General features: G+C 38.6%; 1 protein-coding gene across 6 annotated transcripts; it reads right to left on the bottom strand.

Annotated features, from left to right (window-relative positions):
* Window positions 1-3820: 3820 nt before the first annotated feature.
* On the bottom strand, window positions 3821-73774 carry TNPO1 (transportin 1). 6 transcript variants are annotated; one of them, XM_058827092.1, is made up of 26 exons: window positions 73639-73774; window positions 56531-56713; window positions 56242-56355; window positions 53597-53672; window positions 36487-36636; window positions 32923-33029; window positions 31689-31822; window positions 29386-29467; window positions 28591-28713; window positions 27997-28115; window positions 25712-25772; window positions 24909-25077; window positions 23226-23378; window positions 21829-22054; window positions 19126-19297; window positions 17792-17878; window positions 16896-17003; window positions 16561-16719; window positions 16379-16466; window positions 15309-15407; window positions 14998-15093; window positions 12128-12203; window positions 11232-11331; window positions 9784-9858; window positions 6929-7071; window positions 3821-5416 (listed from the first exon to the last, which is right to left on the bottom strand). In XM_058827092.1, exons 3-25 carry the CDS (start codon window positions 56344-56346, stop codon window positions 6964-6966), a joined length of 2673 nt encoding a protein of 890 aa, XP_058683075.1. In that variant the 5' UTR covers window positions 56347-56355; window positions 56531-56713; window positions 73639-73774; the 3' UTR covers window positions 3821-5416; window positions 6929-6963. The 6 variants fall into 6 exon arrangements, with proteins under 6 accessions (XP_058683075.1, XP_058683077.1, XP_058683073.1 ...); XM_058827094.1 differs by lacking the exon at window positions 73639-73774 and adding an exon at window positions 56806-59320 and having other exon boundaries at window positions 56497-56713; XM_058827090.1 differs by lacking the exon at window positions 73639-73774 and adding an exon at window positions 56806-59320.
* Window positions 73775-121896: the final 48122 nt, after the last annotated feature.

The following is a 121896-nucleotide window of genomic DNA, read 5'->3' as shown; positions in this document are numbered from 1 at the left end:
CAGCAGCTTATCAAAAATTAAAACCATATTCTATTTAAAATGAAGTTCTGTTAGCACATAGGCAGACTTCAAGAAGTATCACTCAATTTAGTACAGTTTGAGAGGTTGCAGGAGGATATGTTTGAAGGAAACATTCCAACATTGTGGCAGATACAGAAACATAAGATTTAAAGCTTTCAAGCAAAACTTATACAACCTAAGTTGTCAGCAGAAAGATCTGGTCACCTTTCGTTTAGAACTATTTTGTGTACTTCATCCAATTTAAAATTTTATAAGTCTCTAGTATCACTAAGTCAGACAATGAACAACATAACTATCTATCTCTTTCCACAAAAAAAGATATTACACTGCAGATTTCAACAGACAAATAAACCTCCTTATGCCAATCTTTTTATTCTCATTGCTGTCCTCACAAAAAACACCCAAACCTTCTTAATTTTGTTGCTCACCCGAAGTAAGGAAATAGATACCTAAAGAGAAAGTAGCACAACAAAACAAGTTTATAGAAAAATTATACTATACTGTAAGTGCTGAATTCTTTGCAATGTGGATTTGGCTTACTTAAAGCATACTGTAACACCACACAGGGATTCATCTTATAGAGCCATTTCAAACTTCCCTCATTTATGTACATTCAAGCAAGTATCACTATTTTAGCAGAATATACAAGGCAAGCAAGAAGAGTACTTGCCTCAGTTCCCCATTTAAAACTGGCCTGCTCCAACCGTTAAGTGCAAAGAGCAAGCATCAGTGGCAGACAAAATGCAGCTTCTACTAGAGAATACATAGAAGACTATGGAGACAAATCATCCTGGAGAATGCACAGGTGAGTGATATATATAGCTACTGAACAAGCTTTATTTATTTAAGGTGAGGTTATGTAATATTATAACTAATATGTGTGCAAACTACATCAGCATTGAGATTAACTGCAGGATGTTTTGCCATTTCACTGTAGAGCTTAACCCTTATCTAAGATAAAAAGTCACACTTTAGACCCTATAAAAGCTTTATGCATCTATCATCCTCATGAAAGTCATAGTATGGAAGCAATTAGACTTAAATTATACCTTCTTTCCTTGAAAAAATCTGAAACAAAATATTTTCAATTTAATGTTGCATTTAAAGCATTTTAAAACAAATATTTCAGTTGTCTGAATATGGATGCATTCTCCTTAAGGGAAGAATGCTTTTGCACGTTATCTGTTAATACATTCAATATGAATAATACAGGTGAAGCAAAAGTCATTATCGTCCCACAGTAGAAGGTTAATTTAGAGTAAGTTTAAGACAAGAGGAGCTGCCTAAATGAAATACGTAAACTGATAAAATTACAACACATTTTTATTAGCATGTGTTCTGAACAAAAAGGGTACAAGAGTATTCACCTGAGATAAAGCTAGTATTTGAATATTTCTAAGTAGCAATGAGTTTTGCTTGAGGAAAGCCACTTGAAGTTTAAAATATACATTTTACTATTATACAATATATGCAGTTTAAGTAATTAAGACTGATGCTAACATAAAAGTCCTAAAAAAAGAAATCACAGTGTGTATCAATATTATTAGTTACAAAATGTATGCTACTTCATAACTTTTAAAAATTATAATGATTACAAATTTTAAGCTATTCTTCTAAAAGTGATCTGAGTACAAGCTTCAAGGAGCAATGAACCAAAGCATAAGAATTAGCTTCTTACAATTTAAATATATACATATTCACTGATTGAGAAAATAATCAAGCTTTGGAAAAAAAATACAAAACTGATTACTTTTGCTTGCTCTGGTTAAAATAATGAACTAGTCTAGTCTAATTCCAAAATGAAATGAAAATGAAATGAACAGTTTCCTGACTGTGTTATGAAAAAATTTAACATTGAACTTCACTTAAGACTAATTTAACAGCAATTTTGAACTGCCAAAAAGATGCATTTATAAGGATTTTGAATACACTTTCTGTTACCAACTTAGGTTGATCAGCAGCTTTTTTTCACTCTCAGAATCCTTCAAAAAGGGAAACTCAAAACAGGAAAAAGGCATATATAAAAAACAGTAAACACTGACCTCCTGAGGTTCCTACAACAAAATTATTCAAGTAGAAAATCTACACCATTATGTAGCAGCGGCTATTTCTGTAGTTTAGCACACTAACAGCACTTTTTCAGTGTGTAAGGAGCAAATGAAGTAAGCCGTGCTTTTAGCATGCCAAGAGGCAAACACTGGAATGTAACAAAGACAAACTCACAATTCTACCAGTATAAACATTCAGTCAACATTCATGAACTGTCAAGACTTCACCACAAGAATTAAGATGCTTTTTATATATCCCATGATGCAATAATTCAGTTTTAAACATTAATGCTGTTTCGGAACTTCTCTTACCTCACATTCCACTAAAAGGCTTCTGCAAATCTCTGCGCTATATTATGCATTAGGAATGTGGTTTATTTGCTTTAAAATATACCATGACAGAACTTACTGATACAAAAGACTACTTTGTTTATTCCCATACTGGTTATTCCTGCTCTTTTAAATTATTTTCCTTGCTGTCATACCAGATCAGTTCACATCTGTACAAATATGTATAACAGTGGCATCCTAAGATAATCCAAGGTGAGGTGGATTGGTTTTATTTGGCTAAAGGGGCTTTCTAAAATTTAAGTTAAACCCAGATTTTAGTTGTTATGCTACTATATTTTTTGGGTAGATTTTCTATTCCACGAACTTTTTAATGTAATTTCTCTGTAACTCTTCCTTAATGTTCACACATACTTAAAATTAAAGCAAGTTTGGGTCTAAAATAATACCTCACCCTGCTAAACATTGGGCTTGGGATATTCCCTTTCAAAATTAAAGTTTTTATTGAAGTTTACTGATTTATATCAGAGTTATTAGTTGAGAAAGTATTTTTGGTCTGCTATCAAAGTAATGTAACTTGAAAGCAAGTTATCACATGCAATTTTGATCAAATTCAGTAAATACTGAATGTACTGGCATTATCAAACCTATTTCATACAGTACATGTCCAAACTAGCTTCAGGCATAATCCACTAAAATTTGCAAAGCCAAAAAAAGGGGGGGGGGGGGGGGGGGGGGGGGGAACATAAAACATGCATGTGATCATGCACTGAATGAAAAAAAAAAAAAGTCTACACTCTTTAAACAGCATTTATAAGTTCACACTCACACAGCTCAAACATCAGTGCAATGGCTAAATCATTCAACAGTCAAAGAACAGAACCATGCGAAGAAGAGCAATTTCTTAAAAAAGCCCCAAACAAAAAAAAACCCCAAAATAACTCAAACCAAACAAGAACAAAACCAAACCAAACAAAAAACAACAAAAATACCCCCAAAACCCCAAACCAAATTTAAATAAACAAAACCAAAAAATCCCACAACCCCCAAAGACCCCTCCTAAATATTCAAAATTAAAAAAAATAAAATCAACCAAAGGAGAAAAAAAAAAAACAAAAAGAAAAAAAAACACCAACCAAACCAGAAAACACCAACTAAACCAAAAACTGTTATCCAGTATCCATTCTGCAATGCAAAGGTGAGAAACTAAATCTACGAAAAGGCTGTTATGGCTTAATTTTGTTTTGCAGATTAATAATGCAGCAATTGAAAAATGGAAAGATGTGGCTTCACCTCTGACCAGCAGAGTTAAAAATCTCTCCATTTTCCTTTATCATCATGGGATACTCTTTAGGCAATCTAAATTAATAAAGACTTGCCACTTCCAGATGGACACAAGATCAAGTGTACCAGTTACGACTTCACATTCACAGTACATAAGAAAATACACATGGAAGGAAAAGTAAAGAGTTAACTTAACAAGGATTTATTCACAGGAATACATGTAAGTAGAGAAAAAAAAACACAACAGAAAAGCTAAACAAATGAAATGAAGAGGATCCAAACCAACTTTCACTCTGTAGCTTTAAACTTGCACCCTTGTGCATATAATTACATCACAAAGGGCCACCAACATGCGCCGATACAGTGTAGATACCCTGCATTACATCCATTAACTAAAACATCTCTTTAAGATCATGCTTTGAACAAAAAGAAAGCATAGAAGGTAATACGTTGAGTGGGAATAAACACAAATATAGCAATCTTGTCATCAACTTCTACAATTGTCTTTACGTGCCAACTAACATTTATGCAGCCTTTAACGGGTCTTACCATGTAACTCATTTTAGAGATTCTGATAAAATCACTAGTATATAACCATGCAGAAAGCACATCACACTGACAGCACAGAGGCAAATATTTTGCACAGCTATATCAGCTTTCCACATTGTGCAGGTTACACACAATACAATATCAATCTTAATCTTAACAGATCCTAAAAAGGTATTTCAAGGCCTAATTGTTAACTACAGTACTTTATATCTATATTCTTAATAAAAATAAATTCCACTGAATCTTAAAAAGGAATTTTAAATGCAGGGCTATATTGAATTGGTAAACTGCAACACAAAACTGGCGCAACATAGGTAAATGTATACCAATTTCACTCTATTTGATGCAAGCATGCTACTTTCCCACTAATTAAAATTACTTCTGATCACTATGAGCCAGAACGCATGCCTGAACCTTAAACTGCAAGTTAAGAATAATTCCTTACTCTAGAAATCAAAACTAACAAAGTACAATAATAAAATCATATCCACTACCTTGGTTGTTTTTCTTAATGCAAAAATTAAGATGTCAATCTTTCCTTTGCAGTGTCCCTCTCCTTACCCCAAAAATGAAAGGAGTGACTTATTTGGCAGCTTGCAGGTTGCTTCATTTTGTCCAAGTTAACCTTTATTATTTTACGATGGGGTTTCTATACTGTACACCACAAGTGCCTGTTCCTAATACAGACACAAGCTGCATTTTAACTGTACTAACTTCGTTTGTGTAGTTCTTCATTAACATGCAAATACCTAGGAATCCCATCAAGCAGGATGAAATAATGTAGAAAACCCTTACTTAAAAAAACAGAAAACAAAAAAGAAAGCCTTTTACTGTTTGTGACCCCCATTCTTAGGTTTCCTTTATTGTGCGCAAAATATTTTTCCTCTTTACGTATCCCTATAGTTCAATTATATGGTTTCTTATTTTGGTACAAATCCCCACAATATTCCAGAATGTGCTGTTTTGTGACTAGATTCTTTTTTTTTTTTCTTCTTCACATCCAGTGCAGAGGTGTAATAGGAGACAGATTTCCACCCACAAAGGCTCCAGATGTTAAAACATTTCCCAACATCGACTTAATACAGTGACGGCAACACCTCCCTCCCGCCCCTCCCAGTAGGGTTGGGATTGTACTGTATTCCCTACTGGTTTACCCTTCCCCCCAGTAAAGGGTAACATTTTCCCTGGGTGCAGAGGCTCCCTCATAGTCTCCCAGACTGAAGGACCTGTAAAAGGAAAACATAACAGTGTAATTACATCTTACCTTGAACCTCTGGCAGATAGGTACATAAACAAAGAGTCTTTTTCAAGCACTAAGTGCCAACCTCTAACTTAAAAATGGATTTATGCCTAATGTTCCCTTACGAGTCTGTTAAGAAACCAGCCCATTTGTATAAGATAAATTATTATTCATGAAACAATAAATGCTTTGAAGCTACATTGACAGTTCCACTATTGTGCTAAACTCAGACTGAAGATAAAAGCAGCCCTATGTATTCTAACCAGTTTTCCCATTTTTAACACAAAATTATGAGGCAGTTATGACATTGAGAAAGAATATTAAACATATATGCAACTGACCTAGCAACTTCCCTTTTGAGTGGATTAAACAAGATAGCCATAGCTTCTCTGCAGTTGAAACTGAGAACAATGGCAGATTTTTTCACTTTGGTTTCCTTTTCATCAGGAAACCCTTATGTCAGAACTGAAATACCCTCATTGATAAGTATGTAGCTGTTTTATTTTTAATCCATTGTTCTGATCAAACATGTCATGCAAATAGGATGTTTTGTGACACTGACTTTGAAAAAATCTTAGGCAAACTTTTAAATAGCTGTCTGTTCCAACACTGAACAGAACAGTATGACACACTCTCATAATTTCAGTATAAAAATCTACTAGAATTATCAAATTTGTATAAAAACTAAAAGAATAAACTAATTCACTCTCTTTTTTGGGTAATATAATAATCTCTTCACAGTATCACACATGGGAAATTTGCTCTATACAGCATACACACATAGCATATAAAGCAAGGTGGTAAAATAACAGAGCTAGTCTGGAATGCATTTTCACTCCTCTTTGTCAAAGCTGAATCATTCTCCACACAGAAGTATCTAACAATTCTGAGTTGACACACAAAATGGAACATGGCAATAATAAATATATCAGCCTTCCCCAAACACCAAGCTTTAAAATTACTATAGTTACTGTAGTTACTAACATAGCATTCTTTATTCAGAGGAAAGATAATTTAGTATGTAGTTAGGCCATTAGACTTCTCACAGCTACTGTGTTAACAAACCTGCTCTTTTATCCTAGAAGAGTATTCCCACTTAGACCACATCTGCCATCTATTAATTCTTAATATGTAAGGTAGGCTGTGTCTTTAGTATGATGACTTGAGGATCATATTCATCACTCTGTCTATTAAACTTGAACAAGCACTATGTTATACCTACACTTTCAACTTTCTTGATAAACTAACGTGTGTATCATGAACTCAGTTTTTCTTTCTCTCTCTCTCTGTAACAATAAAAAAAATCAGACAAATGCTTTTGCTACAGTCACCATTTAGGTATACTATCATCCCTTCTTTCTTTCCTTCATATAGGAAGGAAAGACAGCTCCTCCAGTGTAGGTCAGCAATTCTAGACTGATGAATTAATTATGTTTCATATGATGCAAACAGGGAGGAAGTCCCAGCTCTCTTTGGCAAGCAAGACTCATGTGCTTACCTCTAATTATGGGACTGCAGCTACAGTGCATGAGGTTAAACTCCATAGTAAGCTGCAAGGCGCTCTTTTAAGGGAAGAGGAAACTGGTCAGAGAAACGCCTCCAATTCTCATCCCCAACTTGATTTTTAAATCCATGAAGAATCTAAAAATGAGAAAGGGTAAGTCAAAATAAGCAAAAACCAGAGGGTACATTCTTTACCAGCCTCATATGCAGTAAGCCACAAACTGCTGAGTTGTACATCTGGAAATTTGAATTCTCCAGTATCATACTGAAATGCTACAAAGAAGCAAAGGAAGTAGAACAAGGTCTTTCTTAATGCGTTTCTTTAAAGGTGACAAAAAGAATATAGCTACCCACAGAAATTAGTGTATATATACGTATTTGTATATATTTTTAATAGGTAACTTAAAACGTAATGTTAAGCCATTTCAGAACGTTTATTTAATTTTTTCAATTTATTTTCCATCCATCCATCCATCCATCCATCCATCCATCCATCCATCCATCCATCCATCCATCCATCCACTGACCCAGTTAATGTATTTTAAGACTACTGTGACACATTTATTTTTTAAGAAATGTGAAGTATATTCTGGGAAGTTAAGTTAAATGGCAGCCAGTTTTGGATAGAATGAATGAATACCTGACAATTTCTAGCACAAATATAAAATCTTTGAGAACTCCATTTTCTGCATGGACCCTGTAAGACAACTTCACTAGAAATGAAGCTCTTAAAATCTTCTTTGTTTTGAAAGAACAGGGATCTGCAGTCAATGGCAATCAAAAGCCAGTGAAAGAGGAAAACAAATAATCTACAGATTTCAGTCGGAATCTTCTGATGTAATAAACGAACTAAACATGAAATTACACTATCAGAAAAAATCTTAGTATGCTATTTCTTAAAACAGCAAGTACAAGACAAACATCAGAAATTACAAAAGCAGACAAAATTACTGTCCTTCATAGAAAATTATACCAAAAAAATCTAAAGTTTGGTTTTCCCTTTTTACACTCAATGTAACTGAATTCTGGAACAGCCTGTCATGAAGACATCCTCAAATAAAAGGCAACGTCAAAATTCAAGCTCATGGTAACAAGTTCAGGCTCAACACAAGACTGCCAAGCAGTTTTTAAACAGATGAGTGGTAATGACATTACATGTACCAGTTAACTTGCTGCTTTTCTCCCTCCCACAAGCAGGCTCTTTCCTAAACCCAAAGAGTGACATTAACCAGCTGCTAAGAAACTACTGAAAATCTAAGAACGCTCAGGGATGACAAAAGGTTATGAGTCAGATTTTAACACTGGCAGCTCATCTATCCTTGCTCTTAGAAGTATTTTCTCTTCCAGTTCTAGTACTAAAGAATAAATTATTAAAAAAAACCTAACCAAAACCTGGACAAATCCACTTTCTTTCCCTTGTTCCTGAAAGTCATAATTACTGTTGGAAAAACATCTAATTGGACTACAGCAATCACATATTCATGAAGAAGTAGTCTAAAAACCCTGCATGCAAGCGCTGAAGAAAGCTTTGTCTCTTTTCCTGCAAGGCAAAACCCACAAAACCATTTTAAAATTTCTTAAGAAAGCAAGGATGTCCTTATGCCAAGTGACCAAGAACCACTCTGTTCAGTTTGAATGCACTGTATCCTAAACTGGTAACTTGGAAAGAATCTGAAAAAGAGAGGTTTAACATGCTGAAGGACTGGTGTAAAAACATGCAGTGAGACTGCTTTGGACAATCATCACAGACTCAATCAAGGCCCTCCTTTTTAAGTTGTAATTGCTGTTTCATTCTGCTGATATTAGAATACTCATAGCTGTGCCTTCTCCAGATCTAATGCTCCTTGGAAGCACACCAGTTATCTGAGGTTAACTAGGACACTAGGACATTGAGATTTCTGTCTTTGCTCTTAAAGATGGGATAGAAAAGTTCTAGCTTCTGATTTGATGCCTACACATATCACTAATGGAAGAGTAAGTGCAAAAAGCGATTCAGGATCCTAGTAAGTACTAAAGAATATGCTATATTTTTGCTTGATAAATATCATGAACCTTACTTTTGACACAGAACTTCCTAAAAATGAGGATTTCACTTTAAAACTTGTGAGGTGAACCATTTCTCCCTCGTTTTTTCATTTAAGACACTAGTATCAAAATACAATGTATGGCATTGTCGGTGCAGCCTTTTGGTTTTTACTATTTAATACAAGGTAAAAACTTTTCAATTTAAAAATTCAGACTGTTAAATAAAAGTTAAATAAATAAAAATTTAAACTTTTGTTTAAATTCTACTGACACTTTGTCTAGGGATGTATTCTTGGGGCATGTTAGTTTCTTGAAATTTACTCAACCAAGAGGTATTCTGAGAATTAAGCAATCTCTTATTTTCAGCAGGAGTTAGGAGAAACAAGTAAGATGTATGTCTCCAAAATAAAGTAGCCAACTTTGTGGCAAAGAATAGCCTTCAACTATACAAATCTTGTTTTCTGAAAAAAAAAGTCTTACATGTAGTATAAACTCCACTGTTCTTCCAAAGGCAGGAAAAACATTGTAGGCTGGACATTATGAAAAGCTGTTTGAGGATCATTATCCCTTCAAAAAACACCTCAAGTGAACCTTGCAACTACTTACAAGAGTTTGGAATAATCCAAATGCATATAAGAAGATATAGGTTATAAAAAGAAGTCAGGATATTCATGTTGCTTTTTCTGACATCTTATGACCTTGCATGAACCATGGAGGGCAGAGAAACCTCCATGACCACAGAGTAAGTGCTAGCAGTGAAACAGAAAGAAAGAGAGGATGTAAAACAACCACCACTAGAATATACTGTTATCTTGGCAACCTTACCTTACAGAACATGTCTCGAAGATCATCTTTTGGGCTAATCCACGATGCAACAGCATCACAAAAAAAAATAAAGTCCTACAAGATTAAATAATCGTATAGGTTAGAAACCTCAATTTATACATCTGAAAACAACACTTGATGCTCATTTTGTGAACATCACAGATGGTCTTTGATCCTAATTCACAATTGCTTTTGCCTTTATGTATTTATTTTCCAGTTAATTCAGACAATGGTAAATTACTGTATTTGTATGAAATAATACGTATTATTCTATGAAATTGCTGAGTGTCTTAAACGGAACTACAGTGTAACCAACCCTAACTCTCCCCTCTGCACCATATTAGTATAATTTGAATTCTTTCAATACACATACAAATGCAAGATCTACTTACTTTAGTCACTAGCAACAAATGCATCTCTCACACATTTCCATTTAGGGAAAAAAATCTGTTTACTTTCTTTAAGTAGGTTTTTTCTGGGACATAAAAAACATTTATCATACAGGTTCAAAACTAAAGCCACCTCAAAATCCCTCTACTTCAGTCATCTGCTGTTATGCTTTACCTCCTCCTACACCAATAGAACACCAGTCTTCAAAAATAATCTTGCTAGTGCACATAATAGGAGCTGGGGATGATGACTAGAGAGAAGGAGTGAGTTAATGAAAGGAGTCCTTATTTAACCCCTCTCTGTAACCTACATGAATGAACAGACAGTAGAATACTGAAATGCAAAGTACAGAATAAGACTAAATGAAAAGAACTGAAAATTTCAAAGCAAAGTAAACATTCAATTTTTGTGAAGAAGAATTCCAGAAAGAGAAAAGGGAAAGATCAGTTTTATTTTCCTCTTAGGAAATATTACATTGATACAGCTTTACTTTAGAGGCGTGGAGACTAAAGATCAAGTCATATTCTATTCTTCAATTGTACCATTTATCTTAAAGAGATGCTTGTTCATTGTTCCATTTACTATTTGAAAAAATTATCCAAAGTTGAAACAGAATCTTCCCTACTCAAGTGTTAAGAACGAAGGGGTGGTTACTTGTTCTGTTTCTTGTTTTAAAAACCTAGGTTACATCTGGAAAATGGGTTTAAGAATATCAATTTTTACCTTATATTTGCATACAGATCCTGACCACAACATGTCAGAAGTCTCAAAACACAGTTATTATAATCGAAGTTCATTGTTTACATAGTAATTGCCAGTAAAAGACAAAAACCGATTTTAACAATAATTCTCCCCTTTTCTTTTTAGATGACAAACACTGAAGCATCTTGATACGGATCATTCACAATATAAACATTTTGGGCTCCTTGACCTCAAAATAAAGCTACATCATGTACTGCAGGGAATCTCTTCAAGGTAAACTTTTTCATATTCCACACATGGCTTTCACTAGATTTCACATGAGTAAAGAAAAATTAGCATCTATTAATGTATCTTACTTGGACTACTCCACTGGGGTTGACCGTAATCATGGTACATATCCCACGGAACGCTGAATCCTTTTCCTCATTGTCTCTTATGTTTCGCAGAGAGGTACACCTAACAAATTGGAAAGGAAAACTTAGATAACTCTATTACTTTTCTTCAATCAAGTCAAAACTAGATGACAGTATCTGATGGAATAAGTCACACTGATAAGACAATCTGAAACACAATTCTGAACACTTAGAAAAATACCTGTTGCACATAGTTTTTACTAGCATAATCCCATTAGGCATCACCTCCAGAATCTGGCTTTTTTGTTACACTGTAGTCAGAAAGTGTGACCTCTATTCCATTAAATACAAAAGAAACATATATCTGAAATACTTATATAAACTATCATTATTAGAAGCGGAACAGAAAATACTGTCACAGTATGAATTATGTCAGATACCACTAACAGAACAGTTACTGAACTTTAAAAGCAGCAAGCAAGCTATCTTATATGTTACAAATCTATAAACATATATTCCTTAACAGCATTTCAAGCCTCAGACTGAATTTTAGGTAATGCACAGTTTAAATTCTACAATATTTGCATGCATTGTATTATCATTCTGGTGGATTTTAAAATGCTCTTTCATAGTCAAGCTTTAACACAGCAAGCATGTGACAATCTTATCCCATGCATAAATTAGTCGTTAGCCACAACATAAAGAATACATGACGGCGCTACTAAAAACTCACAAACCTGATAGGACAAGATTAGTCACATGGTTGGCAATGATTAAGGATTGAGATTTTGTAACCAACTGAAAATATATCTAAAAGTGAGATAGAGAGAAGAAAGAAAGAAAGAAAGAAAGAGAGTGAAGAAAAATGAATTAAAAAAAAAAGATTGAATAATACACACCAGGGTCTTATAAACTGCTGTAGCATGGGGGCCACCTCTTGAGGACAAACGTAACCAAGACGACCAATTGTTATTGCTAAGGTAACGCAATCACGGTTATACACCACCAAACGCCAACCAAGACATGAGCAAATGAGGGGGAAGGAGAAAAAATAAAGAAAAAACAACAAATAACTCAGAAACAGAAACCAACAGAATCTGTGTATGATAATAAACATAAGATTTCACCAGTGCTGTTTATTACCACCCCCTAAATAAGAGGCAGCAACATATATGGTATACTCTCCAAGGTAAAAGAAAAATTAAAGAAGTATGAGAGAACACCAAAAACACAATTTTAAATCCAAAGGCGTTCTGATGTAAGCTATCATCCTGTCCCTCTTTAGAGTAATTATTTGCAGTAAATTTACCTCTACACATTCAAGGTTTTTACTGAAATGTACTATTAATGGATATTTTTTAAAAAGGAAGTTAATAATTTTCAGTTTTAGTATCGAGTATTCTGAATGTTTTACTTTATCCAATATTTAGAATTCAAGGTTTTTATAGACCTAATATATCAGTAAAAATACATTTCCAAATACTTTTACATAGAATATATTGTGGTCTGTCTGAAAATCCTGAATAGATGGAACACTTCTCAAAGAGTAACAAATGTTTTTTCATAATCTCGCAGAGAATTTAATTAAAAATGGTTGCTAACTCAAAGCAACTGACTGCAGAACATCAATTCTTTAATCCTTGTATTTCTCCTGCTTGCAAAAGTTTTCCCTGTAAGACATACAAGAATCTGACTTCTGATACCAAAGCATGAGGACACATGAAAAGCAAAATTGCTTTACCACATGATTAGGTATTTTGGTTCTTTGTTCTAAGGGACAGTTCAAAGAAAGTATCATTATGCAAATGTGTTTTAATGGTGTTTGCTCAACTCACAAAAGATTAATCTTTAGAAAAAGGAGAGGGTGGGGAATAATGTATCAGAATTACTTGAAGCAAAATACATGAATAATACTAAAATCCAGCAGATTTGTATGAAGCAGAGAAAGGAAACCTATGTTCAAGGGACATACTATGCAACACTCTAATTAACAGGCATTTGTGAACAGTTTCATGAAACATGCAATAAAGCAGATGATGCTTTCTCAAATAAAAGTTTGGTGTAGGATATACTAGCAGTTTGAAACATTAATTCCATGTGATGCAGCTCACTGTTAATGTAGTGATGTTACTCAATTTCCACATACAGTGTATAAATTTTTTTAGTACTTTACAAAACTTCACTGAAGTCAAATAAAAATACAGTTTTAAGTTTAATCTGTAAATTCTTACAGTGACAGCCTGAACAGGGAATAGAAATCTCTGTCAAACTGTGTTTTCACAACTGTTTTCATAATTAATTACACAGCAAGCTACTGCAAAACCAGTAATATTCTTGCACATACTAGTGGTATACAACAAAATATCCCACAACAAACTTATAATAAGTACACCACACTCAACATTTATTTGCAGTTATCCATCCACATTTAAAATAACTATTAAGAGAATTAAAAAAAAAAAAAAAAAAAAGAAAAATCTGTGTTCAGATGCTTCCGAAAATTCTCTTAACAATGATGGAAGCATACATTTAACTATTGGATGCCTCTCAGTTACAGGTATTACACAACTATCAGTGCGGAGGAGGGGAGTCAGGGCAGGGACAAGGAAAACTTAGATTGTTATAGTATTATACTGTTACACTATTCCATGGTATATTTCACAACTAGGTATTCGATTCAAAATTTTCTTTTCAAAAAGTAGCACCTATAATATGCTATAAAACTAGGTAAATTTTCCTTCAAGTTCACCTTCCATACTAAATAGAATAGAGGGGCAGAGAAAGTGCAACTTTTAAGTTTAGAGAATACTGAAGGAAAAATATGCTTTGCAAAAAAACTCTCTCCAAATTATCTCTTGCTTTCCTCAGGAAGTGTAAGTGTACCATTGTATTTGCATCATATTCAATCATGTCAGATATAGCAATGAAACTGTCATTTTCTTACAAGACCATTTTCAACCAGAAGAGAAAAAAAATCCTCAATTAGAAAAATAGTAAATAATAAACCCATCACCTATAAAACAATAAACTCATATCATCCATATAGTTTTTGCTCTAGTATGGAAGGTGCTTTTCATACCAGAACATGCCCTCTATAAATGCAAAAGAAACAAGCCTCAGAAATTCCAATTCAGTAAGGCATTTGGGAATCACTCCCAATTTGGAATGCAAAGCCAGAACGTAACATATGAATGCTATTATTAGAATTGTTTTCAAGAATTTGTTATTACATGACCAGGTAACAGAAATTAAACATAATTTCAGTTACATTGTGGTAAAACTGCCATCACAGATCTAGATTTTTGTGTGTGATATTTTAAGTTTGTCTTTAAAAAAATGCACTTTTTCATAAATTCAATTAATTGTTTTATATATGCCAATTACATTTTTTTCCAACAGTAGACATATATATACAGTACACATGTAAGGACACGCACACATCAAAATCAGTGAGAAAGTAAGTCCTAAGTGTTACTGCATACATTTGTCGTATTTAATACATGAATAAAACCAGAAGCATTATTAAACAGATGATAAACAGATATAATAAATGTTATAAAAAGAGAAAGCAATAAGAATCTAGATATATGATTTGCTGCAAGGCTGAGACTTGTAAGAGCTTGTGCAAAACAGAGTTGCTTTTGCTTATAAAAGCCAAGTACATAACAAAATCAGTTCTGGTGTGGTTCCCCTATACAAATTCAAAAAATAATTATTAAAAAAAATTCTTCTAATTCCTTTCACCATGTACAGGTTATTTTTTGGGTACCTGTGTTCTCTAACAACGTCTTTGGTGTGTTGGGTCTGTTAATTATTTCTACAAGCTGGTGCAAGACCATTGGAATATAAGGCTGCATTTCTATACCTGAAACAACAATTAAAAAAAAAGAATCAGAAGAAAATGACCATTAATATACATAATGTAAACAGAACACGTACACTCAACTTACTAACAAGGACAAGGATCACAAATGTTATTTAACTATTAACATAAAGGTATCACTTTAAAAAAAATCACCCAAAATACCCAGACAAATAATTCTAAATGTGTAGAGATTTAAAGAAAAAATTAAATCTTACCCATCTGAATAGAGATTTCTCCAATTGCCCAGGTGGCATTGTTACACACAGAAATGAATTCAGGATTTAGGTTGGTTCCCAAAATTGGCATGAAATCAGCTAGAAAGAATAATATTTTAAAATCTCATCACACAATACAACCATCTTGTCCCATTACTTTAGGATTGTAAGGGAGAAAAAAAGGGATATTTAAGAAAAGGAAAATGTAAGCCTATTTAAATACTTGGAAAGTGTTACATTTGAATTAACAAGAGCTATATTCCAGCTCAATATTATATCAGATTAACCTAAGGAATTTAGAACCTAAGCAGATAAATGCAAATATTTTCAAATTATGCTTTTCAAACCTTCCTAACAGGGTTTATCTCTACGTAACTTTCATGTAGCAATCTTCTTCTCTCCTTCCCTTGCTTAGGTGAGAGGAGAGGAAGAGAAGGAAAAAACCATAGCTGCAAGTACTATTGGTTTTATCATATGATTGAACATACCCCAAATCAACTGAATAACCATATATTCAGCTACCCTTGAAAAAACAAGAAAGACTAGAAGACAATCACATCTTTGATTAAATTTTAAGATAAGTGAGTCAAAAAGGTCATTATATCATCTGCCAGGTTAATTTTAAATTTCAAGCCTATCCAAGCATTAATTTTGCAAGTGTATCTCAAAAGTGTCTGTGGGAAGAAAGAGCAAATATTGTGGAAGTGTATCCCTGATGCTACTTCCCACACAAAGAAAAAACAAAACAGAAAACCAAGTAAAAGCTATTCTCTAGCCCTTTTTTGATTTATGTTTTATATCTATTTTCACTTAAAAATAAATTCTAGCGCAACAAAATGAGCTATAAAAATAAAGAAAAATGAGCTTTTGCACTGTCCACAAAAATAGGAGCATGTTTTCTTAACATACAATTCAAGGGACAAAAGACTACAGATTCTTGTTAATAAAGGAAAATTACTATGTACAATACCATAAAAAGGGTATTGTACAGAATAGAGAGCATAACAATGGCTAATACAACCTCTCAGACATTTGCAAAACAAGTTATTAAACATGTAAAAGAAACATACCGATGCAAGGTTTGACATGCTGAAAACATGCCTTTGTCAGGTCACCTAACAATGCAAAAGAACTCTGCCGCACCTCAGGCATTTTGTCCTAAAGAGAGGAAGAAAAAAAATTACAATTCTAGAAGAGTTTCTGATTTTCTGAATAAAAATAATGTGTGGACCAAATAGCTTACTCATCTCACCTGCATGCATTGATACATTAGTGTCAGGATATTGCTGCGAGCCACTAGCTGTTCAATGTTGCCTCCAAGTCCTTCAGCTAAACCACTGAGTAAATCAAGAGCCACAATCATAAAATCTTTATCTGGAGCCTCATATTGGTCTGGCTGAGCATTATGCAACTGCAACAAATAAGTACACATTTTCAAAATTACACTAGATTTTCTCAGGAATATACATAAAAAAGTTGCAGAGCCGCACCTTCATTTAGCTATTCAATTTCCCCACACACTTCTAATTTTACATAGTTAACACTTTGGTTTAGTTAAGTAACATTGGAATAGTTATAGCAAAATACCATGGCTTGTGCAAGTGTCTTCTGCACCAGATTTACACAACGCTGGTACACAGGTTCACAGTATGGAAGAAAGCCAGATTGCAAGGCAGTAGCAACTGACGACAGGCACTGGAATTTAAAAAAAAAAAAGAGGAGAAAGAAAGTCACTACTTGTCCTCACTGACCATCTCTGAAGAGTCTTTTACTTGGGAGAGGCAATTTGGAAGATATTAGGATTTTAAGTACACCAACATGTAACTGGTTAAGTAAATACAAACATAGAAAGGCGGTACCAATTTAGCTGAGCCAAGGCAACTATCAGCAAGTTGTTACTCACTCCTGTGTACAACAGTTGAGAAAATTTCTCAGCAGCAGCATCTTCAGAGAGGTAGCCAAGAAAATGCATACAAAACCAGTTACAATAATTCAGACAGCACTTACACTAAGCTGCAGTATCTTGGCCATGAACAAGCCCTTACATAACCTAAGAGTTACAAAACTAATTTTTCTAGAGGTGTTTTCCTCTAGAGGTGCTTCACATTCAGCAAGTACAGAGCATTAGACTACATGGCCTGGTTCATACCTTCAGCTTGTCTGACAATAGTTTTAATGGAGGGATGAAGGGAGAGCAAGGAGAGAGAAGACAAGAATAAAAGGAGGATAGAACCCTTTTTTTTCTAAAATAATCCTATCAAACAAAACCAAAAATGGCAGAAAAAATCTAAAGGATTTCTGCTAAACCTAAGGACATTTATTCAGTCATAAAATTTTCTTACAATAGTCAGAATTATTTCTCCCCAATGGAAAATAGCTAAAACGTCAGTTTTTATAGTCATATTTCCTAGGAGGAACACCTTCAGTAAAAAACATAATTTCTAAAATGAGCTGATAAAAAATATTCACATTTTAATATTTACCTCTAATAAAGGGAAAAGATCTTTATCTTCATCCTTCAGCATGTTCCACTTCTGGATTAATGGAGGCATTAGCATCTGAATATATTCCTGTTTAGGATGAAAATGCATCAGCTGCTAGAACACTTTACTGCATACCACTTTATTTTGAAGTTAAAAAAAACCTGACATATATTCTACTTTTTCAAAAAGACAGAACAAACAGGTGTACTGCAATTAAATTAATCGTTGCAATTCATAGAAATATTTTAGTACTAGAATTCACAATTTGTGTTTGATATTTTTTCCTAATGCACATAAAGTACTTTTACAGAGGGAATTTCCTCCTGCAGGTGTGGTTTCAGTATAGCTGCCTGGGTTATCTATCTGACTGCCACAAGGCATACAGAAAACATTTTTATATTTACATTGTGGCTCCACATCTGCCACCTGCTTTTCTCAACCATCTTCTACTGCCCTGATGCTACAATCCTATCTCCACGACCACAAGTTCTGAAATTTCTTCCTCAAACTAATCATGAAGAAAGTAATTTCCTACCCCTCCAGAAGGAGGCACTTAGCCCTCCTATATAAAGCTGACTTCCTTGGCACTGCACAGCCACAGTCATAAAGACATTAAGCAAGACACCTCTAGAATGCTCACAGAAGGTACTCAAAGAGACAAGAGATTTTGCTATGTCTAAAGGTACAAAATTCTAACCAACTAAAGAAAGTCCCACACTCATCAGGAGCTGCCATTTTGCTTCCTCCTGCTACTGTCAAATGTCAGGGTGGCCAGGCTCAGACAGAGACTGAAAAACAGGTCCTTTGATGGTGTGGGGTCCAGAGGGCAAGTAATGCCCATGGAAACCATGGAAAAAACTAAAAATGTTTTTTTCTAGAACATCTATGTCATTTGAAGCGCTACAGAGAAATAAAACAAGTTTCAATAACTGTTGTAAGATGCAAACATATGACAACTACATCTACTAATTAATACATGTACACTACATGTAAAAAAAACCCACCACATTTGCCTATGTGTTATCTGTGCTTTGTCCAAAGGGGTATCTACACTGATATCTCCTCTGAGCTAAAAAACTTGAAGCATGAAGACCGTGATGAACAGCACATTTCACAACACACCACACACTTTTGCTTGTTTACTCAAAATGGCAAACATTTGTGTGGTGGGAAAATTATGCGCAGTCCATGTATTTTATCTGTAAGCATGTAGCACTAATACAAGGTACACAGAAATATCAGCATTTCTGGTTTATAACATAAAGTGTTGTACAAAAAACACTAAAAAAGTTTTTCAAATATGGCAAGTCCTACAGAACATTAGGTATACTCACTGGTTTATTTAGATGATGTCCTACAGAATCTGCTAGGGTTCCTATAGCATCATAAAGAATGAGCAGGTTTTTATGCTGGTATTTACTAAATGCGAAGACCAAAGTGTCAAGTATATATGCAAGATAAGGAACAAGCTCTGTACAAGCCTCCTCTTCTAGAGTAGCAAAGGCACTAAAGGACAATAAAACAGGTTAGTACCCTGGAAATAATGAAAAAAGACTACCCCAAAATGCCCTACTTAAAATGCCATTTCTGTTTAAACATTGTACTGAAGTCCTCAAATTCATGTAAAATATGCTTCCATAAAGGTAATACTTAAATAACTGTGATCTTTTTTTGACTGAACACAGAATCACCCATGAGGATCCAGCTCTTCCACTGTCAAGAACAAAATTTTAAATATTGCCATAAAACTCATCAGAGATACACAGAAGCCCCCACTAAAAAGAAAAGCATTAACAGAAAAGTTTATTTTATACTAGCTAAAATAGAAAACACCACAACAAAAGCTGATTATTTAAGTTAAAAAGGGACCACTGTCTTTAATGTACACAGTAGCTGCACCCACAGATTTTGGTGCTGCTGTGCCAGTACAATGCAAACATTACCCTGTACCATAAGCTGTTCACTTAGATAAAGATACAGAAAGACATGGAAAACTAAAAGCAAATATAGAGGATGAATAGTTTTAGCTGCTTGTGGTCAAAGCACACATCATGACATAATGGAAATTTTTCAGCTTGCCTATCCAGTGTTTCAACAGCAGCATTAAGAAAACCCATCCAAAATGAAACAAAACCAAAACCAGCCCCCCACACAAGAGACACTACTTCAAAGAAACATTAAGGAAAGAGAAAATTATGGAGTTATTGAAGATTTACTGGCCTAGCTTTGTCAATAAGATTATTATCAGCTTGTCTCTGCACTAAAAATGCATGCATCACTGCATGAAGTGAACAATCCAGTGTGCTACTAAATATAGAAATGCAGTTTTTTAACACAAGAGAACTGAGAACTCTAAATGGCTAGCATTCTTACTTAATTTATTTAATTATTTATTTTTATTTTATTATGAAGTATTCTTTCAGAAAGGCATACAACTTGAGCAGGAAAACATTTCAATAAAATATCATTCTGTGTGTCACCAACTAAAGCAGCAGCTTCTTGAAAGTACAGAAGTGAATGTCAGACATCTGCTACCATACAGAAGAGTTATGTTACATAAAAACATCCTGTGGCCAATCTTCAATTTGGTAAACAAAAATAATGTATGCAACTATTCAGTGTTGGGATGAAGCTCTTTGTTGTTGTCCAAGAAGGTTCACTGTATTTCCTTACAATTTAAAAAGCTAGTAAATATGTTTTGACTTGTAACAACTCTACATTTTCCTTACAGTGATGTTTCCCAGTTTATTTTTAGTTGCAATAGCAATTTTAGTAAATCTCTGCTCTAAAGAAAGTACCTCAAAACAAGAGTATGTCTGATACTAGACTTATAAGAAAGAAAAAAAAAAATCAGGTGTACTGTAATTTTTAATACTTCCATTCTAGATTTCCTGGTTTCCATGGCCCATTGCACGTCCTTCATAAGCACCATGTGAGGTTATTTAACTACATCATAACACAGCTGTGTTCACCATATGCAGATTTTCAGCCATGTTTTAGACAAGGAAAGCTTGAAGAGAAGTGGAAGACTTCCCTCTGGGGATTTTTTTTTGGTTGCTTGTTTGTGTTGTTTGTTTTTTTGGGTTTTGCATTTGGGTTTGTTTTTTTTCAACAGAATAAATAGAGAACTCATTAAAGCTACTCAAACTTGCTAGCCAAATTTTTGCAGATGTTTGGAGACAAAAAGGAAACAGTGTTTAATTCCTAAATTTTACTAAGTACATTTCATAAAGTCAGTTATCTGTTCTCAGGCAAGGATATATATTCCTTTTGAGCAAAGCTTAGCCCAAGAATCCTGAATTCATCACTGTCCTTAGGTACCATTGACATTTGTGGGTGGCTGATGATGATGATGATGTTTCTGATGTTCAGAGGCAGATATAACTGCTTCTTGAAGAAACACTGAAAGCTTGCTGTGTATACTCCAGTCTGATAAAAACTGATACATAATTTTTTTCTTGATGCACTAGGGGATGTACACATGCCCATTCCATTAATGCTGTGTCCACTAATTAAGCAATTAATTTTCACTTTTTTTAAAGTAGACAAGGGGAAGAAGGGAATCTCACTTTTCAACATCTCGCTTCAAGAGAAAGAAAATATCCCTTGAAATAATCATAACTGAAATGTTTTGGTAATGCTGAGCTAAGTACAAACAGTTTCAGTAATCCAGTGATAGGACAGCTTTCCACTGTAATCAGATCTGAGCTCATATATGTTTTTAAAAAATGCCAAATTTCTGGTCAATGACACAGCAACTATTGAAAGTAAGTGTTGCAAACAGCTAATTTAGTACAATAAATTATTTAGGCTGCTGTTCTACACACTCTGAAAACAAAGTGCACAAGAGAAATAGACATTAACTTTCCCCATGTTACTATTATTTGGAAGAAAGTTGCCTCTACTCCAATTTAAGAGAATGAATACATTAAGAGCTAGAAATGGAGTCATGCATTCACTGATAAGGACATGAAAATAGCCTATGGGAAACAAAAGCAGTGTCATGGATAGCGATGTTTGTTTAAGCTTTGGCTTACCTGCAGGCAGCTTCTTGTACTCTCTTGTTGCTATCCAAGATACGCTTTAGCAACTCAGTCATTAATGGCTTCAAGTATGTGTCTGGGGGTTGACTAACTACCCAGTGTGCATAGCGACTAAGAGTCCAGCATGTAATGGAGCGCACAAGAGCCTTTTTGTCAGAGAGGCACTGAATAAGGTGAGGGATTAGCTCTGGAAGATATGGAATCATACCCTGCATGCAGCCTGGAAAGAAAAATACAGCTAGTGAAGGATCATAATGAATGAAAAATTCTATTGTGTTTTCTATGAGAGACATATTTTCAATCTCTTTCACATAGGAACACAATATGCAAAGTTAAAAATACAAGTATTTTAACAAAGCAAGACTACCTAATTTATATAATGTTCTAAAAAAACCCTTACATAAACAATTATAATTATTATAATATATAATAACTGAAATTATTAGACAATTAACGCTTCAATTAAAGTTACATTATTTCCAATTACATTTCTACTTCAGTGCTTCCCCAGTCTCCAGAAATTCTGCTTTATTGAATGTAGTATAGCAAGTACATACAAATAGTTTCTAAAGCTGGAAGTTCCTACTTCAGTCTACTCAAGATTAAGCAAGAAAATACCAAGCAGAGAAAGACAGTCTTGACAATAAATCATCACATGAAAAAGGATTCCTTAAGAAATTCAAATTTGTTTTTCCTAAAATCATACAAATATTGATCAAAAAAGCTGCACCCTTCAAGTCAGCAAGGGAAGTAAGACACTGAAATTTGCCAGAAGTACTAACTTCCACCTTGCTGGACTTCAAATCAAAACTAACTAAAACTTTTCTAGTAACAGTAAAAAAAAGTATGTTCATTAGACAGTGAGGGGGGAAAAAAAGATAATCCAGGCATGAACCCAAATCTACTTCAGCTTGCAAAAGGAACAGAGATGCTGGAACTTCAGGCAAAAAAACAAGCAAGACTGTAAGTAAAAAAGAATGGAAGTTAGCCTATTTGAATTGGAGGACCACCTACAAAAGACACTTAGTGTATTGAAAGCACAGAAGTGGTTTTCTCCGTTTCTGAAAACACTTAAAATCTAAGGCTAAAATCTATTAAATATTTATCTTCTTTGAAATCAAGGTAGTATTTTGAGAGACATCAACAGCCCTATACTACAAAGTTTAGAAAAGGAGAAATAAAAGAAATTATGTAATCTAACCTCCCAAACATGCATAAATTTGAAAATAAAAAATAAAATAATAGCAACCACCCATGAGTAGATTAAGAAAACAACCACCAAAACCAAAGCAGCTAAGGACATATACTTGTTTGCATTATTAAGTTCATCCAAGCTACTTTAGAACCAATTTAAAAATCAGCAACCTGATATGTATGAACTGTTGCCTTACCTTCAGCAATTGCACCAAGAACAAGGATACCAGATTCTTTAACTACCCACTCGGGGTGGAAGAGCAATTCCTTCAACAGTGGCAAGATGTGTGGCAGAAGTTCATCACGAAATACATTAGCTAGGACATCTAGAGCAGCAGCAGAACATTTCCCTGAAGGGAATTAACAGTGTTAATCTCTGCTTATTATACAAACCATTGTAGTTAGGCAATATAATCCCCTTTTTAACTCTGAGCTGCCAGTGAATTCTCAGTGCACTAGGAGGGAAAATATTCACTACACTACAGAGGGATTCACTGTGCTCCTGTGCAAAGCCATAGCTCTTAGAAAGCTATTTTTATTATAATATCAGTTCCTTCTTAATCTGTCATACAGAATTGCACTGGTCTAATTAGTAAGCAATGCTGCTAATTGTCAAGCTATGCTGGTGCTTCCTCTCTGTTCAAATCGGAAGTCAAATATAGAACACTGGATATGAAATAGGGCATACAATTATGATTTTCAGATAATACAAATTTTCTCAGATCCAGATAACAAATGTCATTACAGATTTCTGAATTGTTCTACTCTTTCTCTCTTGGATCACAATTCCTGAATAACCTCCGCTTTCTCACCGTTTTAATCAAAACCATGCATCACAGGACACCTTATGTCATTTGAGCTCTTTCTCAGAAAATGTGTATTTAATTCTGCAATCTCTACACACAGCAGTGACAAAAAGAGTATTAAGAATATAAAACTACACATTTTTCCAAGATGCAGCTTTACAGAAACAAGCATATTGTACTCATATTTTCAACAACAATAATTCTTCAGATACATCAACCATAAGCCTGAAGTTATATTCACCTGTTTTGAAAATTTGTGGCCTTGGGGAAAAAAAACCTTATGTGGCTATGCCCACATCTCAAAGCATTATTCCACAATGAATTTGCTTGCAAAGCAAATTCAAACCAGATTTGTCAGAATTTCACTAGCTATTTTCTGTCACTGAACTTAGAAAACAGTTTGTAGTGTTTTCTTTCCTTATAACATAGCCTACTAGCCTACAACCCTCGACCTCCTACGACCCACACAACAGGCCGTATGAACTCTGGTTTCCTCAGAGCCACCTCTTATCTTCACAACTAAAGTAGTGTATTGAAAAGCAAAATCCTCACCGAGAAAAGAAATACCCGTAGTGGACATAGATAGTAGAATGTTCACATGGGAATAAAAAACAAGCCAAACCAAACCAAACATAACACAATTTTAGAGGGAAGACTGAAATTAAAGAAAGCATTATTAAGTTTGCTCCAGTTATCAATGTGCAAAGCTTTTTTTTCTCTTTTTAAACTGAATTTAAACAAGTGATACAGGATTTTTATTATTTCACAGAGTTAAAATTTTAAGTCTGAAAGGTCCATTGAATTGGATCAAATAAATATTTGTAACTCCATCTGCCATATTCAAAATAAGCTTACAGATGGATAGCTTTTGCCAGTACAGTTAAAAAAGACAAAGTGTCATCTCAAAGGCTCTCCCCCCTCCAACATACCCACCAATTATGTCAGCAGATAGTTATTTTTGAAGTCAAAAACAAAGCCTTGGTATTCCTTATATACAAACTTGTCTTTTTACTGTGGCTCTTGTATTATGCAAGTAGCTCTAGTTAAAGCATTTCACACATTACTTTGACCTACTTAAATTCCAGTCAGAAATAGTATCATCATCATCAAGTTCATCATCATCATCGTCATCATCTTCAATACCATCTTCTTCATGTTGCTGAGCTACTGTCTTCGAACGATGAAAACGAGGCCTTATATCCTGCTCACTATCTGGAATAGCTTCGTCTTCTTCAACATCCCCCTGTCATCAAATTGTTTTATTAGATAAACTAGTCCAACTGTATTGAAGAAAGTTAACAATGTAGTTTTAGTTCAAGATTTTGTAAGTGTATAAAAGATTCACATCTCACCTGAGCTGCTCAACTAAAAAAATGCCAGTTTCTGTGTTCTACAGCTGCATTTACCAGAAAAGCAATAGGAAGATACAAGCAAGAGAGGTATGCTCACCCCCAAAGTAACCTTCTTGTTAAGAAATTACTCAAGGGGAATGAAATAGAAAGAAGTGATCGAGAAATTTTGACACAGACATATGTAATGATGGAAAAAGCCATGTATTCAACACAGAAAGCATTAGAATTAGCTCTGAACATTTTTTTAATACTGCATTCTTGCAGTAGTTCATGGTAACAGTATCCCAGCTCTGCCTAAATTTTGTGGGAGGGGACTGAGGCAAAGCAGGAGAGCCACAGATTATTTTCCAACAAACACAGCATCAATTGCATTTAGTATTTGCAACACTATACCTTGACCCAGAAAGCTAATACTCTACTAAAGAGACGGTAGGCTAGGTCTGCCTGTTCTGATGTGAATCATTCTGATTTATAGGTCAGAGCCCAACCAACTATTCCAACAGAGTAAAAGAAACTGATGCTCACCTTCAACAGAATAATATCAATCTCTGAATATTTCATACCGTTTACCAGCACAGGTATCAGCCTACAAAGAAATATTTACACATATTAAAGTAACACATAAAATAGCAAACCAGTTTTACAATAATTTTGGTCGTAACCTTCACCTCCCAACTCAAAAGAGAAATACCTCAGCCTGATAAAAAGAGCTATTACCTAAATCTTGTTCCATGTCAAAAGATTCATCAATACTTTGTGATGAGAAAAAGTGTTATTCCAAATGACAAACTTTTAATTTCAGTACGAATTCAAAATCCCCTAATACGCATGATAAGTTGACTCTTGCCAACAGCACTGGTCACTTTATTTACTTGTCAATGAAGACACTACCTCATTACTATTAAAGATGGAAGCCTAACTACATTAAGCTCTCCTATTACCTCATAATTACTTTAGTAAGACAAGTCTTAAACACTGCAGAAATCTTCTCCAATCCATACTAGCATGTACTTAATTATTAAACAGGTTATGGTTATGGAGCTCCAACTGTACAGATGTATAGCTAAGAAAGTACTAAGGAAAAAAGTCAAATACTTCCTATTAAAACACGTTCACCACAGCAAAAGAAAAAATGCATAACAGTATATAAGCCAAATGAAACTAATAATAACCACACATGATGCAGCAACAGTGACAGACTCAATCTTGCTATATTTTGTAGGTGAGTATTGTTTTTGAAGGTATCAGGGTCTAATACTCACACACTGCAATGCCACATTACGTTCTAAACTTTAACTGAAGGAATAGAAAGTATAAACATTATCACTAATGCACTGGCATTTCTGCAGCATACTTTGTGAAGTATACGTTTTGTAAGAAAGCCTACAGGCATAAAACGGAAGAGATGTCAGAAGCCAGTGAAAAAGTTTTAGGAAGATCTCATCCCATTTTCACTTTAGCATACGAAATTTTAAGGTTATTGAGTACTGACAAACTTATATAGCTCCCTAATCTAACAGGACTTGCCAGCAAATAAGTTGCCTTGAACACACATGACACTGAAAGATCATGATGAAAATGTGATGTGACTCTTATTAATTTATTTTTCTAGAAATTGAAAAGCTTTTTTAAAAGAAATTAGTATGATGCTGTTGTAGTGTCAAGGTTCATGTAGGCCAAAAGAGACTTAATAGTAGTAGTTATTAACTATGTGGTGTGTGTTGGGAACTTGGTACTATGTACTATCATTCTTTTGCCTTTTGAACTACAAAAGTAGGAATTAAATCAGACCATTTTGAAATTTAAGAATAATTTCTCATAACACTTATTCTCCTGGTTTAAACTCCTAGCTTTTCTCTGCAACAATACATGCTTTAATCTCAATTTTCTACTTTTTAGTTGGTTAGGAAAACCAAAATTTTGCTTTCTTTTTTTAATTACTTCATATCTCTAATGCTTATTTTTGCTGAGAAGGTTGTGTCTCTTCTGTCATTCTATTCTTCCACTCAAAGTCTTAAAAGAACTCTCCTTATTAAAAAAATCTTCATATATGAAAAGAAAGAGTACTCATTTGCTGGCAGCCCTGAAGAACTAATTTCCTGTTGTAAAAGACTTCAAAATAGTCTGGATAAAGTTGCAAGCACCGTTACAGACAAAAAGATATTTACACAACCCACATGAATATTTACTTCCCCTCAATCAAAGATCTATCTCTTGAGGCATAGGAAAACTTTTTGACACTTTGAAAAAGTAGGTTTTGAAACCTGAACTACTCTCAGGCTGTAGAAGTACAAAGGGACAAATTTTACAGGCTTTCTTCAAGTTTAACTTGTAACAGTAATTGATACAAAATTGATTTCTAAATCCAAGTTGTGTAATTTTGTTTTATGCTTTTTTTAAAATGAAGAACCCTTCACATGACTATGCACGCAGAAGCACTGCACACAGATGCCTTCATTACCAGTAGTCAAGACAACATGCTCATGGTCAGCAGATATTATGGACAAAGTCAGGGGGAGTTGTTCACTTAAGTGCATTTTACAGAGTCTCTGCATTCATGTGAAGTGTAACACCTTGTTAAATTCGAGGTAAGCATTACAGTGACACAGTTAAATTATTTCTGGAGTTCACTGGGTCTGAAACCCTCAGAGGCTTTTTCAATTTTACTGTGCACAAGAACTAGCTATGGAATTCTTCTAAGCATGCTGCAAGACATATACACTGCCTCTAAAAGTATCCATGAACAAGTCAACTGAAATTTTAAGAGGACCATGTCAAAATAAATATGAGTTGTAACTCTTGATACTTACTTAGTAAGATGCCGACATAATACCTCTTTACAAATTGGCTGTTCAGCCAAAGTCAGCCAAAATTCACATGCCTCCAAAGCCACATTTTCATCTTGGTCCTGGGTCCTTTGAAGCATGTACTACACAATATAAAAATAAGTTACTTGTATAAAATAGAACATTTATGTCAGAACCTTTTCAATAGTAGGTCAAAGAGCATCTCAGCAATGTAAAATAATATGCTTTATCCTGGTTATGGTCAATACACCCAAAAAAGTGACAACTTCAATGTGTAAACTGGAGCAGTTTCACCACCAGAGTCAGATTTTTAACATAATCTTTGCACTTAGGGTCAAGCAATGCCTGGCTGTGATCCCAGCCACTTTGGGATAATTGATTTAATGAAGAATAAACAACTACCATATGCATTGCTTGTTAAACTCAGTGTCAAGCTGCAATTAGGTAAGAATAATGTTTTGCAATCTCAGTCTTAGAGGGAAACAAAGAACCAGCAAGTGCAAGAGCAACATACCTGTTCTGATGAATGCTTTTTGTTTATTATTTCTGCAGTGTCAAACAGGGGAATCTGCAGAACATCTAGGAAATGAGACTCACCTCAACTATACTAATCATATGAGGAAGAAGGCGATCCATCCGAACTTCCAGCAACATTACCAGAGCACGGCAAACATTTTTGCGTACTTCAGGCTCCTCATCGCCAGCCAGTGCAAAAAGATTCTGTTGGAAAGTAGTAACAGTCAAAAAAACCTCAGTTCGTCAAGTTCAGCTTGGATTAGAATTGACATTACTGGCTGACTAAAGAAGATGTACTTCTGTACTTGCCCAATGCACACCCCAGAATACTACTTTATTTTCTAAAAATATATGGGTTAGCAAATTAACTCTTGTCTCTCAGTATATATTTTATACATAAATATGGCACTGTGTATTAACACTGGTACAAGAACAGTACTTCTGGATTATTTTTTCCTCCTAAACATAAATAGTGCCAGTACCTAAGAGGAGCAAATCAAATACTCTAGACAACCAAAACCTTCTCATCCAAGTTCAGTAATAGTATTCAGACTGCCAGACAGGCCCAATAACATTCACTTCTCAGGGCAGGTACGAGACAGACTGCTGCCATTACTTTTGCACCTTAACACAGTAAGAGCTCTCCCTATGTAGGAAAAGGGAACATTTTTGAAATATACCTACTACTTTTGCTTAGATTGGTTAGCTCTGAGCACAAGCATACAGAGTGAACTTCAATCCATGGGGGCTGAAGCTAAGAATGGGAAAAGAGAAATGGAGTTCAAGGGCAGAGGTGGTTGTACAATTCAGTTCAAGCCTCATGATAAATAAGATAGGTAATTTGACTTAAACCTCCAACCAAGAATACACACCTACCTCAATAAAAGAATCTATGTGCAACATAAGAGCTTGAGTTCTGCTGATGATAAATTGATTGACACATGCCACTGCATGAGACCTACAACAGAAACAGTTTAAAATACATATGTTTAATGAGTTAAAAACATTTTTTAAAGTGTACTCAGGCATCACAAGCATAAACCAAGTATCTTCCAAGGCAAGAGAGAACAAATCTGTGCATCTGAAGCATTACAAAGCAAAATGACCAAACTACATTTTAAGTAATGCCTTATATGCTGATATACTTAATAAATATTTTAAAATAAAGTATTCAGTAAACAGGCTAGGATGAGATGACATATTTGTTCTGAACAGTATGTATGCTCTTTTTGAGCATATCATGACTGTGATCTTCTCGGATAGTAATAATTCCATACTAGTCAATATGGTGAGATTTTAGCCTGACCTTTGTTGTTAAGTATGCAACCATCTTTACATTATGTTTAGAATTTGCTGAGATAAGAATGGGCTCACAATATAGATGTAGCTTATAACACAAACACACTTGCAGTTGGATACATACTAAAACACTTGTAGAAGAAACATTCTAGAAACTTAAGCACTTTTTTTCTATTCCATTTCATGAAAAAACATTTCTTACAGGTGTTTTTCATTCTCAGACACAAAAGTCAAATTTTCAAGTCAGAAGCACAAGGCAAAACTACCTGTAGAACCCTTTGAAGATTCATTACAGTATTTTTACTACTGAAACTTCAAATTTCTATTATGTTAAGACATTTCCTGGAAGACTGTGTCATAAAATATTGTTTGAAAGTTGTCTTTTGATAGATGTAAAGTACTGCACTTACACTCCTAGTCCTTTTATACCTCAGCGTTACGTACTGAAAATAGTAGTTTCAGTAGGCAGATAGCCGGCTTTTAACTTGAAACTGGTTTAATTGTCAAAGCCATGAAGACAGCAGCACAGGAAAGAAGTGAAAGACTGTACAGTGTGGTAAGTACAGTGTGCTTTTCTGCCTCTCTCCCAGCTCCAGAGAATTATTACGTTTATCTTTCCATAAGACAAAGTTCACACTTAGTTTCATAATTTTCTTAGTGAGCATCTTTTATAGATGACTTTCTAAACTGTATTAGAATTCTATCATTAGTCTTAGTCTTCACTATCTACTACCCTTGGCAATAGATTTGCCACTTTACTGCAGTCAAATGTAATTTTCAAAGAGAAGATAAAACGCATTTCACAGAACCACAAAGAATCATATAATGGTTGAGATTGGAAAACACCTCTGAAAGTCATCTGGTTGATGTCTGTGCTCAAGCAGGGCCCCCTACAGACAGCTGCCCAGGACCAGGTCCAGCTGGCTACTGAGTATCTCCAAGGATGGAGACTGTTGCCTCTCTGGGTAACCTGTGACAGTGATTGCTCATCCTCCCAGCAAAAAAGCTGTTCTCAGATATTTAGAAGGAAAATTCTGAGTTTCTGTATGTGGCCACTGCCTCTGGTTCTGTCACTAGGTGCCACTGGAAAGAGCCTGGACATTTTTTTTCCTCCCTCTCTTCAAGTATTTACATATGTTGATGAGTCCCAACTCTCTTGGCTTCTCCCGATATGGCCCTTTGCTGAGTCTTTCCAGTATATCCATGCCTCTCTTGCACTGAACAGTCCAGAACTGGACACAGTACCTCAGATATCATGTCACCTGAAAGACGAAGGGAAGGATCACCTCCCTTAAATCAGCTGGCAATAGCCCAGGGTACCATTGGCCTTCTTTGTGGCAGGGGCACTCTGTTGGTTCAATTCAGGATGAAAACTACTGTTCTTTGTAATGAATACTAGCAACAGTTTAATTCTGGAATTTTTCTTCTATACTGTTACTTTGGAGAGATTAATGCAGTTTTACAGTAAAGGGATGATGAATCCATTTATTTTGATTCAGTTAAATGCAGAACTTTTTTATTCTATCAGAACTCAGAAGCTTTTGTCAGCAAAAGAATTTTCACTCTTCCATTGCTGAAGCAATTACAAAAGGAATATAAAACTGTTATTTCTATTCAGAATACTAAGTCCCAAGCACAACAGTGAATTTTTTGTAATAATATGCAAAAACCTGTAAGAAACTAACATGTTAAGAGGTGAGATTCTTGAATTAATTATGAAGATAAACATGGAAATTACTGATGTATGGAACCTCTATGGGTCTCTGCAAGACTATTTAAAAAAGCTAAGCAGATTTTAAACAGATGTACAAAATAGCAGCCTTGCTGCTAATGTAAGCAGAATTTTAACAAATAACTGCAAGTACATCTCACAAACCTACCGTATTTTTGGACTGCTGTGCTTGAAGAACTGCAAGAACTTCGGTATCATGATATTGAGTGGCCTGTCCAACACATCACTATCTAAAATTTCAGCAGAATCTTCACATATCTTTTGAAGAGCACCAAAAGCGCCCTGTTTAAAAACAAATAAACAATTAAGTACCTTCTTTCACATTCTGAAGAAAACAAAATTTGAGACCTCACACAGAATGGATAATTTAAGCACAACACAGTAAATGTAGCTAGTTACTGCTGTAAATGCAGTTAACTAATTAATGATTACACTGAAATATTCTTAAAGACATTTTATTTAAACCAGCATCTGAGCATCTGTCAGCTCTCAAGCTAAGAGAGTTAGCAATGACTAACTGATAACTTTAGTTTGATTTGATGCTCATCTATCCAAATCTATTTAAAAGAACACTCAAAAGATAATTTATTTGGGAAGTAAGTAGAATGAGGCAGAAGTACCCAAATTAATTGCAAATATAATTGTATTTCCTTTCATAATTCACTATGGGGAAAAACAGAGATAATGGTCAATTTGAATTTAATTTTCAAATGCAGGGTATTTTTTCCAAGAGAAAGAAGCACCAAAACACTACACAACAACGTATCATCTTGGATCATTAGTCATCTCTGAGGTTCACTTTATACAAAATGTTTCACACTTTCATGGAGACTTTATCAAGTTATTCAAATGGTGTGATCATAATCCTTAATTTTTTACATTAGACATGGCTTTATATTTTTTCTCATTGTTTGAAACTGTTATTTACTTGTTTCCCTTCGTACAGACTAAACAAAACACTTCATTTCACCTTGATACAGCAATTGATCACTTTTCCAAGTTACAAGAAAAATGAATACTACTTTTATGTAAGACATAATTCAACATCAACTTAATGATTCTAATAGTGCCTAAAAGATTAGGCATCACGGAGCAGTAATTTCAGACTTCTCAGCTGAGATACTGTGATTATCCATCTGCAATCTTGTTCTAGTTTTATGTAAAGAAAATCAATTTGTTCGAATGAACAGTAAAAACATGGACTACAGGTAGAAGAAAAATTATCAAATCTGAGTCACTGTTCCTCAAGAAGAACACATGGGCATGTATAAATACATACAGACATATACACACAATACTACACATATACATAGGATCTGTGGAGAGAGATAAAAACAATGAAATTCAGATGATCATTTTCTATTTTCTATAAATCTCCTTACCTCGCAGGTATTGTAATCTTCGGAATCCAATAGGCTACAAAGCTTTGGCAAGAGTTCAGGCCAATTTTGTAACTCCCCTTTTGAGGCAATGGTTGTTATCAGAATGCCTAAAGAAAGGAAAAAATGAGATCTCACATGCTTTCACTTGTTTTATATAAATTTTTCATATTTTTCTTGTCTCAAATATTTAAACAGCTAAGAAAGTTATAGCTAGGTTAAGGACTGGCATGCATAAAAAGAGTGAGTACATTTAATTGCAAATGTTATTTGAAGGGCTTTAACAGCAAAGGTGGGTTGCTCCTTCCTGCTGGTATGAAATGCTCAAACATTAGAAATCAAGCACCAAGTAACTTCATTTAAGGAAATTACAATTTATAACGTTTATATATCTGTATAATTTATAACTAACAACACAGCAGGGCAGCTTTGGCTCTAAGTTTACTAAACACTGTACAAATCTGGATGTTTAATAAATACAGAGTATTCATCCCAAGTCACCTCTTTTTCACTATGATAGGAAAGCACGAATGTGGAAATCCATCATTCAATAAGCATACAATCTAGTAATAAATTACATGTTCACAAATTTACTATGTTTACACGAAACATTAAGGACACATTCTAAGACCAAGATACCTACTAAGAGCTTAAACACTGTGGTAGGTCATCCAGTTAGGAAATGTGAGAGCCAGCAAACAGACAGGTGAGCCCAAAGAGTCACTATTCTGTTTTCAGCAAATATAGAAATCCTAGGCAAAATTAATTAGGTAACAGGGACAGAGAAGGCTACTTACAAACTAGGACTAAATTTGTATGAGCCCATTTTGCCCCAGTGCAAAACATAACAGCTAGCACAACCCTTCATGCTACTGGCATTCTAAGGAGTATGAACATAGAACTCAACACCACTACAACTAGTAATCTCCCAAGCAAAAAGTGATGGAAAAACTTCAAGATTTTCCTTGAGCTACTCACAATGTATCATTTTTCTTTGGAATAAAGTACTAAAATTCTTGTTTAATACACAAGAATAGAGGAGAACATTACAGAGCAAAGGACATTCTGGACAGGACACACAGTCACTAATAGATATTTTGCATTATTCCTTTGATGCAATATGCTGAATCTTTTCAAGGTCCTAGAACTGGTTTCAGAGGATGGAATGGTCTGGCATGCAATTTAGACCATACATCTCATTATAAACCTTCTGTACAAATTGTACTTTGCTTCTGTAACTCCTGAAGCTGATTTCTGAGCTCCTTAACTTTTAAAAGCTGAACTTCATAACAAAATTCCCCCTTAAAGGGCAATCATTAGCCTTCAATCTCCTCCTGCAGTGAAGGTCTCCAGTTCCTCCACTACTCTCAAATACTTAAACTATTTTCCCTGCTTGGTTTCAGTTAGGAGATACACTAAGGTCCTGCCCAGACTAGAGTCCCCAGAAAGTTTTAAGAACAGTTGCAGATGCTATCTAAAGAGATGTATTTATATCCTGGTAGATTTGTGGATCCTCAACAAATGCAGCTTGAATCTATATACAAAATTAGCACATGGGGTTTTAAAACCTGTACCAAAGGTTAACAGCTCAGAGAAGATGCACTCTGTTATTCATGTAGGGATTTGAATAAGGATAAAGTAAGTAAGGGTAAAACAGTGTGCAGTTATCATAAAAGTCACGTGCTCATTCTCCTTAGCAAGGTGACTTCTGAAGATGGGATTAATCTATTTGCCTCCATCTCGGCCAAAAAGCATCACCTTTGGCACTAGATGTTACGAGACCACAAAGGAGAGTGAATACTACATTAAATCTTCTCTGATGCCATTTTGATGTACTTGCTCATCTTGCTCTCAGAATTCCTGAGATGATATTTGCAATTGACTCATTAAATTGATAGTGCTTGAACTGCAAAAACATGTACTCATCAGAAAGAGCAGCTCTAATCTCCACCTGCCAACCAGGACAAACCAGGATATCATGTTAAGAAGGCAGTCTACATAGGTAGTAACATCTTTACACCTCACTAGTACCAAGAATCCAGTGGGTACCTGACCAAGGTCACACAGCTACAAGGATCCTACAATTCAAACAGAAGGGTGCCAAAAACATGCGGAACAGCAACACGCAAGCATGCAGTTCATCAGCTGCTACTCATCCTCAGCGTTCATACACGTCTAATAATCCCTGCAAGGATCACTTAAAGCTGAGCAATAACTGAGCTACTAATCCACAAGCATTTCCTATCAGGAAAAATTACAGAGTAATTGCTTGAAAACAAACAGCCCCTACCTCCCCAAAAAAACACCACACAGACCATCACCAAATAACCCTAAGATAGCAAAAGAAATGGAGCTGGAATATGTTTCTTAGCTAGCTCCACTGTACTCCACTGAAAACTCCTATGAACAAAGAAGTAAGCATGACTTCTACAACTTGAAATTCAAAGAGTACCTGACACTCAAAGACTTGTTTCTACTCTCATTAGTAACATTGGTCATTAATAGAATTCATAGTAAAGCAGCTTTAAAACTGGCAAAACAGCAGGAAAAAGCTAAGAAACAAGTAATTTTCTCTAGACTTTAATCTATAATCTGAATGCATGGTGAAGGAATCCTATAGAAAAAGCAAGTTATTCTAAACAGTAACTGGTAGATTATTTTATAAGAGGAGTCAACTGAGAGAAGCTGAATTTCTTTCTGAACTGACACCCACACCCATTTTCAGTATTCAAATACATGTTTTATGTTTTTCCAGTTTTTTAGCAGACCAGGGAGATTACTACATGGAAATTGTACTATCAAAGAGAAGGCTACTTATAAACTAGGACTGAATTTGTATGAGTCCATTTTGCCAGTTCAGATAGAATTTCTATCAGTTCAGATAGAAAAGCAACTTTACCTTGAACTAAGTAAAAATAATACAAATATGCATATTTTATGAAAGATGTGTATCAAAACAAGGTATTTACAAAATCAAAAATTCATGTAACAAATAAAACTTCTCACTGGAACTAGATAATCTTTATGGTCTCTTCTAAGACCATTTCATGATTTTATGATACTATAAAGTTCTATACACCACAGCTTATCTGCTGTTTTCTGACAGAAGCTCTTTACTTGAATGCCTTATGCACTGTATGACAATTCCCTGAAGGGATGAGCATAGGTGTGCATAGAAGGGGTGGGGTGTAGAAAATCAGCTAACAGAAGCATTTAATTGATGCAATCAGAGTACTGTAATAGTTCTTAAGTCAAACCTTTATCACATTCCTGTTTTTAGGTATATAAGCTGGCAGCAAGCTCAATTTAAGCAGATTCAAATAAACTTTTGTTCAGTTAAATTTCAAAAAATTTGAAATGAATTGCTGTATCACTTCTAAGATAACAGGAATCTGAAGTATGACATCTCTATATTTACAGTAAAGAAAAATTTCACTGAAATATGCTGACAATTACAAGAAACAAACAATTCTACAAATTTAGTAACTATTTATGTCCCTAGTACAGCTCTCACCCATATTGGGAACCTTTCCAGTATGCAGAGGACAGCATTAAGAACAAACTTACCTACAGTAGCTCTAATTAAGGGGGAGGAATCACCAATGTTGTTCAGACATTCACTTTTAATGAAGTCAGTTACCCCATTCGGAAAGTTGTGAAAATGTGCTTTTACATTATTCTTCAAGATAAGACCACTCAAGGAACGTGTTGGCTCATCTGCAACAGAAAGTATTTACAGTCATTCTTCAATCAGCTCACAGAAATAAAGCAGATTTCCAGAACAATGCCACAAGATCAAAGCCTATATGTAGATATTAATCTTCATTTCCTTATCTCTCCTTGTAGCTACACCCATCACTTCATGTAGCAGACCTTTTCAGGTTCAGAGTACACAAATTAATCACCAACTATATAAAGTTCAAAAAGGGTAGTGCCAGATGCTGCACTGGGGATGGGGCAGCCCTGGATGTGCACAGGCTGGGGAATGAGATGCTGGAAAGCAGTGCCACAGAGAGGGACCTGAGGGTCCTGGTTTGAGGCAAGCTGAACACGAGTCAGCAGTGCCCTGGCAGCCAGGAGGGCCACCTGTGTCCTGGGGACATCAGGCAGAGCATCAGCCAGGCAAGGGAGGGGATTGTCCTGTTCTGCTCTGTTCTACTCTGGGGCAGCCTCACCTCGAGTGCTGGGGACAGCTCTGGGTGCCAGAACAGCCTAAAGCTATAGAGTGTCCAAAGGAGAGCCATGAGGATGATGAAGGGCCTCGAGGGGAAGGCGTGTGAGGAGCAGCTGAGCTCACATAGTTCAGCCCGGAGAAGACTGAGGGGAGACCTCATTGCTGTTACGGCCTCCTTGTGAGGGGAAGAGCAGGGGCAGGCACTGATTTCTTCTGTGGTCACAGTGACAGCACCTGAGGGAATGGCCTGAAGTTGTGTCAGGGGAGGTTTAGGTCGGATATCAGGAAAAGGTTCTTCACCCAGATAGTGGCTGAGCACTGGTAAAGTGCTCAAGATCCCTGTTGATCCCTTCAAACTCAGCATATTGTTTGATTCTGTGATACACTACTCCTGTTTATTCAAAATTAGAATATGGATTATGAACTCTACATTTTAAGAGAAAGTCTTGAATAGACATATGGCCAAGTTATAGGTCTGAAGTCACATGATACAGGAAATTTATTTAAGACGTTTGTCAGCCAAAGAAATTCAGACATTCTGATTATACTGACTGGCTTGCTGCAATACTTAGTTACTGATACTGTAAGAAACTGGTGACAAACCCAGACAAACCACAGTAGGATATGGAAATTATGTAGGGATTGTGCAGTAAAACCTCTACCCCAATACTCACACAAATATAGTGTTCCATTCTTCTACAAAGTAAGGTACTTTAGAAATTCAAAATGCTGTTCTATTTTATTAAATAATTAGAGGACGCAGGAAAAAAAACCAACATCTTTAGACAATGCAACAAAAAGTTACACATCATGAGCTATAAAATAAATGCAACCAGAACTGACCTGAATTGAGTAAGAATTAAAGTTCAGGCAACGGTTTGAGTTCTGTTTACTAAGCTTTCTGTAAATTTCTGGGCCAAGTAGAGGAATGGAAAAAGAACAGTCTAGATTTTTCATTTACAGTGGAGTAGATTTGTGTTTCATTCATAACCAAAGGCATGAGTAACTTGGTATTATTTCTGAGATATGCTGAAACATTGGAATGCTCTATATAGAAGGAGTTAGCTGACAGTATAAGCAAATTTAAATTTACAGTTTACAGCAATCCTAATAGCACTGGAAGCTGATTTTAATCAGCATTTTAGCCACTTGTCAAGTTTCTTCTATGAAGTGCTGATTTGGGCAAAATAAGGAAATTCCTTTGTGCCAAGAATTAGTCTACACATAGATCTATTCCAGCTCTCCAAAACTATTATTAAGCCAACAGAAATAAAGACAAGCAAAATAAGAGATTTCAAATATAAAGTACTTTCAAACTAAAGCTACTGCACCACAAAACCAAGACTCTCACAATACTGCAATGCCTGACTGAGAGCTGACTAAGGGACACTGGACACTTTAAACCAGTAAGAAGAGAAACAGCTTTTCAGAAGAGAGGGGATTGTTCGGCTAATCAGAAATTAAGATTCATTTTAATCAACTAATTTTGAGTGTGAAAACCAGAATACCTTCATACACTTTTTAATCTTGTCTTTCACGTTCATATCTCAGTTCTTCTAAAGAAGCATAAGTTGGAATGCTTTGGAACTACAAAGGTATTGCTATAGAGACAAACATGTCCTTTAGAATTCAATAACTTTATAAACCAAGAAGTCACCCAATGAATACATATGAGACAATTCTACAACTTTACCTACACTATATGATTTAACTACCAACTTCTGAACACATAAAAAATAAAACTCACTTCATTTGCACAGCACTACATTTGCTAGCACTTTTTCTGGGAGAAGGAGGGGAAAAAAGGATTTATTATTTTAAATAAAAATCTAAAGACTGTATGTGTGGACAACCTCACAACTTAGTTGTAAGCCATCAGGAGTATTACTATAGTTACTTGGCAAGCCAAATCAAGTAATTTTGAGATAGTCTCTGAATTGAAAGGAAAATCTTTACAGCAATTCTTGCACCAATAAAGTATGTCAAACTCTGACGGCTTTACATGACTGTCATCCATTGATGGGCACACACATCTTCAAGAAATTCAGTCATTCATAAATTACTACAATGATTTAAAATTATGCCTGGGGAGAAAAGAAGCTAAAGGAATCATCCTTTAATTTCCACATTTTAAAACTTCTGCAAATCACAAAAAAACATTATTGTTAGCAGCCACAAACAATAAATACAATAGTTACTGCAATTCTTTATCATCTAACCTGATCTTCTTGGTGTGAAAGAAATCAGTGAAAACCAAAGTTTGACTAGAATATAGTAGTCTAGTCACTAGAGGATAAACTCTAGAATGAAAATACTAAACACTGCATTAAGGAAAAACATTAATCCATTAGAATGCCTGGCTACATCTACAAAAGGGACAAGGCAACAGGTTCAATTTAACCAAGCAAGAGATACACACATTATTAAGTTCCTTTTGTCAAAAATAGACAGATTAGTCAACCAGTTTAAATAAAAATAAAGGTCACATTACTTCAGGACCATTTTTTAATTCATGAAAAAAAAAAAAATCTATGGTATGCAGCAATATGAAATATTTTTAAACCATACTTTTAGCCAAGATAACAGAAAAACTAGTGAAACTTTTTTTATGAGAAACTTTTTCATAAAAAGTGATTATCCCACATATCTGCAACAATTATTCCATGGGATTCATAATGAAAGTGGCATCTCTGACAAATGAAAAATAAGTAACAAAATGAGAAAAAGAAGAAAAAATTAAAAAAAAGCAAAATAAATTATCACCAGATTGAGAGGTGATAAGCAGAAATCACAAAGGACTTTGTGCTAAACAAACACTGACCATTTGAGAAAGAGAAGCTACCCAGAATCTGATATCCAAGCATTAAAAAAACCCTACAGAAATAACACTGCATCTTAAAATCTTAGTTTGAGAAAAAAAAATTCAGATATGACTGGACAAGGTTACTTATGGAATCCAGGGTGTTCAACAACTTAACAGCTATACCATCAGACAATAGTAATATAGATCAGTATGGAATCCTTGCTGTAACACCAAAATTACAGGCAGATGGCATAAGAGCTGAGTAAGACCTCCTCAGTCTTCATAGATTTTATAACTAGTTCTGTCAGCCATATGCTTCTGCCATCAAAAAAGCTCAGTCTTTTCTCCTTTTGTCTCAGTCAACTTGGAAGTACAGTTGACAAGAACTTATAGTACAAGAAAAAGAAGGAATGTGAAGCAGACCTCTGGCATTTGGTATAATTTTTGGTGCTAAATCATTTCATCAGTTTAGTTCACTGCCTCACTTTGAAATAAAACCAGATAACAATTATTTGTTTCTAGTAAATTTTCAATCCTAAGATTCTCATGCTAGTTCCAAATTTTAATAACAGACAGAGCAAATGGATGCATAGCCACATTACATGAATTATTTCAGGGTTACTGCAGTGCTTTTAAGAACCAAAGCGTGTCTTCAAACAGCCACATTTCCTCTGCTGAGGGTTTGTATGAGAAAGGTTGCATATGTGAAAGCAACAAGGTTTTTGTAGTCCACCTACAAACCCAGGTAAGCATATGTTTCACCATGCCTTTTAGAATCACAGAATGATTTGAGTTGGAAAACACCTTAAAAAAGTTACCTCATCCAGTGTCCTTACCATGGACAAGAATGTCTTCAATTAAATCAGGTTGCTCAGAGCCCCATCCAATCTTGTAATGTTTAAAGGGATGAGGCACTCACTACTTCCCAGGCAACCTGTTCCAGTGTTCTACCACCCACATTGCAAAAAACTTCTTCCATACATCTAATGTAGCCAACCTTTTTTTAAAGTCATTACACCTTGTCCTATCACAATAAGCCTGGCTAAGAAGTTTGTCCCAATCATTCCTATATCTCCTTTTTCAGGTATTGAAAGGCTGCAATAAATTATCCTGAAAGCCTTATTTTTTCCATGCTGGATCACACCAGCTCTCTCAGCCTTTCCTTACTGTAGAGGTGTTCCAACCCTCCAATGTGGAGGCTAGCTTTGGAGCAAGCTGCAGGCCCCATGGCCTGCCAGCCCTGCCTGAGAAGCTAGCCTGGGAATTTCATGGGCGGATTCAAAACAATCCTCAAAGACAGAAAACAGCCTGCAGGTGCTGTTTGTCTGTCTTCTTGTTCTCCCTGCAGGAGAGGGTCAGGGGGTGGTGAACCCCACTGACCAATGATGGTAATGTAGCACTTTACTAACCAATAAGAGTTTCCTTTCTGTACTTTCCACTAATTAGTCTATATAACATAGCTGTAGCAATAAACTAGATTCTCTCCTGTTCTGACTCCCTTGAGAGTCCATGTCGTTCTTCCCGCCGTTCCCAATTACGACGACACTCCAATGGTCTTCGAGGCCCTCTTCTAGACCTGTTCCATGTCTTTCCCATGCTGTGCCTCTCCATCCACTGTCTGTGCATTTCCTTTTTGCTCTTCAGTTTGATGAGCAGGTCAAACATAACTTGCTAGACTGCTAAAAGAGCTCAGTGATTGGGATGAGAACATTTGCCCATTCACAAGCTGTGATATAATGATTTATGAGCATGGCTATATTTTGCTGTGATATCTTGTGATATTGGCAACATTAGATGTGAGGATGAGACTTTCTAAGGCAAAACTGCTTGTCAATCTCCATCTTAAAGCTGTAGTCTTTTTTTCAGAAATAAGCTGTCATTCTGTATTTTAACTATTGATATGGATTTACTATTACAAATACAAAACATGTATTGACAATGATTAGTGTTTCTGTTTCACATGAAGATTTTTGATGTGTTAATAAGACTCACTGTTAAAAGAGATAAAACCAGAAAAATAAGAATTCCACCAGAACTGTGTAATATGGGAAGCAGAAAATGAGCAATTTCTTCTGTCCTAATATATAAGAATATAGCATAAAAACAGCTTCACAAGCTCCTAGCAGAAAAAAAAATCCTGTTTTTTGTTTGTTTGTTTTTGATTCTAGACTATGCTTTACATGTAATACTTTTGACTCAAATGGATATGGCTACAATCACGTCAGGAGTGGAGCGATGGTATTTCAAAACATTCAGTTTATGTCAACATATAAATGACCTTGAAATGTAGACTGAAGTTAATCAGTGCTCTCCATTGACTTATGTGAGTCATGGAAAATAATTTAACCCAATTGCCTAAGCTTGGGAATGTCTGTAAGAGACCAAAACAGAGCTGGGAATGTTCTGTTGATACAGTTTTGCGTATTTCAGAAGTTACACTTCTGAAGATGATGGTGTAAATAAAATTGAACTGTGGACAATATGGGAGGAGGTACTGCTGGCCGAAAATAAACTTGTTGGTTAGTACATTTGAGTCAGTGTGGCAAGGTTTTGGTAGTGGAGTGGGACCTGCAGAGGTGACTTCTCTGAGAAGCTTCAAGAAGTGTCTCCCAAGTTCAACAGAACCAGCACCACATGGCTCCAAGATAGACCTGCTGCTGGCCAAGACTAAGCACATTAGCAATGGTGGGAAAACAGTAGAAAAGGAGGTGCCCACCTCTTCACTCTCAAGATGGGACTTGGGGAATAGGCATGAAGATGAGCCAGGCAAGGTTTAGGTTGGAGTTCAGGAAAAGGATTTTCAACCATAGGGTGGCTGTGTGCTGGAAGAGGCTCCCCAGGGAAGTGCTCACAGCACCAAGCCTGACGTAGTTCAAGAAGCATCTGTGTAACAGTTTCAGGCACCTGGTGAGATTCTTGGGGTGTCCCATTCAGGGCAAGCTAGACTCAATAATCCTGATGTATGCCCAGAGGAGGCTGTGACCCTATGGGAAACCTGCACTGGAGCAGTCTGTTCCTGAAGGACTGCACCCCATGGAAGGGATCCACACTGGAGCAGTTTGTGACGAACTGCACCCTGTGGGAAGGACTCATGTTGTAAACGCTTGTGGTGGAATTTCTTCTGTGGCAGGGAACCTCTCACTGGAACAGGGGGAAGTATGAGGAGTGCTCCCCCTGAAGAGGAAAGAGTAGCAGAGAGAACATGCGGTGAACTAACAACAGACCTCATTCCCTGTCCCCCTGCATCAGTGGGGGAGAGGAAGTAGAGAAAAGTGGGAGTTAAGTTAGGCCCTGGTGGAAGAGAGGTGTTTTTAAGATCTGGCTTTATTTGCCATAACCTTAATCTGATTTGATTGGTCATGAACTATTTCCCCAAGTCTGTGACAGTAACCAGTGAATGATCGCTCCCTGTCCTTATCTCAATCCAGGGACTTTTGTTATGTTCTCTCTCCCAAGTCCTGCTGAGGAAGGGAATTACAGAGCAGCTTTGACAGGAATCTGGCATCCAGCCAGATCAACCCACCACAATTAGTTTTGGAAGGTTTTGTATTCTAACTAATATTTACTACATATCAATCAGAATGCCAAATTCTGTATATCTCTACATACTTGAAAAACCAAGAAAAGGTTAAAGAACTACTGGTTTAATTTCTACTTTCAGCTTCTCTATCAAATGTCCAAAACCTGGTTGTCCCAGCACTTTTCCTCTCATGTAGTCTAATGTGTTGTCTCCTGATTCAGCAGCTAAACCAGTCCCAGAATTCTATCAAGAGCAGAATAATCATTAATAAGCAATAGGGATTTAGTATGATGAGAACAAGATTCACTGCAAGGTCCCAAACTATACAACAAATTCAGGACAGTGCTGTAGTTTGAGAACATTTTAAAAGTAATGTCATGCCTCTGGCATTTACTTTTTGAGGGTGGGGAGGAAGATGACATGGACTTTTGAGCTTAGTCAAGTGCATAGGAAAAGGAAATTATGACGTTCCCAATGGAACTTGCTTAGACAGCATCTGGCAGTGGATGAATACGGATGTAGAGTCATTAATCTATCTCAAGAAACTGCCTTGTCAGATGAGTAGAGGTTTTGTCACTCTCTGAATATCTCAAAGGTGAATCTTATATATTAAAATATGTGATAATCTATCATTTGAATAGTTGGTACACAAGGCTTACTTGAATGAGCAAACTCAGACTGTGTTATCAAAATGAGTAATTCAGAATTCTATTCAAACTGGTAAGTATTGGGAAGCACAAAATACAGGATACAACACTGGTGTTGTACTGGGTGCTGCACAGTGGAAATTTTGCTTAGTTTTACTTCTGTCTCTATCCTACAGGTACAGCTTAACAGAAAGTTGTGTGGTAGCATGCAAGTGTAAATGCTGGTTTTAAGGCCAGACTGCTTTGTTTCTCTGATACCCTTACCAGCCAGTGAAGCTTTTTCCCCTAAAATGACCACTTAATGAAAGCAAACCTCCTCATTTTTATTTCCTAAGTCTGTACTCAGTGTGCTGCTTCTTTTTTTTTCCCTTCATTTTGGCTGACTTTTGTGAACAATATCATCAGACTTCTAATTAGCAATATCAGTTTGCACTTTGGTAAACATCAGAGTATCTAGCTAAAATAAGAAAATAAAGAACACAGACCTGCTTTTTAATTCAATCCACTTTCATACATTTAATATTTTATTATTGTTATTATTTTAGGACCTTAGATTTTATTTTATTTTTTAATTTTCCTACACAAGAGTTCTTAACAGGAACTTTAGTTTTCAGTTTCTACCTACGACTTCATCAGTCTTCTTTCTTTATAGGGGAATGAGTATGAGAAAAACTGGGAGCTCTTAGCATTTTGCAACGTTCAAAGCTCCTGAGACTTAGAGTTTGCCAGTCAGAATTTTTTCTTATCAGTATTATATCTATTGATTCAAAGAAAAACATTTATCACTTGAAGTTAAGTGAATGCTTTTCCTTGTAGACATCGAACAAAATTTTTCCCATTGAATCTACACTTGCTTGAACTGCCAGTGTGTGACATTTTAGATGAAGCAGACAACTGCTGTAGGGCAAAGCAGTTATAAAATCCCTACACAGCCAGAGTGCAGACTGCACTCATTGTCACCTGGGATCGAGTGCTCCCTTAGCATATTGGCACAAGACACCAAGCAAGGCAGTTGACACAACTGAATTAAGGGATACCATCCAGAGTGGTCTGGACCAGATCAAGAATGAGTCCATGAGAATCTCATGAGGTTCAACAAGTCCAAGTGGAGGTGCTGCCCCAGATCAGAGCAGTCCCAGATATGAGTACAGACTGGAAGAAGAAGCCAGTGAGAGCAATCCTGTGTAGAAGAACTAGAGTCTGAAAAGCTGGACATGAGGCAACAATGTGTGCTGACAGCCCATAAAGCCAACTGCATCCTGGGCTGCATCTAAAGCAACATGGCCAGCAGCGTAAAGGAGGGGATTCTCTCCCTCTACTCTGTGCTTGTGAGACCCCATCTGCAGTGCGGCATCCAGCTCTGTTTTCTTCACCACAGGAAGGACAATAACCTGTTGGAGCAAGTCCAGAGGAGGGCCACAAAGATGATCAGACAGCTGCAACAGTTCTGTGAAGACAGCCTGAGACCTGGGGTTGTAAAGCCTGCAGAAGAGAACAACTTGGGGAGACCTCAATCGCTGCATCTCAGTACTTAAAAGAGGGAGAGTGACTTTTTTCACTGACAGTGGTAAGACAAGGGAGAAGATTTTTTAAACTAAAAGAGGAGAGATTAAGATTAGACGTTAGGAAGGAATTCTTTACTCAGAGGATGGCACAAGAACAGGTTGCCTAGAGAAGTAGTGGATGCCTCATCCCTGAAATTATTCAAGGGTCAGATAGGGCCCTGAGTAATCCGATATTGTGGATGGCATCTCTGCCTATGGCAGGGGAGTTGGAACTAAACTTGACTGTCTCTTTAAACTCAAATCACTCTATCTTTCTTTGATGATTATGTAATTCTGTCATGGCACAGTTGCTCCTCAATGTCTGTTGAAAGCAGAAGACCTTAGCTTCATGGGGGTTCTGAAGAGTGCATATCATGTTATTATAGGAGAAGAAAGGGGTTTAAAATGCTTTGCAAAAGCAGTAGTAATGCTTAGCCTGTTACTGGTATTAGCGTGAAACTGTGGAGTCAAGATGTGCCTTTCCTATGGACAGTAAAGATGCTCAGTTCTGGAGCTGGTAAAACATACTGTAGATATTATTACTTGTAGTACTGGAAGTATTTGGATTTTTGTCTTCTAGATTCCACTCTCTTGTGACACTAAAGGAAAGATGTTTTGATTTGTACATGAGCAGTGGTAATGGGCATTCCTTTATTTAAACAATTTGGCTTTATAAAAATGGTTGGCTATCCAATTACATCTGTCCCAGCACTGCAAGATAACATACATGCTGAAAAGCTTTATCATCCTAATGCCCCACAGTAAGTATGCTTTCTGAAAATCTAGAAAGAGGTGGTGAAATTGCTTCCTAGGAGCCTAAATCAGACACCAGCATACAGCCTTCCAAATAGGAGGCACTTCTGAAATGCATTGAATCAAATACAGCCATGTGAACAGAACCCCTTTAGAAACACTGGCAACACTTTTGCTTTCTGTAGGAAAACACCCCATAGGAGTGCTTGATGCTGGCATTTTAAATACACTTAGGTTTGATGTAAAAAAACAATCAAACATCACTATGAGAGCTGGCTTTTTAAAAAAGCATAAAAAGAAATACCCATTGCAGCAGACTACATTCAGCTTGTAAAGAAACATTAAGGAAAGGCTTGAAACAGCTGATCAAATACCTCCACCTTACACCTATAGATTTATTTAAAGGCCGAAACAGATCTTATACTAAAACAAATCAAAAACAGCTCTTATACTACTTAAATCACTTGAACTTCAGACAATGGCATAGCAATTCTTTCCTTGTATGGGCTTTAGAGACAAGGAGAGAAATAACAATGGAGACTTCATACTCTTGATTCTGGATCATAATAAGGAATTCCTGGGAAGTGTTCCTGAAGCATTTAATCACCTAACAAACCCACAATTTAATTCAGTTTATTTCAAGACTTTAAATAAAGAAATAATCTGTTAGGAGAAGACTTTCCTTACACCTGCACTACCAAATCCCCAAAGAAGCATGGAAAGAAATAATTAACGAGCATATTGGGGAAAGCCATGAAATTTTTACTAACCTTACAAAATTAATTATCTCACAATACATATACTAAGTAAGTCTGCTGATAATGCTAAATTGGGAGGGGCTGCTAACTTCTTCAAAGGCAGAGAGGCCCTGCAGAGAGACCTTAGTAAATTGGAGGGTTGGACAATCACCAACTGTATGATGTTCTAATGAGTGCTGGATTCTGCACTGGGGATGGGGCAGCCCTGGATGTGCACAGGCTGGGGAATGAGATGCTGGAAAGCAGTGCCACAGAGAGGGACCTGAGGGTCCTGGTTTGAGGCAAGCTGAACACGAGTCAGCAGTGCCCTGGCAGCCAGGAGGGCCACCCGTGTCCTGAGGACATCAGGCACAGCATCAACCAGGCAAGGGAGGGGATTGTCCTGCTCTGCTCTGTTCTACTCTGGGGCAGCCTCACCTCGAGTGCTGGAGACAGCTCCGCGTGCCACAATAGCCTAATGTAAAGCTATAGAGTGTCCAAAGGAGGACTACAAGGATGGTGAAGGGCCTCAAGGGGAAGGCGTGTGAGGAGCAGCTGAGGTCACATAGTCAGTTCAGCCTGGAGAAGACTGAGGGGAGACCTCATTGCTGTTACGGCCTCCTTGTGAGGGGAAGAGCAGGGGCAGGCACTGATTTCTTCTGTGGTCACAGTGACAGCACCTGAGGGAATGGCTTGAAGTTGTGTCAGGGGAGGTTTACGTTGGATATCAGGAAAAGGTTCTTCACCCAGATGGTGGCTGAGCACTGGTAGAGGCTCACCAGAGAAGCAGTCACAGCACTGAGCCTGAAAGAGTTTAAGTATTTGGACAGCGCTCTCAGGAATATGGCGTGATTTTTGGGGGTATCTGGTGCAGAGCCAGGAGTTGGACTCTATGAACTTTGGGAATGAGTCCCTTCCCACGCTGGATATTCTAGAATTCTACTCTTTCCCTTAAGATATTTAGGCAACTCAATTATTAGATTTATGCACTGCTTAGTAAAACTCAGTCTTTTTGTAATTCTTCTGTATCTGAACTTCAGAGAAGAAAATGCTTTGCTGTTGTTAAGTAGGACACTATGTAGGGTATGCAGATGCAGCATTTTAAACTGTAAAGGCATATTTCAGAATGGTAATGCAATCAGCTTCACTGCTTGACAACTATTTTTGTATATTTATTAATGATATGGATAAGGAGAATGACTGTACTGGGGAAAAGTGGTAGGGGAGCTTTCATTTTAATTTAACAATTAAAGCTCCTGAATCACTTTTCTGGATTAATCCTTCTCATCAAAGATGTCTTCTTGAAATGGGTATCTGGCAAATTGACACATAATCTCACATCATGGTCTTTTTCTTGCTCAGCTTCAATTATCTTTCAACACCAACACTGTGATCAAGAAAGATCCTAATGGAATGGATTCATCAAAACTGCTCTCTGGATCAAGTTTAAATTTCAAGACTCATCTAGAAAGCATTCACAACAAACCCATGTGATCATTTTGAATTCCAGTATTATCTTATAAAAAGCTCTTTCGAATTATATGTGCAAAACTAGATTATTAGTGTTATGATTACCAGAATATAAATTACCATCTGTGAAAAGCTTGGTAGAAACAAAAACTTGGTGAGGGAGGGAGAGAAGGGAGTAGACTGAGGACAGGACCAGTCTCTACGGTAATGTTCCAGATCAAAGTAAAGTACTCTGAATGACTAGGTCATCACATGAACAAGACCAAGAACTGCAGAGACCATGCTCTTCTCCCTTCAACTGGTTTATAAAAATCCAAAGTATTTTGGAAATAAGCTCAAAAGGCCATCCTTAAAACCTGTGACAAAAACAGGACTAAAGTAGTGCTCCCAGTTTTAGCTCATTCACCTTCAGAATAAAAGATCATTTTAAGGACTCTGATCCTTGACTGCAATAGCCTTAACGCCACTGACTGTGACCAATTAATCCACTGAGATAACAGTTTGTGGAGAATAAACAGTAGAGTTCCCATATTTGTATGGGGTGAAGAGTCAATCACTAAACACCTTCACAAGATCACAATTGTGTAACTACAACAGACTAGACAACTAAAGTTATACAAGCCAGCAGAAAGTATCAGGACCATTATGCATTTCTCTCAATATTTTGCCATTAGCATAAGGACCTGCTGAGAGCCCAGTAGACAAGAGGGGGAAATGAACACAGAACTTTACAGAAATGATACAAAACTAACCATGTCCCATCTGGGGCCATGGACATCATCCTTCAATAATTTAGTGCAAGCTACATCCAACTCCAATTCACAGATTTTAGGATGCTGTTAGGAATAAAGTGTGGTGTAATTCTGCACTTACACTAAGCAGAAAACACGAGAAAGTTGATGAAGTTGTCCTACAACAGGACACTGCAAATTAAGAAGGGTGCTATTTCTGTCTGCCTATTTTAGAGTAGAGGGAGAAAGAAATATCTTACAAACATTGATTTAAAGAAGGCATAAACAAAGCAAGTTTTCATTCAGGCAACTTTGGAAATTTCACCATTACAGTCAACAAGGTCTGAAACAAACTCAGCACTTCTGCTTGCAGTATGAATTGTCCATATTATGACATCTGGAGGTTCTGACCTGCCTCGGGCTTCATATACCTTGGAAAACTGCCTCAATACACCTTAAACAAAGAAGAATGGGTCTCAGCAAGACAGTAAAGAGGTTGAAATTAGGAAAATGCATACTTTCCTTCAAAGAAACATACTTGGACTAGGGATGCAATAATGCAAACAAGGAAAGGGGGATTTAGATGTGTGACTTGGATCAAAGAAGGGAAGATGCAGTTAAATGAAAAAAGCAACAACAGAAGCAGAACTGATGCTTCCATATAGCACTAGACTGTTTCAGTCGACCACACAAAATCCAGAAAATTATCTGAGAAGCAGAAGCAACGTGCATACAACAGCCCAGAAAACAAATTATTACCAGAATACAGAAGACTACAGGATTCTGAGCTCACCTCAGAGAACACTGGAAAAACAAAACCACAAACCCAACACTAAGGACAGGGCAGTGTGACTACATTATCTGTGACGTTTACCTTCCAATACAAGAAGGAGCAACTATACTAACAGTGCCTACAAGTAATATTTTTATTTACAGATAAATTAGTAAAACAACTCTTTTTTTCATTCAAACTACTTTTCAGTTAGTCTGGACTCCATATTACCTACCTAAGGAAGATATCTAAGCACCATATTTCATGGGAAGTACACTCTAGAGATCTTTATGTTAAACTTAAACAGCTTAGGATCTTACTTTATTTCATCAGCCTGCCTACTGTCTAAATGAATGCTGTTTCCTTAACAAGTTTTATATTGTGATGTTTTTAACATGGGGGTATTTTAACATGGGGTATTTTTTTAACATCTGTGTTTCATCCAGATTCCCAACTCTATCTTTACAAATGCACATTGGTTTTAAAATAAACAAAAGAAACAAATGCTCAACAAACAAAAAAGCCAAAAAACCCAAACAACAACCAAGAACCCCAACAAAAACCCCACAAACAAAAACAAAACAAACAAGAAAAAACCCCACAACCAAACCCAAAAAACAAACCCAAAAAACCAAGAAAGAAATTAAGTACTTAAACCTTGGGCATACACATGCTGTAGCAGCTAATTAGGCCATATATTTTCACTGATGAAACAGCAGCAGGGCATTCCTGCTTCCAGAAAGACACTAGCTTAACAAGCTTTGACAGGGACCAGAAAAATTTAAAAACCAAGAAAATCCCTACTTACATGTAGGCTTGTCACAATAGGTCTTAAACCAGTAAGTCACAGGTATTCACAAACAGAAGCCTGACAGAACTAAGAGTAGAGGAAAAGAACGTAATAGCTTGTTCAACTGAATAATAATGGTACTAAAACAAAGCAAATTTCCTACACGTAAGGTTTACTTAAGTATCTTAAAGGCAGGGTTCAGTGAAATCCAGTTTTGTAAATGAAAGATTGTGGTTGCAAAAGAAGTTTTCTTGAAAAGTTAATTGTCCACAGAGGTGTAAGACTCAGGTCAAAGGTAAGTTGGTGCAATCTTCACTGCAGTAGACACACATTCACACATTAACACACATTTCAACCAACAAAATTACAGAATTCCCACATTCAGGAGCTGTCACCTAAATGTATCCTTAAGCACCATTTTCTCAGCAGAAGTTTCAACAGTAGCAAAAACTGAATCAAAGTTCAGTTCCATCTGCTACCAAGCAGAGATCTTTTTCTCCTAGACTATGAAAACAACTTAATTTTTATTGAATAAGCTGTCAGAGATGTTATAAGCCTATTTTCATTGCTCCTTTTGCTGGAATAGTATGGACACAATAAAAACATGAACTTCTATTAGAATGAATATCTATGCTTTGGTCTGTGGCAAGGCCATAAAGACAGACAGCCAACAGAACCCACTTCAGGAGGCACAAAAACCAGAATGCTTTCTGAGTCCTAGTGAAGACAGGTATCTACCAGGATGAGTCCACCCAAGTATTGTAGCTGTTGACCAGCAGTTCTAACAGTCTCATTACCATACTTGAGCATGAGGGAAGGTGAAGGGCTGTTGGTTGGATTCAAAGGAAACCAAATCAACAGTCTTCTGCCATTCTTCATGAGTCCTACCAAAGCAAGGCAACAGAATTTGAATGCTTAGAACTCAGAATTTGGCAAACATTATGAAAAATACCAAGACAGACTTGGTTATTGTATCTTCGATATTTTGCACATTTCCAGAAATAGAAATACAAAGTTAAAAAATAGGTGCTTTGGACAAAAGGTTATGACCCTAAAACTGTCATGATTCAGGACAAGAGATCACCAAAGTAAGAGATGCTTTCCAACAGTCTCACAAAAGACCTGATGTATTTGTGAGAGGTATCAATGCAATCTAATCCAAAACACCTCTCCCTGGAAGTTAGCTTACTACTTCTTCCCAACCTGCTTGGCTCCTCAATCTGCCAGAACACACCTTTTCCCCCCTCACATAAAACAGCTATACAAAACCATTTTATAACAGCTAGCATTTCCTAACTTTCATCCAATTCTAGAGGCTGATGTGATTAAACATAACAAAGGGAAAAGATGACTACTGAATACTTGAAAGAATTCTGTTAGGAAGACAGATCTTAACACACCACTAAATGCCAAACATCTTTGACAATCTTGAACCTCATGCTCAAATGGTGAATGAAGAAAGTGAAATTAGGAAGATGTGTTAGTGTCAGAAAATTCACAGACAGAAAAAAATAAGTGAAACATCCTTCTTGTCACATCCTTTGTACAGATTCCATATCCCACTACTGGAATTGCTTTGAATTTTTCTGGTAATGGTATAAAGGATATGATATCTACATTGGCACCTTATTCAAAGATTCAGTATCCTGGCTGACTCAAGTCTTGAAAATGCTCTCAGATTTAAGGTACTCCCCCCAAGACTTTACAGATTATTAGGTGATTTCCTTCTGAGAACACACAGAAGCACTTAGATATATACTCTAGCCTTCAAACAGGAAAATATACTTTCATACTCCTCTCTGTTTCCCTCCTCCTAAAATAAGCTGATAAAACCAAAACAGTACTTAAAATGTAGACAAACATTCTTGACAATTCTTTGAATGTTACAGGGCCACACATAATTAAAATCTAATTCAAAGGGAAAAAGCAAGTGTTCACAAAGATGTGAAACACCAAACAGCAGAAAAAGCACTAGCAGCAGAACACTAAAGAAAAAAATCTAGAAAACAACCCGAACAACCAAACACAATTACAAACAAATGTAAAGAAACAAATGTGCTAAAGCAGACCTTGAAACAAATTTCCTTTCTCTACCAATGACATCTCAAAATAATAGCTATAGTGTACTGAAAAGAAAATCTTTCACACACCCTGAGCACAAAGGAATTGGCAGAATTTACCAACTGGTAGAGGCCATACACAGTGCCATATATAGTCTGTATGGTAATGTCCGTAACAATTAAACAACATGATTGATTTCTAACTGTATTTTACTACAATTAAATTTTCAGAATGAAGATTATGACAGACATCTTGGACAACTCTAAATACATAGTCTTCAAAGTATTTAGCAGTCTCATTACTATGAAGATAATTATCGTAATTGAAATTAGCAGTATGCTTTATAATATATATAGACATGATTCATCACAGTTATTCCACAACTTTACTGCAGTACAATAAAGGCATGATGTGCTAACATTTTTCAGAAGATTTCACTGGCCATTTAGAAGGGATTCCATTCTAAGATTGATACTACAAATATGAATAAATTATCAGATTTTTTTCTCCCCACAAAGACCACTGAGTGCATAAGGGAATTTTACATGACTATGGACAGCTCAACCAGCCAGCAAACTGACTAGAGTCAGCTTTCTATTTCTTTGAAGCTAAATAATACTTTATTTTAAAGGCCGAAAAAAATAAAATAAAACAATTACTATCTCAAGAACTTACCTTCAGACTTCAACTTTGTAAGAACGAAAATCAGGTAGTTGTTGAAATCTGGATACTGATTGAGTTGTTCTAGTTTCTGAAGAGAGAAACTGTTAAGGAAAATTGAATCTTTACATACAACATTTATAGCTTTCTGGATACAAAGATTATTGTATTTGTTTTGTAGTGGCTCTGAGTATAAGCTCAGAATATACAGAGTATGAACAACCCAAAAACAGTTTTTGTAATTTTCTTACTGAAACAATAGCTTTTACTTATGGGTAAAGTCTAAAAATAATCCATGGACAGACATAAAATTTAACACCCTTTTAAGATCCTTAAAAATATCTGTAAAGCTGTATCACTGGAACAGGCAGCTGTACATTAACAACTGTGTAGTCAAATGGATCAAAAAGTAACAGAAAGGAAAAGAAATAACAGAAAGAGCAGTATTTAATAGAAACTTAATGAGAAAACACTTAATTGGTCTTAGAAGTGAAGACTAGGTCTTCGACGACTTTTCGTAACTTCTTCATACACTTAACTATTCCTTTTTTTATTCAACAAAATATACAATAAATAAATTTGAAAAACATCTGAAACCATACCAATTTATAACTTTACTAACAAAGGGTTTTAGGTAACCTGTACCTCCCACTTCATTATATTTGACATCTAAAAACCCAAGTGTGCTAAAACAGCACCATAAAGAAACAGCATTACAAAATATACACACAGCTTTTTTTATTTTTTTACAGAAATTATGGACTAAGTACTTTAAATTTGAAATCATTAATCACAACTCTGCTCGGACATACTATTAAATAAATCCTAGAATACAACAGATATCACAATTTTTTGTGTGTGTGTGTGGAAACAGTCTCAAAGGACATGCATCATTTTTTTTTTTTTTTTTTAAATTATAGGACATAGCCTGTCAATTGTATTAGATAATTTTCCCAAATGTATAATACACTGGTAAAACCATCCCATTTCTCTAACCTTTACGAGACAACATATGAGGACCTACTGTAAAGCACAGGTATCGACACAGCAAGGAGTTTTCACTACCACTTAAAAAGAATTTCAAGCATCAGTTGAAGGGACTTTTTGTTCAGTCAAGTTCTATACATCAAGATAGCATCACATATACTGCCCATCCTATATATATGATGCTATAGCTCAATAAGCAAACCAGATGTAATTAAATTATTTGAAGCAAAGCTTTAAAATGTAATTCACACTAAAGCTACACTATAAACACTGTTCCTATAAACATTTTGATATTTTAAATACTAAAGAGCAGCGGTTTAAGCTTGGGGTATTATCAGAACACTGCTTCTTTAGACTCTTCTGTTTAGGATTTTTCAAAGTAAGCAATCATATTTTAAAAATTTAAAACACAGCTGAAAGAACAAGATGATCAAGATGAAATCGATCTTCACCTTTCAGACAGAAGAGGCCTTCCTGAAATTCCCTGCATTTGCTACAAAAGTCCGTAAGTGGACCAAATTTGGCTGAAACACTTAATATAAATATATACAGACACGCATATATTCTTACCTACTTAAACAAATTCTGTTGCTTTCTGGAGACCTTCAAGAAAATACCTTAAATAAAAGGAGATCTAAATAACAAATTCATATCCTTCATAGAATTTCAGCACTTCTATAAATTTCAAAGCACTTATGGCTAGCTCAAGGAGCAGGACACAGTAGATCAGGCCTTTATTTTTTAAGGCCTATGCTTCTATTAGTCTTAATTTAAAGTTTTGCGTTCACAATCCTTGCTTCTTAAAATCTTGCTATTCTTTACTTCTACAATGAAGAGTGAGTGGGGGGGGGGGCGGGGGGAAGGGAGGAAGAGGGGCAAGGGAATAAAAACCATCAATCCACATCAACACCAAATGTACTGCAAAGCACTACAAGAAAGCACGTAATGTAGAGCTCCCCTTTTTCGTGAATTCTAACGAGCCGAGTTTCAGGATCAGGCTTCCAGGCAAATAAAAACATCCTCACCACGTACCAAAATGCGCAGTGTCAGAGCCAGCAGGCCCACGAGGGCGCGCAGGCAGCGGCTCTGCCAGCGGCACTACCCCCACCAGCTACGGTTTTCACCTCGAATCCCGTTGCCAGATTACTTCCAGAGCCCCCTCCTCGCCCCTCTCTGCCGTGGGGACGGTGGGCACACCGCGCGGGGCACCCGCGGCCCCCTCGGCGGGACCCGCCGGGCCGAGGGCCCCGTTCCCGCCTGACCGCCCTGGGGGCTGGGCGGGGGAACCCGAAAGAGCGGCGGATATCGGCGGAGACGCGCCAGTGAGCAGGCTTTTAAAATAAATAAATAAATTGAAAAATAATAAAAGCCCCCCACGGCCAAACCCAACGCAGCCCTTGTCTCTGGGCTTGCAACAGGTGCCCAGCGCACGCCGGGTGAAGGCGGCCCCGCGGCCCACAGGCCGCCCCGGCGGTTCAAACGCCGCGCCACGGCCGCCCGCTCCGGCCAGGGCTCGGCCCCCCGCGTTGAGGCGGCTCCGCGGCTGGGCCGAGCCGGGCAGGCCCGGCTGCCGCAGCGCCGGCCCCGCTGCCGCGCAGGCCACGCTCCCCCCGCCCGCCTTCGGCGGCCCCCGGCCCACTCTCGGGGCCCCCCCAAGCCTCGGCCAAGGATACTTGTTGCACGGCTCTCTGCGTCGTGGTGTCCGGGGACTGGGACTCCTTGAGCAGCTGCAAGATCTGCTGGAGCCCCTGCTCGTCGGGCTTCCACTCGTACTCCATCTTGGCTGTCTGGAAAACAGCAGACAACAGGCGGTCGCGGTTGGCGGCGCGGCAGGGCCCGGGCGGGGGCGGGCGGAGATGAAGGAAGGCCGGGCCAGGGAAGAGGTGCGGCAATGCCCTCTCCGCTCCGGCTCTCGTGCTCCCACGCACCCCAGCAGCTGCCGGATAGACGTAGGACACCGACCTGTTCCCGCTGCCTCCGCGCCGAGCAGCGACTGAGTCACGACGAATTTGTGATCCGGACCGAAGAGCCGCCTCGCGTCCTGCTGGGTCCTAGTGCCGGGCACGGCTCCGCCCGCCCGGGCCGTCTCTGGGCCGCCGGCGCCGCCGTCCGCCTCTCCCCGGTGCGTCCCACACTGCCGGGAGCCTGCGGGCGACAGAACGCGAGCACCTCAATCCTGGGATTTTACCGACGGGAAACGAGCAGCCCACGCCCCCCACCCGAGAACAGACAGAAACCTCCAGCAAATGAGACAGGCGAGGGGCGAAGGGGCGCCCCGGGCCCGGCCCAGCCCCCTGGGACAGCGCCCGGCAGTGAGTGGGGAGGCTCCCGCCTTCCCACGGAAGTGAAGTGCAGGCGCGAAACCAGACCTCGGCGTCCGGAACGTGGTACCTGCTACACTTCTACGTCATTTGTCTGAGTGCTGAGCAGATCTCAGAAGTTCCTAATTCCACATGTAAAGAGGGAACAGGACGAAGTACGCAGGGAAGTAAGGGAAAGCTGGGACGTACAAACTCCAAAGAAACTGCTTTGAATACCTACAAAAGTATCTGAAACTTAGACCCAAAATATATCACGCGAGATCTTGGGTTAAAATTGACAATTTAGATACATATATACATATGTATATATGAAAAATATGCATTACACGTGTACGTATATAGTTATTTTTACGTATTATACTAAGAGAAGAAAGAACACATGCTGTTTAAAACTGGTCTAAAACGTCAAAATGAAAGCCAGTAATTCCCTGGTTTATTTAAAATAATCTTACTTTTAGTCACTGTGTTTGTAAGCACCTCACTTGACGTGAAAACTAGTTTCTGCTGCTTCTGCTGCAGTATAAAACATTGCATGTCTCAGCCGTAACTATTCAGAGGCACTGAGGAGAGGCAACAACACTGATTCCCAAGGGTGCATCCCAGCTACTTTGCTATATGGCTCTTTGTCTCACCTCCCCAACAATGACTGTCCAGTCCAAGTGTCCTTAGCTAGCTTTCCTTCTATTACTATGTGATGATATTCTTGAAGGAGACAACAAAACTTGTTGTCTCCAACAAAACAGCAAAAGAAGCCATCATAGGCAAGAAGCTGGTTAGTGTACTTATACTACGTATGTGGATAATGAGTACAGTGAAAGAGATTTTTTGATGAACCAGGAAAGAGTGCACACTGGAGTAGGAAGTAGAGAAATATGTAGAGAAGTACTCTGTGTAGCATACAAGATAAAAGCAATGGAGAGAACAAAAGCAGCTTATAAAAACCAAAAAACAAACCAGAAATGAAATCTATTTATTAAGCTCTTCTATTTTAGAAACTGCTGTAGTTATCACAGAACTTTTTGGGAGACTACAAAAGCTGAGCACCTCTTGAGAGTTTACAGCACCTAAACAGGATGAAGTCAGTAAGATAGGTACATAAAGACATGCCACTACTTAGTAGGAAATAATAGGCTTAAGATTTACATGAGATTTTTCTGATCAGAATGAATCTCCACTCATTTCCTTCTAGTCAAAAGAAAAGGATTTTGAATCAGACCATTAAAACTGATGTTAATGGCTCACACTGTGTATGGGCAGGAGATACCTTTCTAGGATGCATGCATAGCTGCAACAAATGAAAGCTGAAGTCCAACAAATCAGGGAAGAGATAATGTAGGCCTCATCCACCTAACTGTGCCTTAGCAGTAAGACTGTAGAAACTTGATTTTTCTTTGAGACTTCTGTCCCGCCTCTATCAAGTTTGTTTGAACTTGATTAGAGCTTTGAAAGTTACTATTCAGAAATTATGACACAAGGATTGTATCTGTCCAATATTATCTGGAAACCAAGTGTGCTGAAGGAGAACATTAAAGATGGGAAAAAGGGAAAAGATCAGAGGGGAAGAGACAGAACAGGAAAGAGCAGGTAGAGAAGCATGCCATAATTAGCATCCATAACTAAGAACAATGTAGGTTTCCTTTCCAAGAATGTAACTAGAACTCAATCAATCCTGGTAAGAATTTCCACTTCTGCAGTGGAAGGGACAGGAAAAGGCGTACAAATTGGAGCCTCTATAGAAAACCTCTAGTGGAGATGTCTAAGTGCTTTATATCATCATCCTCCAGGACAGGTAAGAGTAATTTATGAGACATTATCAAGAGGAGAAGGTATTCTGTAAGATGAGGCATCTCCTGCCACTTCTATGTATGAAACGTGGGTGAAACTTGAGGAGGAACCTATCTCTAGTCCTCCAAATTATGTAAGGAAGCAGAAGAAGTCAAAATAATTTTACTGAGACAAGAAAAAAAACTTCAGGTTTAAAGAATTACGAAAAAAAAAAAAAAGATAAAATTGCTTATTTCTGTATGCTTTGCATTTATATATCTGTATTCTTTGCCTTTTTTGTTTTCTATTACCTGTTTTCTCCAAGAAAGAATCTCGCATAGAAAGGAAATCAATGTTAAACAAAGTACCGAGGTATGCATGCTACCCTCCAAAACACAGCCTGATTCATCCCACTTGATCAGCAAAATGCAGCAGAACTAAATTTGACACACTTCATCTATATATGTTAAGATTACAGAAGTTCTCTGAAGACAGAAGCCTTGTACAAATGCTGAGGAATATTTGACTTCTCTGTTACCGAGGCTTCAAATGTCATGCACTAGCCATGCACTGTTGTAACAATGTGTAATACTGAAAACAAACAAACAAGCCAAACAATTACATGGCAAAACACTAAACTATATCTTAAGATATAAGGACCTTGCAATTTTCTACTGAAGTGTCCACAAAAAGTCAATAAATTTTTTTCTATCTTCTGTTTTTTTGATTCTTCCATTTCTCTCACACAATTCCCCCTTAATTCAGGCTGAAATGACACATCTAGCATACAAGGAAACAAAAGAAATGGCTACAATATGTACTACTACTAAAGGATTAAAAATCCAAGTTTTTTAGAGTCGTAGCTGTGAATGTACAAGAAAGGCTTTGATTCTTGCATCTTCCCAAGGTGATTAACCCAACTTTTTTTCCGCAAAGTGTCTTTATCATCACATTAGAGTGCATTTGGTGCTAGGTCTTTTCATCTCTCTTGTTGCTTTTCATTGTGTTATAAACAGATACTAACAGGAACTTGGATTAGAATCTGGTTTTTGATAAACAACATGTATTAATTGACAGTTGAAACTCAAAACACACAAAGACAGATCAAGTAGGAGATTCATAATAGCATACCCACCCCATCCCTCCATAGTCTCAGTGCACTTAGAAAATAACCAGGAGACCGGTGCAAATCCCTCCCAACAATCAACCAGAAAAGAGACTGAGATCTGCACTGCTAGGAAGATGTCCCATCCCTCAAATGCCATGGACTCCAAGCTGTACATTTGGAAACTACAATTTGTCACTCAGTGGTTTTGAAACCAAATACTTATTCTCTAATAAAAATTAATTCTCAAAATAGTCTTAATTTCAGAACTGTTACAGTTTCAGCCACTTTACCCTTTAGAAAATTTTCCCCATTCTTTAGTTCTATTTTTTTTTTTTTTTTTTAAATTTTGAGAGAATTCTAATAGCAACCTTCTTGTAATAAAATTCAGGCATTTTAATCCGTAACATTGGTATTTAATAATGGTAATCAATCATTGATTACCCTTTAATAATGGTAATCAATTGCTAAGATCGAGCCTTCTGAATTTCCATACAAACTGCTCATAGTGTTTCTCTGCGTAGGGTTCTATGCACAGAGGAAATAACAGATGTTCCATAATAGCTTTCTGTGTAAACCCTTTTATGTCAAGCTAAGAGTAATGTAGATTAAGCAAAGCAGAAAAAAAGTCCTCATGACACCAAATAAATGTGTTTATATGAGGGAGCTCATGCAGAATAGCAACTGCTATACTATTTTGCAATGCATTGTGCCTGGATACATGCCCTAAGCTTTCACTTAAAAAAAAATACTGATAGTCCTCACATCCAACATATCAAATGAACATCCATTCTAAAACACTTGATGCAGTCTGGGTTCAGCCATATGATACAAGATTAACGTTTATTACACAACTAATTTGAATAGTTTTACAAAGAAAACAGTTTGACCCTGTGAAGCACCAGAGAAGTTACTAAGGAGATGATATGAAGAGAGTTTGAAACGATTTTGTGTTCCTGACTAAAATGTCTATGAAATTAATTTTCTACTTTTTCAGAGCTGATTTGTTATGATATAAAGATTGTTTTAAACAGAAGCCCAAGCAAACTTTAGAAAAATATTTTTAAGATGGGGTCTCAACATTACTTTGTATTTGTGTTGTTTAAAAATAAGAGCCAGAAGAGGCTGTAAACTTACTGCTTTCTAATGTAACACTAACCAAGTCCACTATTGCAAGTGTAATTCTTTTGAAGGTAGAACTTTGTAGTTAAGCCTGGTAAAAAGGGTATTAAGTTGCCAGATGGAGTGGAATCTCTTCCTGGCAACTAAAGTTGCAAAAACCCCCTTATTTTTAAAGAGTTCTTCAGTGTCACACTGGATGACAAAAGGCTAAGAGGAAAACCACCTAGCAGAAGATAAACCAAATTCAACATGATCTGTCATATAGTCATAAGCCTTGGACAAAAGAAAAAAGTTTTGTGGAATGTACCAAACTAAGAATGTGTTTCATTGGTAGGGTTAAGACCATCTTAAAAAATAACTTTTTTCCTATCTATAGACAGAATTTCTTCTACCTCTGAGGAGCAATTTGACAGCAACATTCAAAGTTGCAAATGTATGGGCTTTCAGGTAATATAACTTCAGATTTGTGTACCATTAACTGACCTTTGTTTCCTACTGTTATTTATTCTCTCTGGTCAGTAGGTCTAGGAGCAGAATAAGAAGCTGAGGGAACAGAGAAATGTTAACTTTCTACCCTCCTGAGATAATTCTAGCTAGAATTTGTTCTGTCTTATATTGTGTATGAAACTATAAAATGTGTGTACAACACCTCATAATGAAGCTGAAGTCAAATTTCCTGAAACACTGGCATTTCAATATTCAAGGCAAATAAATCTGTAATGTGATTTGCTGTCAGTGGAACACCATGAATTTGATTATAAACTTTTTCTGAGTGTATCTAAAGTTACAATAACATATCTGCTCATGAAATCAGTTACACTGTTGCCTGTGTGAAAGGGAGAACTGTTCTGGCTCAGTATTGTTGCAGTCACCATCCATGATTTCATGGCTTCTTTTCTCAAAGGTGAGGAGCAGTATTTCTTTTTGCAGATAATGTCTGTAAAAGCCTGCACTGTGGAATCCCATTGAAGAGATGAAATAGTACTCAGGATAAACTGACAGCCTGTAAATCCACTCTACTGACAGAAGCACATTGCCTCTTTATTTAATGAACACCTCTGCTTCTCATACATCAAATAAGCATAGAAGAAAGAGCAGAGCAATACAGTCTCCATATATATGAAGGTACAAAACCATCCCAACATTGCAGGTAAAATGGATGACCAGCCTCAGCATGCACTAATATTTCTTGTTTTTTATAACAATTAAGACTTAATTCAAATCAGGATAACAAACACCAACATATAGCACAGGCTTATGTATGTACAGGTCAGAACCGAAACCGAAATCTCTTGCTGCTCATGGATTAAATTAGACACATAGCATTTTCAGCTGCAGGGACAAAAACTGGTCAAGCTTTCACCAATTAGAACATCATCACAGGAATTTTGATTTTGAATTCTGCTTTGACAGGATGGAACACCATTCTTATAATTCACGAAATGTCCAGCTGAATGAAGCAGTAGACAGTGCAAAACTGCAAAGATCTCTAGATTTAAAATGCCTTTGATCAACTCATCTAGACAAGGACACACCATCTCTTCAAATATACCAGTCTGAGAAGACAAGAGGAAATGACCTTAAGCTGAGACAGGCGAGACTCTGATTATTAGAAAAGAAATTTCATTGTTAGGGTGGTCAAGCATTGTAACAGGTTGCCCATGGAGGTGGTGGAGTCACCATCCCTGGAAGGTTCAACAGGCATCTGGACCTGGCAATGAGTAATGTAGTTTAGTGATTTAGGGGTGACAGTGGTAGTGCTGGATGGATGGTTGGACTGGATGATCTAGGTCCCTTCCAATCTTGATGATTCTACCATCCCATGATAATTTCATTTCCACAGCTAGAGATACCAAGTGGAAAAAAAGTGTGTGGCTAATTTGCCCCTCTGTAATCATGTAGGATACTAAAATGGCAGTACATGCTTTTGACGCTGGCAGTCACAAAACAATCTAAAACTAAATGGAGAGCTGTTTGAGATAAACACTACCTCATGAATTTGTGACAGAAAATACCAGAACAATCAGCCGAAATCTTACATGGTAAAGGGAGTAAGTGGGTGTACAAAGGATGAGAGGCATCATTCTTGAGTCCAATCTTATTTAAGCCTTGACTGTCAAATTTCTTGTCTGAAATCCAGCATGCACTTTTTACCTACTTAAAATTAAGCATGATGAGAACCCTATTCTACTCCCTACTTAAAGTATACAGTAAGATTTCTTTCTCTGAGCAGTAGGAGGCAAAGCAACTGGTACCTGCTAGAGGATTTTTGCTGAACTTCAGTTTTTCTAATTGGTAATACAGGTTTCCCCAAGATGCAAATAAAAATCAAAATGATACACAGCTCTTGAACCTGTTCCTTGTGATAGGTCAGAATGCAGACTTTTGAAAACATCTGAGGAAAGTAGCAGATATAATTTAAAAATTAAGTTACAGCTGAAAAAAAACATAAACATGGATGGGTGTAAGGCTGTGAATAAAGAGATGCAGTCCCTGAAATTCTAGCATTCGCTGTCTTTCAGTTATACATTCATTCTTATCAACTAACAGTGATTAATAAAAATAAAGACACTAATAGATGCATGATTCCTGTTTTGACTTACTGCATGGTTGAGAAGGTGGTCCTAGTCCCTGCAAATCTTGGAAGGAAAGTCATACAATAAGAAACTCCATAGTGCCTGTTCCTCTTACAATGGCTCAGCCAAGACAGACAGGGCCTTTGTGTGAGCCCTGGTGGCATAGGCACGTGATAAACATCTGTTGCTCTTCTTTTACAATAATGTTTGTGGACAAAATCATCCCTGCTACTAAAAACAGTAAATATAAAGGAGATGACACCTCATCATGGGACAGTGCCAAATTTGGTGAAGTTCTTGGCCCTGAAAAAAAATACCTTGTTTATTTAAAATTAAGTTATTCACCATTATTTAAAAAACTTAATCTAAGTAAGTGATGATCTGTTTTTAAGCTAACTTTGAAAAAATCTGCACCATGATGAACCAAAATACATCATAGTTCTCCAATTGTTGCCAATATGTAGGCACTTATAAACCAACCAAGTTTACTGCAAAGGATATATAAAATACCGATACAGCCTGCATGAAACAGTTCACTAATTTAAATTCCTTTTTGTACAACATTATCTTAACAATTATAAACTATAATAATACATTAGAGGGTCAAAATTAGGAATCTCATTATATAAGAAAAAGAACTTGTAAAGGTGCTGAAGACTCTTTGCTAGTAGAAAGAAGTACCAAATACAAGTCAAATGGCATATTTATTTGTAAGTATGTTTTGATTCAGAAATGAGGTAAAAAATTATCTGTTGTGGGAAAGAAAAGCTAAATTAAAACAAAATACAAAAATTTAAATCTCTTGGCCTTCCAATTTAAATTATTAAAATTAGTTTGTTTACACTGTTTAAATCATTCCACTATCTTTTCATAGTATGCACCCACTGTAAAGAAACCAACTGTAAAGAAAACTCAAAATACTGGAAGTCTCCTCTGGGAAGCCCATCAGGTGTAATTAGGAATTCAGTACAGGGTTCAAAGCAAAAATTATATTGGAAGCCTTAAGACCTGATTAATCAGGATTAGGTTTTATTTTTACTTCTTGGCAAAATACCTTGCATCTCAGGATGCAGAGAATTCAGAATCACACACTCATCTACTTTCCTCCCAGTTTTTTCCTGAACATTCTGTGTTTTAAAACCTTTACACACAGAACATCGACTAAGACATGCACCTGTCAGTGACACTACCACTGTCTGATCTGTCATTAGTGACAACACTGGTGATTTGGTGATACTTGCAATATTGACAGCAACGGTTCTGGCTAAACCATCATCACTGGTCATTGCTATAGAATGCTAGTTTATTTTTCCCTGCATAGCTGATTAATTTCCTTACTGCAATGAGTGGCCTATCAAAGATTTTTAAGATGCTGTTGCCTCAAGGAAATGGCAGTATTTCAGTTTCTATTAGTCCCTCTGTGTGTCCACTGAGCACACTCCCTGTCCTGCATAGGGATTAATGGGTGGAGTCATATAAGAGCTGGCAGGTACGCAGGTGGAAGATCTACAAACCTTCAGAAGGAAACTGGAATTCAATCTTATCCAATGAGCCTGAGTACAGGGTGTTCTCTAATGTCAGATAAATATTCCAAAATTACATCCTTGTGGAAAAGAGTGAGGAAATAATTACTGATATTACTGAATTACCGAATGGAGCTCCTTCCATAAGAGAATGTGTTCATCAGTGAGAGCAGTCAACTGCTCCAATCATACACATAAAAGGATGATACACTACCCACCCTAATCAAAGAAGCAAAACTTTTAAGGTAAATAAGCAAATAGGAGTTATTGATCTTAATGAGAATGCTAAAGAATGACTGCACATTCCTTTTCAAGCCTCAGATGAACTAGGGATTAAAAAACCAATGATGGATAAAGGCAAAAGTACTTCCACTCCCAAACTGTTCCTGCATCTATATACACAGTGGAATTTGCAGACATATCAAAACCAGTGTTTTTGCCTTCTCTGAATATCAGTATTTTCAGATGGCAAGCAGTTATATAAGTTGAATGTATGATTATTTTATACAACGAACAGTTATAATCCCAGTGCTTCAAGATTAACTTGGCAGAAATTTTGTGAGACAACCATAAAAGAACAGAGAAATGTCTGTCTTATTAAAGACAGATTATTAATACAAATTAAAACGGTATTAAAAATTCCTAAAGAAAATTTCCAGTTTTCTGGACCAAAGAAATAAAACTGATTGGATATTGTGGCAAGGAAAGCAGGATAATCTTAGGAGTGAAGACTATTTCAATTAATAGATGCACAGTGAATACCTAATAGAAATGGCCAGTGGAAAAATGTGTCAACTTTCTCAGTTTAAGCATATTCAGTCATACTCTAAATGCCCTTGGATATGACATCTGAAGATGAGGTTTTAGAGAGGTCTCAGACTTCCAATTAAACAAGATATTCAAGTTGCTGTAGTTTGAAGCCAATAGAAAAAAGAAAACCTAAAGAGTTCTTCTACACAGATTTTCATGACAATGAAGATCTTCCAGCAATGAGCGTTAAGAGATCACTGACTAAGTACAGGTAGACAGTGGACTTACACTGTCTAGTTAAAAAAAGAGCACAAATACAGGAAGCAATTTAAAAACAAAACGATACCAGTTTAATTCTTACTGTATTGTCTCATTTCTAGCCTGTTTTTTAAAGAAGTATTCCCACAACTGTAGCTGTGAGATCAGTTTTGAAGCAATGTCAAACCAGTGTAAAGGAAACTGCAAGCAAGTCTGAGTGTAAGCAGTTCACCTTACCTAAAGCTCCTGTGCTGAAGTGGCTACATAGCTGTTTTCGCACAGATAAAGATTGTTACTGTACAGATGAATGATCCCATAAAATTCCATGGGCAGTTTAATGCAGACTTAATCAACTTAAGCCCCCTTAGTAATTCTTTTACCTTTCTGGTCAAAATGCAGCATTTCACAAAAGAAGAAACATTAGAAACCAAAACTAAACTTAAAGTACATTATGCATTCAGGTTAGAAAAGAGACATAGCCTTAAAGAACCTGAACATATAAAAATGTAATTCAATGAGGAATTTAATTGTAATTCTTACCTAAGTTTTTAACATTTTAGTCATTTAAACATTTATATGTTGGTTTATGGAGGATATCAGAATGTATTTGAATCAGAGAATAGTTGCTGTTATCAGTTCCTTAGTCAAAATGATACATAAATCAATTCATTCCCTTAAAATGCTACTAATGAAACAACCAATACAAAACAAAAAAATCAAGATTTTTAAAGGTTTGGTTTTCTTTTTCCCTTGACGAGAGATAAAAGAAAATTATTCAGTGGAAAAACTAATTTAAATAATTTAATCTGCCTTAATGCACAGGTCATTGAATAAATTGAAGGCCACTTAAATACATTTTTAATAAAACCTGACTGCAAATCATTTCACCTACTCCCCTAAATAAACTTGCTGGCACTCTACATATCATCTTTGTCTTAAAAAAAGTAATGCAATCACTACATGAAATATAAAGCTATGAAGAATTTAAACTGCAGTCACAGGGTAAACTGTCTATAGCCAAGAGGATAAATTAACATCTCTCCCCTATGTAACAGTTCTTATACATTATCATAATGCAGAATATGGGCTTTTTTTCCTGCTAGTGATTTTATGAACTTCATCTTGAGGATTAATTTATTGACCTGCACCATGCTTTCTCATATGATGCCCTTGAAAACATGTAATACAAAAGGCATTCCAAGATACATTCTGGCCTTTCTCATATTTTATGTGGAAATTCTCCTTAGGTGAAATGTTCACAGAAGTCTTAAGTCTCTCTCATACTTCTTATTCTCCCTGTATTTGCCTACTGAAAACCATTTATATCCTGTTTTGTAAATCAGTTGTAAACCATATGCAGAAAAGGCTGTTTTGTTGCACACCTGACGTGTTAGAGCCTCACTTCTAGAGCTTATGGGCACTACCATAAGTGAAAATGAAATATAAAATTATATATTAAATTTCAAATAATAATAATAAAAGCTATTTTCTGCATAATATGGCAGGCAAGCTTTTTTAACATCTTTCAAATTGTCTTCCAATAAGAAAACTGACTGTATGACAATATAATGAATGTCTCACATACACAATGTTTTATAAAGAAACAAAAACACTTTTAAAAAACTTGGTCTTCCCTGATAGTTTAACTGAGAGTGTTAAAGCTGTTCAGCATGGATAACACCAATATTAATTTTTAATATTTTTTCAGAATTTCAAAATCAAACATAAAAGTCTAAGTGAGGAAATCAGAGGTCACTTTCAAACACATTTATAACTAAATTAACATAATCTTAAAGGATATTTGTATAATAATAATTTTCTCTATTTAACACTTACTGAAAATGTAAAGAGACAGCTGAACCTCACCCACATAAAAATTGGTTTGCTTTCAAACCTACCTATAACAAGGCTGAAGTAATTCATCTAAATACTACTGTTGCAATGACTGTTGCAATGAACTAATGAATTTTATTATCTTACCTTGATATCATCTTCTGGAGGACCCATGGATTAAATTGCAATGAAAATATTACATTATATCTAATCACTCTGAACTTGAGGTACCTCTTTTTAAGTTCCACAGAAGACACTAGAAGGCATGTTGCAGAGCTCAGAACTATGTGCTACAGCACCTTTTCTAGAATTCCTTCTGCATGTAATATTTTATCAGATATATCAAATTCTCAAATTATTTTTTAATGTCTCACCTTCTTATTTATCACTTTATCACACTTAATTCTAACACTTAGGATTTCTGCTATTATCTCTGATAAGAGAGCAAGAAGAAAATGTCAAGAAAAATAGAAATACTATTTTCTATTATTGTTCTTCCCACCTGTAAAACTTTAGAACCTAATATATAGAAAAATCACATTTTATTTGTGAAAACAGCAAGTCAGATTACAAATAAATCACAGACCAACATTTAAAATTTACATCACCATTTGGGTCCAACTTGTATGCCCTCACAAAATTCAGGATAGTTAATTGTTTCCACGGGTATACTCTTTCTCCTGAGCTCCAATAATCAACAATTGCAGCAATTGTCCTTATGTTCAATTAAATCAGCATTATTACCGAAAGCAAGACCTACAAGGAGATCATCAAAAGGCATCCTCTGCTATCTCAATTAACCTTAAAAAAAAAAAAAAAAAAAAAAAAAAAAAAAAAAAGAGAGAGAGAATCCCACACCAATGGAGCTAAAATTATCAAAGCCTCACTATGATTCATTAGCCCTGTTACCTAGAACAGAAGAAACAAAGCAAAGACAGTATTTTCAATATCTACTGACTATCAATCTCACGTGCTGATATAAAACTCATATACTTACCTATTAAAAAATATTTAAAAATGCAGCTCCATATAGTCTATTAATTTTCTCATACCTAAAAGAAATATTTCATCTTTAAAACATTGTACAACAATTACTAAAAACAGAAACAACTAACAAAACAACCAACCCAAGAGCTGAACTCTGTGGTGGTTATATGCAAGATTAACCTGGAATTCCCTTATCAGCATCATCTTTTCCACCCCACATCTGAAAAGACAGACCTAGAAGTAGCAACCAAAACAAAGCATACCTTAAAACGTGCAATGCAACCGAGGGATGCTTTGAATACTGCCAATTGTGCTGTATTTGATTTTTGCTTGCTATTTTGATTCTGTGTAATCACCAAGAAATTAAGAAAACCACTGGAACGGACAATGCTTAAGACAGGATTCCTTGCTAAACTGAAAAACATACATCACAGATTGTGAAATATGATACAAGCACTCATTGGCTCAGAAAACCAACAACGTTATCTCCTGGGGCCATAGGTGATTCTCCAGAAGAAAAGAATTGTGAAGTTACAGTTTTTAGTGGAGTAACAGAAGGCGACTATACCAAGCCTTCTACATGGAAGATTTTGGAAGGAAGGTGTCTGAAGTCATTTGTCAATATAATCAAATGACCAAATAAATTCTTACTTATGAAAGGTTAAAAGATATCTGAACATGTGATATACAAAATTACATATATTTGCACTTAGGGAATACATGCTCTTTATGTTAGAGAGAATAACGAAACAACATAAAGAATTTTTAAACCAACCATTTTCTGTCATCTGTTGACCTACTTCTATTCCTTTTCCAAAGGGCTCCAAAAGCATCTCTGTTCCAGGCACCAATGTGGTGTCTGTTTTCTCACCTACAAGCAAAGCATCCAATTAGATGACCCTTGTGTTCTTGTTAACGTGATTCCCATTTGTTCAAAATCTCCCATTCAAAGCTCATCTTGCTTGGTTTTAACTACTTTTCATGGGCCACATTCAACAACTGAAGCTTCTGCCTCTTATGCAAAATTCATCTATTTGCATTACACTTAATGGACTGTAGTCACTCTAGATTTCCAAAGACATGGCTTGGGGCCTGCCTGCACAACCTTAATTTAAGGTTGGCTTTTTTTTCCTGATGAACTGACTCAAGCAAAACTGATGTAAAACAGACTGAAATATCTGTTTGGATTTTAGCACTGATTTAGCTTATCTGGTAGAAGATGTGTGCTTTTTAGTCTCTTAAGAAAATTACTCTTGCCTTTCCATGCATGTCTGCTACTGATTTTTCTTCCTCATCTATAAAAGAGGTGGCCGAAGTGTAGTGCAAACACCACTTATGCCTGCTTCCATGCTACATTCAAAACTTAACTGAGCCACACTTCTGGGTCTCACTGCTCCTATACAGCCAGCACAGCAATGGCCCCCTGGCGTTCATAAAACCTGTTGGGAACTACTGCAGCCACCACCCACACTCAACACAATGAATAGCTCTGGTGTCCCTACGCAGAGTACACTTCTGGCTCAGGATAGAAAAAGAGAACCAAGACATGGTGAAGTAGGAAGAACAGGATTAAGGAGGCACATACATGCAGGGGAAGCCAAGGTTCCACTTTTTGTTTCTGGAAGTGAAGGTTGCTGATACGGGTATATGGAGGAGAAATTATATGACTGAAGTCTGAAATTAAGAATAAACTTGTATGGGTGCAAGAATGGATAGGAAAGCTTAAATGTGAGTATTAGACTGCAATCCTAACTTGAATGATCTGAACATGCAGTAGGGAAGGTGAAGAAAGGCCATAGATGAGGCTCTGGTTTGGCATGGTTGGAAAAGCATGTGACCCTGGGTGCCAGAAGTCATAAAGTGATGATTATTACAGACCTACTTAGTTTGGGAACTTCTGGCCTGTACTATCACACCATCATTTCCACAAGTGTGTTATTTTTGAATTCTAAGACAGTAAGTTTTCTTGCATCTTTGTACTACCTACTATCTATTTTCTGTTCTCTGCCAAAACCAGTTTGTCTTGTCATTTCCTCTTTCATATATAGCACTGATCTATTATTTAAACCAATGCACTTAGTGCCATGCTCACCATAAGTAGCACATTTTCAGTGTTTAAGGGTATCTCACAGTAACTTGTAGAAAATTATCTACAAAATTAAATTACTTAATAGGATAATAATTTAAGAGTAATTTTCTGTTCTGTAGTCAAGATTTAAAATCCAAAAATTTTATTTAAACACAAATTTTATTTGATTTTATGCCTTGAGATTTGACTCACATAGACAAGGACATACACACTAGATGCAGACATATACACAAACTGAAAATTTCAGATGCATTCAGTACACAGGAAATTAACAAATAATTGTTTAAATTTCACTCTGGAGCCTGGTATAGACCAGGCTAAACCACCTAAAAGCTGAAAGTAACATTTGGAGGTTTATTTCATAATATTACTAGAAAATGCCATATTCAATGGCATCCATGTATACATGCATAAATATGTACAGTGTTTTAGCATGTACATGACAGGTCACATACATAAACCAAACAGTGGATCCACAAAACTATATCTCTTTCAATGAGGGATTTAAAATAATTTCAGTATGAATTGAATAATATAGCTATAGTAGTATCTTTCTGAATATGAATATATTATTATTTATATATGTAAAATACATGCAATAAAAAATTGTATAGTATACTTTTAAAATCTTTTGCTGTATGTAGAAAACCCACCCCAATTATCCAAATCAATACGATGAAACAGTGAGTGGAAAGCAGTGGATTCAGTGATTGAAACATACTACTATTATATGTAATTAAATGCTTGTAGAATTTGAACCAAATTAATGGGGAAAATTAATTTTTGTGATTAAAATTGATCACAACTACACCATATTAAGACATGAAAGTAATGGAAAAGCAGTCCTACCCTTTCAGAAACAAAGCAAAGAAAAAAATCCTCCCTGTTTCATGCTACTGGCACGGCTTGATAATAATGCATTGATCAGTGCATACCAAGTTCACAAACCTGTTGTAAAATTTTTTATGGCAAAAACCTGTTTTATGACACTGACAACATTGGGTCCATGAAAGAAGATCTTTATTATTAAAACATTTCAAAGACAAAAAATGTCAGTCTCTATTTCAGCCCCAATCTTTAACTGGAAAGATTCTGAACATCAGCTTTGATGGAGGAAGATTGTACTTGGCCTTCCACCACCCTCCTTTGTAGCCATAGCATCTTGGTGTGCCTGAATTATGAACAGGACATACTCTACCAGAGCTCTGCCAGTCTGCTGAACAGTTCTGTGCATACCTATCACCGGACTATAAAAGGTAGCTCAATTTCTGAAGCTAAAAATTAAGCACACATACATGCTTTATTGAATAACCACATACAAGGACTCCTAAACTGGATTCTAAATAAATATAACAGAAAAGTGTGTCAGATAATCCAGTAAAAGCCTACATTCTTAAAGCCATTATTATGTTGTTTCAACCTCCCTGTCACAAGGCATAGCTCAATTTAGCAGCTGTGCTTGCACCTGTATTAGTCAATGAAATGTGACATTGCCTGTATCCAACAGTAATCATGGTCCTTAGTCAATATTCATTCTAACCAGAGCTCTCCTCCTTTAATACAGTCAATACTGTTTTTGTAACCCTGTTTTTGCAGCATCATAATTATTTTGTCTTACCCCTGCTTCGAGTATAAGCTAGCTAAAGCTAGAAAACACATTCTAAAGTAATTTTGCTCATAAACTATTCTTCCCAACTGTAGGCACCTTTCATCCATCCTCCCACATATCACTCAAAAATAACTACAATTCACACAGCAGATGTAGAATGAAGACTTATGGGCTCAGTTTCCAATTCTATCATAGGCTCCTTTTAAGAGTTTGGGCATATGACTATTTTTTCTGTTCAATTACTCATTTACAGAAGGAACACAAGTCAAATTTTTGTTCCATATGTGTTGTAAGGATTTAACCATACCTTTATGTATTCGAATGCCACATTAAGGACTACTTAATATGCAAGAGGACAAGCAGACAGGTTAAGAAGCTGTGGTGGCCTGAATACATCGCAGAACAATCCTAACGTAGGAGGATTTCTCAGGTCTTGAATAGAAAGTTAAATGAGAGGAATTATAACATTCACAGCAAGGAGATAAATATCTTACAGACTAAACAAACCATTTGTACCAACCCAGAAAGCATTCCTGTGCTTTGTAGTCACCCCACAACAGGTTCACAAGTTACACTATCAATTTCCACCGAGGACTTAAATTAACAACCTTCCTAGGCAAACGAAAGTACTAGACAAACACGAGATTTCTCGCCTCTCTAATATTTTGGAATAAAAACCTAAAACCCCACCTAGGCAAATCTTTACAGCAGGGACCCCACGCACGCCAGGAACTACGGTAAGAAAAGGGCCACGTTCGTCTCTCCTGAAGCGACTTTCACTTTCCGGCTCGCTACAATGCTGCGGAGACGGCGCCAGCCGTGGCATAGGAAGGAGCCAGGGGAAACGGGGACAGGAGGGGATAACTCGAGGGTCTGCCCGGGTCCTCAGGTTCCAGCCGAGCCCCGTTTCTCCATCCATTCATCCGTCCATTCATCCATTCATCCATCCATCCGTCCGTCCGTCCATCCATCCATCCCCGGTAGGAGCGGAAGAGAGCCCACGGCCGGTACCACGGCTCTCCTGCCAACAGTGGCGCGGAGGCCCCTGACATCGGCCGGGGCACCCGGCGGCGGCGGCGACGACTACCGGGGACGGGACGTCCCAGCCCGCCCCTCGCAGCCCGAACACGTACCCACACCATCCCAGAGCCCGGCGGCAGGGGAGTGGCGAGGGAGCGGCCCGACCTCTCCCTCCACAGCTCCGCGCGGCGCCACTCCAGCCCCCGAAATGGCTGAACAAAGAGAACCTCGCTCGGCCGCCACCGCCCCTCGATTGGCCGCGGGGCGGGGCCGGGGGCGGGGGCGCCGCTGCCCCGGTCACCCTGGCAACGGCGGGCGGGATGGAGGCGGCGGTGAAATGGCCGCCAGGCCGGGCCTGGCCTCTCACCGTCTCGGCCGCGGCCCCTCAGCGCGAACGGGCTCCTCACAAGAATCCTTTCTCTTGGGCCCTGCCAGGCTCCCCAGGTCGGCCTTGTCTCCCCGCACACCCTCACGCCCGCACCCCTCCGGCCTCAGCCGCTCTACAGGAGGTGTCTGACACAGGTGCCAAAAATCATAGAAAACCAAAAATGAGGCTGCGGGCTAGACAGCAAAGGTATAGATAGCACCTTAGATTTCATCTTAGGCAGGCAGTGCAAGTGCACGCAGGGTCTTGCCAATGGATTGAGTGAATGGCATGAGAGGAGACTTACGAAGGACTTGGCAGTACTGGTGTACAAAAAGCGGGACATGATCAGGAAAGGTGCATTTGCAGCCTAGAAAGACAATTGCATACTGGGCTGCATAAAAAAACACGAGGCCAGCAGGTCGAGGAAGGTGATTCTTCCCCTCTGGCTTCTATATACAGCTCTGGAGCCCTCACTGCAGGAAAGGCATGGACCTGTTGGAAAAGGTCCAGGGGAGAGTACTTCCAACCCAGACCACTGTATTCTATAATGCAATGATGTGTGGCCACCTGTCAAGGCAAGAAGACCACTGAACATTCGTTCATGGCTGTGAGCACCTGTTGGGGGTTAGGTGTCCTTCCTTTAGTTCTGGCTCACCCGTGGAATTTTTACCCATTAGTTGTGGGGAAAACCTGACTGCTGGTACTTCATGGGTGCTTGAGAAACAAAGAGTTCAGCTGGGCCTAGCGGGGAAGGAGGGCAGGAAAAAGGGGAGGGCGGGTCAGTTTTGGCGGGTTACTTCAGCTTGAGAGAAAGAGCTGGGAGCTGTTGCTTCAGAGAGAAGGAATTTCGCCATCACCCAGACAGAGCTGCTGCTTCTCCTTCTTCCCTCTTTGTTGGTGGCCTCACACCCCCTGTCCTGCCGGGACGTGTGGCAGTGCCAGGCACCGCCGCGGAGCTGCTGATCCACCTCAGCCACCGGCCCTGGAACTCAGCTCATCCCTGCTGTTCCAGCTGAGTGTTCCTCAGAGCCCTGCAGGAGCACTGGGACTGCCCGCCCAAGGGGGTTTATGAAACAAAGCCTCTCCTCCATCCCGTCTCAGCCGAGAAAGCTGTCACGGGGTCCCTGGTTCTGTTTTGTTGTTAAATGCTGTAGTTATTGTTGTTTGCCTTGTTATACATACTAGTAAAGAACTGTTATTTCTATCCCCAGATCTCTACCTGAGAGCCCCTTGATTTCAAAATTGAAATAATTCGGGGGGGGGGGGGGGGGGAGGTGTCTACATATTCATTCCAAGGGAGGCTCCTGCCCTCCTTAGAAGAACACCTGTCTTCCAAAACGGAGATAGCACCCCAACAGGATACAGCAGCAAGCTCTAATTGTGCTGCAATCCTTGACTGTAAGCACTACTTACTTTTTTATTAAACAATGAAAGCTAATAATTTTCACCCAATTTCTAAAGCTTATGGACCATTTAGAAAAGCATGTTCTTGAGACAAACTCAGCTGGTAACTTAGCTTATGGTCCTGTTGTGTGTCTTCTGCTCATGATCTTCTCTCAGTCCTTGCTTAAAGAATCCTCTCAGTCTGCATCTTTGGCATACACATAACCCTTCCACAACCCCCACATACTACTATGATTTCATTACAACCAAAAGCTTTTGACAGGGTCTTCCACAAAGGGGATTGCTCTCCCAGATGCTTGTCTAAGTCAGCAACTCAAACATTGCTGTGTAAGTTCAGCTCTAGCGTTGTGCCACACTACATTCCCTAATTGTTGCAGAGGAAACCTTAAAAATACAACTGGTCTGAACACCAGAATTTTATACTCATAATGCATTCATCTGTCTGTTACTCCAACACTTAACTCAATTTGTTTCTTTTCATGGGATCTGTCTGTTAATCTTGCAGATACTGACACTTCTATACTGCGTCTAGATCTCCTCATGCAGGAAGATCTGTGTGGCAGATTGTAATACAGTTATAAACTGAACTGTGATTTATACCTTAATACTTACACCTGTGACAATCACTGTAAATTCATTATCTCATTATAAAATATCTCAGCTAACAAGAAAGTAGGAATGTGGGGCTGTATCTTCCAGATAAGCCTTCCTGACAACAGCCCGTATGTCCTGTAGCTTACTTCCACCTTTGCCAGCAACCTGCTGGCAAAGTCCTGGCCTGCTTTCCTCCTGAAAAGATTCTCTGTGAGCACGGTCTGCCGGGATGCCTAATCCTCTGCTATTCTCTTCCTAATTTGATAATGATTATTTTCAACCTGCAGTCAAATCTAACTGACACGAAAGGGCCTCCAAAAGATAACAAAGTTCAAGTCTTGAGATAAACAGGAGGGAGCCAGGTTTAGGAGAGGGGCTGTGCTAATGAGGAAATGTTGGAACTGATTAAAGGAAGATATCCTGCCTGTTTGATATCCTGTCAGTTCATCAGTACCAAGATACTGATTGGTCCAGCCCACACATATAATTTAAAATGAAAGTTGTAATATTGTTTCTGGCCCAGCTGTCTGCCCAAAGATGGTGGAGTGGACTCATGGTAACAGGGTTTAATGGGTATGAAAAGGGGAGCTACAAATACTCAAATTGCAGTGCATTTTGAGCACCTGATATAGGTATTTTAAACCAGTTCATAGTACAAGAAAGCTACAAAAGAAGCATAGTCAACTACTCAAATATTCCTCTAAAGTGAAGAGAGAAACCAATGTGGCCACACTGCCATTGTACATCACGATCTCCAACTGCTGAACTGCTTTTTTGGGGCATAATTAAAATGATCCAGACCCAGTGTGTCCTTCCACTGCTAGAGCTCAAGAGATGGAAAAAAGATGAGATCTACCTTTGCCTGACTTTACCCAGATTTAAGACAAATACAGATTACTAACTTCCTGACACCTTTCTGAGAATTTCTTTGTTTAAATAAAATGAAATATTAGAAACAAGCAATGCATTTTCTTAGCTAGACTTCATTGAAATGCACTTTCAGACCTGATGCACTAGTCTGCTATACTTAAACAAGGCAAATAAAATTATAATCTAAGTATCCATTTTACTCTTGTGACAGATTACAGCAGAGTATGTTTAAATAGTTTTGCTTTCCATGAACACTTGATACCATCTGTGCAAGGCATCTTCCATAGAAAGGAAGGTCCTTCTCTGGTGTGGTCCATTTCAGCTGCTGATTATGTTCTAGCAACAAAACATAAAGGAAACAGGTTATTGCAAAATTAGCATTGTCTCCATGTTTACATACAGGCATTGAAGGCTTTTGGGATTATGAGGTTCCTGGGTATTAGACACAGCCTCATCATGATAGCACATAGCAAGCCAGAGCTAATTTATTGGTTTTCTGATTTTGATTGAGAAAGGCAAAGGTCTGTGCTGAACAATTCCTAAATGTATTTGAAACCAGCTTAATCATGTCTACATTGCGCTGATGGTACATTACACAGACTTTTTTTTTTTTTTTTTTTTTTTTTTTTAATTTGAGGCTGTGATTCTGTCTGTGTGACTGCAGATTGCATTTTAGGAGCAGACTTAGTTATTTTCATTATGATTTGTTATAATTTGTTGGTTTTTAAGCACCTGATTTTCCTTGACAGGATCAAGCATGGAGATTCATCATCTAAAAGCATGGAGATATATCATCTGAAACTGCAAGGGCAGTTTTCTTAGTAATAAAGGAAGCTGTGCAGCTCCCATGAAAATTTGCCCTCCAGCTTACAAAGAATGACTTAATTGAATTTTTGGGTTATTGTACAGAGGAATTGGAAACAAGTTGAGGTGTTCTACAGATGCTGATAATGTGTCCTGTAATTTTTCCAAGTTTGTCTTCCATTTATAAGTAAGCATAAAGTTAGGATTGAATAAACCCTTGAAATTAATGCAAAGGTGTTTTGGTATTTGCACGAGTTTGCAATTTTGAAAGCAGCAGGTGGAAGAGGAATTACTGCCCAATACATATCAGTGAGATATCAATTTACATAATCATGGACCAATGCTATTATCATTGTTTTGTTGATCATCAAAGCAAAGAGGATGTGTTTTCATCTTTTAACACACATAAAATTATGGCAGCAGGATTGTGAGCCTTATTCAGGTCAGAGGTGGACAAGAATTTTGCTTTGGGCAGTACATTTGAATTTGGTGTCATCGAAAAATTGAAACACTGAAGATCTGTAACATGGGGAAATTGACAAAGTATCTACCAAGTGTTTTGGTGGTTTCTCAAAATGGCCATTTGACAGCAGTTTTACCTCTACTTAGATATCCAGTATCTATTTCTTCATTATCTTGCTCAATTAAGTATGCAATGGGACTCTGATGTCCAATTACTGTACTGTAGTACAGAAATTACTTAATATGTTTACAGGTGAAGGCTGGGCATCTAATGTTGTAAAATGTGTGACTCTTCACTAAATATGAAGAGAAGGCATGTTTGCATATCCTTCCCTGTATAATGACATTTCTTACCTTGTTAGGTCTTATAACAGCTTCTTCTGGGAGCCCGATATTCTATCTCAAGATTAATTTGAACAAAGTATGAATTTATCTGTTGGGTTTTTTCAATCAGTCCCCAGCTCTTGTAGTCTGTTTGTCCTTTAGTTTCTGACACATCTGCCAAAGTATTCAGTGGTTGTGCTACAGCTGAAGTTCTGTGGGCACTTTACAAAGGCCTTTTCTGAGAGCAAAATGAAGAAGTGCTACCTAGTGATGCACCTCTGGTTTATGGCTGCTGGATTGCAGAGAGAAAAAAAATGTAGGAACATCTGTACCCCATACCAGTGTGAATGACGGTAAATTGTGACTCCAAGGCTTTTTTATACAGTGTAGGAGGGAGGGAGAGGCATGCAGGCAGGAAGGCAGGAAGGAAGGCAGGAAGGCAGAAAGGCAGGGAGGGAGGGAGGGAGGGAGGCAGGGAGGAAGGCAGGAAGGAAGTCGGGAAGGAAGTCGGGAAGGTAGGGAGGCAGGCAGGAAAGCAGGAAGGCAGTGTGGCAGGAAGGAAGGAAGGCGGGAAGGCAGGCAGGCAGGCAGGCAGGAAGACGGGAAGGCGGGAAGGCAGGTGACGCTGCCCACCCGCGGCCCGTCATGCTTGGGCTAGCTCTGTCCACTGGCCGCTGGCAGTGCCAGGAGTGGGGAACGGTCTGGCAATGTGGGCATGTGGCCACAATGGCTCTGGCCTGATCTCGCCGCAGGTGGAATTGGTGGACCAGACCAGGCACATTTTGATGGAACATCTGGTGACTCAGCTTAGCTTGTTGGAAAAGATCAGGGAGCTGAGCCATGGAAACAGGGGCAGCGAGGGAATCAGCCATCTGATTTCCCTCGGCTACCGGGCCAGGGAGATCCGTATGCGACCTCACATGCATTACAAAGAATGGTTGCTTTCTGTGGGAAACAGCATATATTAGTTTAGAAAGCAACTCGAACAACTTTGGGTTTGAGACCTCCTTCAGAGCAGCATGTTCTGCTCTGGCAACTACTCCTGCAACGTAAGCCGAATCAGTGACCAAATTGAAAGGTTCAGAAAATCTCTCAAAGGCCCTGACGACTGCATCCAGCTCAGCAACCTGTGGAGATCCCTCCACATATTCAATGTCTGCTTCCTACTGCTGAGTTTCGGGATCTCGCCAAGTCACTACAGACTTGTGAGATGCCCCGGATGTGTCTGTGAACACAGTCAGTGCTTTGAGGGGCTTTCTGCTCCGCATTTCTTTTGGAATTGGTTCAAATTTGGAATTGAAGAATTTATGGGCAGGGGCATGGACCGAAACTTGGCCCTCAAAGCTGTCTAGAGCAATCTGGAGTGCCTCATTTTCCCGAAGTAGCTGATCAAACATTTCTTTTGTCAGCTTATCTGGAGACGCTTTGTCCCGAGACAAGCTGACTGGTACTCGAACGCATGCAAAGTCACACCCAGACATCTCCCGAAGCCGGGCTCAGGCTCTCCCGATGAGCTGAGCCATCAGCTCCTGTGGCCTGGTGATACTTTTGGACTTTGATGGCTCAAGAAAACCCACTCTATAATCAAGAGGGGATCCTTGGAGCCCTGGTCCCACTGAAAAATCAGCCCACTGAGGTGTGGCATTCTCCCGAGTATGATGAATTCAAAAGGCAGGCTAGGTTCATACCGATGCGCCTGTCTTTCGACAAGCGCATCCTCCACTTTCTCTAGGGCTTTCCTCGCCTCTGGAGTCAGGGTCCTGGGAGAACTTAGCTCCTTCTCCCCCTTCAAAAGTATGAAGAGGGGGGCTAGGTCTTCAGTAGAGAGGCCCAGCCAAGGCCTGACCCAGTTCAATGTCCCACACAGTGAGTGAAGGTCTGCCAAGGTTTTCGGATTGCTGTTTATTGCCAATTTTTGAGGCACAACGGTCCTCTCAGCAATCCGTAGACCCAGATACTTCCAGGGTGGCATCCGTTGAACTTTGTCCTCCTGAAGTTGAAAGCCTGCAGATGTTAAAGCCTTAACCACTCGGTCAAGTGATCGGGTAAGTAAATCGTCATGGGGGGCGCACACTAGGACATCATCCATATAATGATGGATGATGACCTCCCCCATCTCTTTACGCACGGGAGACAGCAATGAGGAAACATACCACTGGCAGATGGTAGGTGAATTTTTCATGCCCTGAGGCAACACCCGCCAGTGGAACCTCCTCATTGGGGCTTCTCGGTTGAGGGTAGGCACCGAGAAAGCAAACCGTGGGGCATCATCAGGATGTAGGGGAATTTGGAAGAAACAATCCTTGATGTCAATTACGGCCAGATTCCAATTTCGGGGGAGCATAGTTGGGGTAGGCATCCCTGGTTGAAGGGGCCCCATGTCCACAATGATCTTGTTGATGGCACGAAGGTCGTGGAGGAATCGCCACTTGTCCTTCCCCGGCTTTCGGATAACAAACACTGGGGAATTCCAAGGGCTGGTAGTCTCTACTATGTTACCTTTTAACAACTGCTCCTCCACGAGCTCGTTGAGCGCCCTTAATTTGTCCTTTCGAAGCGGCCACTGATCAATCCAGATTGCTTCATCAGTGGTCCAATCGAGCTTCTGGAAGGGGCGCTCCACAGTGGCCGCCATTAAAAATCCCGAGGGGTTTTCGGGATCTCGATCTTTACCCCCCATTGCGACATAAGGTCCCTCCCCCACAAGGGAACCTGAAAATCCGCAACAAATGGGCGTAAGTTCGCCAATTGCCCATCTGGCCCCGTAATTTGTACTACGTCCTTTGATACTTGTGCTAATTGTGTGCCCCCTATACCCTGAACTTTCCCCGCCACGGGTTGCAACTCCCACTGTGACGGCCATCTCCTTTGGGGGATGATCGTCACATCTGCCCCCGTATCAAGCAGACCCCTCAAGTGTACAGAATCGGCACCCTGCTTGATGCTGCAGTCGATGATGGGTTTGTCTTCACCCACCACTTCTGCCCAGTAGACGCCTGGTGCGTGGTCGTCCACCGGGACCCCCTCCGGGACAGGAATGTATTGGGCTATGATTTGCCCCTTCGGGAGAAAATATGGTGGGTGAATGCAGCGCGCTAAGAGGATGAGGTCTTCCGGACCACCCGGGAAGGTGATCGGGGAGATCTCAATCTCTGGGGGTGTGTGTTTGGTGTCCCCGATGGCGATGTACTTACAGTCACGTCCAGTGTTTGTCCTCTCCCCCTCCAGTGGATCCACAGCAACCACTGTCCAGTGCTGGGTCCGAAAGAGGATGTCCTTAGTTGTTGTCAAGTGTCTCGTCCGGTGAATAGGCCATGTCCGGTTTTCGTTCCCCCCCCCCCTCTGCGAGACCTGCCCCATTTGTTGCTTCGCGCAGGGCAGGTTCACGCCGCGCTCCTAGTTTTTTTTATTAAAAGCTCCCTCTCCCCCTTTTCCCCCCATGTTGCCCCTCGCAGGTCCAGGGCAGGGAAGTGCAGCAGGGCAATCCCGGGCCATGTGCCCCAGCTGCCCACAGCGGTAGCACTGGAGAGGCCTTCCAGTTGGTGGTGGTAGTTGGCCTGGTGGGTGCTGGGTCACTGCAGCTGTTGGTGGTCTCCTGGCCGCCTGTGGTGGTGGTGGTACCCTGGACGCCCCCATTAACGGAGCCTTCTTCTCGCAGGCGTCAATGAGGTCATCCAAGGTTGGCGGCGGATACAGAGGCAGGCTAAAGATGACTTGTCTACAAAAATCATTACAATTGGCCTTGGCCATTTCTAGAATAAGCTGCTCCTGCAGCTCCGGTCTGTCCACCTGCCTCTCTATTTGTTCCTGCAGGCGGTTGATAAAAACGTTAAAGGGTTCATTGGGGGACTGTTTGATATTCGAAAAGTTTGTGAGGGGTTCACCTCCCGGCAGGATGTTAAAAGCTTTCTCAGCGGCCTCCGTTATTTTGATTAAGATAGACCGGGATAAGACCCTGGCCTGTTCCTCTGGCTTTCCCCATTTCCCTTCACCGCACAGGTGATCTATTGTGAGGGGGATTTCATCCGCGTCAACCGCGGAATCCTCGCTGCGCAGCAGCTCAGGAAGGATGGCCTCCAACGACTTCTTCCACCTCTGTTTCCACAGCCTATAGTCAGCTGGGGAAAGGAGGCAGGCAAACAACTCTTTCAAGTCGTGGGGGACCATCTTGTTCGCGGAGAAAGTGGCCTTTAATAAGCCCTTAAAATATTCACTTCTCCTGCCGAACTCCTTCTGAGCCTTGCACAGCTCCCTCTTTGTCTGGAAAGAGAAAGGTTCCCATTCTCGGAACCTTCCCCCCTTTCCTCTAAAACTGACCGGTGCGGCAAAGGGAATTACGATCTGTTCCGGGTTCTGGCCCTCAGGCTTGTTACTTCCGGTTTCTGAAGTGTGGGAATCGGATGGAGAGGCGTGGGAACTGGGAGGAGGGGCGTGGGAACTGGAAGGAGGGGCGTGGGAACTGGAAGGAGGGGCGTGGGAACTGGAAGGAGGGGCGTGGGAACCGGAAGCCGGAAGAGGCGGGGCTGGAGGACCGACTGAGGGGGAGGGTTGGAGGGAGGAGCAGCGGCCGGAAGGGGTGGAGTTTTGGGTGGTAACACTTTGGGGACACACCCCCGAGGAGGAGGAACCATCTGAGGGCAAGTGGGAGGGGTCGGGGTAGGAAGGGAAGGAGGAGCTAGGGAGGAAGGGGTTGGACTTTGGGGGGAGGAAGGGATTGTGGGAAGAAGGAGCACAAGGGAGGGATCCAACCATGCGGTCCCTGCCATCTTGTGTCCCTCGGGGGCCATTTTGGGAATCAGGTAGGGTATTGGGAGACTTAGGGGTAGATTTAGGGGAACACCGGGAATGAGGGAGTGTAGGGGAACTAAGGTTCTGGGAGAGAAACTGGGGATCAATAACTTTATCAAACTGGGGATTTTGAACTTGGAAAGGGGAAAACTTGGAGTTATTAACTGGGGAAGTAGGGGAATGGGTAAGGGCTCCGGCAGCTTGGCCAGGGCTACCGGGGCAAGGGTTCTGAGGGAGGCTTGGGGAGCCAGGGAGACTACTGCCGACTTCGGAGCCCTGCGTTTTACGGGTTGCTCCGCAGGTCTCCCCCAACTTAGGGACAAGGGACGAGGAGCAGGGGTTTGGGGAAACTGGGGAAACTGTAGAAACTGGGGAAGGCTGCGTTGGCTGTTTCTGCATCTCTCTCTTTTCAACTAAGGCTGTCCGAATTAGAACAAAAAGCGGGATTAATTTGGCGGCTGTTTTGTCCCCCTGAACTACTAAAGCCGTTAATTTGGATCCGACCGAGTTCCAGAATGACAGTGAAATAACATTTTCGGAGGACACATGGGGAAAATGCAGGAACAGCCAACGTACCAGCCTCTTAACCAACCCACGTGAATATCTACGCTTCCCACCCTCAAGGATACCCGCAACTTGGAGATAAATCCCCCTCTGCGGAGCCGACAAACGTGCGCCCATCTTCTATCCCCCGGCTCCGCAGTTCCACCGCCTCCCAACAGCAAAGGTGAACTCAACAAACAAAAGAATAAGGGTCAAGACCCAGTGCACACCACACTCACAGCACAGGGGCCACACACACACACACCCCCCTCTTTTTTCCCCCACTGGGGAATACTCACCGGGTCCTGACTCGGGCTGTGGGAGACGTCCGAACACCCCAGAAGCGGTCCCCTGCGCACGAGGAGATTATCGCCTCTTCCCCTGGGAGCGCTACCGGACAAAAACCGGCCTGCTGCAACCAGGGTAGCTGCCACCCAAAGAGTCTTTATAAATCCACACGAACTCCTCCGGGGGTCTCCACGGACTGTAGAGGCCCCACGTTGGGCGCCAAACTGACGCTGCCCCTGCCGCGGCTCTCCTGGCCCTGGCTAGCTCTTGCTCCCTAGCCGCTGGCAGCGTCGGGAGTGGGGAACGGTCTGGGAGCTATTTGTCCCAGACCGAACCTTCAGAGCCTGTAGGCCACTAAGCTCTGCGGTCTCAGGTGCGTCGTGGGTGTCCGATAAAGGCAAGGAGGAGGCTCAGAGTCCCAGGTTCTCTCCAGAAACCAGGCTTTATTCCAGGAACGGGAACAGTGGATGGGGAAAGGACTGGAAAGGTCGAGGGTAGGACAGACTGAGCGAGGAGCACCCCTGTGCGCCCCAATTTAAGGTGGGGAGGGTACAAACACAGGAACCAATCAGGACATCTCAGGGGAGGAGTTGGGGGGAGGGTTCACAATGCTGGGGACCAATGGGAATAACACGTGGGAGGGGCGGCAGCCGCAACACCAATGGGGCTTCGAATGAGGGATGAGTGACAGGGAACATACTGGAACAAAAGGTTGGGTTTACATTGATTGATAGGATTCAGGGGCAGGAGCAGGGTGATGGACAAGGAAGGTTCAGGAAAAAGGGGAGGGGTTTACAATGATAGGCACTTAGGGACAAACCATGTTGGGATAACGGGGGAGTAACCGGGGTAAACCAACTTTAAACTCTATGAAAGTGAGCAGACTTAAATGAAAGTAAACAAACAGGCGGCAACAGGCAGGAAGGCAGGCAGGAAAGCAGGAAGGCAGGCAGGAAGGCAGGCAGGAAGGCAGGCAGGAAGGCAGGAAGGCAGGAAGGAAGGCAGGAAGGAAGGCAGGAAGGAAGGCAGGAAGGCAGGAAGGAAGGCAGGAAGGAAGGCAGGCAGGAAGGCAGGGAGGGAGGGAGGAAGGGAGGAAGGGAAGGAGGAAGGGAGGAAGGAAGTCGGGAAGGCAGGCAGGCAGGAAAGCAGGAAGGCAGTGTGGCAGGAAGGAAGGAAGGCGGGAAGACAGGCAGGCAGGAAGACAGGAAGGCGGGAAGTCAGGAAGGCAGGAAGGCAGGCAGGAAAGCAGGAAGGCAGGCAGGAAGGCAGGCAGGAAGGCAGGCAGGCAGGCAGGAAGGCAGGCAGGCAGGCAGGAAGGAAGGAAGGCAGGAAGGAAGGAAGGCAGGAAGGAAGGAAGGCAGGAAGGAAGGCAGGAAGGAAGGAAGGCAGGAAGGAAGGAAGGCAGGAAGGAAGGAAGGAAGGAAGGAAGGAAGGAAGGAAGGAAGGAAGGAAGGAAGGAAGGAAGGAAGGAAGGAAGGAAGGAAGGAAGGAAGGAAGGAAGGAAGGAAGGAAGGAAGGAAGGAAGGAAGGAAGGAAGGAAGGAAGGAAGGAAGGAAGGAAGGAAGGAAGGAAGGAAGGAAGGAAGGAAGGAAGGAAGGAAGGAGTAAATTAAATATATAAATATAGATGCACAGTTAACTAGTATCATAAAATAAAGCCTGATTTGTTCAACAATATGTAGTTTACATACTTCGGAAGCATTATATATGAAGACAAAGTAAGGTGATAATCTTGGCCAAGACCTTGTTACTAAATGTGAGAAATACATGATTAGCTAGCATAGCTGGTCAGACAGAAATAACACAAATTACTTAATTGATTTCGTAGGCATGATTAATTCATTTCATAGACAAAATTTTGAATAGATTTTCAGTACGTTAAAAAATGTTTCCTGGTTTGCGAGAGTCTGAAAATATCACCGCTATTTTGCCTTTTCAAAGAGTATTTCTTTTGAGTGAGGTTCATAAACTATCTCTCTTCATATGGGGACTCACTGTTAAGAGAAATCACATATCAGTTTTTTGTCTTTGTGTCATTGCTTGTAAGAATTTGATCCACTATTTTAGCTAAAAGTATTATTTCAAATACATACTGGCAAGATGGTGTTTAGTGTTAGCTGTTAGATATTTTTCAACTTGGTTTCTATTTTGTATCACTACAAAGGAATAAACTGCTTTCCTAAAGGTTTTGATTCACAATTGCGGATAAATTCAGCAGTAGCAACTAAAGCTGTTATTGCCTGAAGCAATCTACACCAGCCACTTCTCTGAGATTAGTCATAGCATGCCAAGTACATTTTAAATGGAATTTAAAATATAAATGTTCTGGATAAATGTCAAATTCTATTGATTATAATGTGTTTAAACTTTAAAACAAATTAAATATATGCTTTAAGCAAATAGTTTCATTGGGCTGGCTGAAGGTCAGAAGGGTTAATATTGGGCTAGCATGTTAAATAAATGAATGCGAAAAATTTGTGAAGCAGGCCATCAACACATAAATCAAGGTCAGTAGCAGAAGCAGACATAAAAGAACAATTATCATCTGTCTAGGTACCATTTTTAACAGAAAATTCTTTATGAACATTTTCTGAATCTTCATGTTGTTCTTCATGGGCCAACAAAGAGATACCCAAGGACACACCTGTATCTGCTCCTAAATGTTCTGATAAAAATACATACTTGCAGTATTTTTCTCATGTAACATAATTTATTTATTTCTCAGAACTCTGTTTAATTAATCTTTATTTCATAAAAGAAAAATCCCAAACCATAAAATTCCATCTGTAGACAGGTCAGCTAGATTTGTGCTGGGTTTGATACAGCTGTCATTTATATGTCCTCTTATACATTATGATGCATTAAGAAGAAATACAATTACCACACCATTAGGATACATGATCCCAAGTACTTATCTCTGATGACATAAAAATAGAGAAATCAATTGTTTGCATTGCAGCATGTCATGTTTGTAAATAACTTAGTCCTGAAAGCCAAAATGATGACATGACAAATGTAACTTTCAAGAAGTATAAGAACTATATTATCAAACATCTCCATATTACAAACAAACTTAGGTTGCTTTTTTCTTATTTTTTGATCGTTGGGGTTTTTTTTGTTGTGTGTACAAATATAAAGAAGAAATGATTTGTGTTTCATAATTGCAATTTAAAATATTACAGCATTCAAGTTGTGGTAGGATCTAGATAGTCAGGGAAGTTGTATAGTAAATAAATGACATAGTCTCTAAATAATTCTGACTTCATCAAAGGCATTGGTAGCATTCCCACATTTTATGTGGTGCCATGATTTCAGTCAGTGCCCAGTGTAGAGCAAAAGGCCAAAGAATTTAATTTCTCAAGGGCATCAACTTTTTAAACATGGTAATATCCACCTAGATTTAATAATGAGGTAAAATATTTAATAAAATTCATATGTTTAAGTCAGAAAAATAATTCCAAAAGAACTCTGTGTTGTCTCAGTAGTGCTGTGGCAATGACCAGCTCTTTAGAAAAACAAAATCACTATAATTTTAAAAGCATCACTCTCTTTTCTTCCTAGTAAAAGTGACTGTTAAAACAGGGAATTCACATCTGATTAAAAAAAAGAATTATGAACATGTTAGGCATGAGAAAAAGTCTCTCCCTCGCCCCCAAAAGAAAAAGTGAATAATTTGACTTAAGTTTACTTGAATATTGGAAATTTGTCAAAGGACAAGCATCCCTGGAAAGCATTCCAGCGACAGCTATCAACATTCTTGCTAAGGAAACATATTTGGAAATAGATTTACTGACCTTTCCCTTCCAAAATATCGTTTTATAAAACATCAGAGAAGAGCCTGAAAAAAATCATAGTTCTTAACTTCAAATAGATGTTAACCAAGCTAAGTTAATTTGCAATATATAAGGCATTAAGTTTGGTTGAATGGCAGCAGAGCTCTTGATTTGATATGTGTTTCATCATGATCTCCAGAGGCACTTTGACTGCTGTCCAGAACCATTCAAGAGATTACTGAAAGCATTTATTGCACTATCTCCCTTGAACTCACTGTTGAAGTTTGAAAGCAATGATAATTTTACTATTTGTGAGCAAATTGTGCCTGAGTGTATTATAGATATAAAAGGAGGGGTGGAGGTTACATGATGGCCTTTTATTCCCTTCACATATCTTTGGACATGTAATATGTCTGGTTTCCCCCTCCATCTTAAAGGTAAAGGAGTCAGGAGGACACGGCAGCTGTGGACCTATCCCACATGCCTTTCCAATTCCTCTGGGAGCCTGGACTTTGGAAAGGATACTTCCAGGAAGAAACACAAACGCCCTCAGGGTGTATTTCATTCTGCATCAGGCACACTTCTCTTGGAGGTGTGGGAGCTCAGGAAAGGAATGTGCCCCATCAGGGATGAAAGTCAGCTGTCTGTATCTTTCAATTTTGGTAACACCGTTACTAGATAATGATTATGGGTTCATTAACAAAAGACAAAATCTATGCATTTTATCTCTTCTTATGCAATGTCTGTGGCTCTCTTTTGCTGGCCTACAGTAAAAGGCTCCTATGATCTTCATCTAGTGCTATTTTCTAACTTTGATTGTTGAAAAGAAGAACAGCCACAGTGGGCAAAATCTTAGACTACTGGATTTTCTCTTTCTGTTGAAAAACCAATATAAGTATCAAAAATTTAGCCATTAACATTTTTAGTTTGAAATATTTCAAAAATCTTTCTAGGCTGTGAAAACCTCTTTTTCTTCTCCAAGTTACTTAAACAAGGTAGTTTTAAGTCCCAAGCATTTCTCTGTTCTTTAAGGAAATTCTTTAGGTGTCTTAAGAAATTCTTTAACTGTCTCATCCCTTGTCATATTCAGATTGTGAATTTAGTTTATATGTTGATCCTCTAGTCATAAGTAATGCTTTCCTGGCATTACTGCAAACTCTTTCCTACACACTTTAACTGACTTCTCTCACCTCTCTAATTTTCATGCGGCCTTCTCCCCCTTTTTTGCACAGTTTAACTTTACATTTTTTAATGCCACATCTTTGTTTTTGCTGGCTTACATTGTTCCTTCCATATATGTCTGTGACCAGTTATCACAACCACATGGATCATCAGTGTTTTCCTGTTGGAAATAATTTCCCTAAACATCAGCTTGCTGCAGAGCTCAACAGCCACTGTGTTTACTCCATTGGAAATACCACATACTAGTGAACCTGTTTGTTTCTGTGCACAGGGGGATAAGCATCCTTTCTGCCTGTCATCTTTAAACAAAATTTATAGTTATCAAATATGTTCACTTCCCTAGCAATTAAAAATGAAATCATTACTGAAGTTTCTTCCACAAGATTTGCATTGCTGCCTAGTTGGAGAAGGGTTTTTTCTTTCTTTAAAACCTATGCCAATTATTTTCTTTATAGATATAATTCCTCAAGACTGATTTCCCTTGTTTGTAACTTTGTGCTACATCCCCTCTGAAAAATAATAAAAAACTCTCTCAACATAGAAATTAGAAAAAAAAATTGTTATGAACCAGAAAATATGTTTGGATACAATAAGTCAATTTAATATGTTTTGTTCATTCCTTTGCCATGCTTAATTTTAGAACTGATGAAGTAAATGCTGTCAAGAGAGGAAGCATATGGCTATGGCAGTTCTAGGTGAGAAAAATCTCGTTTCTGAATACATAACAGCATATGATTCCATATAAACTTCAGAAATGGCTTTATTTTATTTTGGACATATTTTTCAAATCCTAATGTATTTCATACATAGAATAGTTTATGTTAGAAGGCAGTTCTGGAAGTCGTCTGGTACAACCTCTGTGCTCAAGCAGAGTCCTCTAGAGCTGGTTTCCTGGGACCATCTCCAGATGGCTTTTTATGATCTCCAAGGATTGAGATTCTGCTAATTCTCTGGGCAACCTCTGCCAGTGCTCTGTCATTCTCACAGTAAAAGCAGTTGTTCTTTACATTCAAGAGGAATCTTCTCTGGTTCTGCCTCTGGTCCTGTCACTGGGCACCATTGGAAAAAGCCTGGATACCTTCTCTGTGTACCCTTCCTTAGTGTATTTATATACATTGATGGCATTTCCCTTGAGCATTCTCTTTTCTCTTCATCATTTTCACATCTCTTCTCTGACAATACTTCTAATACAGCCCAGGGCATCATTAGCCTTTCTTGCAGCAAGGTCTTTACATAGGAAATCCCATTCTTGTACTGTTTTTGGGTTTTTTAAAGTGACTTGCTTGTAGAAAATTACCTTCCCTTTTTCCCCCCAGAGTTTAAGACATTGTTTTTGTTATTTCTGTGCTTTTCTTGGGGACAATATAATGATAGTAATTTTTCTGAAAACAAACATAAACAGGATTTACTTCATTCTTTAACTGGTAATACATAATTAGAGATAGTTTCTAAGTAATACTCCACCTCTAGTGCCTCAGGTTTGTAGTTCAGCACAGCTAATAATTTCCCAGAACAAAATTCATGAATGAATTATTATTGACATGCAGAATTTAGTGTTGAAGTTCATACAGTGCTTTGAAAACTTGTGCCATGGTAGAACTGATTTTAATCTATCAGATCAGACTTGTGCTTTTTAACTACAAAACTGAGACTGCTTCATTCATATCTGTCATCAGGTTTCAGCCACTGTCTTTTCTTGTTCCAGTGTTTTCCATTATTTAACAATTACAATATAACACCTGGCAGATTCTATTTGTGTTTATATTTTTGTCCTTTGTCTCTACCACTGAGAGCAGTAAGTCTTAGCACTTGTATGCCATTTGTCCTTCAAGGAAGGCAGCTGATGTACATTCTTCCCCCACTTAGATAAAGAGCAGTTTAATGAGATTTACGTGCTGTTTCTGGTAAGAGGCCAGTGGCTGATTAGTGAACCAGCAGTATACTGACCTTTTCCTTTAACCTGCTTTATATTCACTGCATGTTGACCTACCAGTGTAAAGCTTAAAGCCAAATATTTAATGATGTGTCAATTATTCTAAGCCCAAATTTTCACTCACAAGTACTTTGATGTATGCAGCAGGCTTACTGAATGTTATTTGATATCCTCAGTTCATCATTGAAACAGAGTATGTAAATAAAAATGCTAGTTGCATAGAGATTCTGTGCCTCACATTCTAGATTTTATGTATTTTGAAGTACCTTTAAAAATATTCTGATAATTAAGATTTCCTAAACCATTTTTTCTTTAAGCACTTAAGCATGGTTTGAAAAAATATAGTGCATTTGGATTATTCTTCACACGATGAATCATACCTGTGCTGTTTTTTCATATTTGCAAGATAAAATTTCAGAGGAATACCAGAATCTTTTTAAAGCCATTCAACTGATATTTTGGCTTGCATTAAGTAATGGGTAGAAAAGGGTTATTGTGGAATACTTCTAAAAAAATTCTGCTCTAAATCAAACTATGGTGGAATGTAACAGTTGCTGCCTTCGTGTCAATGCTATTTGCTGATGCAGCTCAGTGCTGTTGAATCACCACAAGGGAGACATTTGAAGAGCTTGGTATTCAAACGTCTCTTGGATGAAATCCATGAAAGAGCAGACATGAGCTGCGTAATAAATCCTGTAGACATGTATGCTGGTGCTATGAAATGGTATCAGTAATCCTATCCAGAGTAGCAATTAAAATATCACAGCAGTAGTCTACTTTTCCTTTTAATAAAAACTCTAATAATGAAAACAACAAAGTAAGAGATGATAGAAATTTTTATATAACAATGATGTTCTATTTCCAGTTAACAATATAACACAATGGTGAAATATATCACTGTCTTTCTCTCCGTAAAAGCTAAATATAAATATATGACAATGAAGTCCAGACCATTAAGCTTTCTTATACACAGAATCAAGCATGAAAAATTCTGCATATATATCCATTGATGTGCTGACACTCTCAAATTCCATAGTAGTGTCTAACAGCTGGTAGTATACACTGTAGATTGAAGCCTCTTAGCTTATTAAAGTCCACAAAAGATTTTCAAGCTTAAACAGCTAGAAAATTGCAGTCTGATTTTTTCAAGGCTATGAGCAAATAAACTTTGGTTTCAGGACAAATAAATCAGACTTTCATGACCACTGTTAACAGGCTATTACAGGAGCAAATACTGAATCATCTGTAACTCCCTTGATCTCTCCCAGGACTTCTGAGGTTGCTCTGACAGCTGTTGTCTTTGACAAAGTGCTTCCTAAAGATAACATCTGAGGATTATTTTGCCAAAAAACATAGGTGGCAAGCAAATTAAAACAAATAGAGAAAATCTTCAGTGGTAGGTATGTGAATAGTAATTAGATTGCATTAAAAATAGTAAAATAATGAATAAATCACACATAGGTAAGTTAAAAATAACAAGTAGTTTTTGAGCATGTCCAGAAGAGCTTTCAAATTGACTTCAACATGATCCATTTATGTATTTCTCTATTAACCTTATTGACCCACAGACTTTGGGCCCACTTATTTGGGTAGGAGAAATACAGTTCCCTTCACATGGAGTATTTTATAATTAAGAACAGAGAGATATTATTTTCATATATTTTCATGTCATTCAACTGTCTCTTCTGAGTGGTTCCATTGATTTCACATTTGTTTCATTGTAAATTTGACTGAACTAAATTTGACCTTCATATTTAAGTCAGTATTTTCATGTAGTTACTTAGTTGGCTGAGGTCCCATATAGCACAGTAAGAGCAGCATTAACCCTCTCTGTGCTTACATTTTCCAGTACCTATCCTATCTAAAGAAGTGATGTTAGCAATATTGTAACATGGATTGTTATCCTAGTGAGGAGTGCAAGGAAATTTTGTACTTAATTTTGAAGGTGTGCTTTGAATTATTTTCCAGTCCCTTATTAAAAAAGTAAGTTCTGTTACATGATAGGTGAATAAAGGGTTTCAGTGTCTGTGTGTATAAATGTTAAGATATGTGCACAGTGTTTTCACCACAATTTCATCAAGTTATCTCCTCCCAAGAGGAGGGATTAGTGAATTTTGCACTCAGCTGCTGCTGAATAGAGTTTTTTTTTATGAGCCAGACTTCTTGGAGAATCCCTTGAAGTGGACTTGCTTTGTCTGGTCAGAGCATGAGATCTTGTGGAAGGGGCATTTTGGTGCACAAGAACTCCAAAGGAGTTCCTTCCCTTTACAACATTTTTGATCCATTACACTGAATTTCACATAGCTGGGGAAATGCCTGAGCCTTTTTCTGCTCTATATTCCAAGGAGAATTAGATCTCCAACTTGCCAAGAAAAAATGAAGTTTGCTTTGTTAAAAGTGTTGGAAAAATGTTGTAGGAGGGAAAAATGGTCAAGATAAAGACATATTTGAAATTCACTTGGGAATAGAAAGGATAATAACAGCAAAACCCCTATACCAAGACTACTCAGTGCAGTCAGTCCAAGACGTTTTAAAAATTTGAGCTTTCTCTTTGTGCTTCACTGTATTATTGATCAAATCCACCCTAAAATACATCATTACTTAAATACATGTAGGACAACAGTTGTTATCTTGACTTAGTAATTAGTTTCTGTAAAAATCTGATTAATTTTTAATTTGTAACACACCTACATTTCACGGGGGTAATCATGTAATCCTCATAATCTGGAGATAATCTGTTGATGACCCTAACCCAGACTGCACTGTGTTATACTCTGTGCTCCTGTCCATTCATGAAGCTATTTTTAACAGTGTAATTAAGAGAACAGTCTTTACTATAAATAAAAAGGCACGGCTCCACATCACAATTTAAAAAAAAAAAAAAGTATCATGAATTAATGAAACAAATGCTCGAAGTAGCCTATCAGGAAAACCAGATGACAGATTCTTTGTTGATTCTGTGTTGATTCTTTTTATTTATGACAGAACACCTTGTCCCGTTTTATCATTTAAAAAATGCCTATTTACATATTGTTTTCTTAATGGTTCTAATTTATGAGTCTGTAAAGAGAATGTTTGGTCATGGGATAAGAAGTAGCTTCACTTTCTAAAGATTAACTTGTTTTATTTTAGAATGTTTTAGCACATACAAACACATTGACCTACTTGCTATTACCTTTTAGCCCCTAGTAATTGAATGAATTATATCTACATTCTAAAAGTAACTTTTTAGACTGTATTTAGAGACATTGTAATGGATATGAAAATGTAAAGAAAGAGAAGAACCACCATTTTTTTAATATAAGAAATTTGCATTATTTTATGACTAAAGAAATTACAATTAAACAACTACATATTTTATTTCAAGAAATCTGAGACACTAAAAATGATGTTTAGATTTGCAAATTCCTAAATGTATTTTGGAAATCAATATAATAAAAATATCATAAAAATGTAGGACATTTTACCTGAATATTTGCATAATTTTGTGACATAAAATAGCATATAATTCCAGTTATTAGTGTGAGATTATAAAATTGCAGTGCTGACAACATCCTGAAGTGTTTGCTGAACTGGTAAATGCTTTTAAGAGCAATTTTTTCCTGATTTATAGCAATCTGGTAATTAATGTGGCAACCAAAGCAAGCTTGTATACTAAAATGACCCAGTAAATAATAAAATTATAATGTAGTATCTTCTGCAGGAGTTTCTCTGGAGTATAAAAAGGAAAAAAACAGTTTTAAACAAATTGGCAAATTGATTTTTTTTTCCAGTTACTTTGCTTTAGAAGTTTACATTGGCTCTGTGCTGAGGGATTATTTGAGGCCATGGAGAAATCAAGAATGAGCTGATGAGGTTTTGAATGAAACCAGAGTGAAAATTTTAAAGTTATGGACCATTCAACTTGGGAAGTTTACGCTGGAAAGAAATGGTTGGGAATAATACAGATGGACTGATGCAGGTGTACATAATTACATTGACTCAATAGAACAAAAAGATATATATAGACATATATACATATATATATATATATGCATTAAAAGATATGCATTACTGGGAGAATGAGACACCAGGAACTAAGGCTATGGGTATAGGTAGTTTCCTAGAAAATTACTTCAGTTTCGTTTCCTTTTCCTCATATATACCCATGCTCTTTCTCCCTCCTCTATGTATCCCCTATTTTCTCTCTATCCTTTGGAACTTCAAGAGGTCAGTTCTGAGGCAGCCTGTATGCAGCATAATGCTGGGGAAACCATCCAAAAGAGCTCCCAAAATATCCTGAAAAATCACAAGAGTTCTGAAGAGCACAAAAAATCTTGTTTGTGAAAGAAAAGAAGATACTGCTTCAAATGGTGGGTATTTGGGAGTCTGGCTTCCAATAGTAAAGATCTCTATTTGCAATAACCAGAATACCACATAAAAATTTTATTTCCTTACACCTGACACACCCAAGCTGGCAAAATTAATTATCTGGGAATGTCAACAATGACACAGTGATGGTGTATGAGATTGCCAGTAGTGTGAATTTTTACTTCCTCTTCATGTACAGGGTTGCATTACAAAAGATGCCTAGAAGAGGAAAACCTTTACTTTTCAGCCTTCACTCCATTCTCAGCACTTAATTGGCTTTATTAGACTCTATTAATAAATCATAGGTCTTCTTTGGGTTTATTAGTCTTCTGTTTGATGGAGCAACTTGAGCATTTACAAGACACATAATTTTTATCTATTCAAACTAAGGAAGAAAGAATCAGCCTAAACCTGGCTATAGCTGTTTAAGTCATTAGTCAGGCAAGTCTGCCTCATGCTGGGTAAATGCAGTTCTGATCCGAGAAATTGTTCTGACATAGACTTGTCTGCTCCTTTGAAGAGAGTTTAGTGTACTCAGTGAAGACAAAATTCATAAGGCTCTGGTCTCTTACACCCAGTGTAACAAAATGATTCAAGAGTTATATTCACTGTATTCACTGCTTTAAGAATTCACAGCTTAATGGACAAGGATCTGTACAGTTAAGAGAGGGAGAAAGGAGAGCAGGAAAAATGAAAGGATCTATCATTTGACATGCAGGGTTGCCTTCAAAAACTTCTTGGAAGCTAATTTTGTTCTAGAGACCCTGCAAAAACTGTGCTCATAGCCAAGCCTTGCTCACTTGGTGCTAGAATTACCACCTTTACCTACCTTCTTTTCTTACTCTGATAGTCTCTTTCCCACCAAAAATGTGTGAAAGAGTTGAAAAGACAGTGAAGGGTAGTAGCTGCTGCAGCAGGGATCAGTTTCTACTACCATTTTAGGATTTCGATCTTTGATGGTGATGAAAGGCAACTCAACTTCCACTCTGCCTTTATGATTATAGAGCTGTATTATAAAACATGTTTATTCAGACAATTCCATGACCTGTCAAAAATCACATTTAATTTAACATTGTGTCTGATGCTGCAGGAGTTGACTCCTTTGGTTACACTGAGCTGAAGTTTATGTAAGAAAAAGGAATGAGTGAAAGCACCCACTAAAGACAGCATTTTCAGCACTTCATTTTCAACATGGAAAATATAACACTATTACCTGCTGTTGCAGGGAAATATTTATTTTGATATGGGCAGACATGGCTAGTGACCAGTGACATGCTCAATAGGACAAAAGATCTCCAGAAGCCAGTAGGTAAAGCAATGGAGAAGTTTGCACCCTTCCAAGAATTTGTGCAGGAGCTGTGGTCAAAGATAAGGGCTGAAGGTCAGGCAGCTGGTGCTGGTGTGCAAAACAGGCTCCATGAAGAAAGAAAAGACATCAGTGAAGTCAGGAAGACATAAGGAGATACCAAGGCTAATGAAATAGAAGAAGGAGGAAAAGATCAGTAATATCCAAATTACACAGTACATGGGAGAGGAGTGTGCAACTCAAGGCCAGCATTTTCTTTCTCTTCAGCCAGGTCTGGATTTTCAGGTCTTATTCATCACATATGGGGGGGGGTAGCTACCCTGTCAGTTGCCCAGGCATATGTATTAATATGCAGTTAAATTTAAAAAAAACTAATATGCAGAGCTAGTACTCAAGACTGCTACCGACAAGTGAAGCTCTGTCTAAAACATGAAAATTATGTGTGAATTTTTGGAATTGGAACACTGAAGAAATCTTCCCTCCCACAAAACCCCAAATCAAACCACAAACACATAGAAACAAACAGAAAACCATCAAACCAGGAAAAAAAAAAAAAAAAAAAAAAAAAAAAGAGGTTAGAAAGTTTATTTTATAGTGGCTTGCCTGTGGTGTGCAAAGGAGGTCTTGAGGAAATGTGTTCTCTTGTACTCTGAAATTACCAGCTGTGAGGTGGGAAACTCCATGATGCCACAGAAAATGACCCTACACAGGTGTTTCCTCTGCTGAGATGGAAAAGCTTACCTGAACTTTACTGTGAGAATGAGTTCTCACATACCTATGTTTGTCTTAGCTGTTCTTTATTCTAAGAAGGAATGGGCTACGTGTACCCTGGACTTAGACCTGCCACTACAATTGCTATTGACTATGTGTGTTGTAAGGTATAGACTATAAGATGTTCGTACTATTTCATGTTGTTTTCTTAAAACAAGTTACTTTTTAGTAACTTATTTCCACTTGACGCATTGAAAATATATGTGCTTTGGGAATAATGAAAACCCACTAATTTAAGCACCTTATTGTCGCCCTGAAAACTCAGCTTCTGAGCTTGCTGACATGGTTTTCTAAAGACTTTCCCAGGACAGTAACTATAAACATAGATATGTGTACATTCTTCCTGTTACACGTCTTGTGATGGGCATCTCTCATGGCCAGTGCAGTGAGAAAGTGTTATCCTGACCATCCAATCCCTGGCCGTGGTCAGAAGCCTATAAATCCTGGGAGGAAAAATAAACTTTCTCTTTCTCTCACCACACCTCGACCTGTGTCCGTGTGATCTGTTCATCTTCAGCGGCAACATCTGGTGACCTCGCCGTGTCTTGCACGTGTGTTACAGGGTACTGTCCAGCCTGTGGCTATGGATGGTTTTGGGCTTCCTCCTACGGAGCGCCTGGTTATGGAAATATGGCGTGCGGTGTTTGATCAGAGAGGAGCTGGTGTTTCGTATGCTGACTTTCAGCAATTGTGTGAGTATGGGAAAATTGAGGGGTTTTTCCCTGTGGTTGAAGCGATTTTTTCGCAGTCGGCTTGGGACGCTTTAGGCGATTCCCTGCTCGAGGCTCTGCTGGTCAATTATGAGCCCCGGCTGCTCGGGATCTGGCGAAGGTGCGGCTTTCTGAGGTCGGGTCCCGAGGTCGGCTCCCCCGGGATCGCCGGGGCCCCCGGCAGGTTGAACGGGGCCGCCGCGGGACCGGTGGGCGTGACCCCGCCTCAGCCCGCGCCCCGGCGGGGGAAGCCTGAGCCTTGCCAAAGGGCCGTCGGGAGCGCCGCGGACCCGGGGGGTGTAAGCCCTCCTCGGCCTGCGCCCCGGCGGTGGAAGCCCGGGGCGGGGTCGCCACCCTCGTGTGCCCTCCCGGCACAGACCGATGGAGGGGTGCTTGAACGGGGGGCGGCGCCGGCCCTGGGGGATGCCTCGGGGTCCGTCCCATGTCCGTGCTGCGGCTGGGCCGTGCCCTGCCTCGCGGTGGGGGACGGGCCGGGCCCGGGCCCCGTGCCGGATTCGTGGGGCGTGGGGGCGGGTTCTGCGAGTGCTGCGGACGCCGGGCCGGGTTTTGCCGGCCCCATGCTGCCGGATTCCCATACCTGCGAGCCCGGGTTGCTCCCCAGCAGCAGAGCAGGACGGTGCCGCGGCTTCCCCGGCTGTGCCTTTACCGGCGCCCCGGCCCCTCCCCGCACCGGGAGCGGGCTGTGCCGAGCTGCCTCCAACCCCCCCCCGCCTCAGGTTCCCGGGCATCGCCCGAGCCTGCGGCTGGAGCCGGCCCTCCCCCGTCGCCTCCTGCGGCTGTGGCAGACCAAGGTCCTGCGCTGTTTACCACTGGCTCCGGTGGTGCTGCCGCAGGGGAGAAGGCGGTGGCCTTGACGGGCCAGGGGTCCCAGGCTGCTGGAGCTTCTTCAGCTGCCCTGTGGACTTTGTCCTCCTATAAAATGACTGTGCAGCTGAGCGTATCAGGCATTCCATGTGCTTCCTAATGCTTTGGTCCGGTGGGTGAGGGCATGAGTGCTCTTCTTGTGGCGTGGTTGAATGCCACTGCTCAGGGCATCATTGTTCACCTAGGGGACGTTGATTCGGATTTCCTGGGGTGCATTTCTGCCATGGGTTCCACACTCACCCCTCCTGTTACTATCTCTGCAGGACCCGGATTTGCTCACCTTGTGCTTTTTGAGTCTTATGTTCGCAGAGCTGAGAACCAGCTGCGGGGAGATGGTGGCTTCGGGTTCCCTGGACCTCCCTGGGCTCACGGACTGCTGTTTTGACAGCCAGGGATCATCCTGAACGGGTCTGCACCCTGTCCATCCTTGGTGAGATGCTGTCAGGGATTAGCTTCCATGGGTTCTAGACACTGGCATGGACATCACAATTGTCTGGTTTGCTGATGGACCCTTGGACCCAATGCTGAGACACTCAACACAAGGAAGAATTAGAGACCGACTCTTTGTTCAGCAGATTCTGTTTTCCTTTCTCATGATAGACTAGTCACCCTCCGTGACCTGATGCAGGAACAGTTGGATCACAGTGATCTGGAGTTTCAACCAGTCCCTGGGACATTCCTGTTTTCTGTTACCAAGAAGAAGCCTGGGAAATGGAGGTTGCTACAACACCTCCAGAAAGTTCATGCTATGATGGAAAGCATGGGGATGTTGCAGGCTAGCATGCCTTCACCTGCCATGCTTCCTGCTGATTGGCTAGTCCTCATTGTGGATCTGAAGGATTGTTTCTTTACAATTCCTTTGCATCCCGATGACAGACCGAAATTTGTCTTTTTGGTGCTGTCATTAATGCTGAGCCCACACAGAGATATCAATGGAGATTTTGCCATGAGGCATGCAAAATTTGCCGGCATTTGCCGATGATATGTGGCTCTAGCCCACTCTGGAGTTTGCAAGCAGTTTCCTGCTGCTTGTCTCTACAACCTCCCTTGAAATTATTTGAGGGTCAAATAATTTTTGGGACAAACAGTCCCGCATTTGGAGGTGCAATTATTTTTTTTTGCATTCAGTGCAAACACTGCATGAATGATGTCCAAATATTAATGGACTTTCACATGGCTGTGTCCCTATATGGGACTGACCACAACACAACTGTCTCCCTTGTTTGGTCTATTAAAGGGGGACTCTGATTTAAAGTCACCTCTGACACTGACCCCACAGGCACAGTAGATGCTGGAGGAGGTTCTGTGAGCAGTTTCTGCTCCTCAAGTTTATTACATTAATCTTTCCATTGATGTTGCTGTTTTGTTTTTAGGTTTTTTTTAGAGAGTCATGAGGTTAGATCAGCCCAATTGATGGAATTACAGGCTGCTGTCATAGCATTTCGGAAGTTTTCCCAGGCACCTTTCCGTTTGGCCATGGATTTTGCTTCCGTGACCAAATTGAGAGCCATCCACAAGCAGGTGGTGATGTTGGACATTTGTTTCATTTATTTTTTTTGAGTTTTGTTGTTTTTCTGTTTTGTTTTTTTTTTTTTTAAAAATGTTTTTTTTTATAATAACGAAAGGGTGAGATATCACCCTGAAATTACAGCCTTCTGATTGTATGGAGTATTGTATTTTTCTATTATTTATTTTTTTTATTTTTATAATGTTGCTGGTTTCTTTGTTCATTTTTCTTTTTTTCTTTTCTTTTTATTGAACCAAAAAGGGTGAGATGTCGCCCTGAAAACTCAGCTTCTGAGCTTGCTGACATGGTTTTCTAAAGACTTTCCCAGGACAGTAACTATAAACATAGATATGTGTACATTCTTTCTGTTACACGTCTTGTGATGGACATCTCTCATGGCCAGTGCAGTGAGAAAATGTTATCCTGACCATCCAATCCCTGGCCGTGGTCAGAAGCCTATAAATCCTGGGGGGAAAAATAAACTTCCTCTTTCTCTCACCACACCTTGACCTGTGTCCGTGTGATCTGTTCATCTTCAGCAGCAACACCTTATAAAAAATATTAAATGTCAAATACCAGCCGAAGGAAGTCTCTATACTTAGTTTTCAGGGTGACTATGTAACTCCTGAATGCACCTCAATTTTGTTTAAGCTGTTGCTTGGCCATACTCTGCAGAATTTCTGTGAATGTATCATATACTTTGCTCTGTCTCTTAATAGATTTCCCAAAGAAATAAAGTGTAGTCATCTGTAATCCTCAGTCTGTGAGTCCAGCACTTTCTGAAGTACAAATACATAATATCACATGAGTATTCACAGCTACAATCAAACCCATGGTACATCCCTATGGCATTAGTATCAAACAGAAGGGACTTCCCACTGGAAAGCTGGTGCAAGTAGGCTTAGGCAGACTGTTCATCTATCCATTCATTTACTGTCACGTGTGTCATGCAAAACTGACACAACAGCTTGTTAACAGGCATAATATCACTGCAATGTATCACTACAACCATAACTACAGAAGCACACATGTACACCAGATTGTAGGAAATACAGCAAGTAGACATGTTAGGAACAAAATTCTTGGTCACCACAGTTTATCTTAAACTTGCATGCTTAAATATCAAACAATATTTATAAAGTATCAAGTAATAATTTTATTTACTTCATCTAGCTCTCTAACATCTTTAAATATCAAACATTATCACAAGTATTTCTTTTACTACTGCTGAAGGGAAACTGACAGAGAGAGATTTAAATTGCCCTCTTCAAATAGCACAAAACAGACATCCTCAGACAGGATGTTCATATTACCTGAATGTGTAAAAGTGAGGGGACAAAAGCCTTTCCAGTCTCTCTGAACTCACATCAAAACCACAGCTAAATAATGTTGGAGAAGAGATTCACTTTGTATTTTCAAATATTTCTTCCCATAATTTTAAGCTCTAACTATGAATTAATTAAGAAAAAAAATACATAATATTTATATGTAATAACATAAAATGATGTTAAGATAGCATGACAAAAAGAAAAGCATTTAATTTCTATGCAGTTGGTTTCCTGTGACAAGGGAGTGATACCAAATTTATGCTTCTGTAAAATGTGAAAAAAATATTTCACGCGTTAAACCCATCAGTGCCGAATGTCAGTCTTGTGAGATACTGTCCTGGTTTTGGCCAGGCCAGAATTAATTTTTCCACATTAGCCACGAGAGGGTGTAGCTGCAGCCATGTGGGTATGTCTAGGTTGTTGTTCTATACTATGAACACACTACTGGGGGTGGAACTGTGGGATTCTCACTTCCAAGAAGAAGGGGTGTGTCGATTGAAGTTGGAAAGAAAAGCGTGGGCGGAGAGGGATAGTTCACCATTTTGCTCATTGTCTCGAGGGTGGGCTACAGTGGGTCAGGGTGAGCATATTTTGTATGTAAATCACCCTCTCTTTGTACACTTTTTTTTGTTAATATTGTTGCTGTTCCAGTTCATTTTCTTATCCCATGTTGATTTCAGTAAATTGTTCTTATCTCAACCCTTAATCTCTGCCTTTTGTCTGTCTTGATGGGGTGGGAGGTGGGGAGGGGGTAGGAAGGGCAGCTGTAGTGCTGTTTCTAAACCATGATAGATGAATTGAACTTCTGGGGATCTGGCTGCTGCTGCAGTCCAACAAGAAGGGATGCAACAATGAAAGCTTGAGAGTGTGTTCTGCAGCCCATTGCCTGGCTCTGATCGTCTCTGATAGCCACAAATCAGTGGCACTCAATAGGATGTATCAGGGTCCTGGGGAAACTGGCTGATATTTCTACCAAGCTACTCTCCTTTGCTCTTGAAAAGTCATGGTGGTCTGACAAACTCCCTGGTGACTGGAAAAAAGGAAACAGCTTTCCCATATTTAAAAAGAAAGGAAAGGAAGATCCAGAGAACTGAAATCTCTCCTCTGTACCTGGGAAAATCATAGAGCAGATCCTCCTAGAAGATACATTAAGGCACATAAAAAGGCCGGCATGATCTATGGCAGCCAGCATGATTTCACTTGTCCAATCTGATGTTCTTCTGTGAGGGAATGGCTGCAATATTTGACAAGGGAAGACTGACCAATGTCATCTACCTATGCCTCTGAAGGCCTTTGATGCAGTCCCACTGGACATCTTTATCTCCAAATTGGAGAGACACGGATTTGATGGATGTACTATTCAGTGAATAAGGAATTTGCTGGATGGACACAGCCAGAGAGTTGTGCTCAATGGCTCTATGTCCAGGTGGAAGCTGGTGAGGAGTCATGTTTCTTAGGGCAGACAGAGGTCTGGGGACTCTTCAATACCTTCATCAATGACATCAGTGGTGACATTGAGTGCACCCTCAGCAGGTTTATAGATGGCACAAAGCCAAGACTTTGAAAAGACAGGATCTTTCCCAGGGGAGTGAGGAGGGACCTGGACAAGCTTAAGCAATGGGCCCACGGGGAATCTCAGGAGGTTCAGCCTGAGAGTGTCAACAGTGAAGTGTGAAGTGCTGCCCCTGGGTCAGGGCGGTCCCAGTTATGAGTACAGACTGGGAGAAGAACTCATTGGGAGCAGCCCTGTGGAGAAGGGCCTGGGGGTTCTTCTGGATGAAAAGCTGGACATGACCCAGCAGTGTGCGCTCACAGCCCAGAAGCCAGCGATGTCCTGGGCTGCACCATAATGGAGGAGCAGGGCGAGGGAGGGGATCTGCCCCTCTGCTCTCATGAGACCATCCCTGGAATGCTGCATCCAGGTGTGGGGTTTTCAGCAGAAGAAAGACATAGACCTGTTAAGATGACGAGAAAGATGATCCAAAGGATGAAACGCATCTCCTGTGAAGACAGGCTGGGGATCTCTAGGTTTTTCCTCCTGGAGAAGGTTTTGGGGAGGCCTCAGTTAGCCTTTCAGTACCTTAAGGGGGCTTATAAAAACAAGGGAGAGGGACTTTTTGTATGATCAGACAGTGATAGGACAAGGGGTAATGGCTTGAAACTGAAATATAGCATGTTTAGATTAGATGTTAGGAAGAAATTCTTTACTCAGAGGGTGATGAAAGACTGGAAGAGGTTGCACACACAAGTCATGGATGCCCCTACCCAGAATTGTTCAAGGCTGGGTTGGATGGAACTTCGGGCAATCCAATCTAGTGAATGGGATCACTGCCCATGGCAGGGGCTTCGAACTAGACAACCTTTAGTATCCCTTCCAACTCAAACCATTCTATGATGCTATTCTGGCTGATAATGGCCTTCTCCTGCCTGGGTTTATGCCCTGTTGTTTTTACAAAAAGTAGTTTCAAAAGTAGAATTTCAGTGCTCTAAACTGTCAGAACTCTTGTTTTGTTCATCCCCCACTCCCTCCCCTTTCTGCAGGTAAAAATATGTTGTAGCAAACTTGTCTTTCTGTAGAATTTACTGTATTCTTTTTTATCAAAATTAAATTTTGGTTATTCTCTTGACTCCGGCTTTTAAACAAATAAAATGCCTTTTCCTGTGTTTAGGTGACTAAAATATTGTTTCAGCTATCTATTAGTAACAGACACGTCAGGTCAGCCCAACAAACTTCCTTTAACAAGAGAAGTTTTCTCCTTATGAATGAATAATGCATGTTGGAGAAATAACACCACTCCTGCATTTTCTGTGTAGGCTGATAATGTCCTGTCTTTCAGCAAATGCATTAGGCAAACAAGAACACTTTGGGGAAACAGCCATCTCCCAGAATAGAACATTGTGCTCTTGCTTTAGCAGAAAGTAAGTTACAGTGGTAGCAACTTCATGGTTTAAAACTCCAGATGACTCGTCGTTGCAGTCATAACTGGAGTTGTGAAGCAGGAGGAGTTACATATTAATGGTCCTCTTTACTGTCAGAAGAAGCAGCTGGCTCCAAAGGGCTCATGCCATCCCCAGCAGGTGAGAAAGCAGGGTAATGCTTGATACTTACAAAATAAAGTTGCAGGGAGGTGCAGAATGTGTCACAAATATATTCTCACGCCAGCATTTGGTTTATTTTACTGACACTAGTCTTCCCAGCAGGTCCTTAGAAAATGTAATAACGTTCTCTGGAAAAAGACAAGATATATCCCTATTCACTGAAGAGATTTTCTATTATTTGCAGGCTTTGAATGCACAGAGGTCCTCAGACTCTTTAAGGGCTTAGAGAAGGGAGTCCTCACTGCCTCAACCAGCTCAGTATATCCTATTTCAAAGAAAAATCTTCTTAGACTGGCATTAAAACAACAGATTTTATATGTATTGATAAAGAAATAACAGAAAAATATGCATCTATAAGCCTCACACTATAAACTGTCTCAGGCAGGGACTTTCATTATGAGAATTCCTTTACATAGTAACAGAATATAAACATATGTATTGTATACAACATATATAAATGCAACATGCATGCTGCATAGAACACATACATTTTTAGACTGTATTGTATTGTTCTGAAATACATGATAATTCTATTATTATTATTATTATCATCATCATCATCATCATTAAAAATTACTTCTGTATTAAAAAACCCTACAAACAACACCAAAACAACAAGCCAAACCCGAGTGTCTCTGTCTGAGAAATTTAGGAAATAAATGCAGACAAGTTAGAATGTTCTGACACTCCCTTAGAAAATGTCACCAATTTTCATTTTCTTAATCTTAAATATGTGGGTGGTGAAGACAGCTGATTACTGTGTCTGTGAGATCATAAATAAACTGTGTCTCTGAAAAAGATCTGAATAGAAAGAAAGCAAGAAGGTGGTATGAACAGAGACAAAATCAGAAAACTAGAGAAGAAATAAGCTGATGCTACACTGCCATATTTGACAGCTCTGTATTGAGTGTGGGGAAGATTGAATGCAACACAAAATGGGGCTAAACTGAAGATTAAATGTTCAAATGTAGTTTGGAAAATACCTCAGTGCATTAGAAAGTTAATCCAAAGCTCTGTTTTATCAGTGGAATGGTATGTACATATGTGATGTACATGGTATAAACAAAACAGAAATAATTTGGTCATTTAGAACGGTTTTCCCACAGGAATATAATGAAAGGTATACCTATGCAGAAAACACCAGGTGTTTTTAGTGAATTTAGCGTTTTTAGGAATCTGCATCATGGTTTATGGTTTAGTCATGTTCTGTACATTTTGCTTACATGCTTGCAAAGGTACAGTGTCTCTTTCTCCTCGGGGACAGAGACTCCTGTCTGCAGTCATTTGCTCAGTGCCCTGGTCTGTATCACCATAGTCTGGTGATCTGCTGGAGATGTGCTGGGGTCTTGGATGGACTGCAGCATTGCCTAGTGGTTTCTTGGCTCACTGCCCAGACTGAAGATTTACTGAATATTTTATGAGTATTTAAAAGAGACTCTTTAAAAGAAAACTACCTCAGAAGCTCTGACTATGATTTATGGCTTTTGAAACTCAAGAGTCAAAATGAAAAAGAGACTGAGAACATAGCAAGGATAATTCTTCCTGGTTATTTCTCACTTCATCTAATAGGAAAGTAAAACTGACCCTCTGTTTCCACAATTTGATTATTTTCTCTGTGTTGCTGATGAACATGATTTTCATCCTGACACTGGATGCAGTAAGGCATCTGACCAGCACATAAAAGCTTCCTGAATATCATGTTTATTCCTGAAACACAGATAGAAGATATAGTGCAGCTGCGGGTCTTGTCAATTTGTATTGCTGCACTGCATAGAGTTTCAACCAAAGCGCTTTTTCATATGCAATAAGCCAGCTACAAACTGGACATGAAAACCTCTGTGCACTTGTCTTTGTGCTCCAGTCCCATAGTTTTACATAATTTCTCCAGATGAATTCACTTTGTTATGATTTATTTCATGGCAGTACCCATGAGGATCAAAACAGAAATATAAATTTCTCCATATATAAGCTATTACTGTATACAAAAAGAACCCCTGTAGGGCCCCAGTATTTTGAATGGATTAGAATTTTTTAGTATTGTACATGCCTTCAGCAAAAAGAATTATAAAAGAATGTAAGAGTATGCCTTCATACCAATTCTCATCAGAAATTTTGCATTTTTATACCTCAAACATCCCTGCTAAAACTAGAAACTAATTTGAGTCTTTCAGTGTAAGTGCTGATTTTTTTTCACTTCTATTTTGCTTATTGACTGTTTTGTTAATGTCACTTTAAAAATCTGATTTCCTGCAGTTAAGTCAACAGCAGGTCAGTTTATAGCATATTAAGGTGGAATTATTTAATCTAAAAATACATAACAAAGGTTTACTTTTCACAAATAAATAAAATCTTGTGGAATAAATTCTCTGCTAAAGGGCTTTTTGGAAGAGCTAAGAAAGTTCTATCACTCTACTTAAACAACAAAACAACTGTGCCCTCCTTGTCACAGCTCATATTTTGTGATTTGTGATTGCTCTTACAAACCATGAAATTTGCAGTGGTAGTACTTTATGTGGAGATACAGGGAACTGTTTAAGAGACAATTTTTGAGAGCAGAGAACCATATGAAACACCTTCTAATAGTAGAATACCTGCTCAATTTCTATTGAAGCAGACCAACAATATAATTACAAATTGAAACCTTGATTTGAAACCTTTCATATGATAGACGGTATATACACATGAAAATTATGTATACTACTGTAACAGCAACCATTAAGAGAAAAATCTTTAAGGATTGAGAGAAAGCCAGTCTGAGAACAGGGACTTATTTTGGGCAGAAGAACAAATTTCACTGTATGTCTGTCAAAACCGGTACAAGAAGCAGCTGACTAAATTAACTCACAAAACATAAGTGGTAACACTCTCTAAAGATAAAATTTTTGAACACCCTTGGGCAACATTCCTGTACAAAATTCTTCTGTTGTGATGAGCAGAATGCTTATATAATCAGGGTATTAATGGAGAATTTTCTATATCACTGCATTGAGTTCTTTAATATTCACACAGTCATGTTGAAACTAGCTACAAAATGTCCAAATTTATTTTAATAGGAGAAATACCCAAAGCTGCAAAATACCACTGAGAGCAAAACCCCAAATTTTACTGCTATTAGTCATTCTCAGTAGTAGTTACTCCTCGAGTAGACCCTTGAAAAACAGAAGTGTTTTAGAAAAAAATTGCTACTTAGCTGAGTAATATGTGAGTAAAAGGAATGAACAGCTTGTCCAGTTGATCCCAAATCTTTTAAATAGTGCACAGCAGTGCAACAGTTGTAGAGACATGGCTTTTCTGGCAACAGTTCAACAGCTCCAGCACTGTAATCAGCTTGCAGCCCTGGCATTTACAGGGGCCTATGCTGCACTGATCATCAAGCCTTGCCAACAGTAGCAAATCACGACAACATGCAACCTAGTAGAGCTTTGAGGTTGGAAATATCCCACATTTCATTCAGAGGTGAAAGGTACAGCTGTGACCAATTCTTCATCTTAATCTTTGCCTCAAGAGGCTGTTTGTGCTCTGAAAGACTTCTGTATCAGACAAAGTGCTGTGGAGGAGCAACCTTCTCTTAGTTGCACACTGAAAATGTAATGGAAGGTTATCTGTAATTGGGACTAACTTGAAGCAGATTGTGCTCATCATATTTCAGCTACAGGCTCCTAGGTATGCTGATCCAGGAGTCAGAGACTGAGGCATGCCTGTCGAAGCAGCTGGCTTTCTGCCCACTTGAAAGAGTGTCTTGAAAAGCCAGCTGCTCGTACCATTAGTGATGAGTCATTTATCTGGTAATGCACTGGCAGTGAAGAATCATTACAACTAGCAGTAAATTACTTAAAACAGAAAATTGTTTGAGTTCATTCTGTCACTGTCATAGACAACAGCTATGTTCACTTTTTGTAGGTTCAGGGAACTTTGGCCCATCTAAATTTGCCTTAATATCTTGTTCACCCAGCCTACATTTAATTCCCTATGCCAGGTGCTTCCAATGCCTAGCTGTACATTTAGGGTCTCTGAACTTCTGAGGACATTAGAACATTCATTGCATGGCTCAGACCTGGAAATTTATGTATGAATTATATTAACTTTTGACCTGAGCTTATGAGGCAGCAGGTGACATCTGCTCAGGGCACTTGCCACTCATGGAGTTCAATGTATCATCTAGTTGAGCTTCTCAAAGAAGGCTTGTAGTGTTGTAGACCAGAAGTATAGTAATAGAAACCTTTTTAAATACTTGAACCCAAGAGCACAGCCTTTGAGCACCCATGGCTGTGCCCAAAGCCACTCATATAAGGCATACCTTGCTGTACAATTTTCATGCAGGACAACCCCTGCAGAATGAAACCATCTGGAGTAGTATCTTGGTGGCAAGAAATGCTCTATAGCATTATGTAGAACTGTAGAAATACAGAAAAGTGCCTCACATTTGGGCAGTGGCACATGACCAGTGCTCTGGTTGGAGGCCAGAATCCTGACTAGATACTAGTTTACACAGCTTCTCCGAGGCTCTACAGACAGAAACACCTCTCAGCCTTGCCATGGTCTTAACAAGCAGACACATTTATCCTCTGCATTACTTGAAATTATGAATGGAACAAGTGTACCTTGTGAGGTAGCAAGGAGATGCTATGAGCAACAGATCATGTGTCTGCAGCCAGGTAAGGTTTTACTGGCAAAAGAGAAGGATTATTTGTCAAGCTGTTAGGTGCAGTGATGGTAACTTTTGGGTTTGCCTAATAATAGTAGAGAGGGATGTAGGTGTCTCGGTTTTGGAAAACAGGTGTCTGCTAGGGAAGGTGGAGCCTCCCTCAGAATGAAAAATGTAGATCCCCTCCCTCCGAATTATGATAATCCTGAAATCAAGGGGCTTTTAGGCAGAGATCTGGGGATAGGAATAACAGTTCTTTACTAGTTTAACCAGGCAAACAAACAACAATAACTACAGCATTAGCAAGAAAACAGAACCAGGGGCCCCATGACAGCTTTCTCGGCTGAGACAGGAAGGGATGGAGGAGAGGCTTTGTTTCATAAACCCCCTTGGGCGGGCAGTCCCGGTGCTCCTGCAGGGCTCTGAGGAACACTCAGCTGGAACAGCAGGGATGAGCTGAGATCCTGGGCTGGTGGATGAGGTGTATCAGCAGCTCCGCAGTGGTGGCTGGCACTGCCGCACGTCCCAGCAAGACAGGGTGGGTACGAGGCCACCAACAAAGAGGGAAGAAGGAGAAGAAGCAGCAGCTCTGTCTGGGTGATGGCGAATTTCGCTCTTGCCACCTCAACAGCTCTGCATGCCCAAGAAGAAGATGCCAAAGAAGCCACCAAACTGTCCCTGCCCTCCCCTTTTCCTGCCCCCTTCCCCCCCTGGGCCCAGCCGAACTCTTTGTGCTCTTCTTCTTGTGTATCCATCAAGTACCCGCAGTCAGGTTTTCCCCACAACTAATGGGTAAAAATTCCACAGGTAAGCCAGAACTAAAAGAAGGACACCTAACCCCCAACAGTAGGAAAGGTCTCATGTTAGAGACAACATGTGGGACAATTTCCTCCATTATTTTTACTGCTTCTTCCTGAAAATGTAGTCATTGGCTTTGTCTATGAAAATGCATTTCTTTTTGAGGAAGTCTGTCATTCTTAGCTTTCCAAGCACTCACCCAAATCACAAAATCATAAACTAAAGCTGTCTTCAACATTTTGTGAAACATGCTTTTTTTCAGAGAGAAAACTCGTGCAAAGAGATAATGTAAACAAACTGCTTGAATCTTGATTTGCAGATAACATGTTAAACCTGATTAATGAAATGACTGCACAGATTTAGATACCTTCACTTAAGCTTATTTTTCAAGTTCTCATGGCTGCTAACTCTTGTGAAAGGTTGTAATACTTTTTCAATGTATCTGAAAGACAAGGCATATAATTTGTCAAGTAATCAAATTACACAGCTGGATTTTGTTTTTATACATTCTGAGACTTAAAGTGTTGAACATCTCTTTTGTAGTACTTTTCATCAACTTGAAGATGTTACCAGAGGATGATTGAGACTTTACTATCATTTTCTTAAGTTAGAGATCCAGGAAGATCAGAAAGATCCAGGCAGAGAGCAATTCCTACTGTCTATTTTTTCATCATTCAGCAGTTGAATTTATTTGGTTCCTTTTTATTCAGTCTGCTGCTGAATCCATTGCTTAATGGATTATTCTTAATGCTTAATCCCATTGCCCTTTGTAACCTTCCAAATGTCCTGTAAAGGGGCAACAAGCACTTTCAAACCCAATTCCTCTTCATTATTAATTCAGAAAAAGAAATTCACAAGGCCCAGAAATCTGTTCAGGTTTTTAATTTTATCTTTATCACTATACTTATGAATACCAGTTCTATATTTATATAGAATCTGCATTTCATTAAAATTTTAACCTGGTATAATGACCTCCATTCTGTTTCCCATTGCTGTTCTTTGAAATCATCTAGTTGCTCCTACTGAACACTTTGTAAAACAAAATAGATAAAGTTATATACACAGACATTGGATGAAATAACTTGTTCTACAGACCCACCGAAATCCATCACCTGAAGAATGAGCTTGGCCAACTGGTTCAATCTTTGCTGTCACTTGCCAAATAGAGATCCAAATTTAATTTGCTAAATCATGGCATCATAAATCAGCCCTTTTTGGAAGCGACCTTAGATTTTCATTTGGTTGAATCTTTCACAGTACCTGATGAGTCTTTCAAGGATCCAGAATTTGACATAAGGTTAAATTCAGGTGGTATCCTGCAGCTCATCTCCAAAATATCTAGGAGAGTGTGACATGCAGTTACTGAAAAAGCACTTGTATTTATGAAAATAGTAAAATGGGTTTATCTGTTATTGTTATTACATCAAAGACAAGAGATTTCAACTCAATTCCACAGAGCAAAGCATTCTGTAGCTATGCAGCAAGCTCTGTCAAGAGCTTGAGGCTTATCTTAGTATCTAAATAGAAAAGAGGAAGAGGAAAACACAACCATTTTCAAAACACCTTGTAGCAGGTCAGTGAATGAGAAACCTGTTACTCCAATCTGTTTTTTATGACTTCATCTCCCACATGATCTCATCAATATAAGCAGAAGAAACTAGCATCTTGACACATGAAATTTCTACATGCACTTTATATGTGTGTGTCTATGTGTGCATGTGGAGGTATGCAGACACATACATTCCCATACAGATGGTTTGTGAGCTTTTTTGTTTAGATGAGTTGTTTTGCCCATAAGCTTTGACTTTATAAGAAACACAAATATATTGACTGTCTCCTTTCAGGATAAATTGTAAGGTTTTTTTAAATCCTTTCTATATCTTGTTTATTTACTGCTTCAGTAACTTCACTTGTATTTTTGTTGTCTGTAAAGTAGTAAAGAAAAAAAGCTATCTAAACAACAGCACCTCAAGGGCAAGTTTGATACTACCACATAGCTTCATGATTTTTGTCTTACTGTGATCTCTGCTTTTTTTGACTATGTTACACAGGTTCAAACCACTATACAACAATTATTTATGCAAACAGAGGTTATATCACTGCCCTTGCCAAGATACACAGGTGTGTGAATACCTGAACTACTGTATTAGTACTTTTGAAAATGGTAAGAAAATCGGGTATTTATTTGTGTATTTGGACAATATATACCTTAAGACTCCAGTTATGTGACATCAATACATAATTTCTGTAATACATAAAATACAATATGTAATTTTACAATTCATATATGCAGTTATTTACATTAGGGGAACAATGCCTGTGTTCTAGTTCTAAGGTGTTCTATTCTGTGTTTAGTGTTCTAAAAACTGCAATTGGGATGGTCAGTATAGAAACTTCACATCTGTCCTGATGCAAGTACTTATGTAATCCTCAGTTCCGGGTGTTCAAGCCATCACTGAAGATCTGTCCGGTATGTGATGACAGGAGAACTGTTTCATCCTTTCGTAAGGATAACAACGTTCTTTGTCCCCTTCCATCTTTTCTGTCTCATCTCAGCTTTTCACCCTGCCCCTCATTCATCACCTGAGCTTGAGCAAAGGTGGATTTGTAGATACTGGTTTTGAAGGGCCTACATAGATACTAATGACCTGAAAGTGCACAGACTCCCTCAGCTACAGAGAATGTTTGTTCAACCATTCAATATGATGCTCTACTAAGTTTAAGCATTTACTTAAATTCCAATTACTGTATCATCAAGAACTCTTTCAGATTGTTTTTTCTATCAGCACATCCCAAAGGTGAGACCAAGGGCCTGCATTTTTAGAGAGCTTACTCTTCTCCAAATAACTTTGACAACTTCTTTCCTTTCCCAGAGAGATGTTTAGAAGCAGGATTCCTGTAGATGTGGTCCACCACAACAATCTCAGCAAACCACAACTGCTTATGCAATACCATCAGCAGGGGTGCAGGTTTGTGTGACTCCCTGCTGCTGATGGCAACCAACAATCATCTGGGCTGTGAGAGAGCTGGCCCAGGTCTGCCAAAACCTGCGGGAAGAGATGCCAACGTACCTCTCAGCAGACTCATCTCAGGGAGCTCTGATTCCATGAACGTGCATGTGCACATGCACATACTCAGGTATGCATTCAGAGCGTTTTTCTCATTATTGTTTTCTGTTGCTGTGGGTCTCCACCAAATGAAGCTTACCAACTTTGAAGTAACACATGTTCAATGGAAGTGTGACAGTAAAGTAGCCAACACCTACTAGTGTAGGTAGGTGTTGCTTGTAGAGTTTTACATGTAATTGGAAAATCAAAGTCCTGTACTAAGCAAGCTTCTGTTTTGTTTCAACCTGACTTCAAATTTTGAGAAATTTTTATGTAATCAATTACCATAAAGTACAGCTTCCCAGCACAAAACATAGCAATGACCATGACACTACAGTACCCTGTGCTGCTGAACTACACTGTTTTGTATTTCTTTGCCATCTATTTGAAGACAATATTTTTTTCATTCTGGTGATTAAAATTGCGCAGTGATTAAGTTCAGTATCTCTTCTGATGGCAAAATACTGTCATGCGAGAGCTGTGAGAAGAATTAGGTTTGACACCTCACCAGATTCTGAAGCTGACAAAAAATGAAAGACCTGTGAGGCTTTTTGAATCAATAGCAAATGACCATAAATTATTAAAATGGACATGAGCACTGAAACTCAAGGTATAAAGGCAGAGTTTGAATATCACACCCACATAAACACATGCTCCAAAGGCCATGCTCCAGACCCTCAAGAAATGGAAATTTGGACTGAAATAGTATTGTACTGAAGCTCCTGTTATTTGGATTTAGCAAGTGTGACAACACCACATGGTTTACGACTTATGTGACTTATGGATGATGCCTCCTGCTTTTGAGATACTGCTGTTTTGTGTGTCTGAGAGGTTGGTTCTGAAGAGACAACTAGACCTTTTACATGGGGCTGTTACAATCTGCAGCAGAAGATAGACACAGCGTTGATCCTGCTTCTAATACAGATGAAAACATTTCATGTGGAAGTTCTTTATTGTAGAGAAATATTTATACTCTGAGCAGTGATCTAGATACAGGTGTATGTGAACTCAGATATAGCTCCAACTAAAGTGGATTTAGATACTAGTATTACAACTTATGCTTAAAAGGAAAGTTGCTCTTTCTTCTGCTGTCATTCTCTTTTCAGGTTTAGAAAACATTAGTAGGAAATGTTAATTAGCTTAGCCACCTGAGAATTTTACATCAAAATTATGTTTTTTCAGAAAATGTCAGCAATTTTTTACATGAAAAAATACATTTTTTTCTGAGTCACTTTAAAATTCCATTTTACTACAAAGGGATTATTTTCTGGTCATCCATAGCAGGTGGTGTTTTATTTTGTATAAATTTTATTTTAAAACAGCTGTATCAAAAGTAACTGGTCCATTACTGAGAATGACACTAGAAAAGGACATTAAAACATCAAAAAAAAAAAAGAAAGACAATTATAATGACTCTTAAAAATTATTAGCCTTTTTTTAAAAAAACCCACAACATATGTAGAGGAAAGACTGTTATTTTCTACTTAGCTGCTGTCATCAGGAGTTGCAGTGATTGCTTACAGAGCTTTATTTCCTAAGTCTGAGAAGTTCTGTTCAACTGTCAAGTTCTGTTGCTATTGTTGCAAAACACTGTCAAATTCCAGAATTATAACAATAGAAAAAACCTGGTTTTGGAAAACTTTTATAGACAGAGTTTAAGAATACATCCACTTGTATTGTCCAGCAGATCCCTTTTAAAGCTATAAAAGCTGAACATTCAAGAAAGAGATTTAATATTTAGACATCATACTATATACTTTTTAGTAGGAAACAGGTCACATTTTTGCCTTGTAGATCTTTAAATAAGGACCAGCTGGACTGAGGATGAAACAGTTTGGAAAGTATATAGCAACTAAATACAGTGATTAAATGGTTAAAACCAGTGCTATAAGTCAACTGTAATGCAACAATCAGTCAGGTGAGATGATAGTAAAAATATAGTTTTCCTTTATATATTATACCTTTGTAGTAGTTTAGATTTGCCAATTTCGTTTTCCCGGCCAACGCACCAAATAGATGTCGTGGTTTTAAAGCAGTAACTAAAAAATTACTAGAAAACTTACTTATTTCTTGCTGTGAGATATGGATTAGAACAAGAGCAAAACAGGCTTAAAACTTAAAAGGAATAAAGAAAGTTTATTAACAAAACTATAAGAATAAGAACACCAGAATAAACCTCCAGAAAACCTTTTTATCCCCCACTACCCACCATTCCTTTGTTCACATGACAACATAGAGACAAAAACTTTAGAACTTTAGTGTTTAAAACAGTCTCGATTCTTGCTAGAGTCTTTTCATCAGCCTTTGTAGAGAAACAAGTGTTCTTCTGCTAATCTATGGAGTTTCTCACAAGACAACTATTTCTGTTACAGCTTTCTATTTTTCTGATGCCAGCTGCCTGGAAATCCTGTCATCAGTTCACTCCTCCCATTTCACATCACTCTGAAGTGTGTATGGGTCAATGAGTCTAGGGATGTCATTTTTAAGGATGAGTTATTTAAAGGCAAAAGTTCTCTTCATCTGTCTCTGTGAGCTTCCCTGGAAACACTTTTCTCATTGCCTCTCACGGCCTCAAATCTTCGCTTCACTCTGTTCCAGCACCTCACTGTATCACAATTACTCTACCTTTTGCTCAAAATCCACACTTTGAACACTCCATTTCTCCCAATATACTCTGTCATGAATTAAAGGAGTTTTTTCAGAACACTATTGTCCATCTCCATAGCTTTAACAGAAAAATATTTCAGCTTATAAAGCATCACCTTATTCTCTCTTCCCCATCTAAAACTTAACTCTTTTCTTCACTGTCTTTGATGATTTTATGATGTCTCTTTCTTGTTGATTGTCTCTCTGTCTCTCTGGGAAAAAAGAGTAATCTGTACGTTTCATCCCGGTAGTAAAAGAATTAAAGTCTTAGAAAAGCTGCAAGTGTTTATGGTGTCAGGTTTCAGTCCAGCAGCAGAAACTACAAACCAAGCCCAGCTGGCTGGCTCAATTTCTCTCCCCGCCCCGCCCTCTGCGGCCTTGTCCGGCCTGGAGGGGGAAGATGGCTGAGACAGAGCCTTGTTACCTTTTCAGAAGCTGGAAACCAAAGGGAGCAAGAGAACTCTGGCTTTACATCTTAAGGCAGTGTTCACAAGTTGATCTCACTTTTCAATAGTCAAAACTGCTGTCAATTCTTAGAAATTACTGATAATTGGTCAGGAGAAAAGACTCCCATCAGCCACCAGCAGCTTCAACTTCCTTAGCTCCCAGAGCTATCTTAAAGGTAAAGTCACCCCATGACAACCTTCTTCCCACGCAACCTCTTTAAAAAACTTTCTAATATTAAACACTTAACATTACCAGTTGACTCCTGTGTTTTGTTGGTAATATATCTGCCTGAGACTAGGCTGTCTGTCTAACTGACTGTTCGCTACCTCAGAATCACTTGCTGTCATCATGTTTTCCCATCTCAGGTCTGTGGGACTAGAATTGAATATACTGGTGACTTTGGTGAAACATCTACTCTGAATAAAGGCTGCGAGGGATACACAAGTCAAAGAACAGATTGCCCAGGAAGGCTGTGGATTCTCCATCTCTGGATAAACACAACCCCAACCTCTGCATGACCCCAGCAGGCTCCTCTCAGTGACCCTGCTTTGAGAAGGAGGCCCCTTCCAATCTCAACCATTTTGTGACAGCAGAGATGCCTTGCCTTTTACAGCTCTGAAGAGAGTTGAGCGACTTTGGAAATAGATGCCAGTACCTTAGTTATCTCTCACTGAGCTGAATAAATCAGAAAGGCACCAACAGGCTGAAAGTGAAGATCGTATGTAATGGGACATAGATTTCAAAATAGCTGAGTGTACTATTGTGGACAACAGACCAGGAAACTATTTGATATTTTGTCAAATCCCTTCCATATCAATGGCTTGTCTTAACTTTCATGGTCCTAGATTTCTTATCAGGAACTTAAGAAGACAGCATTTTTCTTTTGTGACTATGATTGCATATATATATGTGTGTGTAACTATAAATCACATTGCCCATATTTCGTGTAATATAATAGGCCTTAATAGGTGACTCCTATGATGCTACAACACACAGTTCTTTTTAAATGAGGATTTCAAATGGCAATATAATGTAGTGTAGAGTTAAAAGAATACCAAGTTGCTTAGGTTGTATTTGTGGTGACTGCTTAGTTAAATTGTTTAATCTAAGTTATCATTTAAACACCCTGGTTCCCAAGTGTGTGGCTTCATAGTGTAGTTTTTCCTCTGGTCTTAACAAATACAAGGATGTAATAAAATCCTTCCATTGACTGTTACATTACAATGGTTTGACTTACCATTTTCCTTGTTTAAAACAGCTAATGCACAGATCTGATTTGAAATTAGTAGTATTTTGCACATGGAATCAGACACTGCATTGCATGGTCAAGAAAACACAAAAATAATAAAAAAGTCTTCCTTAGTAATGAAATGTGAACATTTAAGTCTTTAACAGCTACTGTGAGTCCTTCTGCAGGACAACTATTGCATGTCATAGCCTCAGAGTTCTCTCTCTAGTAATTGCAAGACATAGGCATTTCACAAGACACATATTGTGCTTTTAGTTTAAGGAAATTGCCAGGAAACCAGTGAATTAAAAATATAGTTTGGTGTAAAATGAAATTCTGATTAAGGTTGACTTCAATCAGCAGTGATTTTTAAAAATTTATGTAAACAGTTAAATAAAAGCAGAAAAATCTGTTTTATTCCTAACATTGTAAACAAACCAATAAATACTTAAAAATAATAGGCTGTCCTCAAACTATAGTTGTCAGATCTCAACAACCCAAAGAAAAGCACAGATGGTGTTGAAAGGTATCCTGTGAAAGGAGCTGTATCTGCTGCCTACCCCAGGCTGTAGTGACTCCATGTCTAAAAGTGAATGCATTTCAAGCTCTGCCAAGATTTTGCTGCAAATTAAAATGGAATAACTGAATATATTTGTCAGTATCAGAACACTCAACCACTTGGATGATCTCTATGTTGTGTGAATTTTCTAACTGGTATGTGGAATTTGGCTGCTGTTACATGGAGTGGTTTAAGAGTTATTTTCTGGATTTAGTCCAGTTTTAGGGATGGCTGCTTCTGCTGTAAATCTGGAAGTGTTATGAAGGAATATCTGCTAGGCTGACTACACCAGCAGGGAAGAATGAAGAGCTTTAATCATGAAAGCTCTTCTCCAGCTAAAGAGCAGAAGCAATGATACCAACAGCTGTAGCAACCCTGACAAAGCTGCTACTGACTCGTCTTCATATTCCTATTAACACCATGCCCTCCGGTCACTCCGTTCTTCTGTCTTGCTAATACTCAGATCACAACACTCCCACGTTTCCAGTATTTACACAATGTAAATGGTTGAAATGTGAAGGCCAGTAGGAGTTTTGTCACTGCTATCCACCAGTACCACAGTGGCAAGGATGTTTAATTCAGTTTGGGATGAATCTGGCGTAGAAGCAGGTGCACAGCCTAGTGCCCAACCATTCGTGTCTCAGAGCCTTACCAGCAGGACAGGTTACACAGCAGACCCTAGTATGAGTGGCACAATGCCTTGGTCCTGTGCACAACAAAAGTAAGCAGAATGAGAACATAACTATGCCACCTACTTAAAAGCCAGAGCTCTTTCAAAGCAGGTGCCTGGGATTCTAAATTTCCCACCCATTTTGTGGATCATCCACTGGCAAAGCTTTCAGAGCACCATTGTGCAGAGCCCTGCTCATCTCCTTTGGTCATCCTCACCACGGAAAGGTGCGGCAAACCTCCTCTGTTGGCTTGCACAACTATAAGGCTCAGTCTGGTGCCTTGCTAAGGAAAACAGTCCAGCGTGGCTGTAATTGAGCAGCTTCTGTGCTCCAGCTCCTCTTGAGGCCACATCTGTACTTCACCAAGGAGCTTCACGTTTATTTGGGTTAACTCACTCTGCCAAAGGGGACTGGAAATCAGTGTCTTCTCAAGACTAGCAAGTTTTCTGGACAAGCTCTCTGTATGAAGCACACGAGGTGGAGGATGTGGAGATCTAACTAACCTTGCCAGATACAAGCATGAGTAACAAGCGGAAGTATTTTCTCTGCAGCTAAGTATTTGGTGGATTAGCCAGACTTTGTACATTTTGCTAAGGTAGTTCATAGTCTAAAACAAAATTCACAAATAAATTGGAAATTTAGGGTTGGAGGTACTTTGCAGCATTCTTATGACAAAACAAATCAGTTGTATATAAGCTGAAACTCTGAAAAAAAATCAAGTATCTTCTAGGACTCAAAGCTGTCCTAGATTTTGCTGTGCAACAGATTATTGAGGGTCATTCTCTTAGCCAGTTTTTCTGGAATATCACAACTTACTGATGAAGGCTTTCCTCTTGTAAACCTCTTCTGAACTTGAATAGTGAAAATATCTTTTAAAGAAATAATTCACTACTTTCTAGGAAATTGCTTTATTATTTTTGCACCCATTACTTTTCATTTAATGATCAGATTACTTCCAAATATTGCAGTTTTACACTGCACAGGTAAAGAGAAAAATTAATTTTCCCTTGTCTAGTTTAAACACTTTTTGGTTTGCCATCTTTTTTGCCAACAAAATAATGAATTCTGTTTATATAAATATATAAATTATATATTATTATTATATATTATTATTAATTATTATATATTATATATAATTATATTATATTAATAGTATCTATATAATATATTCAACATAGATAATATATAAAATATAGAATATTTACAATATATTATATATATTATAGATATAATATATATAATATATACAAGATATAATTATATATAATTATGTTATATATAATAATAATATATAATTATTATTAAATAATAAATTAACACTTTTTAAATACTTGATTTTAATAAAGCATCTCTCTAACGAGGTCCAATGGATGCAATGCAGTATCAGAAATATTCCTCTGTGTGTGATATTCAGATGAAATAGTTGTTGATCTGACACACATTTGTATGAATTCAGGATTTCTTAAAAGATTTATATGATTGAACATCCTTCCATTAGATCAGATTAGATTATGAGGATTCACTCCTTGGAGATAGTCATGTTTCATCAAATGCAGAGGACAAACCAATCAGTGTCTCCAGGCACTGGAATGAATAGAGAAGCAGATGCTACAGTTCCTTTATCATTCACTTATCATGTAGTCAGTAATATGCATAATGTGATATTATTTTAAATGCTGACAAAATTTTCTTTCATATAATAATTAATAATTTATTTTTTTAAATTGACTAAAACCAGCTTGGGCAAATTCTGCAAACACAATTGGAGATTCACAGTGACTGTAATAAAAAAATATGCTAGAATTATCAGAATAACAGAAATTCTATTTCAAAGAAATGCTTTAGGAACACATAGTTATCATATATTATAACATTATTTATACATACAATTACGTATTATAATATAGATACTTATTATATGCTCATAAAAATGAGGCTTTTGATCAGGGGCATATAACAATATTTGTCTGTGTCAAAATGAGAGTGGTGTGGATTTCTCTTTCTCTTTCTAGATAAAAAAATATATATAATAGAATATAGCAAGAAAACATTTAAAAAATACTATCAATGAAGTTGTAGCACCAGTGCATAAGCTTTACACAGATCCTTCTGCGCATGACAATATGCTCTTTTTCCTTATAAAAAATGATGACTCTAAAAGCATCACATTTTCTAGCAACAGATCCCACCACTTGACACTGGGAAAACCCCGTGTGTTTTGGAAAAGTGCATAAGATGTAATAATGCTCTATTCTTAGAAATCTGATTATGTGCTTCAAGAAGCTTAAATCAAATCTAGCAGTGATGCATTGTCAACAGGAATGTAGAGCGGCTTTTGTGTTCCTAGGGAGGTTAAAGCCATTCTTTCCTCTCTATTAAAAAAAAAAAAAGTGGAAAGTTAAACAATAATTGAACCAACCCGCCAAACTTAATAGTCCCTGCAACACAGTCATGCTCATGCTGAGCAAACACGAACACAGCTGTTACAGCTGTGACGTTAAAAAAAAACCAACAAAAAAAACCCCAAAAAACCTCTGTACATTTGTTTACACAGTTTCTGATATTCGGCCAGGCCACGCAACTAACTCCCAGCTGAAGTGAAATACAAAAACCATATGCTGCTGGCACGCTCAGCGCCCAGAGCTGGCGTTCCTGTGCCTCATGTGGGAACGGAGAACTGAGACCAAATTAACCCGTATTCGTCTCAGCGCGGCAACTCCCAGGCCAGTCTCCAGCAGCCTGAGCCTTCTGCTCTCCAGGGTGCTGCCGACCACTTAGGAAGTCGGAGGAAGCCACGGCAGAGCTGCCTGCTGAAGAGGCTTGGGGCCGGGGACCCAGGAGACGCCCTCAGCTGCGTCCTGGAGGCTGACAGAGGTCCCGACAGGATACGGGGAGAAGAACTTAACCTCACCGCCGGCAAGCAGGGATGCTGCTCGCACAGAGTCCCTCGGGACTTGAGTGTGTTTTACCGCTATACAAACCT

This window comes from Poecile atricapillus, chromosome Z (genome assembly GCF_030490865.1).
Source record: "Poecile atricapillus isolate bPoeAtr1 chromosome Z, bPoeAtr1.hap1, whole genome shotgun sequence".
In the NCBI taxonomy this organism is placed as follows: Eukaryota; Metazoa; Chordata; class Aves; order Passeriformes; family Paridae; genus Poecile; species Poecile atricapillus.
The sequence above is the reverse complement of the archived record's forward strand: the minus strand, read 5'-3'. Positions and strand labels throughout refer to the sequence as shown.

What these genes read in the sequence shown, in the direction of transcription:
- TNPO1 (XM_058827092.1), bottom strand. Translation starts at nt 56,346, where the DNA reads ATGGAGTACGAGTGGAAGCCCGACGAGCAGGGGCTCCAGCAGATCTTG. An exon ending in ACATAGATTCTTTTATTGAG is followed by an intron (nt 28,714 to 29,385) that starts GTAGGTGTGTAT and finishes ACTTTCCAACAG; the next exon opens with AATCTTTTTGCACTGGCTGG. An exon ending in TTATGTCGGCATCTTACTAA is followed by an intron (nt 25,773 to 27,996) that starts GTAAGTATCAAG and finishes ATTTCTTTGTAG; the next exon opens with GCTGATACCTGTGCTGGTAA.